This window comes from Mus musculus, chromosome 1 (assembly GCF_000001635.26).
Source record: "Mus musculus strain C57BL/6J chromosome 1, GRCm38.p6 C57BL/6J".
NCBI classification, from domain to species: Eukaryota; Metazoa; Chordata; class Mammalia; order Rodentia; family Muridae; genus Mus; species Mus musculus.
The window spans coordinates 40,199,533-40,321,428 of NC_000067.6; the positions used below are offsets into that span (position 1 = coordinate 40,199,533).

Below are 121,896 nucleotides of genomic sequence, written 5' to 3' on the forward strand. Positions count from 1 at the left end.
ACATTGTAAAAATGGCTATCTTGCCAAAAGCAATCTACAGATTCAATGCAATCCCCATTAAAATTCCAACTCAATTCTTCAACGAATTAGAAGGAGCAATTTGCAAATTCATCTGGAATAACAAAAAACCGAGGATAGCAAAAACTCTTCTCAAGGATAAAAGAACCTCTGGTGGAATCACCATGCCTGACCTAAAGCTTTACTACAGAGCAATTGTGATAAAAACTGCATGGTACTGGTATAGAGACAGACAAGTGGACCAATGGAATAGAATGGAAGACCCAGAAATGAACCCACACACCTATGGTCACTTGATCTTCGACAAGGGAGCCAAAACCATCCAGTGGAAGAAAGACAGCATTTTCAACAATTGGTGCTGGCACAACTGGTTGTTATCATGTAGAAGAATGCGAATCGATCCATACTTATCTCCTTGTACTAAGGTCAAATCTAAGTGGATCAAGGAACTTCACATAAAACCAGAGACACTGAAACTTATAGAGGAGAAAGTGGGGAAAAGCCTTGAAGATATGGGCACAGGGGAAAAATTCCTGAACAGAACAGCAATGGCTTGTGCTGTAAGATCGAGAATTGACAAATGGGACCTAATGAAACTCCAAAGTTTCTGCAAGGCAAAAGACACTGTCTATAAGACAAAAAGACCACCAACAGACTGGGAAAGGATCTTTACCTATCCTAAATCAGATAGGGGACTAATATCCAACATATATAAAGAACTCAAGAAGGTGGACCTCAGAAAATCAAATAACCCCCTTAAAAATTGGGGCTCAGAACTGAACAAAGAATTCTCACCTGAGGAATACCGAATGGCAGAGAAGCACCTGAAAAAATGTTCAACATCCTTAATCATCAGGGAAATGCAAATCAAAACAACCCTGAGATTCCACCTCACACCAGTGAGAATGGCTAAGATCAAAAATTCAGGTGACAGCAGATGCTGGCGAGGATGTGGAGAAAGAGGAACACTCCTCCATTGTTGGTGGGATTGCAGGCTTGTACAACCACTCTGGAAATCAGTCTGGCGGTTCCTCAGAAAATTGGACATAGTACTACCGGAGGATCCAGCAATACCTCTCCTGGGCATATATCCAGAAGAAGCCCCAACTGGTAAGAAGGACACATGCTCCACTATGTTCATAGCAGCCTTATTTATAATAGCCAGAAACTGGAAAGAACCCAGATGCCCCTCAACAGAGGAATGGATACAGAAAATGTGGTACATCTACACAATGGAGTACTACTCAGCTATTAAAAAGAATGAATTTATGAAATTCCTAGCCAAATGGATGGACCTGGAGAGCATCATCCTGAGTGAGGTAACACAATCACAAAGGAACTCACACAATATGTACTCACTGATAAGTGGATACTAGCCCAAAACCTAGGATACCCACGATATAAGATACAATTTCCTAAACACATGAAACTCAAGAAAAATGAAGACTGAAGTGTGGACACTATGCCCCTCCTTAGAAGTGGGAACAAAACACCCATGGAAGGAGTTACAGAAACAAAGTATGGAGCTGAGATGAAAGGATGGACCATGTAGAGACTGCCACATCCAGGGATCCACCCCATAATCAGCTTCCAAATGCTGACACCATTGCATACACTAGCAAGATTTTACTGAAAGGACCCAGATGTAGCTGTCTCTTGTGAGACTATGCCGGGGCCTAGCAAACACAGAAGTGGATGCTCACAGTCAGCTAATGGATGGATCACAGGGCTCCCAATGGAGGAGCTAGAGAAAGTACCCAAGGAGCTAAAGGGATCTTCAACCCTATAGGTGGAACAACATTATGAACTAACCAGTACCCCTGAGCTCTTGACTCTAGCTGCATATGTATCAAAAGATGGCCTAGTCGGCCATCACTGGAAAGAGAGGCCCATTGGACACGCAGACTTTGTGTGCCCCGGTACAGGGGAACGCCAGGGCCAAAGGGGGGGAGTGGGTGGGTAGGGGAGTGGGGGTGGGTGGGTAAGGGGGACTTTTGGTATAGCATTGGAAATGTAAATGAGCTAAATACCTAATAAAAAAAAAAAAAAAAAAAGAAAGGATTGCCTGGCGAGGCAAGGTGTAGGGATAGGGATGCGTGTTATCAAGACATCTCCCATTTGAACCATTCCAAAATCAGTGTCATGGAGCCCAGATTCACTTACTTGAACTCGCCCCTTGGGTTCCCTTTGAAGAGACAATGTGAGCTCTTGGTTGGTTTATCTTCCAAATGTCTCACTTAAATCTCACCTTGTGCTCTTTCTGGAAAATATGGATTTATACCATGCAGGTGAGCTAAGATATTGCTCTCTGGAGTTTGGCCATTGGAGAATTTAATAAGACCATATAAGGTGTCTTGTAAACTGGTCATAGGAGATTGTGTGAATGACTTTTTCGGCCAGCCTTTTGGAGCTCTGGGTCCTCAAATGGACAAGGCAGGTGGGAATCCTGCTCAGGTGTAGATGGAAGATAGTTTTCTGATAGTTCTTATCATCTTTTTTATTGAGTATTTGAGAGAATGGAAATGGCAAACCATGCCCTTCCTCCCCCCAACCCTCCAATGGCCCCGGCTTTTCAAGCCATTTGAGACTCATTTGGTATCATACTTAAGAATCTATAGGAAGTCCTTGGTGTTTTAAATTTTTATTTCTACCAGTTGTACCATCTGCTGGAATAAGACAGGTTCTTTCTGACCACATGGCTCCAATTCAAAGTACATGGCACATTTCCCCTTCTAATAATTTGTAGGACAAATTAAAGTCCAACCTCTGGGGTCTCAAAGGCCCCTTGCCAAGAGGAGAGGAGATTCATCATTTTCTGACCTTGGAGAACAAGGACCAAAGTATTGTCTTGTAGTCATTTAACCTCTGTGTTTTAGGGTTCTCAGCTTTGGTTGATGAACATACAGGAAATAGCTTTACACATCTGAAAGAGGAAGTCATGAATTTTAGTTTTAATTTTTGTGCCATCTTCAGACAGGTCCTTGGTAAAAGAACAAATATATTTCCAAATAAATCCTGACATTGCTATGACTCAGTTGCCTAAACAGTTAAAAGCCTTAGCAGAAAATATAAGTAATTATTTTGAGAGCACATAAATTCTGCTCTTGAAAGCCAGTTCTTATAAATGTTACTAGGGACAGATCAGTATTCTAAGAGAACCTGGTTCTATTTTTTCATTCTTTGAAAATTCACAATCATATACAAAGGCTACCTCCCAGGCTTTCCATTTCAACTCTCCCTCAGTAAGTCAAATTAATGCTATCTGTATGTGGGGTCATCTACTAGAGCAGTGGTTCTCAACTTTCCTAATGCTGCAACTGTTTAATACAATTTCTCATGTTGTAGTGAACCCCCAACCATAAAATTATTCATTGCTGCTTCGAACTGTAATTTTGCTATTGTTATTAGTAGTAATATAAATGTCTTATTTGTAGGTTGTCTGATTTGCCACCCCTATAAAAGGGTCAAGTGGTTGTGACCTACAGGTTGAGAACCACTGGAGAGCACCACTCTGCATCTATGACAGAATTTAAGTTGGCATTCTCTTGTGTGGAGGTTGTACCGCTTCAATGGCTGAAGGGAGTTTAATTTGCGTTAGCATTCTCTTATGTCAGTCTTGTACCATCACAATGGCTTATGGGAGTTTAATTTACATTGGTGTTCTCTTCTACTGTTGCAATGGCTGATGGGAATTTCTGGTGCAATAGCGTCTTTGCCTCCTCTTGTATAACGTTCCCAGAGCCTTAGTGTGTGGATTGGGGGATGTTAATGAAGACCCATTTAGGAATAAGTATTGTAGTCTCTTATTCTCAGCTTTATAACCTGACAACTTTATGGTTTTAAGCATAGGACTAGATTTAGTTTTATAACAATGTCCTGAATTTTGACCTTTGTGATTTGAACAATGTAACCATACACAAACTTGCTTTTATCTTTGGCAAATTCTCTGTGATTCACTGTGATTTTTCTCTTATGTGCATAAGAATTTTGTTTTCTTTTTGTTTCTCATCTTTTCTCATTTTGGAGAAATCTAATAATTTTATCTTACAACAAAACCTTACTTTACAACAAACCATGCAAAATCTTTTCCTTCTGTAGGAAAAAAAAAATCTTTCTTTGCTTTCCTTCCTACTTTCTTACTGGTCATATCTAGTAAAACAATTGCACCTAATTTACACTGTGACATAATGTAACAGACTAAGATTGTGAAATGACATGATTTAATTTGCTGTTAGTTTTAGGTGGACATTATGGTTATTTCAGTTTAATTTTATTTTGTTGTTTTGTATTTTAAGACTCTTTTCCAAATTGACTTTCTTGGCATTACAAGAATCTAGGAGTTACCGGTTGACATCAGCCCTATGCCACCTTGGGCACGAACTCAGTGGACGGTGAACGGTCCCACAGTCCTCAGAGGACTCTCCACGCCACAGGTGCACTAGCACACCCAGGATCTTAGGATCACTGAGGAGAGTTGGCCTCCAGAGAGGGCTCTGACCCCAGGACCCAAGTGACAGCACCATCTTGTATCCCGGGTCTCTCAGGAGAGCACATGGGCTACAGAAGCAACAGAGCTTCTTGGACAGGGTCATTTCAGGTCTTCATCTTCAGCCAGGAGGCGGATCTGAGCTCCAGACCTCTGTGCACCTTCTCTGCAACAGGAGAGCTTGCCTGCAGTGAGTGCTCTGACCACTGGGACACAAGGAGAGAGTTGGACTCCCAGGAGTGCTGACAGAGGCTAACAGAATCACAGTAGGAACAAGTTCTAGCCAGAGACAGCTAGAACATGTAACACCAGAGATTACCAGATGGCAAAAGGCAAACATAAGAATCTTACTAACTGGAACCACGACCACTTGGCATCATCAGAACCCAGTACACCCACCACAGCGAGTCCTAGATATCCCAACACACCTGAAAAGCAAGATTCAGATTTGAAATCATATCTCATGATGCTGGTAGAGGATTTTTAAGAAGGGCATTAATAACTCACTTAAAGAAATACAGGATAAAAAGAATGAATTTATGAAATTCCTAGCCAAATGGATGGACCTGGAGGGCATCATCCTGAGTGAGGTAACACATTCACAAAGGAACTCACACAATATGTATTCACTGATAAGTGGATATTAGCCCCAAACCTAGGATACCCAAGATATAAGATACAACTTGCTAAACACATGAAACTCAAGAAGAATGAAGACTGAAGTGTGGACACTATGCCCCTCCTTAGAATTGGGAACAAAACACCCATGGAAGGAGTTACAGAGACAAAATTTGGAGCTGAGACGAAAAGATGGACCATCTAGAGACTGCCATATCCAGGGATCCACCCCATAATCAGCTTCCAAACGCTGACACCATTGCATACACTAGCAAGATTTTATCGAAAGGACCCAGATGTAGCTGTCTCTTGTGAGACTATGCCGGGGCCTAGCAAACACAGAAGTGGATGATCACAGTCAGCTATTGGATGGATCACAGGGCTCCCAATGGAGGAGCTAGAGAAAGTACCCAAGGAGCTAAAGGGATCTGCAACCCTATAGGTGGAACAACATTATGAACTAACCAGTACCCCGGAACTCTTGACTCTAGCTGCATATGTATCAAAAGATGGCCTAGTCGGCCATCACTGGAAAGAGAGGCCCATTGGACACGCAAACTGTATATGCCCCAGTACAGGGGAATGCCAGGGCCAAAAAAATTAGAATGGGTGGGTAGGGAAATTGGGGGGAGGGTATGGGGGACTTTTGGGATAGCATTGGAAATGTAATTGAGGAAAATATGTAATAAAAAAAAAAAGAAAAAAAAGAAAAAAAAAGAAATACAGAAGAATACTGCTAAATAAGTAGAAGTCCTTAAAGAGGAAGCACAAAAATCCCTCAAAGAATTATAGGAAAACACTGCTAAACAGGTAGAAGCCCTTAAAGAGGAAACACAAAAATCGCTTAAAGATTACAGGAAAACACAACCAAACAGGTGATGGAATTGAACAAAACCATCCAAGATCTAAAAATGGAAGTAGAAACAATAAAGAAAAACCGAAGGGAGACAACTCTGGAGATAGAAATCCTAGCAAAGAAATCAGGAACCATAGATGCAAGCAGAATATAAGAGATGGAAAAGAGAATCTCAGGTGCAGAAGATTCCATAGAAAACATGGACACAACAATCAAAGAAAATGCAAAATGCAAAAAGATTCTAACCCAAAACATCCAGGAAATCCAGGACACAGTAAGAAGACCAAACCTAAGGATAATAGGTATAGATAAGAATGAAGATTTTCAACGTAAAGGGCTTGTAGATATCTTTAACAAAGTTATAGAAGAAATCTTCCCTAACCTAAGTAAAGAGATGCCCACGAACATACAAGAAGCCTACAGAACTCCAAATAGACTGGACCAGAAAAGAAATTCCTCCTGACACATAATAATAAGAATAACAAATGCACTAAAAAAGATAGGATATTAAAAGCAGTAAGGGAAGAAGGTCAAGTAATATATAAAGGCAGACCTATCAGAATTACACCAGACCTCTCATCAGAGACTATGAAAGCCAGAAGATTCTGGACAGATGTTATACAGACCCTAAGAGAACACAAATGCCAGCCCAGGCTATTATACCCAGCCAAACTCTCAATTACCATAGATGGAGAAACCAAAGTATTCCATGACAAAACCAAATTCACACAATATCTTTCCACAAATCCAGCCCTTCAAAGGATAAGAAAGGGAAAACTCCAACACAAGGAGAGAAATTTTGCCCCAGGAAAAGCAAGAAAGTAATCCTTCGACAAACCTAAAAGAAGATAGCCACAAGAACAGAATACCAACTCTAACAACAAAAATAATAGGAAGCAACAATTACTCTTCCTTGATATCTCTTAATATAAATGGACTCAATTCCCCAATAAAAAGACATAGACTAACAGACTGGTTACATAAACAAGACCCAAGATTTTGCTGCATACAGGAAACCCACCTCAGGGACAAAGACAGATATTACCTCAGAGTGAAAGGCTGGAAAACAATTTTCCAAGCAAATGGTCTGAAGATACAAGTTGGAGCAGCTATTCTAATATCGAATAAAATCGACTTCCAACCCAAAGTTATCAAAAAAGACAAGGAGGGGCACTTCATACACATCAAAGATAAAATCTTCCAAGATGAACTCTCAATTCTGAATATCTATGCTCCAAATGCAAGGGCAGCCACATTCATTAAGGAAACTTTAGTAAAGCCCAAAGCACACATTGCACCTCACACAATAATAGTGGGAGACTTCAACACCCCATTCTTATCAATGGACAGATCCTGGAAACAGAAACTAAACAGAGACACATAGAAACTAACAGAAGTTATGAAAGAAATGGATTTAACAGATATGTACAGAATATTTTATCCTAAAACAAAGGATATACCTTCTTCTCAGCACCTCATGGTACCTCCTCCAAAACTGACCATATAATTGGTCACAAAACAGGCCTCAACAGATACAAAATTACTGAAATTATCCCATGCATCCTATCAGATCATCATGGACTAAGGCTGATCTTTAATAACAACATAAATAATAGAAAGCTAACATTCACATGGAAGCTGAACAACACTCTACTCAATGATAACTTGGTCATGGAAGAAATAAAGAAAGAAATTAAAGACTTTTTAGAGTTTAATGAGAATGAGACCACAACATACCCAAATTTGTGGGACACAATGAAAGCATTCCTAAGAGGAAAACTCATAGCTCTGAGTGCTGCCAAAAAGAAACCAGAGAGAACATACAATAGCAGCTTGACAGCACACCTAAAAGCTCTAGAACAAAAGGAAGAAAATTCCCCCAAGAGTTGTAAACTGCAGGAAATAATCAAACTTAGGGCTGAAAACCAAGTGGAAACAAAAAGAACTATACAAAGAATCAACTAAACCAGGAGCTGGTTCTTTCAGAAAATGAACAAGATAGATAAACCCTTAGCCAGACTAACTAGAGGGCACAGGGACAGTATCCTAATTAAAAAAAATCAGAAATGAAAAGGGAGACAGAACCTGAGGAAATCCAAAACATCATCAGATCCTACTACAAAAGGCTATACTCAACAAAACTGGAAAACCAGTTTTTTGGGTGAAAGGGACAATTTTCTAGACACGACCAGGTACCAAAGTCAAATCAGGATCAGATTAATGACCTAAACAGTCCCATATCCCCTAAAGAAATAGAAGCAGTCATTAATAATTCCCAACCAAAAAAAAAAAAAAAAAAGCCCAGATGGGTTTAGTGCAGAGTTCTATCAGCCTTCAAGGAAGACTTACTTCCAATTCTCCTCAAACTATTCCACAAAATAGAAACAGAAGGTACTCTACCCAATTCATTCTATGAAGCCACAATTACTCTGATACCTAAACCACATAAAGACCCAACAAAGAAAAAGAAATTCAGACCAATTTCCCTTATGAATATCCCTGCAAAAATACTCAATAAAATTCTCACTAACTGAATCCAAGAACAAGTCAAAATGATCATCCATCATGATCAAGTAGGCTTCCATCCAGGGATGCAGGGATGGTTTAATATACAGAAATCCATCAATGTAATCCACAATATAAAGAAACTCAAAGACAAAAACTGCATGATGATCTCATTAGATGCTGAGAGAGCATTTGACAAAATTCAACACCCATTCATGATAAAAGTCTTGGAACGATCAGGAATTCAAGGCCCATACCTAAACATGATAAAAGCAATATACATCAAACCAGTAGCCAACATCAAACTAAATGGAGAGAAACTTGAAGCAATCCCACTAAAATCAGGGACTAGACAAGGCTTTCCACTTTCTCCCTACCTGTTTAATATAGTACTTGAAGTCCTAGCCAGAACAATTAGACAACAAAAGGAGATCAAGGGGATACAAATTGAAAAGGAAGAAGTCAAAATATCACAATTTGCAGATGATATGATAGTATATATATATAAGTGACCCTAAAAATTCCACCAGAGAACTCCTAAACTTGATAAACAGCTTCATTGAAGTAGCTGGATATAAAATTAACTCAAACAAATCAGTGGCCTTTCTCAGAAAATTGGACATAGTACTACTGGAAGATCCAGCAATACTGCTCCTGGGCATATACCCAGAAAATGTTCCAATTTGTAATAAGGACACATGCTCCACTATGTTCATAGCAGCCTTATTTATAATAGCCAGAAGCTGGACAGAATCCATATGTCCCTCAACAGAGGAATGTATACAGAAAATGTGGTACATTTACACAATGGAGTACTACTCAACAATTAAAAACAATGAATTTATGAAATTCTAAGGCAAATGGATGCATCCTTAGTGACGTAACCCAATCACAAAAGAACACACATGATATGCACTCACTGATAAGTGGATATTAGCCCAGAAACTTAGAATACCCAAGATACAATTTGCAAAACACATGAAACTCAAGAGGAACGAAGACCAAAGTGTGGATACTTCGTTCCTCTTTAGAATGGGAACAAAATACCCATGGAAGGAGTTACAAAGACAAAGTTCAGAGCTGAGACAGAAGGAAGGACCATGCAGAGACTTCCCCACATGGGGATCCATCCCATAAACAACCTCCAAACCAAGACACTATTGTATATGCCAGCAAGATTTTCTGACAGGACCCTGATATAGCTATCTAAGATTGTGAGGCTATGCCAGGTAAATACAGAAGTGGATGCTCACAGTCATCTATTGGCTATAACAGAGGGTCCCCAATGAAGGAGCTAGAGAAAGTATCCAAGGAGGTAAAGGGGTCTGCATCCCTATAGGTGGAACAACAATATGAACTAACCAGTACCCCCCAGAGCTTGTGTCTCTAGCTGCATATGTAGCAGAAGATGGCCTAGTTGGCCATCAATGTGGGAAGAGGCCCTTGGTCTTGCGAAGATCATATGCCCCAGTACAGGGGAATGCCAGGGCAAGGAAGAGGGTATGCATGGGTTGGGGAGCAGGGCAGGGGAAGGGTATAGGGGACTTTTGGGATAGTACTTGAAATGTGAATGAAGAAAATATCTAATAAAAATTTGTTTTTGAAAAAACAAAGAATCTAGGAGTTATAGAATGTTACATTTCATGAGAAAATAGCCCCAATAAAAAAGAGTTTTCATGATCTTAGGTTTCAAGATGGAGAGAAAGGAATAAAAAGAAAAAAAAATACAAAGAGTCCAAAGTCTTTGTATGCTAACCTTGTAACTGTAGTGTGGATAACAAAGGCATATGCTTTCCAGAGAAACTGGAGGAGGTTGCAAACTTTTCCTTTTTATACTCCCCTTAACTCACAGTTTTGACAGAAAAAAAAAAGAAGAAAGAAAACAACCCAAGCTGTTCTGGTTTGGAATTATATATGGTGTGAGTGTTGTAAAAAAAAAAAATCTTGTTGTATCCTTTTGAAAACTTAAGGGTCAAATTTAGAGACTCTATCTCCTGCACACACAGTGTGTGTGAATGTGTGTGTGTGTGGGGGTTGTGTGTGTCTGTTATTCTTCAGAAACTATTCATATTTTTTTCAGTTTATTTATTTATTTTTTAAAATATTGAGATGGGTTTCTCACTGGTCTGAAGCTTATGGGGTTGGCTGGGCAGTGAGCCTTTGGGGTTTACCAGTCTGTGCCTTTCACAGGGCTAAGTGCATACACCATACATGGTTTTTTTCTTTTCCTCTTTCTTTCTTTCTTTCTTTCTTTCTTTCTTTCTTTCTTTCTTTCTTTCTTTCTTTCTTTTTTCCTTTCTTCCTTTCTTTCTCTCTCTCTTTTCTTTCAAAACAGATTAATTTTTTCTAAAGATTTATTTATTTATTTTGTATATGTGAGTACACCATTGATCTCTTCAGACTCACCAGAAGAGAGCATTGGATCCCATTACAGATGGTTGTGAGCCACCATGTGGCTGCTGGGAATTGAACTCAAGACGTCTGGAAGAGCAGTCAGTGCTCCTAACTGCTGAGCCATCTCTCCAGCCCCTTCTTGTTTTTCTTCGGGATTTATTACTTTTACTTTATGTGTTTGGAGGTCTTCTCTTCATGTGCATGCAGTGCTTGTGGAGGCCAGAAAGCAGGTCAGATCCCCTGCATCTGGAGTGAGGAGAAGTTAGGAGCTGTCACATGGGTACTGAGAGCCAAACTCGGTCCTCTGCCATGGTCTCCAACCTCCAACACCTACCTTTTTAATGTGGGTTTTGAGGATCAAACTCAGATCTTTACGCTTGCAAGACAAGCACTTTACCAACTAGGTCATCTCGGCAGATCAAATGTAGAGCAATTTTTGAGACTACATTTCAAAGGCAGGTTGGGGGTGACAGACAGTGTGTGACCTATTGTGGGTCTCCTAAGGTGCACTATTTACCCAAAAGATATTCCCAATGGGCAAGGGACCTTTCCTTTATCCAGTGTAGGACAGCCAATGCCCTATTCTGGGGAATGCCCCTTGAGTAGAGGCCTCATAACTGTGAAAGTGAAACCCATTTTCAGTCTAGTGCCACCCACAGCTCCACTGGGACCTGAATTAAACCAGACTGACCATAAGGTCACAAATTGAAACATGACCACAGGTTGGCCACAAGGGCCAAGGAAGGTTTGCTGCTCAGGGAGAAGAAAACTCCCTGTCACCATTAAGTTTCTCCAATCAGGGAATCTAGATGGATGCCAGGGGATTAGAGAGCACACAAGCTCCAGGTATATAAGCTCTGCTCCCTTCTGCAGCCACAGAAGCCTGGGATAGGAGTGAGAGGAGAGACAGAAACAAGCAACAGAGGTGTGGAGGGAGGTTCCCATTCACAGCTCACTGAGGGTCACAGATGAGAAATACCAATGCTGTGAGCTGAAGCGGGCCAGCAGAGGGCTGTTGACTGACATTGCCACATCCCACCTCATAGAGAGCTGTCTGCTCAATAAAGCTGTGGTGTGATATTGTCCGAGCTTTTGTTCCACCGGCAAGAACACACTCAGGACAACCGGAATCTTTTGCGGCAAAAGCTTTATTGCTTACTTCTTCAGGAGCAAGAGAGAAAAAGGCAAAACCCCGTCCCTTTTAAGGAGAATTATCCTCCACCTAGGACGTGTCGCTCCCTGATTGGCTGCAGCCCATTGGCCGAGTTGTCGTCATGGGGAAGGCAGAGCACATGGAGTGAAGAACTACCCCTGGCACATGCGCAGATTATTTGTTTACTACTTAGAACACAGGATGTCAGCGCCATCCTGTAACGGCGAATGTGAGGGAGGCTCCCCACAGTGTGACCCCACGGGCACATTAACTAATGTTTGTGGGAATTCCTCTAGAGTTGCCTTCTTGGCCGCAACAGCCTTATGTTTGTTTTCAGGCTCAGTGGAGTCTGTTCCACATGCAACTTGAGAGAAGTGTGGAGGAAAAAGATAGTCCCTTGTTAGTACTCAGGCCTTGATAGGCTCTGATGATGAGGCAGGAGTCCATACAAGAACTGGGAGGCATGGGAGAAGTGCCACGTGGCTACCATGTGGAAGCCCTTGGAGAGAGAAGATGGCTTGTGGAGGAGATATTGTCCCACTACCTTATACTGTGGTGGTGAAGATCGAGACCAAAAAAGGGACGGTATCCCTCTTTTCCTTGCTGAGCCAAAGTCCTTGGAAACCAAATTGTCAACAACAGTGAACACCACTTTGAAAGTTTTCGCCAGCTTATGCGTTGCCTCCTTTTGCACTAGAAAAGTAGAAGGCTACATCGTGAGGCCTTCAGAATGGCAACAGGGGCGTTCATATTGGCACATACAGCGCCCATGGCAGAAGGAGCAGCCACCTTCACATGCCCTCGTTTTGCTTTGGGACTTCGGTGTGAGCCCATTATGGCTGTAGTAGGACAGAAAGGTTACTTACGCTGTTCCTACCCAAGTCCGCAGGGCTCAGTGGTCGCCAGCCACTTTGTTGGTTGTCTCCCCGCCTCTCATTCATATTCAGCAGGGGTTTTTCTTTTTTTCTTTTTTCTTTTTTCTTTCTCAGAGACAGGGTGTATAGCTCTGGCTGTCCTGGAACTCACTTTGTAGACCAGGCTGGCCTCGAACTCAAGAAATCTGCCCGCCTCTGCCTCCCAAGTGCTGGGATTAAAGGCGTGCACCACCACGGCCCGGCTTATAGCCGGAGTTTTTCATTGGCTCTGAGGAATGGTGATGGGTGGAAGAAAAGCGAGAAAGCCAGTGGTTCCCGGGTTCCTTGTCTTGCAGCTTTGAAGAATGATGAACTATAATAGTAGAAGGGGAAGATTTTACTAGGTGGAGAAGGAGCTCCCTGCGGCAAGAAAGGGGACTCGAAAGTGATGGCCACTCGGGCTCCTTGGCTGGGTGCGTGTTGTTGTTGTTTTCTCAGTATAGGAGTCCGTGTGGCTCATGACTGAATGTGCACTAGACACGATTGCAAGGCGTCGGCTTAGCTGAACTGAATAGGAACTTTGGCTTGTGAACGATAAAGTAGCAGAGCACTAGGAAAACCTGCCAGCGGAAGAAATACCCACCCAAAGTTCCGAGCCGATGAAGAACTAGCAAGTGATGCGAGCAAGGGTTGTGAGCTGCCATCATTAAAGACCAGCTGTCAGCCATTATCTTGATAAGTCGGGGCTTTTTAAAATTTACAGCTTACATTACAGCTTACAGGGCTGGAGAGATGGCTGAGTACTTAAGAGGGCTTGATGCTGTTTCAGAGGACCTAAGTTCAGTTCTTAGTGCCCAGGTGGGTGATAAATTGCGTATAAGGGTTCTAAGGGATCTGATGCCTTCTCCTGGTCTCCATGGGCAACACACACAGACACACACAGAGAGAGAGAGAGAGAGAGAGAGAGAGAGAGAGAGAGAGAGAGAGAGAGAGAGATCTAAAAACTAAATAAGATTTGCAGCTCCTGAGTTAAACTCCCAGCTTTGAGCTTCATCTACAGACTTTGAGTTCAGGTTCTGTACTCTGTATAGTGTTCATCAGGATGTGGTTTTTCCAGATTGCAGATGTTCCTTCCTGATAAGCTCACTGTGCTGGTGAGATGACTAAATTCACCCAGGAAAAAAGAACCTTAATTGATGGATTGCTTCCATAGGCTGGCCTGTAGGTGAATCTGTTACACATTTTCTTGATTGGCGGTTGATGTGGGAAGGCTCAGGTCACCGTAGGTGGTGCCTGCCCTGGGCAGGTGGTTCTGGGTTCTATGATCAAGCAGTCTGGGCAAGCCATGGGAACAGCATTGCTCCATGGTCTCTGCTTCAGTTTCTCCTGCAGGATCCTGCTGTGTCTGAGTTCCTGCCCTGACTTCCCTTCAGTGAACTATAATCTGTAAGATGAAACAAATCCTTTCTTGTCCAGTTGCTTTTTGTGGTGGTGTTTATCACAGGGCACGCATGGCCTCCGCCAGTACAGATCTCATGATGGGAGTGGCCTCTCTCTCTCCTGTTGAGATATATGAAGGAGGAACTGGCTTACTCCTGGTCTTTATGACTGGTAACTTTTGAGAGTGGTGTCTCTTGAGATTGACCAATTGTAGAAGGCAGAATAGGTCCTTAGAACTTAGGTTCCAGAAACCTACATGCATGAGACTTAGTGGGCCACCAAGGGTCAGGCTCCAAATGGACTGGTCCAATTATTAAAGAGTAGGAGCTTGGCTTTCTTTTCTTTTCTTTTTGATCTTTTGACTCTAAAGGAGTAACTTTAAGAAGAATCGTTTGTTACAAGAGAACAATGATGTTTGAAAATCGAGGAACTGAATAGACACAGTCTCTGAGTCTTCTGCTAACCACCAGGAACATTTGTAGAATGCTGATTGATTTTTGTGACTTCTGCAACTAAAAGCATATTTTTAGGAGGTTGGAAAAAGTTATTTCTCTCAGGAAATCTTAATGTATATGGATAGAGGCTCACTAGACATGAAAATGCCATTTTTTGTACTCCCTACTTCCAAGAGTTCTATGATAATAATATTAAATTAAAGGTATCAAGCAACTGAAGAGCTCTTAGTTTCCTGTTGGGTTAGATGTAGTAGCAGCCTATGCCTCCAAGTGCTGGCTACAGAAAGGGGACTTCTGAGGTAAAATTTGAAATGATGGAACCTTTAATTTAATACTTTATGGAACTGTGTTTTCTTATTACCTGTGATGCATATTTTGGGTAGAGTATGCAACAAAGGTGAAGGAAAACATAATCCCATGTTAGCAACAGCAACAATTTCTTTCTTCTCAAATATTCACTGAGAAGACTGCAGATGTCTTTTTTTTCAGATTCTTCTGTCGTGGAGAAGGTACTACTTTAAAATAGAAAACAAAAAAATCATAAAGAGAGCTAAGTCTTCAGAAAAAGGAATATATGTCTGAAACAGATGTTGCAGGTATTATCTGTCATCTCTAGGTAACGAGTAAGAAACAGTGAAGAATTCATCTTCTGGTCATTTGTTAAAAATTGTTCTCCTTTCATTGTAAGTATCAAACAGATAAATAAAAATTTAATCCTTCTAACCTACTATCACCCTGTCTTATTCCATTTTCTTTTTCCAGTGAAACCTTTCTTCTTTCCAACAAAATCTCCTCATACATTCATGTCTTTTTTGTGTGTGACCAAGTGAGTTTCCTTAGAGTTGCCTGCATGAGAATGGCTGGAAAGGTTTTTACTGAAACATGAACGACTTATCAGTGGGTACAACATTGAAGACAAACATGTCTTCTCCAGTCAACATTAATTGTGAATAGTACCTCAAGGAGGGTTGGGGTCTTAAAAGCCCACCCCTTCCTATGATGAAATGTTGACAGGTCTAGTCTCATACAAGTGACCATAGGTTCGATGAGCTCACGCATACAATGATGGTGTCCTGTCTAGAAGACCTTATTTTGTAGCACTTCTCCCTCACCACTGGCTTTTACATTCTTTCTACCCTCTCTTCCAAGACAGTCTGAGTAGAGGTGGGGGTGATACATGTGTCTTATTTATGATCTTGAGCTCCACAGTCACTTATTCTCCACTCTTGGACCAGCTGTTAGTCTTAACCACATGCCAAAAAGAGGCTTCTCTGATGAAAGCTGAGAATATATATATACATATATGCATTTAGACAGCAGTTTGATACCATGTCTCTCTCTCTGTATACATATATACATATATACATGTATACACGTATACACATCGTATACACATATACACATCATATACACATACACACACATACATACACATATACACATATACATATATACATACATAGTATACATATACACTAGTATAGTATATATTATAGTATATAGTATACATATATACACACATACATATATACATACATATATACATGCATACATACATATATACATACATATATACATATATACAAATATACATATATACATACATACATACATACATACACACATACACACATACGCACATACACACATACACGTACATATAAACATATGTATATATATATTCACACACATATACACATAATTATAATTATATCATGAGTATAAATTCAATAAAAAAGCAATTGGTTGCTGCCATAACACTCATGCCACTGTTGCCAAATGGTGCATCTTGACAGATTGGTTGTTACTATATAACTCATAAGGTTCATGTTGGGTAAGACTGTTTTATGATTTTCTGGAACCCATGTAGCACCTTCCAGCACCATGAAACCTAGCCAACAGGAAGTCTCCAAGTCAATTTCAGTTTGATTTTCCCATATCCCATGACCAACATGTGTGGTGTCTTCAGTAACAGTTTTATCATCAATTCTGATAGGCAGCCAAGAGTGATGTTTGCCTGGTGCCTTTGCTTAGAAACTAGGGAAAAGCCAATAGCCTAGAATTCTGGACTACTTTGTATTGTGTTAATTTTCTGCTTAATGGCACACATAGTCCAAGCCATGTACTAAAACTGAATATGAAGCCACTGTCACACCATGAAGCACCACATATGATGTGTTCTATCAAAAGAGATTTGAAAATATTACATAGCGATTTTCTTTTAATTAAATCATCCCCTTCTGGATAGAGGCTTAATAAGTCTCAGAACATAAAAAACAAACAACCTCACAAACTAACATTGACCCTACCTAGCTCAGGAAGTAAAACAAAACCTCTCACATCTCAGGATGCTTTTGTAGGCTAGAAGCCAATCCCAGGAGGTAATACAAGCAGTTCCAGTTGGTGGGAGAGGACATAGCTACTGAGAAGCTGGGTCCGAGTACCTAGGACCTAGCTTCGTGGGTTTCACTAACTCTGGCCTGGGCTCATTAGCAGCTGTCCTTGAGTAAGTTGTCTACGCTCCTGTAAGTAACCCCCATTTATACTCTCATGACTTAGCCCAGTAGGCTCACTGGACCATTAGCCAAGATTTGATAGAATCACTCTTTGATCTGCTATTAGTGCCTTACTTGGGGGCGGGGGCGTAAATAGGAAAACTGACATGACAGAAAGACTTACATGAATAGAAGAAAGTGATCATACATTCCAAATGCCAATTAAGATCAATAGGGAGCAGGCGGTAAGATCTTAAATGACTTTTAAGTCTCCTTTCACCTTAGTTATTTTTCATATCTTAGGTGTCATGGTTACGTTTTCTATATTAAGGATAGTCTGAAACTCTACTTTTGAATCACTTCAAAAATTGAGTATCACTGTTTAAGTTCTGCCAGAGAGCAGCCGGGAAGGGTGCAGTCTCACTAACGTTTAGAAGTACAGAGATTTACACACGTTTATAGGTCAGTGACTCATATTCTGAGGTTAAACACAATGAATACCATAACAGATTATCTCACAGTATTAAAAACAGTAAGTTTCTTAGCCATTGTTAGAACTAAAGGTACCATCCAAAGTTTATAGAAATACAGACCTAGGCAAGGAGAGACAAAGGGTGGTGAAATCTGTAAGAGGAAAGTCTATAGACCCAAATTCTGCTTTAACATTTGTCCTTCCAGACCTCAATGTCTTAATTCAAGTCACTTGGTGTGAACATGCCCTCTCTAGCACCCTGATTTGTCATGCAAGCAAAACAAAATAAAAAGAAACCCAGCAAACAGACCATATCCGAGGCCTGAAGGAGCTCACAGAAGCAACTGGTGCACATGCAACACAAAGACCTTGTCTGAGCACTTCAAGTGCAGGAATGTGCTATCTTTGGGTTTGGTCTGTCACATGGCAGAGTCACATTGCATTGACACGTGCCTGTTTCATTGATCTCCCGAACTCTCTAGTAAGGTGTTTGGGTCCATTGCTGAGGCCAATCATTGGGGCTGTTTTGAGTTCACTGAGCGCCCCCCCCTTTTTTTTGCCTCCGTTGTACTTGTCTTAGGCACCTATCATGCCAAAAATTCAATGTCTGTCAGAAGTCACCCCTAGAGAGTGGCCCCTAAGTTCACTGTCTCAAGCTAGAGAAGATTAAAGATACAGGCACTTGCTTTATTAAGACTAATCAACAAAAAGTAAGACACTAAGGATAAGTGAGAGAAACTCCTGAGAATAGAAGGAGTTCCCAAGGGAGGATTAAGCCATTGAACTTCTTTGCAGATTTTTATCGAGCCATGTCAAAAACTGGACCAAGGTTGGGATAATCGCTTTGAGATGGCTTAGCTTTCTGGGCTGTCATGGGTCAAGTTAATGGAGGGCCCTCATGCTCTATGCATGTCCCTTTGGCTGAACCAGGTTGATGCTCATGACGTCTGTTCATAACACACCAGTTAGGGGTGGTTGAAGCCCCCCTGTCCATCTCTAACTTCAGAGGTCTTGGTTATTGACCTTAAATGGGAGGCATTTGTCACTGGTTGATGTGAAGGTGTCTCAAGCGCTGCTAATTATATGAAACCTTTTCTTCTTCATAGTTACCAAGAAGTATCTCTAGGTTTTTTGTTAACTCCTTGCTTACCAGATGGCATAGGGTCTACTTGTTCTTCATTAACTCATTTCCTAAAGGATGGTCTGGGGCTTTCCTCCTTCCCCTTCCTTCTTCCTCCCTTCCTCCCTTTCTTCCTTCCTCCCTCCCTCCCTCCCTTCCTCCTCCCCATCCTCCTCCCATTATCTCCTGGTCTACAGGATGGCCTGGGGTCTCCTTCCTGGAACAGGCAAAGCCTCTCTCTGTAATGCTTCACTTAGCTTGCTGTACTTGGTTGCAGTATGCCAGAGCATGTGGAAAACCAGTAATGCCCTGTGTTTGCTCCTCAGAGGCTTCGGGGTGGGAGATAGCTGGCCTTTGGCAGTGTCCCAGAGCTCTGTGCTTCCTCTTATCTGCTTGGTTATCTCATACCTAGCCCCGTGCCCTGTCTGTTATCATCTTTAGGGTTTCAGGCTTTGCCATCTTAATCCTCAATTTGCCTTTTAACCCCTGAATCATTTCCACTACGATTTGCAGTTTTACTATTGGTCCCTTTCCCTTATTAACTACAGAGAGATGACTTCTTCCTCAGTTTGGTGACTCTGGGTACAAAGAGCAATCCTGGTAGTCTTCTGGCAGGTGGGATGGCCCCACTGCTCATTTCTGGCTATAAACAGCCCTTGATAGTGTTTTTCTCTTATGAGAGCTGGGAGGATGCATTAAAAAAAAAAAACAGGTCTGGGAGAAGCCTTGATGATTACCATCTCTCCTCTTAGATGCTATAAGTCTACCTGGCAGCTGAGCACACAGTCTACTTTTATACAGGGTTCATACTAGGCAATGCCTGTCAGCTGCAACCCAGACAGTTGGTTTTCTTTTCTACCCGTGTCTTTGCTTTTGTAGATATGTGTCTTGTCTTGTGATTAAGAGACTATGTCCAGGAAGTAAAACGGATCTTAGATTTGTCAGTGCTGATTTCACAGTGTTACATTTAGTCTATGACTCCATGCTTTCAGAATTTCACTTTGATTATTCAAGGACTCTGATGTGATCATACAGTGACTTTGTCTATATGCACCAGATCCCACGGAATGCATCAAGAATCAGTGTTGACCCTTCCAGGTCCCGCCTTCACTTTTGCCTTGGCCTTGAGAAACTTTCCCTTCTTTATTAGTAGCCTCAGGAACTCTACCATGTCATCTACCTGCTTACCATCTGGTTTCTTTAGCCAATGTTATTTTATAACTATTTTTCTTCAGATTGAAGTTCAGTCTTATTGCTGTTTTCTGTTGCTGTAACAAAATGCCTGAGGCTGGGTATTTTGAGAGAAAAGAAAACATACTTTGGAGGCTTACAGTTCAAACAGCACTCTCGATTTTGTTGCTGGCCCCTTGATTGAGTCACATGGTGGCTGCACAAACATGAGAGAGAGATTGCATGGTGAGAAAGGAAGCCTGGGAGGAGCCAGCTGTGCTCTTTCCTCATAACTCTCACTAAGAAACTAGGACTGTCACTCTATTTTGAGGACAATGACCCGGCCACCTTGCACTAATGACCCACCTCTTAAAGGTTCTATTACGTCTTAACATTACTACCTTGGGAAACCAGGCTTTTGATGTGCGAACCTTCAGAGACAAATTAAATTCAAGTTGTAGTGCTTTGAATTTGCTCTTTGAAAAAAATGCCACCTCTCACTTAATCTCCCTTTCTTGTGTCCTTTGGCTCTGGACAACTGAAAGGTGTCATGAGCATGTCTATGCACTGCGTGGCTGCTTCCATCCTGGGAGGAGACTGTCTGGTGTACACAGAGGAGGCAAGAAGGCACCCACTGGAGAGCTTTTAGACTGCTAGGTGACCCACTCTTCAAGATGACCGATTTATGGGCATCTCTGAATGTATCCAGCCCTACTAACCACATTGTACATTTTACTCATAAGGCAGATCCCTGCAAACTATTTTCAAGAAAAGTCCCACTTCAGTAAATTCTGGTTAATCTCCACCTAAAACCCCATGAAGCAAAAGGTTGAATGAGGGGTCATCCAACTTGACTTTTTCTTGGTCAATTCATGATTTCTCTCAGCAGCCTGACTTGAAATGCCAGAAGATAATGCTTGTAATAATTCACTTGTAAACTTCTCTGTCCTTCATGGGGGCTTAAAAAAAAATCCCTAAACCTCAGCCATGAGTGTGAAATCTATTTGTCTACAGGATGAGGGATTAAGGGCTACATTCTCCCCGAGGTCTGGTAGGTTAGGAGGAGGCACAGGATGGCCTGAATTAATTGTGCCATTGTCTGGGAATGAGAATAAAATTTATAGGCAAGCAATCAAATGTGGCTCCTTGAGGCTGACCACAGAGGTCACAACAGGCCATTGGGCATGCCATGATAGCTGTTACTGTGTAAGAGGGCAGAGTTTAAACCAACAGAATGTGTCACTAGAAGGCATTAGAGATCAACTAATTTAAGTATAGAATTTCCAGACTCAGAAAAATAGAGGTATTCTATTCTTTCTTAATGGCCTATAGATCCAAGAATAGACTCCTTGCAGCAAACTGCACATACATGTACACACATGTTCATGCATCATCATACTATCCATGCTTCTTCATCCTCCTCTCACATGTAGAAAATACATGGAGTTTAGTTTCTATAAATATATTTATAAATGTGCATTAATTCCGAGCTGTTCACATTCCAGAAAAATATGGGAGTTATTTATGACCTTCTATGTACTACCAATACATAAATACAGATGAAGTGGAAACTTAAGGGTTCTTTAGAAAGTTGTGTTGGATGGTGTTTTGCTGGGGCAAATACGTGGAGTGATTTCCTGAAGTGGACACAGGTGAAAGACTAAGATAGACTTGTGAAGGAATGTTTAGCCAAGGCAGACACTGGTGAAGTGATGTTCTGCTAAAGCCAGTGCCCATTGCTAACAACATGCATAAATTAGTCTGCCAATATAATCGCGTGGTTGAGTTGTATTTGTTGGGACTCCTAGAGAGAAACACACCAAAAACCTTCGGTGCTGCGCTGCAGTTTCTTGCTGCTTCCACAGACTCAGGCCGATTGGCAGAGTGATGTCAGATGAGATAGGCTCACATGCTGAGGCAAGACCCCTGGAGGACACATGATGTTTGGAGGGAGTATAAAAAAATACTGGAGGGACAGTGACGGAGGCTGAGGGCTGGCTGTCTCTCTAGGTAGTGCCACTGCTGCTGATTCCCGTTTGCTACCGAGCTGGACTTCTGGTGGACCCATGAACCTGTGAGCTGAACTGCTGAGTTCCGGACAGCACAGACGGGAGTTGCTCCAAAGAACCTTTCTAAACAGGTCCTCTTCCCCATATCCTTTCTTTCCCACTGCCTCTGGTGGGCGGTGGGCTACAAGGGAGGTTAAAGCATTTAAAAACCATCATTAAAAATAGGTTTTGAAGAAAAATTAAAGTCACATGCAGACAATCTCGAGTTCTTCCAAGGAAGTGTGTGTCAATGACACTGTGTTATAACCACATTATCTGACACACTTAATACTAAATTCTTAGGAATCAGCTCAGATTGTTGCATACTGTAGCACTCAGGAAGAAACTGAAGTCCGGGAAAATTTCCATTAGCTTCTTGTGTTGAATTTTCATTGTCAACTCTGACTATTTATTTTCCCTAAACTCTGTGGGCGGGTGACTGGACAGCTGGCAAAGCCCAGACAGGAGTGCACGTGGGGCTTTCCTGTTTGCTAACTAAGAGTATACGTCCTTAATAGGGCTCTCCTTGTTGAGGGTGAGAGAAGAAACTCTGCAGTAAAAAAAGAGGACCAGAAACATTCCTCAGATAGAGCCTCTCCTCTTGCTGCCCAGGAAGAATAGGCTAAACTGATTAGAGGAGAAGTATGGGAAGCAAATTCTTACTTGGGAGAATGCTTAGTGCCTTGGGTGGGTTAGTCTCCTCCTCTTCCTCCTCCTCTTCCTCTTCCTCCTCTTCCTCCTCCTCCTTTCCTCCCTTCCCCTCATCTCCTCTCCCTTCCCCTCCTCTCCTCTCCCCTCCTCTCTTTCCCCCTCCCCTTCTCCCCCTCCTCCCCCTCTACTTCTTCCCCCCCATCTCTGCTTTTCCCACTCTAGGAAGCCAGAAATACCTCTGGAATGAAGCGCTACCCACCCTCTAAGTCAGTGGAAGATATTGCATTGCTGAGTGTTTTAGCTTGGCTGTGAGTACATCAGCAGGCTTCTCTCTGAAAACTGTGGGCACCCCCAAGGCAGCCTCTCCTTTGTCCGATGGTTTCTGGTCCACCCAGAGCCTCCCTATCTCTCCCAATCTTTATAGGAGGAAAATCAAAAGCAGGAGAAAAAAATAGGAAGAGAAACAGGAGGTGGGAGAAGAGGGGGAGGGAGTACCAGGAAGAAATGAAAGCAGAGGAGGGAGCAGAAGTGAGAAGGTTCGGGAGGACTGGGAAGGGTGTAAGGGAAAGGACTGGAGGAAGGGAGGAGAGGTCAGGAGAAGCTGGTGACTGGAACTGGCTCGCACTGTTCCTGCGGAGGAAATGCAGGGAGGCTCCTTTTCCGCAGCGTGCTCCCTCTCGCTCTTCCCCTGTCACTGCTGTGGGCTTGGGGTGTCAGACACTCGGGGATTCTGATCATTGAAACCCATACTCTCCCAGCCTAGCTTTAAATGATGGAAAGATACCTTGGCTCCATCTCTTTAAAGTGCCGAGATAGCCTGGGATGGACCAGTGAGGAGCACTTCCTCGGTTCTTCCCTGGAAGGCCCTCCACTTCCCGAGTGTGAATTCCATCCCGAAGATAACCTCAGTGCTTGTCTTAGGAAGGCTTAACAGGGGAAGGAAAAGCAGGGTGGAGAAATAGGGGCTGGAGTTTTACCAATATACGTTATAAGCATGTATGATATTCTCAAAATCTTTAAAAACCCACTGGCAGTGAGTGGCCCTTTCAGGATAAACTTTCCACTATTGTTAAGACCTAGGTTCGATTTCCTGTGGCTTGACTGGTCCTGAAGGCATACACCAGGCAGAAGGGGGATGGACTTGCTATCTGGGAGTCTGCCCCGGGGCCTCGTTTCTTCAGACCTCCAGACACCTGGTGTTGGGACAGGTCAGTTCTTCCCAAGCCCGCTCCACGTGGGAGCAAAGGTGGAAAGTGCCACTTCTCAGCATGTATACATCCACTGTGTGTGCTGGGCCAGGGTGTTACCCATTGTAATGGTCACAAAACCATAGCAAGAAGGTTAACCAGCCCCCAGCCCCTGCAGCAGCTCAGGGTTGCCATCATTCTTGTCTGGGCCTAAATAAGACCATTTGCTTTTATTAATTACCAGTTCATCACGGCTGCCTGGTTGCCGCCTAGCACAAGAAAGCCTTCCAGAAAAAGGCACCCAGAAGGGTGAGACCCTTAGGAAACCCTTAGGAAACCACCCAGTTCCTGACTGGACAAATCCTGTTTCCAAACCAATCATCTGGATCCCAGTTAAGACTTACAAAGCTGCAGCAGATAGGGCCCACCTCTGCCTGGCTGAGGTGTCTTGAGAAAGGCACCTAATATAGCATGTTCTCTTCATCTTAACATAGATATAAAATTTTACATTTCCCAGAAGAAAGCCTGACCCAGATCCCCACCAGCCCTTGAAGAGAGAAGGTAAAATCTACAGCAGGGGATCATCCCAGGGAGTCAAGGGGGGCTGTTCTCCGGGGAACAGTGGAAAATATTAGAAGACAAGGTAAAAGAGGAGGGAGGACATCCTGTGGGGTCCCCTTTAAGTAAGTGGCAGAAAAGGGATCTAAGCACTCAAATTAAGAACAACGATTTAGGGCTGGAGAGATGGCTCAGCAGTTAAGGGCACTGATTGCTCTTCCAGAGGTTCTGAGTTCAATTCCTAGCAACCACATGGTGGCTCACAACCATCTGTAATGGGATCCAGTGCCTTCTTCTTGTGTGTCTGAAGATAGTGACCGTGTGCTCACATACATTAAATTAATAATATTTTTTTTAAAAAACCAAAAATTTACCCACTGTTTTCTGTAGACAGTGTGACAGCCATTCTGAGTTGCATGAAGACATCTTGGGAAGGGTACTGAGAGCAACCAGGAATGTCCATCAAGGCCAACTGACAGGGGATTTATAGCCTGGAGTAGGTAGTTAGGTGGCTTGCTATCTGTGATAGCGGAGTAGAGGCCAGCATGATGACAGGCCACACTCTTATGACTCTGAGAACATTCTCAGGAGAAGCAGGAATAAGTGAGAAAGCCCTGCAGCAGCCCCGCCCCCCTGCCTCCCCAAGGGGCTCCAGGCTTCCAGGTATAGGGTTCTGGCTCTGAACTCTTTGAACTGAGTAAAGTTTTGTGGCATAGACTGGGAGATGGCAGTGTGTGTTGGGGGTGGGGTTAGATCCCAGGCCAGGCACTGTCTGCGAAGAATCAGGGTAGGACTGTAATTTTAGGCCAGGTATATGTTAGTGGGTTCATCTAGATTTAATGTAATATTAGACAAGGGGAGAAAGCCTGCCTTGGGAACTGTGGGAGGCTCATGTGCAGCCAGGGTACTAATATTTCATAAGGGCCTGGCACGTTTGCTGAATGCTTCTGGCTTACTGCCCAGCACCGAGTTTCCTGTTCATACTGTTCATACTTCCCCAGATGTGTCACTGCAGGATTAAAACCCAAGAGGCTCTGACACAGGCGTCATCAGGAGCCCACTTTCTCTGGGTCGTCTGACTAGAAGTGAGCTGTCTGTCATTCTTGTGCACGCCAGCCCAGTAATCATTTGGAGGCAAAGCAAACTGTAAGTAATGCTGTCCTGGGCTGACTTGAGGAGGCAGTTTTCGTTTTAACAGCCAGTGTTTATTTGCTCAGCAAACGTTGTCTCGGGGAGAAATGTCGCTGGATGTCATCAGAGTTCCCAGTGCCCCGAACCGTGAACAACACAAATGGTAAGATGGCTTGCTGCACTTTAGGGTTTTCTGTCTCGGTATTTTTCCTCCTTCTCGGGTATGTGGAGATGTTTACTTACACGCTGAAGAGTTATTTGGGAAGGACAAATGGAAACCGAGTAAAGATAACACTATGCTGTTCACTCAAAGGAGACACAGAATTTCTTGGTATTTTACATCCCTACGGGCACACTTTAACATTAAGAGGTGTGCATTAGCATATTAAGGTGGCCTGGAGTTAGGCTTCATTGTGTGGGAGATTCACTATGAAATGCATGGAAATTATAATCTCTAAGTACTTTTAGGACTTATTGTAGACTCCTTTGAAGCATACTGTTTGTGAGTTAACATCACTTATAATAAGCTACTTGTAATCTATCACAGTCATGGCTCTTGCACCAGTGGGGAGGGTTGTAAAGAGAAGAGCTGTTTCTGAGGTTGATTTAAAATGCCATTTTGGACCTTAGAACCAAGAAGCATCACTTCCCATCAGTGACTGCGGTATAGAGGGATGCACTCACACTAGAGGGTTCTTGGAGGAGGACAGCCTCACTAGAGGGTGTGCTGAGGGCCTTGCAAAGCTATTACCAGGAGCCACTCGTTGCAGAAGTGATCATGTACCCTACAGGCAACACACACACACACACACACACACACACACACACACACACACTTCTTTCCATAAGAGTTAAAAAGCAGCCTTGGAAAACAAGAACATGCTTTCTTTTTTGTTTTGTTTTGGACACAGAGTCTTGCTGTGTAAGCTCTCTGTTTGGAGGCTTTGTACATAGCAATAGAGAAGGTTGTGTACGCACTCAAATGAGGATTATAAACTTTGCTCTGATTTCTCATTGGACACCCTAACCTTTATAGTTCCCATCAGCCATCTTTCTGTTAATAACAACAACAACAACAAACAACAAACAACAAACAACAAACAACAACAACAACAAAGGGGACAGAATCAGAAAGAATAAAGACAGGAAATAAGGAAAAATCTGAGGGTGTGTGCGGCAAATTGAAGTTTACTGTCTTCCATTTAATTCATTAGACTCCAAATTGTTTCACACAGAACGCTAGTTTTGTGCTGTGTTGGTGAGCTTCTAGATGGTTATAACACAGGGAGGAACTCTCCCAAAGGTGCAGACAGGCAGGGACCAAAGCGTATGCCGAGTCCCAGCATGTACTTGAGGAGCAGCTGGCCCTTTGTGGGTTGTATGCTCTGTACCTGTTCTCTATGCTCACTGTAAGCACGTTGATCTGCTAGGAAGGGGCGAGAAGAGAATTACCCAGATGATCGGGGAATACTTTCTGAGATTAAGACGGTATTTCTAATAGGGTAATTCATCTTTTTTTTTTAAAAAAAAGATTTATGTTATGCATGTGAGTATACTGTCACTGTCTTCAGACACATCAGAAGAGGGCATCAGATTTCATTAAAGATGGCCTTGAGCCACCATGTGGTTGCTGGGATTTGAACTCAGGACCTCTGCAAGAGCAGATGGTTGTGCTTTTAACTGCCAAGCCATCTCTCCAGCCCCCAGGTAATTCGTCTTTAAAAGTCATTTTCAACAGCACAGACACTGGTTAAAAACTATGGGCCCACAAACCTTATTGGCGTAAGCCTGACAGTCTAATGAGTGGGAAGACATGGCAGCCATTATGAAGGAATGATGAAGGTCTGCTTCTAGAACGTGCCTTTCAAAAATCAGAGACAGTACTCGTTCGTTGTTACAAAGGTAAATCCACAGAGATGATAAAAGGTAGAGAGCAATTCTGCATCCCGGCAAGATGAATACCCTGGTGGGTCATTGCGCCTCTGTGCACCCTTCCTCTGAAGTCTGAGTAATTCAGACTGGACTTGGAGACTTCAGAGTTTTGGACTATGGGGACACAATGAAGACTGTGTAAATATTCCCAGATCAAACATTTTCTAAAATCTGAACAGTTCTGGTCCCCAGGATTTCAGATACGGGAAAGTTAACCTGTAACATTAATGGCTATCTTGGTTTCTGAATATATTTGCATTTTGAAGAAATATACTCATACTACATATGTTTTATTACTTGGTTTTACCTTCTAGCAACATAGTGTGAGCAATTTTTCATAGCAACGAGTTTCTTTTTATCAAGGTGTTAGGGGTCGGGGAGATGGCTCTGTGGGTAGAGAGCTTACTGTGCATACTAGGTGAGCAGAGACGCACAGATCTGGGGATCCCCCTGGCCAGGCTGTCTAGCTCACTGGGGGAGCTCTTGGTTCAATGAGAGACCCTGTCTCAAAAAAAAAAAAAAGGCAGAGAAGTGATTTAGGAAGACACAGAGGTATTTCCACATATGCCAACATATTACTGTTCACACATACCCCACAAGCTTTTAAAAACATGTTATATATCTTATTAAATAGTATTGGTAGATGAGACTTTTTTTTCTATTGTTAGCAGCATGAGCATTAAAAAATCACTACAGTTCAATCTTTGCATCTTCTCATGAGTATTGTCTTGGGATAAGTTCCCAGAGATGGAACTCACTATTTAATCCTAGGAGTATGCTACATCAGCGTCCATCACAATTAGGCAACATTTCACTAGCACTGGCTTTTATTTCCTTCTTTGTTTGTATAATGATGAATTGTACTAGTCTGACCAATTGGCAAAGAACACTTTTCTTTGACTTCAATGACTTTGGTAAAAATGTTTCGGGAAACTTCTGGCTTCTTCTCTTTCTCTCCTTTGGGTTCAGCTTATCTTTTTTAAAACACCAAAGTAGCGCCCTTTTACCGTAACTTCTGCCAACCTAGTTTCAGAGGTCTGTGACCTCCTTTGATGTCTCTCTGAAAGTGTGCTGAGGGGGGTGGGGTTAACTTCTTTTGCTCTGACTTTTACCTGGGGGAAACCTCATTACTAGTTTTATGTCTTCTTTAAGGTTGACTTAGAATCAGTGGCAGTGTTTGCTGTGTTCGAACAGCACAAGGAAGACTGCAGCTAAAAATGGTCCCCCACTGGTCATTTCTTAACCCATCTGCATTTGGGACAGCACGGTGTCCTTCTCACAGGGATGGTTACCTTCAGTGAGTTTTGTTTGTGCCGGTTCCTCTCTCAGAGCTTGCCTGGAGTGGCGTTGACCCCCTAGTGTGCTTTTCAACCAGCAAATGTGGAAGAAGCCAGTATAAAGGAGACGGAAATATTGTTAACCCAAGTCTTTAAGGAAGGGAATATTCCAAAACAGAAACTCGGGAGATTTGACAAAGAATCAACCCAGACAGAGCTTTTCTGGGCTGAAGGGAGGGTTCGTTTTGTTTCTACTCGGTGTGTCTGTAAAGTTCTTAATGGGTGCTTCTAAGTAAGTGAACGCTCTGAACTTGGACTTGACAAGAACATGACTGAGGAGGAAGGGCAGAGTGGCTTACTTCATCTCCATCATACTGTTGGTCTGTGCTGATCAGGGCCAAACTGAAGTTTATTCTGGGAAATGAAAGCAGCTACTGCCAGTCAAAGCGCTTGTAGACCTGAGACCCCACCTAGGCCCCTTTTACATTCACAAAGGAAGGGGTCATTTTTGCTAGCTTGTTTTGAAGATTAGGAAACTGAGGCGTAGAGGAGTGAATCTGTTGATGTCACAGCAGAAGTTGCTGTGTAGGCAGGCTTCTTGGTGCAGACAGCCTGACTCTGGAGCCCAGGGGACTTGAGAGAACGTTATGCGTTTCTGAGCTGCTGCTTTTTACTTGTGTGTGTGCTTACATCTTGTTAGATCTTCCCTAAGGAAGAGAAAACATTATGTTTTTCTTTGTTCGTTTTGCTTTATTGTACCTATTCTTTCCTTTCTTTCCTAGGAACCTAAGCATCACTCTTAAGCATTACCAAAGATCCCAAAGCTCAAACTTTTCAAGCCATGTCCACACAGTGCCACAAGTGGAAAATTACAGCCACAAAACGTTGCTTCATGCACAAGATTACGCAAAACATTATGTCAGATGGTGTGCAGGAGATCTAGGTGAAGCAAATAGATCTCAGTCTCAAGGCATATTTTATGTCCATCCAAATATTCCAAGATATGAAAGAAAAAAAAAACCCCAAAAGCCCACAACCTTAGATACTCTTTCTAACTCAGACAAAGGATTCTCATTATTTTTCTGTTCTTGGGTCAGATGAGCAAGCCAACACTCAGTGCATCAGTGAAAAGCCCACCGTGAAACCCATCAGTATGCATCAAATGCCTTTAGCTCTAAGCCCATGGACCACCAGGTCCTCTTCCGCTGGGAGCTAATGTCCACGGTTCTGTCAAATGGCCTTTGGAGGTGATGAGGCTATAAGCTCTGTCAGAGTTCTTTCTTAATCTTTCTGAATCTGCAGGGGCCAGTGGAAAATGTCCTCTGGTTTGAATTTTCTGACCGTATTCTCCTTGGTTGGATATTCAGTTTATCTTGTCAATCTAACAATGATACGTGCCTGAAATGGGTGGAGACTCTTCACCCTTTCACCTGCTGAGCCTGCAGGTCATCACCAAGGAAGCTCAGGGACTGACCCTGAGAAGGCTAGGATGAGCTGCAGACTCAGCAGTGGAGGCTGCTTATAGCTTCTCATGAGCAACTTCTCTGTCTTCCCTTAGCTTAGCTGTCCTGGTTATAAAACGGGCACGCATACAAATACAGAGGGACTTCTATTTACTTTTGGTTAAACTTTTCCATGAACTGTTGCAATCTTAAATTTAATTAACTTACCGGCAGTGCTGTGGATTGGACCCAGGGCCTTCCATATTCTAGGCAGGCAGCTGTATCCCTGAGCTACACACCCAGCCCTAACCCTGTAATTTGAAGTAGGATAGATAAATACTAACAGCACATGGTTTGTCTGTCTTTCTGCATCTCCTTCATAAAAGTAACTTCAGGAGTCTAGACTGTAAGATATTTGTAGGTCACTGATTTTTTTTTTTTAAGTAGGTGACACACAGCTTCTTCACATCTGTACTTAAAAGCCTGTAAGGGATGTGTCTCTCCTCCCTTTCTGAAGCACCCTCTTTTTCTGGTTTGTCACAACAGATGCTCTTCTGAAGGGCTGTTTATTGGTGTCCACTTCTTCCTTACAGTGCACACTGTTCCGGATCCTGTTCCAGTTCTGTGTTTACCGAGCTTCATTTTAACTCCCTGGAGGTCCCTGAACGCGTCTGTAGTCCTTAGTCATATTCATCAGTGTTGCAGTGGATAACAGCTTGACCCTGTCATTTTGCAGAAGTTACACTTGTGCCTGTAAGCTGAATGTGACTCAGATAAACATATCACTTCCCATCCATGCCACCAGCTGATACCAATGAGCAGCCCCATCAGAGATACCCAGAGACTGTTTCCCTATGTACTCCTTACTAGTCTGTGTGTGTGTGTGTGTGCACGCGCGTGCTTGTATGTTTGTGTGTATGAATATGGTGTCTGTGTTTGTGTATGTCTCTGTGTGATGTTTATTCATGTGGTGTGGTGTTTGTGTGTGTCTGTATGTGTGTATGGTGTGTCTGTGTGAGTGTGTCTGTGTGTGTGTGATGTTTATTCATGAGGTGTCTATGTTTGTGGTATTTGTGTGTGTGGTGTGCATGTCTTTGTGTGTGATGTTTGTGTGTTGTCTCTCTGTGTGTTTGTGAGTATGGTATGTGTGTGTGGTGTGGATGTATGTGCATGGGTGGTATTTGTGTCTTTCTGTGTAAGTGTGGTGTTTCTCTGTATATGTGTGCTATCTATGTATGTGTGTGTGGTGTTTGTATGTACATTTGTGTGTGTGTGGTCTCTGTGTGTTGTGTCTCTCTGTGTGGTGTGTATTTATGTGTGTGTGTGGAATCTATGTGTATGTACCTGTGTATGGTGTCTGTGTGTATGTCTGTGTGTGTGGTGTGTGCTCACTCTTACATGCATGTGTGGAGGTCAGATGGTGATATCACATGACCATCTCCTTTGGTCTCCATCTCACTTTTTGAGACAGGTCTTTCCTTCAACCCAGAGTCTGCTGCATTGACTAGACTGGCTTGCCAGCCAGTCTGCAGGATCCACTTGGCTCCGCCCCCCTCAGGGCTGGGCTTACAGGTACATGCTGCCTCGACTAGTTTTTATGTGACTCCTGGACATTTGAATCCGTGTTCTCATACTTACACAACAAGGCCTTTACTCATTGAGCCATCAACCAAGTTCACTAAACTAGTTTTTATTGAAGGGAAAAAAGGTGAATTCAGTGTGTTTTACTATTATTATTTTAAAACTCAGTGTGTTTTAAACTGTCTTAACATATGGATGAAGTTGGGCATCCATTCTCTAGGTTTAAAATAATTACTGATCATTACTTCTATTGCATTAGCAGCTAGCTTTTGAGGACTTGCTGTGTGTGTGTGGCCACGGGATACCGAGGCAGGTGAAGAGGAACTGGCCGCCATCGGAAGATCCTGTGATGAGTACCATGAAAGAGTAAAGGGCTGTTTAGACGACAAATGGCTGTGCCCTGCCTTACTCTAACAATTGGTACTTTTTGAGGGGAAAGGAGGGGGTCTCAGGCATGAGATTGAGCTACATAGAGATCGGGTGCAGGATCGTAAAAGTTGTGTTTTCACATAGTGGCACACACCCATATTTTAGCACTCTGAAAGCTGAGGCAGAGGGAATCACAAGTCTGAGGCCAACGTGACCTATAGATGAGAGGAGATCCTGTCTCAAACGCAGCAATCAAGCAATGTCTATTTGAGGACCAGAAATGCCAATAGGTGGTGGTGAAGGGAACGGGGAGGGTACCAGATGAACCGGGCACAGAGCCTGAGGGTAGATCGTGGTAGGCATTGGGGCAGAGGTAGGAATTTGGATTTTGTTGGGACCATGAGATAGACTTAGGTTGTCGGGTGAGAAGACAGAACTGGACCTCCATGCTTAAACCTTGCTGGCTGTACCTGCTCCCCTGGGTGACATTGTGGAGAGGGTACCCTGTGTATCAGCATCTTTTGTTTGAGCCTCAAGAGATCATGATGGGGTGACACTGGGTGAAGGGCCTGTGCTTTACCAAGCCCTGACCTCAGCATGACACACATAATAAAAGCCTTGTCTGAAATGGCCGCAGAGATCTTTTTAAATTAAGGTGCATATTATCTTTCCTAGACGCAAAACTCCACTTAGCAAAAGCATTCTCATCCGTTCCTAAACTGACGACCATTTTGCCTTCTGGTTTAGGGATTTCTGAAAAGCGGCCCTTTGGAGAAATTCCAAATTCCAAATCCCATTCTGTGCTGAGCACTGAGCCAGACTCTACAGGTAGGGAGAGAAAGAGTGGGTTGAGAAGGAAACATCAACATTGATTGGGAGAATTTGGCAGTCTACCCTGAGACATGTCAGCTGCTGACCATCAAATGGATGCAGACAGTGGGTAGTGAGGAAGGCCCAGCCACTTCAGAGTACAATATCAAAACAAGCCTAGTAAGCATGGCTGCCAAATCTCATTGAGGCTCCACCTGGAGATTGCTGTTGGTGGAGTCTTGTAGATCCTTCTGTCTAGCTGCACGTGGGGCTATGGTCACCTTGGTGGGGTCTTCTTATACATCCTCTGCATAGCTGCAGGTGGGCTACAGTCACCTTTAGAGACAGAAATAGGAGGCTTCCTCAGCACCACTGCATGGACAAGGGGTGAAGCTGAGGCTTCCTGGTTTCAGGGAATGATGAACACTGCACAGCTGAGCAAAGTTTGCAGTAGTCCTGGAGTCTGTAGCGATAGTGAGATGGTGTCCTCTTGCAAGTTATCTTCTCTTCTGGTCCATTACTGCGGGCTGACTGGCTCATGAGTTGGATGTGGGCTGGACCACGGTTTCCATTTTTATTGGCTCCAAGTGCATAGGTGTGCTCTCATTATGGAAGAAGAGGGGAAAGAGACAACACAGTTTTGATCAGACACAGTCAGACCCATCTCTAAGGCTAAACTGTCCTAGGTAATCGTTGGTGGCCAGAGAAGAGTAGAGTTAATGTGTACGTGCACGGGAGTGGGAAGCTTGGGATACAGCTTTCAGTAAATATGACTCCAGGGAAGCAGTGCTAGATCAGGTTTCTGTGGACCCAGGCACAGCTGGACAGGAAGTGCGGGAGCTGTCAGGTCAGCTAATCTCCTAGCAGCTTTACATTCTAGCCCAGGGAGAAGGACAAGGGTTATTTCTGAGAAATGGCTCCGTGTGTGAAGTCCAAATGTATGACGCACACAGAACTGCTCCTGGCAGACTCAGCAGGGGCTGCAACGTGTCAGTGACAGCATGAAGTTAAAAGGCAAGCAAAGGGAAGTCCTCTCTGGTTGTCTGCAGGGGACTGACTCCTGAGTCTTTAGTTAGCATCATACAAGATTGTATGGTATCTACTTAAAACCTTCTGTATTCTTTATACTGTTTCTATGTAATATGAATTCTCTCTCTATGTTATTATACTAGACTGTATACAAAATAGTGACATAGGAAATATCTGTGCATGATCAGCAGAGACATGCTGTGGTTGTCTGGACTCATCAAAGTGGAATGTAAGGCTATGAAAAGCCAGTGATTTACAAAGCAGGAGTCATAAACTTTGACACATGTCATAGTAACTGAAGTTCATACTGTAGGATTCGGAGCTATTAGGTGTTTGGTTTTCCTGTACTTGTGTGGAATGCTTGTTCAGCCTTTAACCTCAATGTGAGGATCGCAGACGGTAGGCTCTCTTGGAGACCCTTAGGTTCTGAGGCCCTTGTGCATACAGCCAGCACAGCTATTAGAAGCTGCTTAGCTTTCTTTTTGCCACATGTGCACACAGCAAGAAGCAGGCTCTGGAAAGCCAGGATGCAAGCTGTCACCTGGTAGTGGATTTGCAGGCACCTGGATCTTGGACTTCCAGCCTCCAGAACTGTGAGAAATATGCATTTTTTTTAAATCATGCTGTTCCTGGTAGCTTGTTTTAGCCGTCATAATAAACTGAGACACCATGCCAGATCAGTTCACAATGATGGTGTGAACAGATTTAAATAATAAAAACAAAACAAAACAAAAAAAACAACAAAAAAACCAGCCTTAGCATGGATTTCAGCCAGTGTTTATCTGAACACTGCCAAGACAGTGAAAGAACAGGGCAGCTTTGTTTTAGGATGGCAAGAGCACATCTTCATCCTTTGCGGGTTCCTGGATCATTTTACCAGTTGAGGGGGAATTAACACGAACTTGAACATGTCTTTTCTGTGGAGACACTGAACCTCTCCACATAAGATTGTTTCCTCTTGTTTGAGGTCAACAGCGGGGCTGCTCAGGCATTGCTACCAAGAACACAGCCCAACATAACCACAAGGCCAACACATTCTAGAGCCATAATTACACCCCCAGAGGTTCGTGTAGCTCCCACAATTCTAGAACTTGACTGGAAATCCTGAGTCAACCCCTTCTAGATGCTTTCTTGCCTATGGTTTTATTTGCTCACCTCTTGGCCTCTCTCTGTTCTTGAGATGGATGAGTGGCCATCCAGTCTTAGAAGCTGTACCACCTGGCACTGCCTCTTAGCTTAGAGGCTACCTCACTTGGAAGTTCCAGAACAAAGAGTTAGCAGGCATCCCTCCCTCACTGCCACATCTGGGAGCTTTCAAGGCATTACTTCCCTTTCTCTTGTAGGTTTTGTAAATTTCAATTTCTTCCTAAGGAAACTGAGGTTTAGTGATAGGAGTCATGGTTCTTGGACTGTAGCAAATCAACAGGAGACTTTGGAGTAGCACATTGACCTTTTGGACTCTCAAACTTCTTTCTCCATCACGGCTAAAGTGATACAGTGACTCAAGGAAGGGAAACAGTAGTTTATGAATGTATCTTTAAAAAAGATTTTATATATTTTTGTTTTATGGATATATATATATATATATATGCATAAACACATGTGCCTGGTGCTCCTGGAGGTGACCAGAGGGTATTGAGTTGAACTCTTTCACAAGTATAGATAGTTGTGAGTGACCACACATGGGTGCTGGGAACTGAATCCAGCACTTCTGTTAGAGCCACAATACTCTTAACTGCTGAGTCCCTGTGAAGGCTTTTACAAAAAGATTGATTTATAATGGGGTTGCACTGTGAGAAACTGAACATAAATTAGAACTGTTATTGGACAGTGAACACAATCCACTGACCCTACCAATCAGTGTGGCTTGGAGCACAGCATACTGTGGAGTGTCTGATGTATGATTCCCTGGCTGAGTGGAAACCTTGCTGTAACTGCCCAATAATAATTACAATACAGCAGCCCAGGAAAAGATCCAAATTCACAACACAAAGTTTAGTTTTTATTGCAAGAGCCTCGCTCTCATACCATCATCATAAGGTGTTAAGTGCAAGCGGAGCCACAATGAATCTGGGTCAGTCCATAGTTGAACATCAGTGTCTGAGCCATATGTTTTTCAGTTTGCTGACACTGAGCTGATTCAAGTTTCCTTCCACCAACCCTGAGGGATATTACCCACACTGGCATCTGTGAGTAAGCTAGCTTTTAAAAAAATGTGTCATGCAAAGGCCTTATTTTTTTAGTCCCAGAAGGGATTGTGAGAAAGCGTCCAGAGGAATTTGGTAACAATTTATGCCAAAACAAATACAACTGAAATACACTTAACAAAGTATACATAGAGGCCAAAACCAATACAAATGGAATACATTTAACAACAAAGTATACATGCAAGCATCATGACAGCCCACTAGCAATTTCCAGGGAGTAGTTAAACAGATTCTGCTATGAGTGGGTGGGGGGAAATCTGGTCTCGCCTACAGCATCATCTCTCTCTTAACTCCTCTATAAAAGCATATTCAGAAGTTCTCAGGATTTCTTCCCTAGAGAAGGGGGAAAAATCTATGACTCTACTCAGTGACTGGGCTCACAGTGACAGGACGCTTATTGAAACTTCTTTGACTTAAAAAAAGAAAAGAAAAATCTCATGTGAACCTGCTATAATTACCCATTTGAATCAATTTCCCTCAAGGTTTAAGAACTTTTCTATGCTAGCTCCTGAATTGACTCATAGGGACAAAGGAAGGTTGCAGGTTTTGTTCTCGTAGGCCTGAGGGGAGTCACAGGCAGCACCTCTCACCTCTATTCATGCCTAGATGAGGCTCATCAGCCACAAACTGAGGTTGGTTTCACAGTTCAAGCCGAATCCTGTGCTTACTTCCCCAAGGTGAAGCTTTTTAACAATTCGGTAAGGTCATGTGCCCTAGTATATAGAAACTAGGTTCACAGGAGACTATCCACTATGGTAGGAGGTAAGATGGAAGGGTGCTTCCTTTACGGTGGGATTCACACTCAGTTGTTTTAGGGAACCAGGACTGTTTTCCTTGCTTGGCCTCAGTCTGCAGCAAGGGATAGAAAACAGTTGGGATGGGATGGGATGCTGGTAACATCACTCATCTCTGTTATAAGCAGCAGTTGTGGGTCCTGGCTGTGCATGGAATTCACCTGGGGAGCCTTGAACGTATTGATTCCTGGATCTCGCCCCTGGGATTTGGGGTATGGTAGGCCTGAGTGCAGCCTGGGCTGTCAGGACTCTCCAGCTGGTTATACTCTGCAATCAGTACTGCATGATATGGGTTGGCTGGGAATCATTGACCCGGGGATCTGCAGCCATTAAGCCAGTCAATTACCCACATAAACAAGGAGCAGGTTAGATCAAGCGTGTCTAGAGGGATTGCCAAATACTGCCTGCTGGGGGACATTTAAGTTGGTTTCTCAGAAAACGTTGTGCCTGGAAATTCTGGAAGGCCTGTGTCTGCTGAGTGTGCGTCCCACTTTCTTGGGAACTGTGGACAGTAACTGTAAACAGGGCCTACTTTCATTCGTTTGACAAATATTTAAACATCTGCCTTGCTTAGCTGTCATCTGCTGGAGAGAAATGATACCAGTGTCTTAAATGAGCGTCAGGGTAGAGGGCAGTGCACAAGTAAAGTAAGGTTGCTGAGTGCCGCAGACAGGGAAGAGTGGGGGTGATGAGCCCTTCAGTGTCGCAGAGGACAGAGCTGGAGAGTGTCCTAAACACACCTTGGGAGTATATGACAGGGTATTCGGGATGGTCTCAGTGTTGAGGCGCTAGAGGAGAACTGGGAGGAGAGCAGAGAATGAGGGAGGAGAAGGCAGAGGAGGAGGGGGAGGTGGGAGAGGGGATGAGGGGAAGAAGGAGGAGGGGAAGGGTATTCTAAGAGGAAATTGGTAGGACAAAAGCAGGATGCTGAGGAAGCTCTCTCACGAGACACTTAATAGGCTCAGATCCCTCAAAGACAAGGGGAGAGACTTGTTCAAAAGGGGAAGGGCCAGAGCTGGGAGAGGCTCAGTGGGTAAAGCCTTGCCAAGCCTCAAGTGTAAGGATTTTTAAGTTGAGATCCCCACTCACAGAAAGAACTCACAAAACCTCACAGAAACTCACAGAAGCAGTAGTGCAATTCTGTAATCCAAGGACCCTACAGCAAGATGGGAGGCTCCCTGGAGGCTCACAGGCCAGCCAGCATGGAGTATGCAGCTGTGAGCAACAGGAGACCCTTCCATAAGCAAGGTGAAGAAAAGATTGACACCCAAGGTGACTGTTTGACCTCCACGTGCATGTACGAAGAGGTGGTGAAGAGGGAGATGAAGAGACAGGATGAAGGAGAGAGAGGCACAAAGGAGGGGGAGAGAAGACAGAGTGTGACCAGTGTGGGCTGGTAGTCTTGGGTTCTATAAGAGAGCAGGCTGAGCAAGCCAGAAAAGAACATTCCTCCATGGCCTCTGCATCAGCTCCTGCTTTCTGACCTGCTTGAGTTCTAGTCCTGCATCCTTTGGTGATCAACAGCAGTATGGAAATGTAAGCCGAATAAGCCCTTTCCTCCCCAACTTGCTTCTTGGTCATGATGTTTGTGCAGGAATAGAAACCCTGACTAAGACAAATTGGTACCAGCAGAGTGGGGTATTCCTGTGACAACCTGACCATGTTTTGGGGAGGACTGTGGAAGGACTTTGGAACTTTGGGCTTGAAGATCCATCCGTTGTTAAGAGGTCTGTCGGATGTTGTGTAGGAGCTTGGAAGATAATGTTGAGAACACTGCAGAAGATGGAGGTCTGGTTTGTGAAATTTCAGAGGCAAAATTAAAGACTCTTTTCGGGGCCATTGCTGTTTTGATTGTGAAGTTTCTGTAGTTCTGGTTAGCTGGGGCTGATGAATCAGCTGTGATTAACAAGATACCAGAACTACCAAAGCAAAAACTTTGCATTACTGGGACTATTGATGCTGGTTAGCTGGAGCTAAGAAATTAGCGGGGATTAAGAAGAGACCAGCATCATTGAGGTGACATCTTCTGGGAAGTGTTTTCTGAAAGCACAAAGAGGCTGTGTTCCAGAGATGGCCAAGGTTGTACTCCTGCTGCAGCGGGACTTGGTAATATGTAAGGGTCACCCAGGTGGTACTGGATTTGAAGGCATGAAGGGGTCATGCAAAGCAGCTGAGGCTCGGCACGGTGAGAGGCCATGGAAGGCCATTGGTGAAGGTGCAACCTTGGTTGCAATTAAAGACCCAGGATTGAAGGGGTCATGCAGTGTTTTGGAGATGCCAGTACCATGAGATGACCACCAAGAGCAGCAGCAGCAGTGGAGTACAGGCATCTGGAGCCTAGAGGACGACGCATGTGCTACAAAGGGCCTGGCTGGAGAAGTGACCCAAGCCCTTGGAGGAGCCCAGAAGATCGTGAGTTGGATCCCAGACATTGGACGGTTGGAGATTGACTTTTGCTTTTGATTGTGACTGTGCCCTGATATTTTCCCTCTTGAAGGAAGAAACTGTTTTAGTGGAGCCCACAGTTAAGAGACTTTTAATTGTAAAAAGACTTTGGATTTTAAAAGAGATGGATATTTTTAAGAATATGTAAAGACTGTGGGACTTTTAAAGTTATTTAGATCTTGGGGATGAATAAGATTGTAAGGGTTGAGGCTTACTAGTGATGGTTTTGTGTGTCAAGTTGACAAGGGGTCAATTGTACTGGCTAGTTTTGTGTCAACTTGACACAGCTGGACTTATCACAGAGAAAGGAGCTTCAATTGAGGAAATGCCTCCATGAGATCTAACTGTAAGGCATTTTCTCAATTAGTGATCAAGGGGGAAAGGCCCCTTGTGGGTGGGACCATCTCTGGGCTGGTAGTCTTGGGTTCTATAAGAGAGCAGGCTGAGCAAGCCAGAAAAGAACATTCCTCCATGGCCTCTGCATCAGCTCCTGCTTTCTGACCTGCTTGAGTTCTAGTCCTGCATCCTTTGGTGATCAACAGCAGTATGGAAATGTAAGCCGAATAAGCCCTTTCTTCCCCAACTTGCTTCTTGGTCATGATGTTTGTGCAGGAATTGAAACCCTGACTAAGACAGAGTGATACATATATTTTAAAGCAGAAGGGTAAAGAGAAAGAGTCAGCAAGCCTAGCATGCTAGATCAGTTGTCTGAGCTGCCTGGGAGGCAGAGAGAGCTCAGGGTGGTAGGCTTCAACTTTGGAGACTGAGATGAAGTTCAAGTGGAATTTGCTCAACAGTAGTTATTCAGCTAATCTGGGTTGCTAGGAGAATTGGAGGGTTTTGTTTCACTTCAATGGGAGAAAAAAGAAGCCCATGTTGGTTACACAGTTGGGATAGCCTCAGCATTGCATCGACAGGGTGGGTGTATGGTTTGGCTTTCAGTGCTGGACAGCCCCTCCCATCTCCTCATCTCTCATTTTCTCTAGCCTCTAACACATCCTATGCTCTTAAGTGTACTCCTCCGAAGCAGAAAGGCCTTGTTTTGCCCCAGTATCATCTTGGTGTTGCTAGCAATGGCAGCAAACCCCTGAAGACAGAAAGCAAAGTGATTTGGAGGTGGTTGGTTTGTTTGTCCCAAAAGGATTGAACAGTGCTGGGCTGTTGAGTCTTTGGGAAATATGGCAATGACTATTATTTTATTTTATTTTCTAGATATAAGGGGAAAAAAGAATAAGAGTTGGTCAGATTTGGGCATAAACAGAAAGTGATTTGTTTTAACTTTTAAATGTTTCTCAATATATTGTGAAGATTTTAATTATAAGAAAGTGCTTGGGTGGCAAAGGGGAGTAGAGAAAGAGAGGTTTTCTTATAGCTGCGGTCTCTCTCTCTCTCTAGCTAGATCTGGTTATTGATCACGTGACATTGTTTAGAAGTGGTAAAGGATACAAGAAAACAAAGAGGGTTCTGGAACCCCCTCTCCTGCCCGGGTTTGCTGCTCTCCATTGGTAACGAAAGGGTGAATCATGTTGTTGGTCTGATTGGTCTTGGGGATTATGACATTTTCGGTGCATAATTTGCATGTGGATAGCTTCTCACTTCTGCTTCCTTGTGCTCTGCTGTCAATTCATAATTCCCTTGTGACACTCATTTGGCTGGACTTGAAAGAATCTCATAGAAATGAGGAAGAAAAAGAAATCATGTTAAAAAGGTGGCGTTTCACCACACAAAGAATCGATCTACGTAAGGAAACAAAATACTGAAGAGTCTTAGGTATTTTCTCCTCTTGGAAGGCTATAGTTATAATGTGTCAGTTTCAAATATTGGGCAATACTATGCCATAACTACTCCCTGGGCAGGCTTGTGGAGCAGAGAGCTTCTAGCTGACTCCTCATCTCCAGGCTAGGAATTCCCATGACTGTGTCAAGGTTTTTTTTTTTTTTCATGGGTTTCGAGATGAAATTTTGGTCCCTGTGCTTGCTTGAGCCTCCCTAGTCCCCATTAACTCCTTGTTTTCTCATCAAGCTCTGTGACCAGTTTTGGATAAATAGTCATTTTTTTTCCTAGTTAGAGCACCCCTCAGATCATAGCACCTTCCCTGCCAGTCTTTGAGGTAACCATATAAGAACCCCCCCAAAAGCACTTACTATGTAATTAATATCTACCACGGCCAGCATTCCATTTATATTTTTGCCTTCACTTAGGATAGACGTTGTTATTCCCATGATCAGATGAAGAATTGGGTAAGACTGAGCAGGCACACTGGGCAGCACTGGCCATCTCCTCAGGCTTCTCCAACAAAAATTTCAGGCAGTTGAAGGGATATTCACCCAGGAGCAGTTAGTGCTTGGCTCTTTTGTTGACATCACAAAATAAAATAGATGCACTGTCGAATTTCTTTGGATTTCCTGGATCATGAAACTGTTGTTGACAGTTATTAATGGCCCAAAGAGGCACTTGTGACCTGCCATCCCTGATTGCCCTGAATGTTCCATACTTAATAATATATTTAGATTAATTTAGGTTTTATTCCAAGCCTGGAAAGTCCCCCTAGGAACACGTTATATGGATTTCTCTGAAACAGCCTTTGAGTGTGGAAATTGCGGGGCAGAAAACATTTACTCAGTCCCACCTTCCAGGCAAGCACTTGTTTCAAGAGTCAGCCTCTTTTATTAAGACCTTGGAAAACTACCAGAGTGGTTACCCCCTGAAGTTTCTTATCAAGATCAGACCAGAATGCACATATCATGTCTACCAAAGAAATTCCTCTATATCTCTACATATGCACAAGTACACATTAATACAGTTTCTCCCTGTACATAGCATTGGTCAACATTTCAACATCTTAGACTTTTCTGGCAGAGGGAAACATCTTTATTTTAGGAGACATAGGCAGACACCTTCATTCTACTTAAAAGTGGGGGCTGGTCCCCACCAAGATCAAGACATATTAAGAAATTTGAGACATTCAGCCTGCTCCCCATCGTTGGCAAGGGGAGGCTGATTGGTCATCCCCAAGAGGTGATGATTCTATGAATATTCATGAGCTAGGGTTGGGAGAGTCTGGGTGTTGAGCATGTCATAGGAAGCCTGCCTGACATGGACTCTTGAAGCCCCTTCCCATATACCTCTGTGTCTCAGCACTGGCCTGCGTATGTGTCCGTTGTCATCCTCTATCGTATGAGATCTCACTGAAAAGTTCTCCTGTGTTCTGAAGTTATCCTAGCAAAGTATAGAATATGAGAAGTTGTAGGGTCCTTGACTTGGGGCAGAGGAGGGTGACAACCTTGCTCTGGAAGTTGGCATTTGCAGCAGAGAAGGCTGCTTTTGAGACCAAGCCCTCTGATTATGGAGTCATTATTAACATTTGTCAGTGTCAGAACTGAACTGAATTGTAGAACACCCAGCTGGCGTCTGAGAAATCCTTGCAGTAGGATGAACATCTCCATGCATCTGGTCACACTGGATATGGACACGCAGAACAAAACAAAAACAAAACAAACTATTTTACACATGCATCTAACTTTGTCAAAATAAAATAGAGCCAACTCTGCAAATAGAAATTTAAGTATGTAAGGGATGCTTAGGATAAAATTTCCATGCTGACATTATTATAAGTGATACCTTTCTTTGGAGAATTTAAATACAGTTAAAAGATAAGCTCCTACTGGACTTCACAAACACTCCTTTGTCTGTGGGTAGTTTTCCTTTTAAAACACTCTGTGCTGCCTGGTAAAGCCTGGCTACTCACTGTGGAAACCATAGTGAAATCAGAGCCAAAAAACCCAGAGAAGACATGTGCTGTCTGTAGGTTATTGTTTAACCTATCTTAAGTGCATGAGATTAACTTCTGGATTGCAACTCAGTGACATGGTCTCAGAGAGATTTCACATTCAGTTAATATACTGGGAAATATGTGGCAAGCCGGGTGCCAGATGGCTTTCTCTACCAAACAGGGATTTAGTTTGAAGAGACTTCATGGAAATTGCATAACAAACCCAGGCTGTTAGCATTTGGTTGAATAGGTAGATCTTATTTATTTTAATTTCTTAGCTGCATTGAGATATGATTGGCAAATAAAAGCTGTATCTTTTAAAGAAAGATATTGTGGTGATATGATGAATTCATTTATTGTTGAATGAGCCCTGAAATCATGTCACTTGGTCACTTGGCATATCACTTTATATGAGCTATCATTTTTTTTTTTTTGACTATGGGCAGAACATTTATAACCAACAAATGTGCACAGCAATGTCACTCGTGATTTCAATCCAGATAGTCACCCACAAGCTCATGTTTTAAGGCTATAATTTGTGAGGTTATTTTGCTAATTATCAATTTTTAAATATTTAATGTGCATATGCACATGTGAGGTGCATATGTTTGCATGTGTGTGAGAGTGAAAGTATTCACCCATGCAGGCATGTTTAGAAGCCAGAGGTGGATGTGATGTGTCTTCCTCTATCACTCTCTGCTTTAGTTTTTGAGACATGCCCTCTCACTGAACCTAGAACTTGCCATTTTGGGTAGACCAGTTGGCTAATGCTTTGTCTTTACCCTTCTTTGTTCCTTCAACACTGGGGTTTTGTGACTCCGTATCTGGCTTTCACATGAGTGTTGCGGTTTGGACCAGGCACTCACTTAGACTTGCCCAGCAAGTACTTTGCCCACTGAACCATCTCTCTTCCAGTACTAGTTTAAAGGTACTGCAGCTTTTGGCTGGTTGAAGTAGGTCATTAAAACCTTGCCTTTGAAGTTTATGACTGCACAAATGTGTTCTCTCAATTTTGGCAGCTCAAAGAAACGACAGTTTGGTTTCTATAGCAAATAGCCCAACATTACAAGGCAGCAGACAGGCAAAACCCCCTTTTCTGGAGCAGCTCTCCCCCTCCCCCAGTATAGCCATGTGTTTCCCATCAGAATGGACTGAACATTCTCTGATTCTATCACCCACATACACTCCCTTAATTTGCTTCTATTGACTATTGTGTCACAGTAATAAAAAAAAGTAGCTAATACAGTTGCCATGTTGTATCTCTGTGTGCAAGTTTATATATATATATATATATATATATATATATATATATATATATATATATATCCTTTGACCCACATCCCATCACCTCCCCCTGCCCAGCTGTGTATAATAACCATTTTGCTTTCTATAAAGGATTCTTGTGCTCATTGCTCTGTGTGGGAGTTCTGCTGTGGTTTCCCTGTGCAAACTGACATGGGCAAATTGTATAGAACAGCTCAACCCCAAAAGTCTCCCCTGGGTGTCATATCTTTTATTCACTGTCCCATGCATTGAACGAAATAATTTCAGTACTCATCTAGCTGCATCAGCCCATAACCCTAAGTGGTGCTTAAAGTGAAAGGACTTTTTTGTTTGTTTGTTTGTTTGTAGAACAGGATTTTAATATTTTCAACTGTTAATATTCAACAAATAATAATTATTTTAAGGTATATTTTATTGTTTTGTCTCCCTTTTCATTACTGATTTTTATTAATTTGGATATGTCTCTTTGCCCTCTGGTTGGTCTAGCTACAGGTTTATCTATCTTGTTGATTTTCTCAAAGAACCAGCTCCTGGTTTTGCTGATTCTTTGTATAGTTCTTTTTGTTTCTATTTAGTTGATTTCAGCCCCAAGTTTGGTTATTTCCTGCCATCTACTCCTCTTGAGTATATTTGCTTCTTTTTGTTCTAGAGCTTTCAGGTGTGCTATCAAGCCACTTGTGTTAGCTCTCTCCTGTTTCTTTTTGGAGGCACTTAGAGCTATGAGTTTTTCTGTTACCACTGCTTTCATTCTATCCCATAAGTTTTGGTATGGTGTGTCTTCAATATCAGTAAATTCTAAAAAGCCTTTTCTTTCTTTCTTTCTTTCTTTCTTTCTTTCTTTCTTTCTTTCTTTCTTTCTTTCTTTCTTCCTTCCTTCCTTCCTTCCTTCCTTCCTTCCTTCCTTCCTCTCTCTCTCTCTCTCTCTCTCTCTCTCTCTCTCTCTTTCTTTCTTTCTTTCTTTCTTGATCAAGTTATTATTGAGTCCAGCTTCCATGTGTACGTGTGCTTTTGGTTGTTTTTGTTGGTATTTAAGACCAGCCATAGTCTGTGGTGATCTGATAGGGTGTATGGGATTATTTCAATCTTGTATCTGTTGAGGCCTGTTTTGTGACCAATTTTGTGGTCAGTTTTGGAGAAGGTACCATGAGGTGCTGAGAAGAAGGTATATTTTTTTGCTTTAGGATGAAATGTTCTATAAATATCCATTAGATCCATTTGGTTCATAACTTGTGTTAGTCTCACTGTGTCTCTGTTTAGTTTATGTTTCCATGATCTGTCCATTGCTGAGAGTGGGGTGTTGAGGTCTCCCACTATTATTGTGTGAGGTGCAATGTGTACTCTGAGCTTTAGTAAAGTTTCTTTTATGATTGTGGATGCCCTTGCATTTGGAGCATAGATGTTCAGAATTGAGAGTTCATCTTGGTAGATTTTTCCTTTGACCAGTATGAAGTGTCCTTTATCTTTTTTGATAACTTTTGGTTGAAAGTCAATTTTATTTGATATTAGAATGGCTACTCTAGCTTGTTTCTTGGGACCATTTGCTTGGAAAATTGTTTTCCAACCTTTTACTCTGAGGTAGCGTCTGCCTTTGTCACCGAGGTGCGTTTTTCTGTATGCAGAAAGATGCTGGGTCCTGTTTACATATCCAGTTTGTTAGTCTATGTCTTTTTAGGGGAGTTGAGTCCATTGATGTTAACAGATATTAAGGAAAAGTGATTGTTACTTTCATTTTTTTTTGTTATTAGAGGTGGAGTCATGTTTGTGTGGCTATCTTCTTTTGGGTTTGTTGAAAGATTACTTTCTTGCTTTTTCTAGGGTGTAGTTACCTTCCTTGCATTGGAGTTTTCCATCTATTTTCCTTTGCAGGGCTGGGTTTATAGAAAGATATTGTGTAAATTTGGTTTTGTCATGGAATATCTTGTTTTCTCCGTCTATGGTAATTGAGAGTTTTGCTGGGTATAGTACCCTGGGCTGGCAGTTGTGTTCTCTTAGGGTCTGTATGACATCTGCCCAGGATCTTCTAGCTTTCATAGTTTTTGGTGAGAGGTCTGGTGTAATTCTGATAGGTCTGCCTTTATATGTTACTTGACTTTTTTCCCTTACTGCTTCTAATATTCTATCTTTGTTTAGTGCATTTGGTGTTTTGGTTATTATGTGACTGGTCCAGTCTATTTGGAGTTCTGTAGGCTTCCTGTATGTTCATGGGCATCTCTTTCTTTAGGTTAGGGAAGTTTTCTTCTATAATTTTGTTGAAGATATTGCTAGCCCTTTAAGTTGGGAATCTTCGCTCTCTTTTATACCTAATATCCTTAGGTTTCATCTTCTCATTATGTCCTGGATTTCCTGGACGTTTTAGGTTAGGAGCTTTTTTGCTTTTTTGCGTTTTCTTTGACTGTTGTGTCAATGTTTTCTATGGTATCTTCTGCACCTGAGATTCTCTCTTCTATCTCTTGTATTCTGTTGGTGATGCTTGAATTTATGACTCCTGATCTCTTTCTTAGGTTTTCTAACTCTAGGGTTTTCTCCCTTTGTGATTTCTTTATTGTTTCTATTTTCAGTTTTAGGTCTTGGATGGTTTTGTTCATTTCCTTTGCCTGTTTAATTGTGTTTTCCTGTAATTCTTTAAGGGATTTTTGTGTTTCCTCTTTAAGGGCTTCTAGCTATTTACCTGTGTTCTTATATAACTTTAATGGAGTTATTTATATCTTTCTTAAAGTCCTCTAGCACCCTCATGAGAAGTGATTTTAGATCCGAATCTTGCTTTTCTGGTGTGATGTTGTATCCAGGACTTGCTATGGTGGGAGAATTGGATTCTGATGATGCCAAGTAACCTTGGTTTCTGTTGCTTATGTTTTTATGCTTGCCTCCCCCATCTGATTATCTCTACTACCTGCCCTCACTATATCTGACTGGAGCCTGTCCTTCTTGTGATCCTGGTTGAGTCAGAACTCCTCAGAGGTCAGCTGTCTCTGTGATCCTGTGATTCTGGGATCCTGTGATCCTGAGATCCTGTGTGTGTCAGAGCTCCTGACAGTCAAGCTGCTTCTGGGATCCTGAGATTCTGATGTGACCAAGTTCCTGGAATCCTGGGGTCCTGAGATCCTGTGGTCCTGACTGTGTTAGAGCACCTTGGTGTAGAGTTTCCTCTGGGTGTTGTGGAACTGGCTATGGAGTTTGCACCCAAGGTCTGCTCAGGGAACTGATTCAGACAGGGAAGAACCCATGCCACTGGTCATTCTTTAGGTTTGGGAAGTTTTCTTCTATAATTTTGTTGAATATATTTCCGGTGTTGGGGCAGATGGTGTGTCCTCCTCACTTCTGATCCTATGTGATCCTGGGAGTGTTAGAGAGCCTGGGAGTGGATCTTCCTCTGGATGTTGTGAGACTACCTCGAAAGAACTTTCATATGCAGGCTTTAAGGTATGGGCTGTATGAATATGTATGTATAAGTTAGTGAATGTTACATTTTTGGTATATACTGTGTGTGCATTGTGTTAATGCATATGTGCTGTGTATATTTCTTGTGTGTATTGTGAACATGTCTATTGCATGTAATTTTAAAGCATGCATTCTGTGTATATTGCATGTGCTCCAATGAGAGTATTGTGTGTGCTATAGGTATGTCTGCTATATGTCTTTTGAATGTATGATATTAGTGTTCTATATGTCTTATATATGTCATATGAGTCTGTTGTGCAAATAACTATTATTGTATGCATTGGAATTGTGCATGTAGCATATATTCTATGTTGTATGAGTATTCAATGTGTGAAGTATGGGTCATATGTATTCTACATGTTGAGTACTATATACTTGAGTGCATACAGTGTATGTTGTGCATACAGAATGTGTTCTGTATTGTGTATGGTATATTTTTTTCTGAGTGTGCATCATGTGTGTTGCATGTGTTTTGTATGTAGTGTGTGTTGCAGGAGGGCCTGGTAATGGACATAATTGACTATTTGCTTGGCAGACACTTATTAGATGGAAGAAAGAATATCATTTCTCCATAAAAGACTCAGGCTACACAGTCCCAGGTGGCTGGCCAGTTTCTTGGAGACCTATTTGTGTTTATCTTCTAGCCTTCGGCATCATACAAAGGGAGGCAGCCCTGGTGTGACAGACAGGTGTGGACCTGTCCTGTGCAACCAACTACCCACATCCTTGCTCTTGAGCTTGGGCTTTCTCTTACGTTTTTTCTATGTTAACTTCTCCACTCACCATGCAAGTCCTCCTTTATCCTGTTGGTTGTGTATTATGTGTCCATACCTTGCAGAAAGTAGGAATTTTATCTGATTTATTCCCAAGTTACAGTTCAAACACAAGGACAATGCTTGATATGGATCATATGTGCAATGAAAATGTTTGATGATGAATATATCTTATTTAAAGATGAGAACAAATGAGTTTCAGACTATCTAGTAAGGGTTTTACCCAAATGCAGGTGTTCTCAGAGCCTTGGTAACATCATGCTCAACACTTTCCCAGGTCCCTTCTTGTTGAACATCTAGTCTTGAAGAGATTGTGAAGTTGGCGTTAGTGACATGATATATCCGACTTGGTTCATGGTGATCAAAAGGCCATATTTTTCTTCTGTGGGGTATATAACCCGGGAACATCTGGTATCATTAAGAGTTTGGGCCTCAAGCTGTCAAATGCTCATAACCAGGGGTCTTCCTAAGCTGGCCTCCAGTATCTGACCTCTCTTCCAGTCTCTTCTGGTTTCTCTCAGCAACCTTAACCCCCATACTTGACCCAGAAGCTTTGGCAGCATCTCTGTACCTGCTGAAGGCAGCTTCCTCAGTGATATAACTGCAGCTGCTAATCTACTCTAGCTGGTCTCACTGGTCTTCTCTGAGTGGTGTATTCTCTCAGGCTCCTTTTGGGGAAGAGGTGTCAGCTCTGGAGGTGGGGACCTACTCTGGGGTCTGAGCTCTTGCCTTCTTTTTCTATCTCTCCTTCTGTGAGTCCTTCCTGCCAGACTTGGGTGGGGCCTTCCTGGAGAGCTATGTGTAAGGCAGGTCTTCTGATTCACTTCATGGTCTATTAGTCTAGCGTTCTTTCATGACCGTTGAGGTATAACATGGAATTGAGGATGCTTAAATGCATACTTTGGGACTAGGTACCTGAATAATTTGGGTCAATAAAGTGCCTGACTTGTAAGTAGGAGGATCTGAGTTCTGATCCCCTTAAAACTTCGGGTATTGCACGACAATAGTCTTAGCCTTGGTGTGCGGAGGGAGAGTTGTAAACAGAAGAATCTCTGTATCTGATTCATCAGTTAGTCTAGTTGAATTGGTGAGCTTCAGATTCATTGAGAGAGTCTGTCTCAATGGTAAAGATGGAGAACAATCAGGGAAAGCATGGAATATCCAGCGCAGGCCTCAGCACTCACATAGAGCAAGCATGCCCACCCCACAAAGCATGCACTCTGTCTTTTAGCAAAGACTCACTTATTTTTAACAACTCATTTAAACCTATTTAGAACTTTGCCTTAATGAGTACAATTTTAGAGTTAAAATGCTTCTTAACACAGATACCCATCCTCTTCCCTACTGCACAAGCTATAGCTTGCGATGCTTTTATTTAAGTTTTTGTCCTGTTGTTGACTTAAACTTCATTCTGGGCTCTGGAGCCAGACAACACCGTCTGTTCTCTTCAGTTTCAAGTGCACACAAGGCTGTGTTGTAGAAGCAGTATAACGTGCACTTTCAGAAGCAAACTGAGCTAGCTTATAAATGCTTAGTTTGCCAAAATAAAATATTCCTAGAGTTCCCACACTTGAAACATAGTTGGATAAACCAAAGCAAAATTTATAATGAATTTTAATAAAACATTGTATTAATAACACATTTTATTAATAAACTAGTAGGTGAAAGGGTTAAGGGAAATAATTCTGAACAATGTCAATATAATACTCCACAGATGAAAGTAGAACACTGTCCATTAATGATGTCCTAAGAACATAGGGAATCTGTTCCAGGTGGGTCCTTGTTGGTTGACAGAAAGCAAAGAATGAGACTTGGAGGACCTTGAACCGGGGATGGGATATGAGAAGAGATGGAAGGGAGAGGAAGGAATTGGAAAGGGAATAAGGGAAAGAAAAATGGCTTCTCTGGGTAAGAGCCTTCAAATAAGAGCTCACACATCACCATATGGTTCCCCGTGCTGGGAAAGCTTCCCTCGTGGCTCTTAAACCTGGGGATGGGGAGAGGAGAAGCTTGACATTCATGGAAGCTCCTCTTAGCTACCAGACATCCACCTAGAAACAAGAGACTGCTCACTGTGAGGTTTCTTCTCCCTTCATAATGTACTAGGAAAAAAAAAATCACATCTTGTAGTGGGTTGGCCTAATGCTGCTTGTCTTCCAAGGCTGTTTGTCCCAAAGACAAGAAAGTCAACACATAAGACACTGAATGACCCTGCCCCCAGTTGATTGTGATTGGTAAATAAAGATGCCAACAGCCAATAGCTGAGGAGAAGAGAAATGGGTGGAGTTAAGTTTTGGAGGGCTTAGAGGAAGGAACAGTAAAAGAGGAAAGAGAAGAAGCCACAGGAAACATGCAGGAGAGGAGAGAGGAGAGCCACCGTGTGGTAGAAGCCAAGAGAATGTGGCCCAGGGGGCTGCCTAACGGGAGCTAGGAGTGGCCCAGCTGGAACAGAGTATACAGTAAGTAATAACGGTGTTGTTGATAGGAACGTAGACTTTAACAGCATGGAAGGTATGCAGCTGCCCAAATACTGTGCTGCCTAAAGCATATTTAAAAATATCAAGGCTGTGTGTGTGTGTGTTCTTTCCCAGAACTTAAATGGTCTAAGGCTGGTAGGAACTCTATACCAGGATTTTTAAAAAATAGTTTTTACTACAATATCTTCCTTCATTATTTCTGCACCAGGAGTTATTTTTAGCTAGAATTTGTTCACACACACACACACACACACACACACACACACACTCACACACATAGAGACACACACACACAGAGACACACAGAGACACACAGACACACACACAGACACACACACAGACACACACACAGACACACACACAGACACACACACAGACACACACACAGACACACACACACACACACACACACACACACACACACGTCCCCTTTCTCTTTGGGAACTGTCCCTGATGACCTTGGTAACTCTGTAACTGTTTCTTGAGATTCCAAGGGAGTGAAGGGAAGATTTTCTGGCCTTGGTAATGTGCAAAATTGAAGATTTGTCACTGTTATCAGTGGGAATATCCACTGTGGCATGCACAGGAAGGGATAAGAAGGGAAACAGAGAAAGAGACACAAATTACCAGGCTTTCCCAGCCCCATTGTGACTCTTGCTGTTGAGGTGTCAGCTGACGTGGTTGGGTTAATTCCTATTATGCCTTTGGAATTTGGGCTAACAGCAATTTAAAAAAAAAATCAAGACCTCAAGAAGAAGGATAGTTAGCTATTCTTCAAAAGCAAAGAAGAACAAAACATTAGAGAGTGTCTAGCGTGCCATTTGTGGCCCAGTGGCTCCCATCTATGATAAACCACCTTTTTCTAGAGTTTGAAGGAGCCATTCCCAGTGTACAGTTGTCAGATTATCTTTCCCAGTCCTTCTGATACATTGGCTCTCTTGCTGGGCTGCACGAAGCCATGCATTAATGTAATTGTTGTAAGAAGCTGCACACACCTCAGGAGGTCTGTTCTAGTACCAGTCAGTCTTAGAATTTTACTGCTGTGAACAGACACTACAACCAAGGCAACTCTTATAAGGACAACATTTAATTAGGGCTGGCTTATAGGTTCAGAGGTTCACTGCATTATCATCAAGACAGGAGCAAGGCAACATCCTGGCAAGCGTGGTGTAGGAGGATCTGAGAGTTCTACATTTTCATCTGAAGGCTGCTAGGAGAAGACTGGCTTCCAGGCAGCTAGGATGATGGTCTTAAAGTCCACACCCACAATGACACACCTACTCCAACAAGGCCACACCTCCTAAGAGTGTCATTTCCTGGGACAAGCATATACAAACCACCACACAGTCCTAGTCACTTATTGACAGACAACCTAGACTCCAGCAGAGTTTCCTTTTTTCTGCCCACTGTTGAACTTACTCGAGCATAAGAAACACCAAGCTTCCTTTTTCAAATTCCTGAAGAGCTCTTGGAGGGATTCTGATCTGGTGAGAAGCTTAGCATGCTTGTAAACACAGAGTGAGAGGAGACAGGAATGGTGGAAAAACTGTAAGTCATTGTTGAAAAGGGTTGGGATGGAGAAAAGAAAATATTAAAACATCAATCCCCCCCCCATGCATAGATTGAAAAAACACTAATACCAGGCATGGGTGCTTTTAATGGACAGAGTTAAGCAATCCATTCATCCAGTCAACCAGTATGTAATATGCGTTCAGGTTTTATTTAATATAATACCGATAAAAAAATGGATAAAAAGACCCAAATTCTACCCTCATGGGTGTTATGTTCTAATGGGGAGAGAGTGAGGTAGGTCAAATTAATTGGTTACCTGTACTAATAAATATTACGTGAATTCAGTAACATAGGGCTATGTCTGCACACACACATGTTCGGACATATGTGTAACCTTTAGCAAAAGTCTTCGGCAACAAGCCAGGGGGATTTCTTCAGAAGTAGTGATTTAGATTCTAACAATGTAAGAGGAACAAGAAAGACATATTGCAGTTGTTAAGACAGGAAGTGATTCAAGTTTGGCTAAAACGTTTTAACAATAAAAAAAAAAAAAAAAAAAAAAAAAAAAAAACCAAACCAGAGCCTGAGAGAAACATTTGGGGTCGGCAATAACTAAATGTCTCAGTATACGTAAAGAAGGTTGTGAAAGTTTTCTGGGTAGGCTGCCCTTTGCTTTTTAAGCTTTTATTTAAGTTGAAGATCATTCAGATGTCAATTTCTATTGCTTCTTCATGTTGTTGACCAAGTTCACAGCCCTTATCCCACAGAGGTAGAGTTATTCATATCTAGCAGACTTGGTTATGCACAAATGCTCTGCTTTTCAAATGTGGTTTGGGTTGGTGTTGGGGGAATGAAGAATCTATCAGCTGTGGTCCCTAGCTTCTGGACTTTCAGCTAGCAATACTGGCTTTTTTTTTTTTTTCTACCAGAAAATTCCTTGTTCCAAGAAAGACATCACTGAGTTCATACCCAAGAAAGTCCTGGCAATAGTTGCCTTATTTGCATAGTACTTACTGTTCAGTTAAACTCTTCCAGGCATGCTAAGAATCTGCAGTCTCAGTAGGCCTCTGATATAAGTGGACGGATATGATTGTGTCCATTTTCTAGAGTCAGAAAGCCTGAATAAATACAACTTCTGGAAAGTGGGTAAAGAGCAGCTCTCTCACCTACTGCGCACCAGGCAATGCAAACTCTTTTATGAGTTAACTTTCTCTGTCCTCACAGCAGTCCAGTGATTTGAGACTTACCATTACAAGTGCTCCTTTTTTTAAGTGACAGAGATATGTTCTGAGAAGCATATCCTTAGATAATTTTTTGTCATCGTATATGAGCATTGTATATGACAGTGTTACACGGCTGAGATGGCAATGATGTCACGGGGGCCCTATGATCTCATGGGACCATCTTTGTACACGTGGTCCATCAGTGACCAAAATGCCATTATGCATCACATGATTGCTGCATGACTTTGCCACCTACCACTAAGACACAAAAGACATGTAGTGACTTAACCTTTGCCCACAGCTAGTCCTGGTAGGACTGGAATGTGAGCTGGGATGTTGGATTCCATTGTCTTAGCTAGTAACCATCACACCATGCTTCCCCTGGTTCCAAAAACACATCCCACAGCTTCCTTCCATTTTAAGGCGTTTTTTCTTCTTCTGCACAGTGATTAGCAGCGGGACAGTAAAATACAGCAACATGAATGGGAGAGAGCATCATCCTTGAACAGTGGGTTGAATCCTCACCCATGAGTCTATTCACTGGGTCATCCTTAGTCAAGTTCCTGCTCCCATTTGGGACATCTGTTGCTGTCAATAAACATGAATCCTCATGGTGCTGACCTGTCATGGTATCTCACTCGTGGTCAGTCACATGTGTGTGGTTCGTAAACATTTTCTTACTGGACACGGGCCAGATGGATGATTAAGAGACTGTTACAGTTTGAAAATGGATTTGTCCACAGAGACTCTTGATGGATAGCTGAGGGTGCTATATTGTGAGATTGGGAGCCTTCAGGACTGTAGCCTACCTTCTGGAAGTGGGTCGGTCACTCAGGGAAGGCCTTGAGGGTGACATCTGCTTCAGTGTCCTGCCTGCCAGTCAACACCATATTAGATGGCTCCATTGCAAGCTTCAGCTAACTTGGTGGACTATTTCTTTTGACGCTGTGATCCTATGTATCTGATTGATTTTTGAGAACAGGCCAGATCTGTTCCCCCACCCCCAGTTGCCTCTGTGAGGTATTTGATCACAGCAGTGAGGAGAATAACTAACACAAAGGTTGAGGTCAAGTAAACAGCAGATGATAAAGAGACCCTGTGTGTGGTCAAGGAAACTGCAGATAATGAAGTGACTCTTTGTACCTTTTAGGATATTCAGCACAGAAATTTTTCTACCTGATGACATAATACCTCTCTCATGGTTACTCTGAGTCCCCATGGGTGAGGCTTGTCAAGGATGATGTCCTTAAGATACCATTTTAAAGCCAAAGGGAGGCAGTTAGTTCCAAGGGAGATTTCTCCTGATATCTTTGCCCTTTGTTCTTTCCCTCAGAAATTCCCCCCATGACCTACCCAGTGACCTCATGGGACTGCTTTATGCAAAGAGCTTATCAGAGGGTGTTTTAAAGTTACTGGTAACGTTACAAGGCTTCTGTCTTCAATGCTTAATTCTACTTATGTTAACTATATAAGAAACTAAAACTCTGCCATTTTCAAAGTAAATTTTGTGGATCATTAAAATCACCAACAAACCGTCAATGTAAGCAACATGGTGTCTTATAAAATAACTGTGTATTTAAAACAGCAACAACAACAACAAAAGAATAGTAGCATTGTTTTATAATATGTACCCTGTACTGGAAAATTCTTTTACGTTTGGTTTCACAAAAGAGAGTGCGTTTTTAAAATTTGCATCTGTATTTGATCTTTGAGCTAATTGCCATGTAGCTTGTGGAGAACTCTATGGAATGCCCTGAGAGAAAGCGTGTGTTAGAAACGTCTTTGAGTTGCTATGAAAGCACTTTTGATTTTAAGCGTCTTCGGAGAGGCTCTTGAGGGACCTTTTGAGAATCACTAAAATAGAATATCCTTTTCTCTTTACTAAGGTAAAGTTTATTTTTAGTTGACATGTGAGAATTGTACATACTTAGGAGTAAGAGTGCAATAATATACCTGTCACCAGAGACCTTTAAAATTCCTTCCAGAAATAATTGCAAGCCTCTTGACTAGCTCTTTTGAATCATACAATTAGTTATGGTCAATCATAGTTACCTCCAATAGATTATCAAAGCATGTTCTTGCCAGTCTTTTCAAAACCACTAGACATAATTTCCACACGATCCCTCCTGCCCACCGTTCCTTACCTAACCTGCTCTCTACTTCTCAGAAACCAAGAGTTCATGTCTAAGAGAGAGCTCGTGGTATTTGTTTTTTGTGTGCTGGCTGTTTTTCACTTAGCACAGTTGTCTATTTCCACCCATGATGCTGTATATGACAGGACTTCTTTTCCTGTGTTAATAGGACCTCACTGTGTACACACACACACACACACACACACACACACACACACACACAGTGTACGTTTTCTTTATCTGTTCATCTGTCATTGGATTCATGGATTGATTTCCTTAATATGATTGATCATAACTAATGGAAATCAAGTTCCAGCATTTAATGATTTTTATAATCATCTCAGAATCTCTTCTTAGCTTCTCCTTTCTGCAACCTGCTTCCAAATGGCAACTGCTAATGATTCTTCCTTGAAAATTCTTGGATTTGCATGGTGGCAACCTCAAAGGAAGAGATGCAGAAGTGGGCATTTGAGATCAAAAGAGTAGATGGGTGTCTCTTCCTTTAGACACATCCCCCTTTCCTATACTCTCTTTTCTTCTTCTTCTGTTTCTTTACAGCTTTTCTCTCTTTTCCACCTGTGCTAGCAACCCAAGGAGATTTTCCTCCCTGGCTGGAGCCTCACAACTTCTCTCTCTGTCTCTTGGATCCAACAGTAGTCAGGATGTTCCTATGTGACATTTGCAGTTAACCTTCTTCCTCAAAAATCCCACCCTAGGCCAGCACTGATCAATTCTGCATTATGGTTTATGTTTTATGAAGAGTTCAAGTTTTTTTTTTCTGGTTAAATGGAAAGAAAGCAATATTTTGCCCTGGGTAAAGAAGTTCCAGTATAGTTCTGGTTCCAGGGTTGAGGAATAGAGCCTGGATAGACTTTCTCACCAGAAACCACCAAGTAGCAAGAGAGAATACGTGGGGTTTTAAGCTAGTAGGTGTCAAGTGAAGGCCCATCATCCTAGGAGTCAAGAAACAAATGGGTGAGCCTGGACTCTTTCTGTTTACCAATAGGATGTCACAGTGCAGGAGAAGACAACCAGTCATAGCTCAGCAAGCTTCTGGATGGACGAGATGGAGCTTAGGAAGGCCATGGTGGCAACCATGAAGGAATACATGCAGAAATGGGCATTTTAGAGACCATTGAGTTCTGTGTAGGAACTCAAATACCTACATGAGAAAGCTATCCTGTCTAGGAAAGGAACCACATGAAAACCCTTGATAAAATAGTGCACAGGCTCAGGAGTGACCACTATTGCCACCAGGTGGCTATAAAATGTCCAGATCCATTTTATAGAGGACTCAGAAGCAATAAGTTATTGGGAAACTGTGTCTTAGACCAACTGCTGTGTGCTGTGTTCCTACATAATGATTAAAAGCAAGATTCAAAAGAAGCAAACAGTATCCAAGAACTCAATTGTATCCTGAGTACAAAAGGTTCCAGAGTCCAGAAGGCAAGCATGGAATGTTTGGTTTCCACCTAAAAATTACCAGATGTACAAGTCAGAAGGAAAATCAACAAGAGACCAACAGAGAATCAGACCAATGTTAGGATTAGGGTATAAGGGCATTGAAGTTTATTATAACTGTATTGCATGTGCTCCAAGAGATAAGCAGAGGAATCTAAGGATTTCAAGTGTGTTTATATTGACCCATTTCTCACAGAAAACTACAGCCCCGAACAGTTCTACTGGGCCATTAAGGAAGACACAACATCAATTCTACTTGAACTCTCCTAGAAAACTGAAGGGGAGTCAGTCATTCTCAACTTGTGAAGTCTTCCCATCTCTCCAAGGCCAGTTTTGGTACCTCAAAACTAGAGAATACGACACAGAAGCATGACTGACTGGCATTTCTCATGAACACAGCCAGGAATTTTGAACAGAATACTAGCAGATAAACTCCAGCAATCTCTAAAATGGCAAATACATAATGACTAATTATCTTCACAAAGCATGACCCACTCAGCACTGGAAAACTGATTTATGTAGTTCATCCTATTAACAAAACTGAAAAATAGATGCTGCAGAAGCAGTTAACAAATTCCAATTTGTATTCCTGATAAAAAAAAATGTCCTGCAAATTAAGGCAGAGGATTTCCAAGCCTAATAGAGGTGTAGCTAACAAAAGACCCACTGCTAACGTCAGATTCATGAAAACACCCATTGAGACCTGTGCGGCAAGGATGCCTACGTCTTGGCTTCTATTCAGTCTTGTACTATGGGCTTTAGCTGGGACATAAAGAAAAAAAATGAAGAAAATGAAATATAGGGCACATATTTTAGAAAGGAAACTATCTATAGAATACATCCATTTCTAGATAGAAAATCCTATGGGAATCACGCACAAAAGTATTTAGTGTACCTAATCAGTTTTGCAGGTTACAGATCAATATGAAAAATCAGCTGTGTCTGCTCATGAGCAGTGGACATCCAGGAAGTAATGCATAAAATGATATCTTCTACGGGAGTGTCAACAATATGAAAAGTTAAATATAAATCTGACAAAGTGTGTAAGTTCTGCAGGAAGGTGGCAGACAGGCCTGCCAACCTAAGCCCACAGAATGCCTGATGGTGCCCTTGCTGGCTTCTTCTGCCCCACTGGACCTGGTTTAAGTCCTCTCCAGGAGTCTGTTTCAAGGGCACCCAGAAACCTTTTCCTAGGTCTCAGGCACCAGTTTCAAGACTTCCATATACAGGGGAGAAAGAAAACTTGGCATAAGACATATTCTTTATTCTCCTTTCCTCTCCTTTCCTCTCCTTTCCTCTCCTTTCCTCTCCTTTCCTCTCCTTTCCTCTCCTTTCCTCTCCTTTCCTCTCCTTTCCTCTCCTTTCCTCTCCTTTCCTCTCCTTCCCTCTCCTCTCCTTCCCTCTCCTCTCCTCTCCTCTCCTCTCCTCTCCTCTCCTCTCCTCTCCTCTCCTCTCCTCTCCTCTCCTCTCCTCTCCTTTTTCCTCTCCTCTCCTCTCCTTTTTCCTTTCCTCTCCTCTCCTTTTTCCTTTCCTCTCCTCTCCTTTTTCCTTTCCTTTCCTTTTTCCTTTCCTTTCCTTTTTCCTTTCCTTTCCTTTTTCCTTTCCTTTCCTTTCCTTTCCTTTCCTTTCCTTTCCTTTCCTTTCCTTTCCTTTCCTTTCCCATCTTTCCTCTTCATCTCCTCTCTTCCTCCCCACTCTCTCCTCCTCTCCCTTTCTCCCCCTCCCTTTCCTCCTCTTCCTCATTCCTTTCCTTCCTTCCTTTGGTATGCAGCTCAAGAAGGCTGATGTAGGGCTGGAGAGATGGCTCAGAGGTTAAGAGCACTGACTGCTCTTCCAAAGGTCCTGAGAACAAACCAGCAACCACATGGTGGCTCACAACCATCTTTAATGGGATCCTATGCCTTCTTCTGGTGTGTTTGAAGACAGCTACAGTGTACTCATATAAAGAAAATAAATGTATCTTTTAAAAAATTTAAAAAAGGCTGATGTGTAACTTACTGTGCAGCCTTGGCTTCAAGATCTTCCTGCCTCTGACTACACAGTTGCTGAGGGTACAGAGGTGTGCCACCACCCCAAGCCATACCTTATTGTAAACACTAGTTAAATAATGCGTATTTATAACGTACACCATGTTTTCTTTTGTATTCTGTGGTACAAAAATAGTTTTCTTTGATTTTTAATTACTTTGTTTTTCTAGGCTTGGTTTAAAAATTTTTATAATATTTTAAATTCTTTGATAGTTTCTTACTTACAAGTGCAATAATGTAGTTATCATACTCTCTCCTCTACCCATGCCTTCTCTTATCCCTCCTAGTCCTGCTACCCTCCTCCTTCTCAGGTAATCCTCCTTTTACTTGTATGTGTGCCTGTACCTGCACATGTATGTGCGTGTGTATGCACATCTGTGTGTGTGCATATGACTGTGCCTGTACATATGTGTGTGCATGTGAGCATATGTGCATGTACATGTATGTGCATGTACATACATGTGTGCGCGCGCCATGCATGTGCACATATCTCTTGAGCAGACAGTCCCAGCTGCTGTGTGTTTGTGATTGCTACCACCTTCTCATAGCCATATCTTTGTGATCTTCATTTTCTTCCTGAGCCCTGCCCTCATCTCTGTTAACTAATGAGTGTGCAGGGAACAAAGGATTCCGTGGTACCTTAGCTTCCTCTCTCAACACTGAGATTAAAGGCAGAGGATTTCCCCAGCTTCATTCTCCTATGCTGACTTGAGCATAGGAGAAATACTCCATCCTAGAAAACATGCAGCTTCGGCTCTGTAGTTGAGATTTTCCCTGATGGAAAGGTTTTGTCATGGCCCTGGGAAAGCACACATGCCCCACTTCCTTGTGGGCACCGCCATCTTTAGAGAGTTTCTTGGAGTTGTTACTTTCATGTCCAGATATGGTTGGAGTATCACTAAGTCACTTGACAAGTTCATACAACAAAGCGCAAAGCACATGTCATAAACAAAGGATTGGTGAGGTTGTACAGTGCAGTAGCTAACATTTAACAGGCAATATGTTAACATTTCAACATTTGACATTGTAACAGGCAACTATAGTGCTGTCCCTATAGGAAAGCACTGTGGGAGAAGGTAAACTCCTTGTAATCACATACAAATTGAGTATCTACAGCACAGAGGAAGTGTGTGAGCTGATAGGATTGGCTGAGGCACACTAATTATGGCATGGCAAAGGAAAAGAGGGTACAGAGGCGCTTCTTATTTGGGTATAGATTGAAAGCAAACAGGTTGTCCATTTTTGAGGAAGATCAACTTTTCAGAGATGCAAGTTTCCCCGCAGAATCCCTAGCTGCCTAAGTTTAAGCGTCAATATCTGACAGAACGTTTTGCAACAATGACATCCTGCGCCGGCCCGATCAGGTATGGCAGTCAAGTGACTGTAGAGCTTTTGAAGTATTTCTAATGCAACCAAGACATGAAAATATAATTTCATTTCGTTTCGAATGACTTGGATAGCCATGGGTTTCTAGAGGCCACACATATCGGCAAACAAAGGCCCAGGTGAATAAGAGAATGATGTATGTCCTCCCCCAAGAGCCCATGGCAGAGTCACACTTGAGAGGACCTCTGGGTCGGTCTCCAGCCCAAGTTTGGTCCATTCTGATCCATGCTTTACTTTATGTGATTCCTAAGGAGCCGACATTAAATACCAGCACTACCGTGGTTTTGAGGAAGTCTTAAAGTTAGCATTCTCCAAGCATAACACAAGCCTGTGAGTGAGTCCATTGGCACATCTACCCCAGTGAGACCAGCTTAGCACAATCCTATCTCTTAAGATGGGATGATTTATGATTATGCAAGAAGCCAGGAGGATCCACAGCGCTGAGGCCTCCTATCCACTTAGACACAAGGCAGAGGACATCCCTAGCTCCCATCCTGCCTCAAGGCAGTCATGGATAATGGGAATAATTCTTAGATAGTAGTGTTCTGCTACTGGGCATCAGACACGGTTGGCTGTTAACACAGATTTCCTGCTGCTGCTAGTAGAAATGGCTGCCTACTCTTCACCCTCCTGAGTTCAAGTTCTTCATGCATTGTAGAGATTGAGTTCTAATGGGCTGCAAGTTTCCAAGAAAATCAGTGACTAGTGCTAGAAGTGAAATAATTCAAATAATGGTATGGATTCAGGGCTATCTCTTTTATTCAAAATAGTAACTGTTCAAACTTGTATCCATCTGCCCACCTGAAAGCTCTTGTGGTAATTTAGTTCACTGCTGAGATTGTTTTAGTGACAATCATGAGGAAGTTCTCTATTATATGTAGCATTCAGAGATGCTAAAGAAGAGAACACAAGTGTTGTTTTGATGCTGGGAGATCTGTCATGCTAGGTTTAATGTACAGCTGGGCCATAGACAGCAATCACACACTCCTGAGTGTAGTTATTGGTTTGCTTGTCCGTTACTGTGTTTTAATCCACCCTATAACTGTGCCCTGCAACAATGTAGCCTGTAGGATTCTGGGCCAGCTCAGAGATACTTACTTGCAGTTATTATGGATGCCATCAGGTTCAAGTTGATTGGCTTGTCATCAAGGATAGATCAGTCTCATGGCTGGAGTTGATTTGGACAGACAGCTGAGGACCAGGGTACCTGCACATGACCTATATGTGGCTGGTGCTTTCCAGTGGAACAGTGGTTTCTGACTAGTAATATTCTTACCTGGTAGCTCAGAGCCTGGAGGATGAGCATTCGAAGGTTCCAGAAAGGGCATGAGAATTTTGTTTGCTTGACCTCAGAAGTCATTTCCACTTCCTTCCTTCCTTCCTTCTGCTAGTCAAGTAAAACACTAAAGTCCACCTAGATTCAAGGGGAGGTAAGCCGATAGCATGTACGCTTTCAGCAGGGAGCAATTTAACGTGGCTCCTCGGATGGAAGGAGTATTGTCTTTAAATTAACTACAGTGGTCATATTAAAGGAAAACCATGTACAGAAACTACATTGTCAGTTATATTCAGAAGAGATGAACAGGTTGGAAGAGAGTCCAACATGGAAGTGTGGGTTTGAAAGATGTTTATAGGGAAAAGGAAAACATACGTAACTTAGAGGCTGTGTATAGAAACGTACAGAGAGGCAGTGATGATGGGGCCATTTAAAACTCAGTTTTAAAGTGAATTGAAGGACTGAGAGGATGCTCAGGCAGTACAGTGTCTGTCTTGCAAGTGCATGGACTGAGTTTAATCCTCAGAACGCACGTGAGAAATGCCAGGCACTGTGGAGCACACTTGTGATCTGTATGCTGGGGAGGCCGAGGCAGGTGGGAGGAGCTTGAGAGATGGCACTTGAGGTTGTCCTCTGACCTTGCAGAAATCATTTCACATACACACACACAAACACACACACACACACACACACACACACACACACACACACACACGGACATATATGTACTCGTACAATATAGAGACATAAAGAGGAAATGAAGGGGGATTTAAGGAGGGTCACGCTCTTTTGTCTGGCATATGACTGGGTCTGACAGTTTCAGTAGGCATATTTAGAGCACCAGGGGGAGTTGTGGGAAATAGCCTAGTGGGTCACAAAAGTTCCGCTACTGGTGCTGTGAGTTTCTCATATTTAAGCGATCATGAAACAGACAAAGGTTGAGAAAGATGGGAAGAGGGAGGGGAAGGAAGAGAGAGGAGAGAGGAGCTACCTCCTCACCAATCTGGTTTTGTTAGTCCCGTCAGTACATGGCCATGCTTCTCTGTTAATATGAGCACAGCCAGGCACAGCACCTCTGTTGGTTATTTGCTCAGTGATGGCTGAGCAAGACCAACCTGCACTGAAGCTTGTAATTAGCTTGTGACATCTGTCATCTTTTCCTCTGCGTATGAAGGAAGTTAAAACAAAACGCTTCATTGCTCTGATGATGTCTGCTATTCATTCTTGTCAGCTGTCACTGCCAGTTCACTTGTGGCTTTCTGCTCGGTAAAGGGCTCAAGACAAAACAAAAACAAAAACAAAAACAAAAATAGAAACAAGAAACCAAAGGCCAACCTCATAGAACATTGACTAGGAAAGGTCCTCTCAGAAGCCCCCGAAGAATGGCTTAGAGAAAGGGGGAATGTGGAACCGATTTAAACTGAGATGTGGCAGAGAGACCAGACACGGGTTCAAAGGTCCCTGTTTGGAGGTCGGTAGATGGAAAATGTGTGACGGGAGCAGAGGAACTGGGCTGTGCAAGGAAGCCCATCTGGGACAGTGGTTTCCAGTCTGTGCTGCGGTTCTGAGACAGGTTACTGGAAGTTCCACAAATAGCCAAAATAGGTATAGCAAGTTCAGAATCGCAGAGGACCTGCCTGTCAAAACAGAATGGTCTATAACTGCCTGTGCATTTCTATGTATGTTCCTTATGAATTCTTTCTCTTTGGTGATGGAAAAAAAAAAAGAAGTCTGATTCAGAGCTGTTTCGTGTTTACTGATTTAAGACCCAGGATCTTTGCCAGTCACAATACACTCTTCACTATTCTCCCCCATCTGGTTCTAACTGGAAATCTTTGGGGGTCGTGAAGATGAGGGAGATTACCAGTTGCCTGATCTCCAGGGAGGATTGCTGAGCCACAACTCATCCTGTGGTCTTAAAAACTGTACCGGAGCCCAGTGTTATATCCTTCGAGACTCATTTTCTGTGGCTTCTTGTAGTCTTTGGCTCTTTAGTCCCTGGCTCCTTTGGAACAGCTGGAGACTCTTGGATGCTTTACTGAGCACTAGGCTCTCTTGGGCTCAGGCCACATTGGACACCAAACTTTGTTATGACAGTGATGGAATCCAGGGCTGTCAACAGCGTGCGGCAGCAGGGTTAGCAGTGTGTCTTGTGCTAAAACATGTGAACACACTCAGAACATTTGTGTGGCGCTGGGAACTGAGCAGAGTACCCTGGAAGTGGCCAACTGTAGCTTACACGGATGCCAGGTGATCAGCCGAGTAAAGCGGCCACACATAAGTTCCCTCAAGAAAGGAAGCCAAAGGAAAGGACACAGAGGGGAAACAACCTGTGTGTCTGAGGAGGCAACACCTAGGCCCTGGGTAAAACCCTGGGGATCCTAAGGTGAGGAGGGGGATACGTACATCTTATCACTTGGAATGGGAATCTGAGAGCTCCACCTGCAAGTGGAGGCCCATGTGTCTCCAGGTCATGTAGGGTATAGGTAGGGGATGGGTTAGTATTTAAAAAGAAGAAAGCCATACGGTGTACGTCTTGTTTCTTGGAAGGCTGAATAGGTAGGTCATAAGAACCCAGGACTTGAAGGCTACCCTAGGCAACACAGTGAGACTCTGTAAATGGATCTTATTTCTACATTATTACAAAGATCAATTTTGCTACTTGTAAACTGCTTTCAAATCTTTTAGTATTTGTGTCCAGGCAAGTTTATGTTCACCAATATAAGGCCTCCAAATTGCTGCTTCATACACATGTTTATTTTGTTTGTGGCAGTCAGGATAAAACTCTTGGCCTGGTACACGCTAGGCAAGTGCTCTATCACCAAGTGACAGTGTCAAGTTAGGCTCATGTGCTTTTAGCATTCAATACACTGGAACTTCTAATAGGACTACTGCATGGTCCTTCTCCAATGCTCCTGGATCTGGTCCTTTAAAAACGTCTAAGTCAGCATGCAGCTGCTGGTGTGTCCATCGGCATGCAGACATGAGCATAGCTATCTTTGATGCTGTCCCATTCACCGTCAAATCATGAACCAGCCTGGGAGCCTTTTGATGGATAAATGGATAAAGGAAGTGTAGCATATACATTAAATAGAGTATTATTTAGTTCTAAGGAATTAAATACAGCCGATATTAAATCCCACCTTTTTAGGACAGTGCATAGACCTGCTAATAATTGTGTAAAGTAATGACCTAGAATGGAGACTGTTAGAGATGAAGAAGCAGGAGGGGGATAATAGGGGTGGATATGATCAAACTGTATGGGTGTTCGAAATGCCACTTCTAACCTGTGCATAATCACGTCTCATAATCACTGCTCATGGTTAATAGGCAGTAAGACAAGGCACGCAGATGGGGACTACCACAGTATACACCTGTCCAGACAGCCTTGAGACTTGGTCTGTCTGCATCATGATGAGAGCTGTGCAGCAGAGTCGCCTGGAAGCTTTGAAAAACCCCGACACCAGGCAGCCCTCAGTGACTATGACATGGCAATTCTGGCTTCTAAGGGGGTCAAATCTTCTGTGGATGTGAGTTAGAAGTACTCAAGGCTGTGAGAACAGCCTCTGGAATACAGACCCATGGGACAGGGCTAGGGCAGGGTTAGGGATAAGGCACCAGTTCCTTGCCAGACTTAAGCCTGCCTTTCGGAGGCAAAGGAGCAGTCCAAACCTTTGGAAATGAGTGAGGACCTTCTGCCCTGCTAGGCCACAGGTGGCATCTATGATATACCATTGATGCTGCCCCTTTAAGCTTTCTACCATCTCAGAGTTTCCCCCGGGGTTACTTCAACCTTGGGTTTCTAGGCTGCATACGCGAATAAGGCAGGAAATTCAAGGCCTGTCCACGCTGGAAGGCATGCAGGAAATGGCCATGTGCTCTATCTAGAGGTATTAAGCAATCACTGTTTCTTTGCAGTTGTATTGCAGGGTGGTGCATTATATGTGGAAGAAGCTGGGGGGTGAGGGTAGGGAGCACGGAATGGTTGGTGCTATTTCCAGGACCACAATGTCCTCCTTGCACCCTGTCCTAAAATTTGGCTATTCTTGATTTTTTTTTTCATGTGCTTTCTGAGAACTCTGGAATTCTCCTTTGCAGAGCAAATCCTACAATTAATTGGGATATGATAAGGGGACCTGTTTTTCAGCCTGGTGGACAGCAGTAAAGCAACCAAGTAAAAAGCCTATGAACTATCAACTCTTCACCAGAGCTCTTTAACTCCTCCTACCTATAAAGGCTGCGGGCCTTTATACCAAAAGAGGAAATCAAGGTATTGCAAACTTAATGACTCGGCTAAGTGCTCAAAGCCAGTTCGAGGCACACAGTACTGGGCTCCAGTTGTGCTGAGCACAGAACTGTGTTTTCCTCAGGATCTGATACCCCATGGGTCACCAGCTCGGTTCTTGTTAGGTGGCACAATCTGGTTGCGATGTAGACGTGAGTTGACCCATCTAATTTTGGTTTGGGTGGGAACACAGAGGCTGCTCAGAGGAGCCAAGCCATCTGGGAATCAGAGCCATTCTTCCTGGAATCTGGGACATCTGGCAAGGATGCAGGGATTTTGGAATGCCCCCAAGGAGATGCAGTGACCCTCCAAATGCCCCCAAGGAGATGCAGAGACCCTCCATTGCCTCCACCCCCGGAGGGATACAGAGACCCTGGAATGTTCTGCGTGGATGTAGATATTCTGGGATGTGGGGCAGAAACTCCACAACCCAACCTATCCGGCTCCCAGGGCGGGGCATTGGCACTGGGCCAGCTAGCTCCGAGCCCGAGGCTGAGGACGCTGGCCTGCAGTCTCCGCCCGCTGCACGCCCCCGCGGGCGGCTCAGAGTGGGAGCAGCGTGCTGCTCAGAAGGTCTTAGCTGGTGCGGGGTTCCAGGAGCCGCCTGGGAGCGCGGCGCCCACCTAGAAGGGCGGGAGCCCAGCTGGTGCCCGCCTGCCCCAGAGCGGAAGGAATGTGACCCCCGAGCGAGCGCGGAGCAGCCCTTGAGCGGCTCCCAGGGCTCCGGTTGCTCCCGGCCTGAACGGGTTTAGTTCGGAGCTGCTGGATTGTTGAACATCGCCACTGGGGCACCCGGGCACGCCCAGGTAGGAGAAAACTAGAGAGTTCCTGAAATAGGGTCGCAAGGCCTCAGAGCTGCCTTGACCCAGACAAATGCCTTTCTTAAGTTACTCCCAGTAGCCAGCAGGTCAGCGTTCTCTGTGGATGTAGGATAAAGGTAGTGACAGTTTAGTCCTCCCCCTTTCTGGTGTGTGTGTGTGTGTGTGTGTGTGTGTGTGTTGGGAACTTGCCCAACTCTTTAAGTTTGCTCTAGGTAGATGAGTCTCCCTTGAGTAAATTGCTCCCAGGCCTTGAAATTGGGCCAAATGCAACTAACTTGTTCAGGAGTGTCCCTCTTAGAGGTTTGGGCTCAGAAGAGAGGTCTTAATGAGGCAAGAAGTGGATTCCTTAATGCCCCTGATGAGATGTCTCCTCTCTCCAGACAGGTCGATACTGGGGAATGTAGATGCATTATTTACAAAACCACACAGCACTTGGCTGTTTATAGGGCCCCTTATTCTTACCGCCCTTTCTCCTCCCAGAAGTCCTGTAGGTGAGATGCCAAGGTCACCTTGCTTTATATCAGAAGCTTAGCGGCTATCTTTTCTGAGGATTGGCACCCTCTGAGCTTCAGATCCCCTTGGGGAGACCGGGTGAGTGAGAGCGGCTGCCAGGGAAGGCAGGTAGACTCATCTTCCCACCAGGCTAGCTCTCTGTACTGCTTCCGATGTTCACCAGCTGGGAGCATCCCATCTTTCTGACCCCAAGGAACAGCCTAGGAACTGAGACAACAGAATCTAATCAGTTGGGCTACTTGGGCCATGATAAAGAAGAGATGAAGTCTATCTGTCATTGGAATTGGTGCCCGAGTCATCCTCACTTAATAGTAGTCTTCTGGGTGGTGGATATCCCACATGGAATCCCATGGCTGTGAGCTCCAGGAGCTGGTGCTGGTGACAAGTACTACCTCTTCCCCCTCTTAACTTACCAAGCAGCTGCTGGCATCCTTTTCTATTTTGATCTCTTCTAATTTCTTAATATCCTACCCATTATCTAATTTAATTATATATACACACATCTTAAACTAGCTTCTGACCTAAGTGGAAACATCGTGGGCTGGCTCCCATTCTGGTGCATAGTATTTACTTGCCAGTAGGCTCAGTCTTGGGTGGCCATTTGTTCTAAATTCTCACACAGCCTTGGCTCTGCTGAAGCCCCATGCTGTGATGTGGCAGGAGAGTGCTCTTCCTACTCCCGAGGCTTGTAACATGTAACATCTTCCGCTGAATCTCCATCCCAGTGAGACCGCTTAGCATTAGCTTTCCTCATTCTACCAAACCAATAGTCACTGAACGCGACTATGTCCCAGGCACTGGGGGAAGTATGAGGGAAAGTGAAGGAACTAAATGAAAATCCCCGTCTTCTCATGCATAGGCCCTCTTGGCAAGTCATAGACTACCAGAAGGCTCCCCCCCCCCCGCCCCCCAGAAGAGTACTTTGAAATTTACCTCTTTGCAAAGCCTGTGGGTCTGGCTGCCCTGTAGGACACAGTAGAGAGGGCGGGGAGACAGTAGTCATACATGTAGCTCAGTGGTTTTCTAAGGAAGAGCAGGGATTCTGAGATATACTCGCAGGCCAGCTGTGCAAGAGAACCAGGATGGATTGGAAACCTGCGGATGGGAGGGACCAGCAGGGAGTGTCTACTCACCTGCAGTCAGAGATACTATAGAGGGAACAGCTTGTTGGTGAGCCAGGCCATTGCAGTGGGACAGCCATTGCATACAGTACGGGGAAGAGCATAGATCCTCAAGAGTCTGAGTCTGTACGGTGGATCTATTGTGAACCTGCCACTTCAAAGCAGAGAGGTTATCAGGACCCTGACTCATTGGCCATGACCTGCCCCGTGTGTTGTTCTTAAATGTGCTGGCACTTGATCTGCATCTCCCTCTCTCTGTGGTTGCGGCATGGTTAGTGCTACAGGAGAAGGACCTGCAGAGTTAGCAACCTCACTCTCCTCTGCTTGCTTGCCTGCTGGGGCCTCCGGAAGCACCATATTCCTAGCCAGACCCGGTGCAAGAGTGGGCAGAGGGGCCCTGCCAAAGAGAACTGTCACTAAGCGTGGAGAGTCACTGGAGATTTTTCCAAGTCCCCTGTCCCTTTGGTTTCCAAACTGTCTCTTCCTCCTGTGTGTCCTTTGGCATACATATGACCAAATGATTGAGGCATTTTTCTATCTCACCTGTTTTGTGAGGGATTTATAAGATGTCATAAATTAAAAAAGAGTGAGAAAAAATGGAATGTCAAAAATGACCCGGAAAGCCCCAGCTGTCAGTGTCTTCAAGGTAAATGTAAAATACTCGAGAAAATAAAACTGATGTAAAGTCAGGTAGAAACTTGTATTTGGTTTTGATTAAAGGGGCAGGAAGAGCAAGACGTAGGCCTCTGAAGTTACCCGTTCTGCAAGCACAGGTTAGGAACCACAGCACAGCTTCCAGCTGACAGAAAGGCTCTCCAGAGCCTGGCTCTGCATGTCTGGCCACCTCAACTCAAAAACCCAGGTCACCTAAAAGTATAGCAGTGGCTCCCAGGGGGATGAAGTGAAAGATGAGCCGCTGTCCCTTTCAGTCAAAGAATCTTACCCTGTCGATTACCCAACACTTTTGTGTACATATTTTTAAACAACCTGTTTGCAGATCCAAATTTATATCATAAAACTTAGCTGTTCTACCATTTTTAAACAGCAGTATGGTGTTTAAATGTAAAGAAGACATAAAAGCACTTTTATTAAACTCACTTATTTCAGCATGTCAGTTCTTAGGGTAAGGCTATGCAGCATTTTATATAAGTTGACCAGAGAGAATAGCATGGTAGCATACATAAGTCTTCAGGGGGAACAGAGGAGCTAGTGGCCACATGCAGACCTGGTCTTGATCAAGTCAAGGTCTCAGTGCAGTCAGAGGTGAATCTTCTAGTCGTCACAACAGTGATAAACCTCCCTAGCCTTTCAGTATGTATGGGAGTCATGCCAACTCTGCATTTTCTATAAATGTGGAGTGGACTCAGGGGTTAAGCTCAAAACAGCAAAACCTTTTCTGTTGCGTGGGACACCTGGTGCTCATGAAGAAGAGGAGTCAACTCTTCATGAACAGGACTGCCTTGTGTTGTTCCAGATTCTAGAATCTGACCGACACCCAAAGTGTCTCCTGCCACCACATCCTACATGTCTCTAGGGACTTAACCTGACTGGGGGAAGCAACGGAGAAGGGACAGACACTTACATATAGAAAAGCTGGTATTCTCCAATGATGGAGAAGCCCCATCGCCTTGGCAGCTCTGTGTGTTTATTATATATCGTCAAACAGAGAGGTGCAGTTACTATGTGCAACTGTACCAGGAGGCAGGATTTCTTGTATACAGATACAAAGGAGGAAGGGTATTGGATGTAGCTGAGCACAGAAGCAAGGTGCACTGATCTCCGTAGAATCCATCTCTGAAGAAGAGCAGTCTTCAGGCTGTAGACATCCAGAAGGGAGAAAGCTATGATGGGCACGTTCTGCACACACTGTCAACATCCACACTTAGACCCACGAGGGAAGGCTCTGGCATTTTCTGGAGCCTAGCCTGGGGAAGGAATCGAAGGCACTGGGACTCATGACACTACGTCAACCACATACACTCACTAGCTCCTCATGTTCCCCTTCTGTAGTCTCTGGAATGCTCGCCCAGGGGCTCTGCCAACTATGTTGACAACTACTAGCTTCACTGCATGACTAGGTAGCAGCGATTAAAGCATTTGTGTGGGTGTGGAGCCTGGCATAGCCCATGCAGGAGTAGATAAACTGTAGGGGCGGATAGTACAGACGCTAGCCGGCTAGGATGGGATCATATGTAGAGGTGGCGGTAGAGATCAGAATACTGGGTATTGTGTTCGTGGAGGCGCCTAGTGAGGCGCACAGAGGAATTTGATGGGGTGGAAAATAATAGTATTATTCCTGGTACCTACAGCTTGTGGAACTGAGCACCTAAGTTTTCTGTGTTCCACTCTATGTGTTACCCCAGTTAAACCCCATAGAAGAGAAAACGGTGGAAATTCTAAGGGAGAATGCTGCTGCAGCCTCTGTAGATCCTCAGCTAAGAGTCAGAGCTCTTCTCAGCCCACTGGCCTAGTCTTGATTGTAGTTTCTTGCGGCAGCAGCCATGTCTCTGCTTCACTTTCCCCTTTTGCCCTTAAACCCGTGTGCCTTCGCTGAAATGGGCCACCTTATAGCTTTAAGCCTTAGACAGCTGAGTGTTGACTTTCCATAGTAGCACATGAAGCCAATTTGGCAGTTTTTTTTTTAACCTTATCTTTATCTTTCTGCATCCTCTGTGGTAAAAATGATACTTCCTTCCCCTCTTTATGTGGGTAAATAGGCAAAAATAAATGTACTATGATTGAGAAATTGAAGGTCTTGACGTTCTGGGTTTCCAAGATGTGAGTCTAATTGGTCCCTTCTTGTGTCTGAGGCTTTCTTGCTGGTAGTTCTGTACAGCTGTTTCTCTAGTGGTTCCCATGGTTAGAATGTCTATATGTGACACTGCCTGTTACTAATCTCTGTAGAATCGACACCAGTTAGATCATGTGTCCCCACCCTCTCCTTTCTGAGACTAGTAAATTCCTAGGCCCATGGACTTTTTAGAAGTTGGTGTCAGATGCTCTATCTTATCCTGAGGGTTTGAGCTTGTGGCCTTGATGCTTCCATTTCTCATAACCGGGAATCAGGAATTGATAAGGGACAGCATCACTTAGACATTCAGGACAAAGGCTGAAGGGGAAATGAAATGTGAACACCCACCCTGGAACTACAACGTAGCTTATCTTGAGGTCTACTTCTCTGATGCCTCTTCATTTTCCCTTGAAGAGATCTCGGAGGCGACCTTCCTTCCCGTTTAGCGACACACTCACCTTTGTGTCAATATAAAAACAACTCCTTGGCTGGATCTCTTTGGGGAAGACTGATGAACACAGTGGGAGAGACTCAAGTTCCTGCGTGTCTGTAGATTTCCTTGGAAATGCGCCCACTCTGGTTTCACAAGCACAGGTTCCTGTAAGTACAGAATTGTACAGTGGTTTCTATAGTCAATGGTTTTGCGGCCTCATGCGGTCCTTTCTGCCTTCCCTGTCACACTGACATTTTTGATTCTAAGGCTGTCAACTATTGACTAGATAGTTGAATGTGTATATAACCAAGGTACACCCGGGGAGCACCGCCATCTTCATTGGTGGATTTAGTTTAATACCGAATCCCACTCTTTACATTTCTATCCATTTCCAGTAGACATGTAGGCTGTGGCACTTCATAAGCTGGGGTATATGTTTAAACTCTCATTTTTTCTCAATTATGACAAAATTAATAGGAGCTGAATTTTCTAAATGTTTCTCTGTACGTTGTCTATACATGCAGACACATCTCTGGGGGAAAGGTTACAGATGTGTTACAAATGCTGGAGGACTATGAGGCATTGCTTTGGATGGTAGGCATGTAGGGATGAGGACAGAAATGTGGAATGTGTGTGCTGTGGTTTGAGTGTGGTCAGAAGAGTTCACAGGTGGGAGACATAATCTCCAGTACAGTTGTGTGAGGCAAACCTCAGAGACAATTAGGTCTCGAAGGCCCTGTTCCTAGGAATGGATTAATGTCAGTATTGGGACGTGAGATCATTCTCACAGGAATGGGGGTTTTACAGGAGTGAGTTCAACCCTCTCCTGCTTGCTCATTCTTGCCCTTTCTTGCCCTTCCACATTCTGCTTTCCACATTCTTCCATGGATGATACATCACGTGTGCGAATACACACACACACACACACACACACACACACACAGACATACACACACACACACAGACACACACACACCACACACAGACACACACACACAGATACAGTGCTGGCACCATGATCTCAGACCCCAGAACTACGAGCCAAATTAATTTCTGTTCATTATAAGTTGCTTGCTGTCAAGCAGTTTGTCATAGCAGTTATATAGGTAGGTAGGTAGATAGATTAGAAATAGATGATACATTAGAGATAGATGATAGATAAATGAAAGATAGATGGTAGATTATAGATACATGATAGATTAGAAATAGATGATAGATGAAAGAAAGATAAATGGTATATTATAGATAGATGATAAATGATAGATAGATAAATGATAGATGGGTAGACAATAGATAGATGAATAGATAGATGACAGACTAAACATGGTTAAGATTTCCTTTACACATTTCAGACTTGGAAGTTGGCTCCAACAGATCCCTGGGAGGAGGAGGAGGAACTTACTCTTGATTTAGACTCGCCCTCTGGGTTTCTATTGAGGTTCGACTTCCTTAGAATTTCCTCTAGAATTCCCCCAAGTCCATGATTTGTACAGGTCCACTTTGCAGCTCACCAGAATGTCCCCTGTCAGAAAACAAGTCTATAAGACCTAAAGGATAGGCCCACTAGAGATTGGACTGCCGGCACTTGCCTCTTGATTATGCTTCAGGGTCTTGGGTACCCAGTAATTCTTTACCCAACTCCCCAGACTCCCATTCAATGGCTGCCAAAGACTGTCTTGGGTGCCTTGGGGGACTTCACTCTAATATGTCTGCCACGGAGTCCTGTCAGGGTTGTATAGAGGGGAATGTAGCTATATGTATGGATTAGGGTGTCAGCTGGAGATACACTAAGATCCCCTTATAATGTGGAAAGAGCTGGCTGAAGACAGGGTTTGGGGGTAACTATGGGCTACTGTTGTGCCTGCTCTAGGCAGATCCTACCATAGGGCCAGCACAGCCTGTCTTTGCACACTGAGTTCCCAGGCCCAGGACAGGCTTTCCTCAGCAGCACTTAGGAGCTTCCTCTGAGGTGGACCCACACAATGGGTGTCTGCAGTACATCTCACAGCGCCCTGCCTAGCTTCTGTTCTGGAAGGCAGGGTTCTCAGTGTTGGGGGAATTCCTCAGGAAGAGGAAGAGAATTCTTCAAGTTCATGGGAAATTTCTCATTCATAAGAAACTCTCTAATAAATTCAGTATGGCCACATACAAGAAGAATACTCTCTTCAGGTCTGACCGTGCCTTGAGTACTATGTCGGGGCCCACGACTGTCACTTCCCTTGTTCCTTCACTGGGCAAGGTAGCTCTTGCAGAATGATAGAAAGGCATTGCCTCTTTCCCTTCTGACCCTGGGATGAGGGCCAGCTCCCTCCCACTTGCTGCTAGCTTGTCCATCCTTCGCAGCTTTTGTCCTGGCCACCACCCTTCTGAGAAGGGGCTTTTGTTGGAAGTCAGTAATTGTCAAACTGATTCTTGTTCTTACTTTCTATTTTTTTCCCTCCATACTTTACTTCACATTGGTGCATCTCAATCCGAGTCTAGCGCTATGTTAGGCTGCATCTGTTGCTGTAACAGAACACTGGAATCTGGATGATCTGTAAGCCATAGTTTATTTAGTGTAGATGGCTGCATCTACTGAGGGGCTTGTGAGGTTTCCTAACAGCAGACACAGGGAAAGACAGGTGGGTGCTTGTGGAAGAGACTAAGAGGTAGCCTGGCTTTGTAACAGCCTGCTCATGTGGACTTCAAAGATGGTGGGTGAGGGATTCCTTCCATCCCCCCATCTGTCTTCCACTAGTACTTATCATGCACCTGGCCCATGTACACTGTGGAACACAGCTCCCTGCTCACAGGGATATGGGTGCAGGCTGAGCCTCTCCTGCTTTCTCCCATCTCACGGGGGGAGCTGCCTGAAACATCTGAGGCACCTGCATGTTGTACCCTGAGATGCTGTGTAACTTGCCCCTGGCTCTGGGGAAGGGGTGTGTGTGTGTGAATGCCCAAGGCCAGAGTCTGATTGGTTACCTCAGAGCCATCACAGGTCTCTGTGATGTTAGGGAAGGATAGACGAGATGCATGCTGGGGCAGAGTAGCACAGGTACTTAGGAGCAGCTGCCAAGACACTAGCTGTGAAGTGAGAATTTACTTCATACTGATGCTTTTCAATCTGAGTCTAGCGCTCCAATAGGCTGCATCTGTTGCTGTAACAGAACACTGGAATTTGGATAATATGTATCCATCCCCAGAGTCAAGACAGAGATGGGGGTGAGCCAGGTGCTCTGAGCTAGAGACTGAAGTATCCTTCTTTTTAAATACATAAGGAGAGCTCCTGGCTTGGGCAGTGTTTCTCAGGAAGAGTTATGATGTAGCTTCAGTGTTGGTGGTCCAATCATGAGTAAGAAGCGGAAAGAGTGAAGCCATTTAAAGGGGGTTTCAGGTGGAAAGCAGAGTAGGCTAGGGTGAATGGGGAGTCTTCTTTGTAGAAGGTCCCCGATGCACGTAATTCCATCTTGCCTGCTTCACATTTTGTGAGCCTCCCTGTGGTATGTTCTCGGTGGTTTCCATCAGCTAAAGTCATTTTTGAGGCTCCTGGGGAGTGAGGGGGAGGAGCTCCTGCCTGTTCTCTTTGACTTTGCACTGTAATGTGTCCAATGATGAGGACGGTGAGCCACTGTGCCCCCGAACAGTGAGTGTGATGCTGAGTTCTACCTCCTGAGTCCAGCGTGACTCATAGTTAGGATTGAGTGTATTTAGTCTACCGCAAATGCTTAGCGTTGGTTTGGTCAGTCTGTTTTAGTGGAGGACATTAAAAGGTCCCCACCAGCTCTTAATAGGAATACGGAAATGACTCAGACATGGAAAAAATAAAGACTCCAAGATGCTAGAGGAAACTGCAGAAATAAACAATGCCTGGAGAGATTCCTACGGCACACACCAGCAAGGCAACTGCACACAGCTCTTTGGAAGTTATTTTAAATTCTGAATATGGGAAGTGGGCATATGGATGTTTGGTTTAAGGAAAAAAAACACTTTTTTTCAAAGAAGCTAATGTGCCTGCTCTTCAAAGGGACTTTTCCAAGTTTTTTCTTTGGGCGTGTGGCAAAGCCTTACTTAGCCTAGTATTTCGTCAGTACTGAGAGACAGTCATCCCCAGAGGGATTTTTATCAATTTCTGAGTCCCTCTGACAAAACACATGGTGCATGCATTTAACCCACTTAACCCTTTGTGTGTCAAATTCTGACTCCTTTGCCTTCTTGTCCTAAATCCTAAAGGACCGTGGTACATTGAGCTCTGTTTGACTTTGTCATGACTGGATAACCCCTTTAGACTTGTCCTGAGGTGCTGGTGGCCCTAGGGCCCTTTCCACCTGTCCGTTCAAAAAGTCTATGCTCTTCTTCCCCAGGTAGACACGTCCCTTAAAGATGCTCACTTCCTCACGAGCAGCAGGACCATTCCTATAAGAAGCAGCCAGAATTCTTCAAGGTAATAGGCTGGATTACCATGGGGCCTTTTCTCAGGGGTGATTGGAGCCTGTCTCCTTTCAGCCACATATAGTCTTTGGATAGTTCCCCTTCTATCAAAGGTGTTTGCTGGCCACATATTTCTGGGGGCATAGTTGTTTGTTGTAGCCCACCAATTCTTGTTTTTGTTTTTAATGGAAGCAGTGAGAGGGAGATGGTGGGGGCTGGAGAGGACACAGTTTGGTAGACTAAGACAAGCACCATGTGGATCCCACTTGTATAGAAGCAAATTCAAACACTTGCTGGCAGAGAAGGGAAGAGCAAGGTGGGGGACGCTCCAAGCTGGGACTGGAAGGAGAGAGGGATAGATGGGATAGACAGAGGTGTTATCAGACTGTTGGAGGAGTCTTTGGCCCCATGGCTCTTCTGTCCTACAGTCAGTCAGTCATTGCTGAGCCTCTCCTCTGGGCCATCTGATTGAAGTGAGGTCCCAGCATAGGGTGTCAGAGCCCTCTTAGAACATTCTGGGCCTCTTCTCTTTACTATATCTTCAAATTTCTAATTTTGGTTGGAAAAAATATGGCTGGCCTCCTCCCAAGGGGCACTGGGTTGTTGGAGGAAATATACTCCGATCATGTCAGAGCAGCCTGCATTCATCTCAACCCCCTGACTGGTAGTGCGGTCCTCCTTGGCCCTGTATTAGTCAGGGTTCTCTAGAGTCACAGAATGTATGGAATGGCTCTATATTGAGGGAATTTATTATGATGACTTACAGACTGTAGTCCAGCTACCCAACAATGGGCAGCTGTGAATGGGAAGTCCAAGAATCTAGTAGTTGCTCAGTCCCACAAGGCTGGTTGTTTCAGCTGGTCTTCTGTAGAAGTAGATTCCAACAGATGTGCTGGTAAGTTAACTGCAAGCAGGTGAAGAAGAGCGTATCTTCCTTCTTCCAATGTCTTTCTATAGGCCTCCAGTGGAAGGTGTAGCTCAGATTAAATGCCTGGATCTGGAATTTGCTTGTCCAAGGCTGACCCTGAGCACAGAGATCTCCTTGCCTCCGTCTCCCGGGATTAAAGGCCTGTACTACCTTGCCTGGACCTAAGCTTTTCATAGCTACTGTGCTTCAAAATCCAGGTCAGAAACTTGTGTCTTCCAGCCTGGAGATCTGGATCTCAGGTGAGCCCTCCAATTCTGGATTGTAGTTCATTGCAGATAGAGTCTAATTGACAACCAGGAATAGCCATTACAGCCCTACCTGAGGGGATATAGCCACCAGCCACTTCAGTCCCTCTTCTGCTCATCTGGCCACTAAGATGAGCTAAAATCTCTACAGGAAATGGAAATCTAGCCACACCCCATTCCACTATGTTAAATCTTTAAGTGACTTTTTGCCATCAGCAAACTGAAGTCCTCAGTGAGATCCCCCTGTTGTAGCCATTGTGAGCTCTACCTTTCCACGTGCACTTCCTGGCAGCTGTCTTGCGTATGTTCCAGAATGAAGACATTGCTAAATAACCTCATTCCCTCTCACAGGCAAGTTAGGGCTCCTCTTCTCTCATTCTTGTGTGTGTGTGTGTGTGTGTGTGTGTGTGTGTGTGTGTGTGTGTATGTGTGTGTATAAGTGTGTGTAGTGTGTATATATGGGTGTATGTGCGTGTGCATGCAGTGTCTCACAGCCTGGTGGAATGAGTATAGATCTACTCATTTCCCCTGTAGCCACCAAGTTTCATGAGCCAGGCTCTCCGTCATTATTCCTGTTTCTGTGCCCGGGATCGATGTAGACAATTCAATATACAGTTGTTCAGGAGGGCCGTGGGTAGAGAAAGAAACGGACAGAAATTCTTTCTTCAAAGCTTGTCATTTCAGTGTAAGTTTTTGTCATGACAGCAGAGGGGGGAACTTTGGCTCACTTGTGCCAACTCACTTTACCTTCCTCATAATACTCAGTGACAGATAACCAATATCAGCTCCATGTGCCACAAGGGGAAACTGATTCATGGCTGAGCTTATCTAATGTCCCACCTCTTTGTGGAGACTGGGCTTGGTCATTCTTTAACTGCTGACCCTGAAATGTCTACACTAGGTCATCCCTACCTTGGGGCTTCTGTCGTTTGTAGATATAAGAGGCTGGTGTATTTGGGGATGGGATGTATGTTTGCTTCTTTGTCGGTTTAGTTTGCCTGTTTGTTTTGGAGGCAGAACGGCTCTGTGGCATCTAGGTTGACCTCAAAGTCATGATCCTCCTGCCTAGCTTCTGGGGTGGGATTACAGATGTGTGTGCCTCCACGCCCAGCATTTGTTGGTTTTTCTTGGGAGTGCAGTTGATGTCATCTCAAGGGCTTGTTTTACAGCTTTCCTTCTGGTCTCCTAATTCCTTTACTGACTGTCTTAGGTGTCTGTGAACACACACCATGACCAAGGCAACTCTTATAAGGACAACATTTAATTGGGGCTGGCTTACAGGTTTAGAGGTTCAGTCCATTATCATCAAGGCAGGAGCATGGCAGCATCCAGACAGGCAGGGTGCAGGAAGAGCTGAGAGTTCTACATCTTCATCTGAAGGCTGCTGTGAGGAGACTCCCTTCCAGGCAGCTAGGATGAGGGTCTTATATGCCCACAGTGGCACACCTCCTCCAGCAAGGCCAAAAACCTCCTAATAATGCCACTTCCTGGGCCGAGCATATACAAACCATGACACTACCCATCCCAGCTTGGTATGGAAATTCAACCCCCAGGTCCTGGTGACAGATAAGCAGCTGCTGCTGTGGGCAAAGGGTCTTCCCACATCCTGCCTAAAGCAGGGTAAGGGGTGATGGAAAACTTGCTACCCCCACCCTGCCTCGTCTCTCCACCACTGAAGAAAACACTAGGGAAGAAACTGGTTGTCTTAGGTCATTGACCATTGGCTTGAAAGAGTTAAGGATTGTTCATCTGCAGTTAACCTAGAATTCCAGTGGGCAATCCACGCACCACAAAAGGCAGACTGGCATATTTTCCTTTTTCTGCCCAATAATCAAACAAGCCCAGTCTTGTACCTGAGTGAACTGGCAGCCAGCAGTGTCCATGTGACTTATTTATAAACACTCTTGTTGATGCTATAGTGACTGAGTGGGTACTGGGGAGCATGGCACCCCCTTCTTTTCTTCCTTTCTACTTTAAGGACTTGACAGTCAGAATGCTGTCAGAAACCAGGCCGGAAGCTTCAAGCTCTCCTAGCTTGCTTCGTGTTCTGAGTCTAGTTTAGAGTAAACACAGCGATTGTGCTATTAACCTACATTGTGGCAAATGACCGATTTTTATGGTAAAGGATCAGAGTTACAGGATACGTTAGGAATGTAGTCTTACTACTCTGGGGTAGGTTTCGAGGCTTAAGCCAGGCTTAAGAGTCAACATCCTGATACAGGGGTTACAGCCACAAGAACTGACTGGGTGTGTCCTGTAGGTTCATTTAAAACCCGCCTCCCATCAGTCTTCATTTTCAAAGGCATGTCGTAACATTCGGATACCTTCTAATGCAGTTTCTCAAGTAGAACATTTCCGAACTAATCTTTAAATCCTTCACATACCCAGTCGTCCCAGTCATCTTAGTTAAAGGACTGTGTTTCTCACTTACTTACTGCTTCCAGGTAAGAATACAGGCACATTTAGTGTCTCATAAAATCAGAGTCTCATCTCATAGTCTTCTCTGGACGTGGTCCAATGCTGGGTTGAAGGTGAAGCTGTTTATTTTGCTCATTCTTTTTGCGTCCATCCTTGAGGTTTTATTACAGTCGTCTGGGTTTCAAGCACAGTTTCTGTGCTTTGGGGACAGGGATAAACAGGTTGTGTTTCTGGCTTCATGAGCCTGCCAATCCCAAGCTAGGTGGACGATTATGCTTGGGACATAGCAGGTCTCAGCTTGCTAGGGAGGTCCAGAGAATGAAGGCAGTCAAGAGCTCTGTGGGGTATCTAGCTCTAGGGCCTGAGGTCTGGTGCAGTAGGAGTGAGTGGGTTAAAGAGCAAGCCCCTAAGTATAAAGCTAAGAGGCTGGGGCGCAAGGTGAAGGCTGCTGCGGAGGGAGGCTGAAAGAGCCAGGAACAGAGTAGCCCTATGCTAGGCAAGGGAGCTGGACTTTCTACATGCCCTGGGAACCTAGGTGGATTGTTGAGAAGTTGATCTTTTTAAAAAATATAAATCCACAGGCAGAGATTCAAATAATAGAGAGCTTGGTGTTGTAATCAATCCAAGCAGGGAGCAGGGGATGGAGGTAGCTTGGGTATGAGCTGCAAACAGGATCATGAATAAACTGGGCGTGTTGGTGATGAAGGATACCAACTCTTGGTGTCTAGGGAGAGGTGTCCCTGGGGGTAGCAGCCCAGGTCTCTCGTGGGTGCATGCTTAGTAGGTCTGGAGCCCTGTGGGGCTGACAGCCAGGTAAGAAGGTCCAGGAGAGGGTAATCTGGTGGGGCAAGAATACTTGCTATTTGTTGGCATTGGGGCTCTTGGGGGTCCCCTGAGTAGATTTCTCTAAAAGCTCACTGTAGATATGAGACTAGAACTTACCAAATGTCATCGTGAGGACCTGTGAAGGAGAAAGGGATAAGTACAGAAAGGAGACTGTAATGTAAGTTTATGTCATTTGGGACTGGAGAGGTGGCAGGCAAGACTGACCGCTTTGTGTTCTTCTTCGGATTGATCTGACGGTGTTTTAGGGACTTGGGTTTGTAGGTGAAGTGATGGGCGTGTCTTGGAAAAGGTTAGGTGAGTGCTTGATCCCTGCTATATGGTTGGACAAAGGTCCATGTAATTAAAACAGCCAAGGGATGGAATCAACCTAGGTAGGTAGGTGTCTGTCAACATGGCTAATGCACATGTGGTCCATACACACAGTGGAACATTACTCAGTCATAAAAAGAAAAAAGGTCATATCATTTTCAGAAAACAGGTGGAAGGGGTGAAGATGGTATTATCAAAAAGAATGTCACCAGTGTATTATTTCATGTGTGCAACTTAGCAAACACCCATGTATGTCATGATGGGAATGAGGGACTTGGAGGGAGAGATGAGTGGTAGGGAAACAGGTGAGGGTAATGAAGGCTAAATAAGATTGTTGTACAACATACATTTGATGAAAATGTCACAAAACTCAATGTTTTGTAGAATGAAGGCATAACGGTAAGAGTTTTAAAAGTAGACCAGGAATGCAGTTTAATATGGAGCTGAAATGCTAAGCACCATCTACAGTCATGTCGGTGAGGCCTTTGGAGACTGCTCACCAGAGACCATCTGGAAAATATAAAAACTCCCTGTGAAAGGAAATCCATCCAGACCACAAGAATAAGCTCAGCTCTACTGTGTCGATGTGTTTTAATTTAGGTTTTTTGGGTAAATCTCCGTGTATCATGCTGTACAGGTGGTTGAATATTGGGTTTTACAATGAAGGCATGACTTGAGCTGTATCCATGAAATCTCTTCCATGTGGAGACAAATGGACAAAGGCAGAGATTTGGGTTTAGTGAGTTCACGTGTCCCTTTTCCTCTTGGAGACCAGTTTCACAACCATAGCTATTGCAATACATAGGTGCTCAAGCCCCTTCTACACCCACCGGTGTGCTTTTATCATCTCCTGGTTAGTTATGGTATCTAATCAAGTGTGAACATCAAACAGTTGTTCCCGGTATCTTATAGACTGTTAACCTCCTGAAAACCATGAGTCTTCAACACAGAAGCACATTCTTTCAAGTCGATTAGCCTGGGTAGTTTTTTGGCTCTGTGGATGTAGCTCCCAATCCGGAGAACTGGGTGTGGTCTATTTTGGTTGTCGATGTGTTCTGAGGGGACTCACTTGGAGTTCAAGACTAGACATGTATATGGAGAGAGATGCCAGAAATATTTCGAATCTCAGTTGTCAAGTGTGTCCCTGATTCCATCACACATACACCCCCAACCTAACCAGAAGCCCAGTGTAACATGGAATGGTGAAGAAGGCTCTTCAGTGTGGCCTGGTGGTGTGGGTGAGGACAGCTGGGGCTCAGGACACTGAGACATTCGCTGGATTAGTAACATCCTGCCTTTCTTCCCTTCTTCTGTTTCCCCAGGAGAATATGAAAGTGCTACTGGGGCTCATTTGTCTCATGGTGCCTCTGCTGTCGCTGGAGATTGGTAAGTCACATGTTTCTTCCACTCTAGTCTACCAGCAGAGATGATGGAGAATATGTGGCACTCACTGTTCCTCTATCAGGAAATTTTTCTTCAGTTATATCCAGGACACAGAGACTTCTGACCCCAGGACTGTCCACTGGAAAGTCTTTTCCAATCTTCAGCTCTCATTCTATGCCTGGTATTTGGGGAAAACCGAGGCCAATGAGATTAAGAGCTCAGGGTCATGTTTCCAGATTTGAAATGAGAGCACCCTTCTAGGTCTCTGGCTCTAGTCCAGGCCTCTTGCCACCTCATGGCAGATGGAAAAATGTGGCAGCTGCTGATCCTGGTGATAAGCCCGGTTGTGGGCCCACAGCTACTTTTGGAATTCTTGTCCGATTTCTTCATTTTTATGGTCTCTTCTTCATTTCTTGCCATACATCTATTGAGCTTTTACAGTGTGTCAGCTGGTAGGGAATGAAGCTATAGCAGTGAACAATCTTATGCAGGCAGCTGCTGGCTGGTCCCATTCCTCCTGGGAGAGACAGAATATGTTGCTTAAGTTATGTAGTAGTGTGGATAAGGTAGTCAGAAACTCTAGGAAAACACAGAGTATCTGGGGATGGAAGTAGACAGAAGGTTCAGTTTTACACAAAACTATCTCACAGAAAGGTTGGTTTTGACTAGAACCTGAAGGAGGGATGAAAGACACCATGGGGGAAAGATGCTGGGGGAGGAAAGCGACCTTTGCAGCGTGTGCAAAGGCCCAGAGCGTCAGGCTTATCCTCGCACCTCAATACCTAGTAGAGACCAACGAGAGGCCAGAACACACAAAGTTACTGGGTTAATGGAGAGATGATAGAGGGATTGGGGAAAACCTTGAATGCTTTTTGAAGAATCTTGACTTGGCTGGCCTGAATTCTTTGTTCAAAATGAGAAGGGTTGAAGACAGGAGGTGATGGGGGTGACTCCAGGCTTACTGAAAAATGAGAACATGATTCCAATCTGTAGCACCCATGTAAAGAGTCACACGTCACTATGCAAGGGCCTGTAGCTCTAGTGCTGTGGGGGTTAGACACAGGAGGATGGCTAGGCTAGCTATCTGCAGCCTCCCTCCACCAGTGCTGCTGTCTTCCACAGCTGCCACCGCTGCCACCACCTCCACCACCATCACCTCCACCACCACCAGTCACCTCCTCCTCCACCACCACCACCTCCACCAATCACCTCTACCACCCCCACCCACTAATCACCTCCCTCTCCCTCCACCACCACCACCTCCACCACCATCACCTCCATCACCACCACCACCACCAGTCACCTCCTGCCCCCTCCACCACCTCCTCCTCCTCTACCACCACCACCACCACCACCAACAACAACAACAACAATAATTACCTCCTCCCCACACCTTCCCACCCCCACAACCAGAACCACCACCACCCCCATAACATCCAGAGAGACTATCTAATGTATTTTATCTGACTCCTTTTTGTTTTCTGTTAGAGTCTCAGGAGGCAGAGACAGAAAGAGGTTAACAGTTCAGAGGTCATTGTGATGATCTAGGCAAGCCATGATAGCAGTGTGTTCCAGATTGGGGGTGATGTTGACTTGGCCAGAGATAAAGAAGAGAGTCAGACAAAGCTGGAGTGTATTTTGAGCTAGCAGGATTTGCAGATGGAGTCCATGTGGGGTATAGGGCTATAGGGCTGAGAATGAGGCTTTGGTTTCAGCAAATTCAAAGTAGAGTTGCTGCTGCTGCAATATGGAAAGATCAGATGTTCCTGGTGTGCACACCGTGTACAGACTGATAGTTATCTTGGGTGTCTGAATGCTGCCCATGACAGGGTAGTGTGGATACTGAGAGAGACAGGATGGAAATGTGAAATCAGGGCAGCCAGCAAGCAGCTGGTGTGAGACCTGAGCCCAATCGAGGTCGCTGAGTGTGGTAAGGAAGATAGTATCAAGAACTGGCTTTCCCTTCCTGTAGCGTGATTGATGGCCAAGTGTTCAGTGGTCAGAGAGCTAGTAAAAGTCTGACCTGAAATTGTGGAGGACCAAGAAGAGAAAGTGTCTCGGGTGAATGTGTGTGTGTGTGTGTGTGTGTGTGTGTGTGTGTGTGTGTGTGTGTGTGTGTGAAATAGAAACATGTCAACGCAGGTGTGCTGAGTGAGATGACAGCCCTGAGTTATTTAATGCAGAAACTTACAAGTCCCTCTCCTGCTGGAGTGGGTCCAACCCACAGACACGCAGGTCACTACTGTTGTTGCTGCTGGCTGTTTTCTGTAGCTAAGCATTGTAGCCCTCAGAGTGAGACTGCCCCACCACTAGTTCAGGCTGACTTCCTGAGAGATTTTCTGAGATCTGAAGTATTAGTGTACACATCTATTAGGAAATCACAATCAAAGTCAAGATAATAAACGTATCTACCACTCTCTTGCCTCCTCTCCATCCCTCCCCACCATCTCAGCCCCAGACAAGCTACTTCCTGTCACCGTAGACGGCCTTGTGCTCTCCGAAACGTTAAACAAACAGATGTATCAGCATGTGCTTGTTTTGAGGGAAAGGGATATGATGGTTTTTTTTTTAAAAATCCAGATTAGTCGTGAGGCTTACTCACGTTGTAAGGATTGATGCTGGTCATTGAATGACCTTGGCAGCCTTCTGTTTTATGGAGACAGAGACATTGTTTATCCATTTATGTGCCCATGGACACTAGTGTGGTTTTAAATATGATTTTAATAGAAATATAAGTACAAATATGTCCCTTTGCTCCTCTTTTCCTCCATCCAGCCCCTCCCACCACTTTCCTTTGAACCCCTCCCTGCCTCTCACTCTCAAGTTGATAATCTTGTTGTAATTGTGATTAATCAGTTCCATCAGGTCTTAATATGGGCCTAGCCAGCCCCCCAATAGTGGAGCCTGAGCCCTGCTGGTTTCTTAAATCAGCTTTAGCACAATCACTGGGTGGTTATCCCCAATCTGTTTTCTTTGCTAGACTGGCTAGGTCCCAGCTGCGCTTCCCAAGTAACTCACTGTTTGAGTCTCAGCCAGGCTGCCTTCCTGCTCCATCAGCCTGTCCTCAGGATGCGCTTCTCCTGGCCACATGCTCATGGTCCATCTTTCATGGCTACCTCAGCCCCTCTCCATCTTCCTTCTCCTCTTCTCTCCCATTCTTTCTCTCTCTGTCTATCTCTGTCTGCCTCTGCCTCTGCCTCTGCCTCTGCCTCTGCCTCTGCCTCTGCCTCTGCCTCTGCCTCTGCCTCTGCCTCTGCCTCTGCCTCTGCCTCTGCCTCTGCCTCTGCCTCTGCCTCTGCCTCTGCCTCTGTCTCAGTCCCTACCTGTAAAGCCCTTCACCCCAGCCCAGTAACCAAAGCCCCGTATTCCTCTAAAAACTGGCCTTCCTCTATTTTCCCCAGTTATGGGCTGTAGCCACTTTTATTTAACTAATACATTTAAATTGGGGAGCAAGGTTTACACAACAAAGGCCAGTATACCAGATCTTGGGGTTCAAAACTTAGCATTTGTATACACAGCAGCACCAGATGAATCCCCAACATGGTAGCTTCTCTTTCTTTGATCATTAGTGTTACATATGTGCATGAATGCTTTTGTATGTACAAAGATAGAGATAGAACATTTTGAGTCCACTTTGGTTGCTTGTGTGTATATGGTTTCAGGGTGACCACTCTGCATTAGATAACCAATCATGGGGCTCAGCCCTGGGTGAAGCTAATTCTGTCCCCCTGCCTCCTCTCGTTGGTTGCCTGTCGTTTTTTTGTCTAAGGACCCCATGAAGATTTCCCCTTCCAGGTTATATGCTCCTTGATACTGTCCTTGTTCTGGTCTGCTTGCACAGCTGTTTCTAGGAGAGATGGGTTCACAGCACACTTCCTGGTGCAGCCTTTCCGCTCTCTCTTCCTTGATGTTCCCAGTCACAGATGTAGGAGCTGTGCTGTAGATGGGGTTAGGCTCCTCACCACAGTCCACTGATCTCATTTCATCCAGATAAGCTTTTCTGTGATCATCTCCATCTGCCATAAAGAGAGGATTTTTTTTTTTATGTGAGGGAGGTAGCCATGCTGATCTGTCAGTATTAGCACATGCATACACACACACACACACACACACACACACACACACACACACACCATATATATATATAATATTTTGAACATCATTGTGAAACAAATGATGAAAAGAGAGAGAAGTTACAAGCCAAAACTACTTCATATGTTTTTACAAAAAAATAGTCCATTTGAAATTATGTATGGGCACAACTATAAAACTAAAGTTTTACACTTTGATTAGGTTACTGATAGTCCGTGTTTCTTTGTGTGGATGTGGGTTGTTGTATAGGCTGCACAGCTCCCTCTGAGGTACATTTTTTTTTTTTTTTGTAATGAGAGTCATGGTTTTTGATGAACCACCTAGTCTTGGTTTATCTGTAAATGTCTTCATTTCTCCTTCATTTTGAAATGTCATCTCACTTCTTCCTGGTCCCAGTGGATTCTGGGAAACAATTGCACTTAATGAAGGACTTGTGTGCAGTACAAGACATTTGTCTTACAGCATTCAACGCTCCTTCCCTTCCTATGCCTGAACTCTGAAGTACTTAGGTAGATGTGTCTTCTACTTTATTCTTAAAGTTTTTTTCTTCTTTTTCTCTGAAGTGAAATTTTTAAAATTTTATTTAATCTCTTTTTTATACTCCAGATTTTGTCCCCCTCCCAGGCCACCCTCTGACTGTCCCCATCCCATCCCTCCTCCTCTGTTTTTAAAGTTTTTGAAGCTCATTAGATGTGTGGATTAATGTGTTTGGGAGGTAGGAACATGATGTGATTTCCTCATGTGGTGTTTTATTGGCCCTTCTTCTTGGGATTCCCGTTATGCACAAGTCATTTGTTCTTAGAGGCACCAAAGACACTCAGCTGATCGATTGTCATTTACAAGTTCCTTTTTCTGTCAATCCATACTCAGCCTCTCTAGTGAAGCAGTTTTTATCTTAGTTATGGGATTTTTCCATCCCAGAATTCCAGATTTCAATGATTTCTCCTTTTTCCTTGTCGTTGTTGTCACTGTTGCCACTGCCTGCTTCTTCTTCCTCTTCTTCCTCATTCTCTCCTCCTCCTCCTCTTCCTCTTTCTCTTCTTCCTCTTACCCATCTTCCTCCTCCTCTTCTTTCTTCTTCATTAACATCCTCCTTGGTAAGACATTGTTATCATATAGTTCTTTTATATTTTAGAAATATTTTTCAGGAGTTTGGAATATATTATTGAGAGATATAATAGAGTCTTTGCAGAGTAGATGTAACACCCCCACACTCCCCTGAAATAATCTCTATTGGCAGCTTTGTTTATCCTGTGTTTTGACCCAACTTTCCTGTTATTGTTTTTCTTTTTTTTGTTGTTGGTTTGTTTTGTTTTTTGAAGTGTTTTGCTGAAAATTGGTCATTTTTGGAAGCATAATGTATAATCTGGTAACCAGATATCCTCCTTCTATGTATCCATAGTTTTCTGTTATTACTGAGTTATTTTTAAAGTCTCTCTCTCTCTCTGTCTTTCTGTGTTTCTGTCTCTGTCTGTCTGTCGCTCTCTGTGTGTGTGTGTGTGTGTGTGTGTGTGTGTGTGTGTGTGTGCATGTACCATTGCTCATGGAGTCCAGAAGGGAATCGTGCAACGTTTGGAGCTGTGTTGCAGTAATTTCCAACACCAATAATCCCGTACAAAACCCACTACAATCCAGTTATTATCATTATAAGCGATATGCCTAGATTGGGCAGAACTAGCACTATATTGATTTATTCCCCAGCTATGGGACCCTTTGCTACTTGCAGCTTCTCCTGGCCACTCTGCTCCATCTTTGCTTTTTCCTCCTTCTCTCCCTCTCCCTGTACCTGCCCCCACTCTCGAAGCCCTCCAGTCCCACCTTTACCCTCCACTGCACAATCACAGGCTCCAGCCTTTATTGACCAGTAACTGGGGAGAAGGCTCACATGAGATCACCTGAGCAGGTGATTGACCACTTCCACTCGTTGTGAGGAAGCAGAATTAACATCAGAACAACCCACAACAGAGCTGGAGTTACAGGCATTGGTGGCATGTGATGTTGGTTCTGGGATCTGAATTCTGGTCCTCTGAGAGGCAGTAAGCACTCTTTACCACTGAGCCATCTTTCCAGTCCATTGTTAGGTGATTTTTGTTTTACATGGTTTAAGTTGTTGCTGTTGTTTTTGTTAATTCGTTTGATGGACTTTCTGAACCAGCCTTGTAGAGTCTATGTCTATTGAAGTCACTGGTAAATGTAGTGACTGGCTAATGATTAGAAGACCTGTGGCCCTGTATTCTCTACCTTTTGCTGAGGGGCAACATGTGAGCTGTTTACAGCTCTGCCTTAGCCTTTCCTTCCTGCCTGTAGATGACCTCAGATGTGAGTCTGAACCCTTTTCTGGATCTGTTGGACAGCTGTGCATGTGTGAGTCTGATCCTCCTTTCCCAGGAATAGGCCAGAGCATTCAGGTCTCTCTTAGGCTATGGCTCTTGTGTTCTGACTGAGGTAGCTTCAGTAAACACTTGCTGCCTTATTAAATAGTTGACACTGAGTTTGTTCCCTGAACACCTTGAGGATAGGGCTCTTCTGAAGAATCTGAGTCAGGTCAGTAACCTGGATATTTGAGAACCTCCAGACCTGCTCTGCTTGTGCAAAGCTGCTTGTTTTCAGAGACATTATATTTGCACAGGTCCTGGTTTGAATATTAGGGATCTGAGGAGAAGGGTGTGGTAGCTAATTCACAAAGCAATAAAACATGCTGTTCCATTTTTATCAACAACTTCCTGAGTCTTCCTCCTTCTCCTTCTGTTCTTTCTCCTTGTCTCCCTCCTCCTCTTCCTAATAAATGTTTCTCTGAGTGTCGGATGCCTTTGACTTAGGGGAAACCCAGACAAACCTGAACCCCACCTTGGCCTTACCCTGCTTTTAGGGATGAACGAGTTACAGAGACTAAGTTATGTTTCTGTAGAACATGCAAGTTGACAAGATGGCTGTTTCTTCTAATTTACTTTGTATTTTTTTCAAAAACCACTTCAATATATTTGTGTGTATTATGTCTGAGTCTTGATGCTAATCGAGTGACACATGCTGATGCTATTCTGACTTAGTTGTGACAACTTTATAAAGCTTTATAGGTTTATAAGATTTTGGTAATGAGTTTTGGGGTGCTCAGAGATAAGAACCCAAATGCCTCGTTTGTCAATTTGTATGAAATGTTCTGATCATATTTTGATTGAGATTAAATTGAATATAAATGTGTTTGGAATATATTTAACAGGAACAGCTTAACAAGAGCAATTCTGTTTTTACAAATAAATCATTTATCTACTTGTTTGTAACTTATCTAACTTACTGAAGTGAAATTTTCCAACTTTCAGTCTATAATTTTATTTTATACATTTAACTTTAGTTTTTAATACCTTTTGGTACTACTGTAATGTGATTTCTAAAAATCACAGTTTGCTGAGAGTTTTATTGAATTTTAATTAAATGCCTCTTTCTGCATCTGTTGAGATTTTTGTATAATTAAAAAAGCTCTTAGTATATGGATATTTAAAGTTTTAATGTTTTTCAAATATAAATTTATAATACATTATCTTTTTAACATATATCCTGTAGGATTCAATTAGGTAAAATATTTGAAAGAGACACATCTGTATTTATAAGAGAGTTTGGTTTGTGGTTTCGTTGTAATGAAATTGGTTTGGGTAACAGATTGATGCTGATGTCACATGTAAGTTTGGAGGCATCACTGTCTCCTTAATATTTGGGAGGGTTTGATCAGAATTGACAATCATGTCTTTGCTACCAGGAAAGACCTGAATGTGAAGCCATCCAGACTTGACATGGTCTCTGGTAGGATCTTTTACTACAAGTTCTCTTAGAAGGCACAGGACAGTTTAGGCTATCTCTCCCTGAGGATGTTTTGATAGCTTGTGTCTTTCAGAAATCTTTGCCATTTTATTTATGACATTGGATTTATTACATTAAGGCTGTTCATGATACTCCTCTTACCCTTTCAAGGTCCCTTTAATGAGACATCTTTTTTCTCCTGATTAGAAATTTATTTATTGGAGGTTTAGTTTTCCTCTACCAGATCTTTATTAATTTTATGAAAGATGTATCTATTCTGGAATCTTTAATTGCTCTTCCTTTTCTCTTTTTATTTCAACCATGTCTTCCCAGTCATTGTTTACTATCAGCTTACACTGCTGCTGGATTAATCAAGTTTGGTATTTTCTAAAAGGTATGATTGCTTCATATTTCGAGGAGCTGTTCACAGCTGGTAAGGCTGTGCCCGCAAGGCCTAGTCATTTCTGAGGTTTGTGGGCAGTTTGCGGCCTAGAGCCTGCTTCTCATGTGTCGTCTGACCCCGGCTCTGCTTCCACACCCCTCAGGATTGATCAGCCTTTCACACACAAACCCAGCCTTTCTTCCTCCTGCTGGGAGTGAGTGCACAGCCAGGGGGCGATCACCCATGAGTAAGCTCCTATCACCTGGATGCTCTGCCGCCCATGTGGATCCTGAAATTGCTGAGCTGGCCTCTGCTGATTTCAATCCATGAGCTAAAACAAGGGTTTCATTCGTTTAAATTGTTTCAGTCACAACAATAAGTAAAAAAGATGGATCCAGGAGCCATTAGTATCACGTTCTGGCGAAGAAGATGTCTAGTGTTATCTGTGTCTGGAAACTATGCATGAGCTGACTTTAGAGGTGACGGGCAGTTAGTTGTATGTAGGGGATTTCAAGGCAGTCCAACATTCAGGCTATGGCAGGGTTGTTGCTGGCTGTGCTCAGTCAAGTTTATAGTGAGGTTAGGGATCACACTGTGGAGCAGAGGAGTTCAAAACTTGCCCTTTGGTCAGAAGAAGCCAGGGTAAAGCTGAGGCTAAGAAGATGTGATGTCTGAAGATAGCGGTGCCTTTTAAAAGAAGTTGAGTGCTTCACAAGGTCGTCTCAAGGGTATGAAAGCACCTCTGGGGTGCCCATCTCATCATGGAGGGCCACCTGCCCAAGGAAAAGGCACTGTTTCAGTTACTTGAGTCCTCCAGGGGCTCAGAGGCCATACAGCAATGGTCCAAGGAGGTAGAGCTAACATTGAAGCTAGCAGAAGACCTTAGTATCAGCCATACAATGCCATCATTCATGATAAAAAAAATGTGAATTTTCAAAGGAATTCCTGAGAGTACAGGCACTGCAACAGGCTTGGAAGTCCTGTAAGCAGTCAAGAGAGGTCATTTAGAGAAACTTGACCCTGTGGTGTGTTTCCCTGATTAGTTCTTGATATGCCCAGCCCACTGTGAGTGATATAAGTTGTTTTGTTGTTGTACAGGTGCCCATAGTAAGAGATGGTCTTGAGTCTCAGTAGAGACATGGGCTTAGAGTTCCCAGTACTGTTAGAACTTTAAGGACCTTCTTGCGTATTCTTACAGATGGGATGGCCTACAAGCAGTTTTTATATTGTAAGCAATCATGAGCCTTTGAGGGCCAGGGTTTGAATGTTGGGGTTTGAAGATTAAATTTCCTCCATAGGCTCATCCTTACGTTAACTACCTGCAACTGTGAAGTTTCACTATGAGTGAAGTATTATTTAACAGGACATTTTGTCTGATAGTGTTTTCTTCTTTGTGAAGGAATTCTTGGACAGTTTCTCGAGAGTACAGATCTCCAGAGGATGGATTCTTAGAGCTTTTAACATCCTCTCGGTGATTTGGAAAGTCATTTTCACTGGAATGACGGCTGGATAATATTTTTACTCCCTAGAAGAATGGTTGTAACTAACCCCTTTTGGTTTTGTTTCTTAACAGATGTACTTAAAAATGAAAAAGTAGCCAGGTGGTGGTGGCACATGCCTTTAATCCCAGAGTTTAGGAGGCTGAGGCATGTGGATCTCTATAAGTTCAAGGCCAGTCTGGTCTACAAAGCTAGTTCTAAGACAGCCAAGACTATACACAGAAACTGTGTCTTGAAAAAAATAACAAAATAAACAAATACATTTAAAAAAAGCATCTCTGGCTACTTAAGATTTTCTTGTCACTGGTGTTAACAGTCTTATTTTAGACAGTTGGCGTGGTTCCCTTTTTCCTTTTCTTGGTGTTCATTGTGTCTTTGGGGCTCAGGCTCATTATAACTTCTTAAGAAATTTCAGCATGTGTTTCCACACTCCCTCAGCAGTTCATAGTCAACATGATCCAGCTGCCCCAGCTATCTCTTAATCTCAGATATTTTCTAAAGTTGCATCTTCAGGTTTTCTTAGTTTTTCTTCCCAGTATATTTTCAACTTGGCGATGCATTTTTTTTTTTTTTTTGAGTACTAGAAGTCTTTTCTTTTTAATTGTTTTATGTCTCTGTTGCCTGTCTCTTCCATCTCTTTTAGCATCTTGAGCAAGTAGAAGACAATATTACGGCAAGCCTTGAACAGTCTTGTGTCCTATGGGTGTCCAAATAAGTTGTTCAAGTGGGAGGGCGTATATTCAGTCTTCTCTTCTCCTTTGTACAGAAGTCACTGTTTCCCCTTCATTATTCCTCCCTTTAGAAGAATAGGGAGAAAGTAAGAGGGGATAGTAACCTGCCCGGGGTACAGCCCACAGGGAACATGTGACAAAGCAGGAACTGACTGTAAATGATTCAAACTCTGAAGACCACGGTCTTGAACGCACAACTGGAGAGTGTACACATGGCAGGAGCTGGTGTCTTTACTAACCAATGATGCTAAATTAGTTCAGATGTGTAAGTCACATTAAGAAACACTGGAAACTCTTCTTGACATTGCTTCTCCTTTCTCTCTTTTAAAGACGTATGTACAGAATATCCAAATCAGATCGTTTTGTTTTTATCTGTAAATGAAATTGATATTCGCAAGTGTCCTCTTACTCCAAATAAAATGCACGGCGACACCATAATTTGGTACAAGAATGACAGCAAGACCCCCATATCAGCGGACCGGGACTCCAGGATTCATCAGCAGAATGAACATCTTTGGTTTGTACCTGCCAAGGTGGAGGACTCAGGATATTACTATTGTATAGTAAGGTAAGAAAGGGATGCATGTACATGTCCTAAGTTTCTATGATAGTTAAGGACAGAAAAACACTTTAATAATGATTAATTTCCATCTTTTACTTTGTTTTAGAAACTCAACTTACTGCCTCAAAACTAAAGTAACCGTAACTGTGTTAGAGAATGACCCTGGCTTGTGTTACAGCACACAGGCCACCTTCCCACAGCGGCTCCACATTGCCGGGGATGGAAGTCTTGTGTGCCCTTATGTGAGTTATTTTAAAGATGAAAATAATGAGTTACCCGAGGTCCAGTGGTATAAGGTAATTTCGTTTTCAATGTGATATTTTACTTTTACATAGTTTTCCATTACTAACAGTAAAATGTATCTACAAAAGTATTTGCTTGAATATTGCTCTCTTTGTAGTGGTGCAACTTCATAGAGAGATGAACAAAAAAAATATGATCATGTTCACTGATCCTTACAAATTACCTAGAATCTTAAAACCCTTGTCTCTATCTGCCTTAGTAAGATGTAGTTTCAAGAAAAGTGCTAGAACATCCTTTGAGAGAATAGATTAGAAATTTAAGCCCCTTAAGAGAGAACTTTTTATAACAGAGATAGTGTTTTGTGTTTCATTAAAAACATATGTTCTGGGGCTGCAGGGATGGCTCAGGGATTAATAGCATGCATGGCTCTTGCACAGAACTAGAATTTGTTTTCCAGCATGCACAGAAAAGGCGGCTCACAACTGCCTATAATTACAGATCCACCTGCCGCCCCCTTCTGGCCTCCATTGGTACTGTCCTCGTGTGCACAAACCTCTACCGCACACATACACACACTCATAATTAAAGATAAAATAAAAATAAATCCTAAAAGACTAATGAAAAGCTAAATGCTTCATACGTAACATGGTAGCGTCTGTAGCCACTTAATCAGTAGGTGGAACACAGCGTATTTTATTACCTTTAGCTTACCTAGTCTGGTGGAACTTACATGCGAACATCATCTTTTAGAGATGAAAGAATATGAAATGAATAGTATCCGTGCAGGAAGGGGCTGTGGTGTTGAGAAATGTCAGCATTATTGCTTCAATCACATCTTCTGTGAAATAAATTTGTCTTCACCCGTCTTTGTGGCATACGCCTCTGGGCTTCAAATTTTGAAATGTAATTATCCCCCCCTCCATGCCCCCTCACCTCAAATAGAGATAAAACATGCTGTATACAACTGAGCTTTCAGTTACTTTCTCTGTCATGAATTTGTGAAAAACAGAAGTGAAAAACTTGTGTTCCTATTCCACTGCACAGGGGAGCTCCTAACTGTCCCATGCCTCTTTTTATTTATTCTTGTTTAGAACTGTAAACCATTCCACTGCACAGGGGAGCTCCTAACTGTCCCATGCCTCTTTTTATTTATTCTTGTTTAGAACTGTAAACCTCTGCTTCTTGACAACGTGAGCTTCTTCGGAGTAAAAGATAAACTGTTGGTGAGGAATGTGGCTGAAGAGCACAGAGGGGACTATATATGCCGTATGTCCTATACGTTCCGGGGGAAGCAATATCCGGTCACACGAGTAATACAATTTATCACAATAGGTGAGTCACAGCTCTGACCCCTGGTGTTGGCATGTGGACTGGCCTTAGAGACCACCGTTCTGATATCATTGCTCTGTTGTCTAAAAAGGAACTAAGTCTAGGAACTGGTCAATGACTCACAAGGTCTATTGGTCACACAAAGTAAAATAGGGAAGAGACAGTTTGTTTTGACTCATGTGTCCAGAGAGAATGCAGTTGGTTATGGCGAGGGAGGCATGGAAGCTGGAGTGTGAGGATAGCTCGGCAGTCGGGAAGAAGGGTGATAGGATTTCATGGGCACACTGGAAGGAGAGAGAGAAGTGGGGAGAGGGGGGGGAGGGGAAGGTGAGAGGAGAAGATGGGAGGGAAAGGAGGAGAAGAGGGAAGGAAAGGAGAGAGAGGGGAGGGAGAGGAGGGGAGGGGAGAGAAGGAAGAAAAAGGAACTTCTCAGTATGGTAGCAGTGAGGAGGGCCCAGCAGTCAGGAAGGAGGATGATAATGTTTCATGGGCACACTGGAAAGAGGGGGGGAGGATGAGGGAAGGAAGGAGAGAGGAAGGGAGGGAGGGAAGGGGGGACAGAGAGAGGGAGGGGAGGGGGATGGAGGTAGAGGTATGGACGGGGAGAGGAAGCAGAGAGTAGATAGATATATAGAGCCAGCAATAGAGAAAGAGAGATAGAGCTAGACAAATGATTGATAGATGATAGAGATAGATAGTCAGAAATGGGTTCAACTATAAAATCTTAAAACCTCACTCCCCCCCCCCCCCACACACACACAGTGACATCCTGTCTCCAGCTCTGCTTTATCTACCAAAGGTTCCACAACCTTTCCAGATAGTAGTACCAGCTGGGGACCAAGTGTTCAAACTCATGAGCCTGTGGGGGGATGTTCATGTTCATGTTCAAACCACAATGCAAAGTCTTATGGTCTTAATTTCATTTTTTGTTAGTAAGTAGTACATGGATATTTTTCATTACTGCTCCTGGTGCAATGCTAATTAGACAAATGCATTATGAATTATACTTTCCAATCAATCTTGTTAAATATCTTCGATATCACTGAAGGTAGTTCCTCCAAGGAGCTCCCGGACTCTCTTTAGTGGGTACATTACTGTGTGAGAGCATGCTCTGGGGGAGTCTGACTCTATGGGAGTCACTGACATTGGAGATATAGTACAGTGGTGGGACATTTGTCTAGTATGTGTGGAACTTTGGGTCCCACTCCCAGGACTGTAACAGGCAAACCCAAAAGTACAACAGAGCAGTCATGCAATGGAATAGATTCCCAGGAGCCAGGAGATGTTATCTACCCAGAATGCACTGTTTGGTTTCCTTGATCACTTAATCTTTAAGTGAATCTCCTTTTCTATAAGAAGATGGTGTGGCATGTAAGGCTTTGAAAAGATTAGGTATGAGGTAAGCTCATCTTGTGGTCACATGCCTGATGCAAAGCAGGCCTTGCTATGAAACAGATGTGCAGTTAGCAGGCATGTGAGGACCAGTCTTAATGTTTTCACGGCTCTCCACCCCATCACATCCATATATCATATTAAAAACTGTTTCTCAACAAAAGTGAACCAAATTGCACTTTTACAAGTTACCTGTGAATGGGCAGTGTCTTAGGGTTTTACTGCTGTGAGCAGACACCATGACTAAGACAGCTCTTATAAAGGACAACATTTAATTGGGGCTGGCTTACAAGTTCAGAGGTTCAGTCCATTATCATCAAGGCAGGAAGATGGCAGCATCTAGGCAGGCATGGTGCAGGCAGAGCTGAGAGTTCTACATCTTCATCTGAAGGCTGGTAGCAGAATACTCCCTTCCAGGTAGTTAGGATGAGGATCTTAAAGCCCAAACCACAGCAACACACCTACTCCAACAAGGCCACACCTACTCCAACAGGGCCACACCTTCTAATAGCGCCACTCCCTGGCCCAAGCATATTCAAACCACCACAGGCAGAGTATTTAACCTTTCTGTAAATGGTGGTTTTCAGTAATAAGAAGCTGATCTATCAGCTGGACTTTTTTTTTTTTTTTTAAGGATCAACTTCAAGCAATTATGTTGGGACACAGTTGCAACTATCCCAGGCAAGCTTGTGATAGGAGGACCATACACATAGTTGAGTTTTCTGTATTTTATAGTCACTTCTTTTTCATGGACTAATTTTATTAAATAAAATCTTAACACTTGCTTTGACCCTACAAGCACTGGCTAGATGTAACTTTTGAGTGGTCATCTATTGAGCATGTCCTGTCTTGTCTGTAGGAAAGATGGAGTCCAATCTTGTGCCCTCCTGAGATTCTTTTGTTTGCCTGCCTATGGAGGGGGAACTACCGGGCATCTCGTCTGTTTCTCGTTCTTTCTCCTCAGCCACAAATCAACTCACAGCACCAATCTTGGAAAGAAGCAGGAGATTAATTTTTAGAGGCTTCTTGAATGCTTTCTGACTATTTAAATAAATTATGCCAAGTTGTCTGTCACTTACCAGTAGCTGCTGTGTTGGTGCCATAGTAACTCAGCACGTTGTACCCAGCACTGGCTGTGATAGCTATTGCCTTTCCCACTTTGCAGCACGAAGAGAGCCCTCCAATCCCCAGGGTCCTGTGCACATAGGTGCTGTGTACAGAGTAAATTCTCATTAATGTTTGTACTTTCTTAGTAGAGTTGTGTGTATTCATACTCATTTCTCTTTCTTCTCTTGTGAGTGTATGTTTATCTTTGTGTGTACATGTACACACATGTATGTGAGAGTACAGGTATATCTATGTGTGTGTGTTGGCTGGAGAATACCTGTATGGTCCACCTCTGTGGTGTGTATGGTCCAACCTTGCTTCAGGTGTTCAGTTTCTGGGGTCTCCCCTCCTCTTCCTCATTTTTTATCTCCTGCTGTACTTGAGGGACTGTCCAGTCAGATCCAGTTCAGTGTTGGCCCAGTGATGGTATCACCTGTGATCTGCCTGGACAAAGGCTCAGGAACTCTGTGGGTTTTCCTTTTGCAGATGAAAACAAGAGGGACAGACCTGTTATCCTGAGCCCTCGGAATGAGACGATCGAAGCTGACCCAGGTAAGCAGGCTTCCCAGGGTGTGGTGAGGCCATTATCCTGGACTCACGATGAAGATGTGTGTGTACCTTCACAACACACACATCACAAGCTACAGAGGGATGGTGACACATTCTCCGCTGTCCATTGTATAGTTAAATGAGTTTTAAATGGTTTGAATTTATTTCCTAAATTTATTTTTTTTAAGTTTTTGCCTCTTAAGGCAAAACCATAACCATATGAGACTCTCCTACCCCTGCTTTCCAATGGAACCTTACTATCAATGCAAACCACAGCCACGTGTTAATGATATACAATTTATCTCATTGGCACAGAATTTTTTTTTATAGTTAGAGCTAATCTTTTAGGTAGTAAGAGGTAAGACTATATATGTAAAAAATGATAATTGATCTACAAAATGCTTTTCCAGGCTAGTCAGCTTTTTTAAAAGTCAAAAATAAAGATCCACCCTGGTCATTGTGTGTGTCCCTTTCTGTCATGTACGGATCAGCCTTTGCAGCCTCCAGAGAGAGAGAGAGGGGGGGGGGGAGGGGAGAGGGGAGAGGGGAGAGGGGAGAGGGGAGAGGGGAGAGAGGAGAGAGGAGAGGGGAGAGAAGAGTGAGAGAGAGAGAGAGAGAGAGAGAGAGAGAGAGAGGAGAAGAGAGGAGAGGAGAGGAGAGGAGAGGAGAGGAGAGGAGAGGAGAGGAGAGGAGAGGAGAGGAGAGGAGAGGAGAGGAGAGGAGAGGAGAGGGAGAGCGCTGTGTTAAGCTGGTGGTGTGCACTGTAGCTTGGGAAGTCCAGGCAGTGAGACTGGGAGCCTGAGATTCTCCTTGACCACAAATGGGTTCTGTCTTAAAGACAATAAAATAGAAAGGAGATGGGATGACTCTATCAGTAAAGGCTGTGGGGGCCTGAGTTTGACTGCATCGTCCATGCTAAGAGCTGGGTGTGAGGATGGACATTTGTAATCTCTGCTGGGGACACAGAAACAGGTGCAGACCTATGACTGGATCACCAGCCAGTCTGGAGTAATAGGTGAGCTCTATTGCACACAGATACACCTGCACTCTTACACACATATATACACATACACAGATACACACACAGACACAAGTATACCTGCACACTTAAACACACAGAGATACACCTATACTCTTACATACGTGCACAGATATACAGACTTACACAGGTATACCTGCACTCTTAAACACATATACACACACAGATATACCTGTACTCTTCCCCACATACATAGACACACACACACGTACAACTACACACTCACATACACAGATACATACACACATATGCACAGTTACACCTGTCTGGAGTTAAATCAACTGCTTGGATTAAAACTTTATGTTTAAGATAGCCCAGAAGATAGCACATTACACCCCAGAAGGCTTCAGGATCAAAAGGCGATGGGATTATCAAATCCCTGCACAAATACCTACCTTGGCTCTTCCCTGGTTTGGTAGTGGAGAGGGCTTTTTAGAAAAACGTGAATGAGGAGAGATACAGTGAATAAAACCCCTTATAAACTGTGGCTATGAAAAGACAAAAGGTCGGCCTCAAAGAATTTTCATAAACAAAGATAAAGACAGCTAGCCTGGAAATCTTCCTGGGAAATCTCCGTGTCTATGAAGAGGAGCTGTCTTTGATGAATGAAGAGCAGCTAGACACCAGTGAGCTCTTTCTGACGGGGCGACTAAACACTGTATTCTCTGTGTGAGGAGCAGGGAGGGGCCAGTGGATAGGAACCTAGGAAGTGTGTATTAATTCACCAGTGGTTCAAGAAGTGTAGGAGAGAGGGACTGGGGAGATGGCTGGTGGTTAAAAGCACTGACTGCTCTTCCAAGAGGACCCGAGTTCAGTTCCCAGCACCCACATGGCAGCCCATAATGATCAGCAGCTCCAGGGGATACAATACCTTCTGTGACACCAGGCATACATGTGGTGCCTATATGCAAGCAATACACCATGCATGTAAAATAAATAAAAAAATAAGTAATAAAAAAGAGATGCAGGTGAGCTAGGCTGTGATGAAGACCATATCAAGGTGTATTCTGGGCCCTCAGTTCCCACTACACCAGAGCCACTCATGGAAGAAAAGAATATGGAAGTGAAAGTTGAGCTTGAATTTTTTCTTCTTTGGAGGACAATGCTTAGTGAATAGTCCTTGTTTTCTGGAAGTCTGTGTGAAATGGCAGCTACACGTGCTGCTTCAGGGTGAGTGAGCTGGTAGAGTCTTACTTGATTGGAGTTTGGATTTGAAACCATCTTCTTGTGAGAACTGGAAATACGGCAAGGGTATGGGTTTGAGGCCCATCACTAGAAGCACATTCTGCCTTCAGGTTCTTACTCCAAGTCATATCTGCAGATTTGTGAAAACAGTATTGTAAGAGGGGTGTTCCTTAAATTATTCATCATAATAATGAAATTTTAGAAATGCCGTTCGACAATAACCATATCGTTAGGGCGTAATTATATGATAATGCTAAGTGGTCTCTTAGCAACAGGGTATTTCTGAGGACCCATCTTGGAGGCTGAAGTTCCCAGTCACAATAATTACAAATTAATAGACAATGAGATATCATTCACAGACTGCTGTTGTCTAAAGAGAAAGACAAAGACTGGGATATATAAAGAACCAAACAGTGATGTTCTCTGGGTGATGACGATTAGGGAAAATTTCCTCTTTCATTCTGTTTTTCTATACCTTAACATTCTTATTCAATGACCATTTATAAATGTGGATAGATTGCAATAAAGGCAACAGTCTTTGGAGTCAAATGCATTGTTTTTCAGGATCAATGATACAACTGATCTGCAACGTCACGGGCCAGTTCTCAGACCTTGTCTACTGGAAGTGGAATGGATCAGAAATTGAATGGAATGATCCATTTCTAGCTGAAGACTATCAATTGTGAGTTTGCCAATCAATTTTGATGCTACATTCTGGGACACATCTGCTCTAGTTTGAGTCTAAGACAGGGCTAGCTGAAGGCTGGCTGTTTCTAGCCCTTTGCTGCCCACTTTTAGCTTTGTTAAGTGATAGACAATATTTGGGAGAATTTCTATTTTTTGTTGTTGTTAAAAGTATGTGCCACTGTGCAAATTCCACACTGGCTAAAAGCCCTTTTCTTACATTCTATTTGGTGCTGTGACAGCACTGAACTGAGGGGCTTTTCATGTGTATTAAGTAGAACCTGGAAAGGCACATGGAGGGAATCAAGAGTCAGATGCCCGGCCTCCGTCTCCATGGGATGGATGGAGATGTCCCGGTTAACTCCTTCTTGTTCCTTCATATACAGCCCCCTTTGTCATCTGTCCCTGTCGTGTGTGTGTGTGTGTGTGTGTGTGTGTGTGTGTGTGTGAGTGTATATGTATGTGTGACAAAGAGAGAATATGTGTATGTGTTTGTGAGAGTGTGTATATATGTTTATGGGTGTGTGACAGAAAGTATGTGTGTGTCAGAGAGAATGTATATTCAAGAGAGTATGTATATGTGTGTATGAGACAGTGTGTATGTGTGTGTGTGAAAGAATATGTACATGGTAGAGAGAGTGTATGTATGTAAAAGAGAGTGTGTGAGAGTGTGAGTGTGTGAGAGTGTGTTTAAGAGTGTGTGTGAGTATATGTGAGAGAGTGTGTATATGTGAGTGTGTATGTGTGTGAGAGAAAGAGCTGTGCATGTCTGTGTGTGAGAGAGAATATGCGCATATGTGTCTGAGAAAGTGTGTGTGTCAGAGTGTGTATGTGTGAGAGAGTGTGTGCATATGTATGTATGTGTATGTGAGAGAGTATATATGTGTGTCAGAGAGACTGTGTATGTATGTGTGAGAGTGTGTGTGAGTGTGTATGTATATTATGTGAGTATATATGAGTGTGTGAGAGAGTATGTGACAGAAAGTGTGTTTGAGAGAGTGTGTGTGCATGTGTGTGTGAGAGTGTGTGTAGGTGTGTGAGACTGTATGTGAGAGAACTGTGTATATATGAGAGAGTATGTGAGTGTGTGTGTGAGAGAGAGAGAGAGAGGAGAGAGAGGAGAGAGAGAGAGAAGCGGGTGTTGTTTTTTAATTTCTTGCAAGCTGCTAATTCATGTTGATTTCTTTGCTACTGAGTGTTTCTCACCTTGAGGTTATACAGTTTCAGATTTGTCTTGACGACAAGCTGTTATCCACATGATCTGGGACAGTGATTATTTGAGCTGTGATGTATGATACAAATAAAGCAGTTAACTGGGCCTGCAGGTCTGATTCTGTGTTGAAGCATCTTGCCAACTCTGTTGTATTAACCCCCTCCTCACCCCCTTCTCTTGAACAGTGTGGAACATCCTTCAACCAAAAGAAAATACACACTCATTACAACACTTAACATTTCAGAAGTTAAAAGCCAGTTTTATCGCTATCCGTTTATCTGTGTTGTTAAGAACACAAATATTTTTGAGTCGGCGCATGTGCAGTTAATATACCCAGGTAAGTATCAAAGGCTTACTTAAAAACTGCCTAGCCTGGTGGACTCCAGTGTGCTTTCCTTTGCCTGGAACACCCCTCACCCCTTCTTCAGCAATAACTTCCTATCTGTTTTGCTTCTTGTCCTGAATTCTCTGATCTTTCTATCCCACTCTGCCTGCCTCTGTCTGGGTACCACTTCGGAGGCATCCTGTATCCCAGGCACAGGAACCCTTCTTAGTTTCTTTGGCTAGGATACTACCTATTTCACTCTGTTGTTGCTGTTCTCCTCCTCCTCCTCCTCCTCCTCCTCCTCCTCCTCCTCCTCCTCCTCTTCCTCCTCTTCCTCTCCTGTTCTTCCTCCTCCTCTTCTTCTGCTTCTTCTCCTCTTCCTCCTCCTCTTCTTCTTCCTGGCTGATAGCTACCTATATTTGCTTCATTGCAAGCACGTCATGAATATGTTTAAACACATGACCAAACAAGATGGCTATACACAGAAAGCATAAATACTCCGCTTATAACAAGGAACCCTGAGATCACTGGTTTTTGAGAGTTGGTATAGTCCAAAAACCTGAGAATGATTGTGAAATATTGTTAAATACTAAACAATACTAAAGCTGACTAAGAAAAGCAGGACATAGGAGGAGAGAGTTGGAATCTTCTGGATGGAGATAGTGTGAGTACAAGACATAGCTACTAGTGTCTCCCAGCTTATGGCCAATCTGCCAGGATTCACCATAGGAGAAATTAGATTTAATAAGGCTTACAAGATGAGGATTCTAGTTGTTGTTCCCAGAGATTGAGTTACCATTGTTTCTGAACTAAGTTTGTGTGGTGTTTTTCTTCTTTTAATGACTTGGCTGGGTTTCAGAGAGAAAGGTACAACAGCAAAGTGTGGGTTTGCCTGATGTGCATCACAAAGGCCATGGGGGATTGGAAGCATGGGGCCAGCATGATAACAACCGCCAGTGGGAACTTAGTGTGCTGGGTGGAGAGACTTTGGAGTTTTGAGTCAGAGAGTCTCCAGGAGATAAGAACAGGCCGTGCCACCAGTTCATAGCTGGCCAGCCCGCCAGGGCAAAGAGTAGCTGGGTATAGCATGGGAACTTGCCAGTCCTTTTTAATATTTCCTGCACCAGGTGGTAAACCAAAGTGTTGGGTACGAATCCACTAGAAATTTAAGATTAGTAGCCTGAGAGTTAAAGTTTCATCTTCTAAGTGAGAGAAAGGTAGCACTAGATTAGTCACATGATCCAAGCGCGGGGTGGGGGGGTAAGGGGTGGGGACACTGAAACTAAGCAGGCCCTGAGGTTCCCCGCTGTGGGGAATTGCAAGCTGCCTTGAGTTAGATAGAAGAATGAAGTTGCCTACATTGTAAGGCAGAGGGATTGAACTGTGAATTTAAAATTGGGAGTATTTGCTTTTAGGATAGATTTATATACAGATTCTGTCCAAATCACATGGGGAATTTCGTCTGTGGTTTGGAACTAGGATAGGGAAAATTAGTCACAGTAGAGAGAGCAGTGATAATCATTGCCTGCTTTGATCAGGTATTAATTATCAATGTCTGTGGCTCCAGGTAGAGAGAGCAACAGATAGATATTATACATTATATTATAGGTATTAATAATGTCTATGGCTCTAGGCAGCGAGCTGAACAGAAAGATGGTATTGCTCTAATACGTCTAATACGTCTTACAGGATACTCAAATTCTGTCTTACATGGGCTCCACGGGAATTCTGGGTATAAATTCTGCTTTGACTAGCTGCCTGCTTATAAGCAGAAACAAGTGTGAATTGATTGTTTTAAAGATGGTATAAACACACATTGCTCTAATATGCCTCACAGGATACTCAAATTCTGTCTAACGTGGGCTCCATGGGAATTCTTGGTTATTATGCTGCCTGGCAAAATAGAAAAGGCCTAAGAATAGGCACATACAGTATTTTAGTTTACTTCATGTGTTTTGGATTGTTTTAACTTTCAAAATGGGTGTGATGAGTTTTGTGGTTATTTTACTCCTCTGGGAGAGAGGTCGATATAAAGGATTTTCTGGTTACTGGCTCAAGGATATGCTGATTTGGGAGAAAGGTCTTGTCTTTGTGTTTTTAGAAAAGGTGATTAGTGCTGGGCGTGGTAGCACACGCCTTTAATCCCAGCACTCGGGAGGCAAAAGCAAGTGGATTTCTGAGGCCAGCCTGGTCTACAAAGTGAGTTCCAGGACAGCCAGGGCTACACAGAGAAACTCTGTCTCAAAAAAACCAACCCCCCCCCCCCAAAAAAAAAGGTGATTAGTGTCTATATACCTTCCAGAGTAATTTGGATCAGATTTGATAGAGGGAAACCTCCAGAGAACTAGATTCCAGAGAATCAAACAAAAAAGTTATCTTGATGATGCTAAATTTTGTTTTGAGATTTGTATATTACAGCCTTGGTGAGTCTCCTCATCGGACATGATGAACTGACCTGCTTGAACTCCTGATGTCTTGAACTTAAAGCTGAATCTATTCAGGACACAGACATCAGAGACTAATACAATCATTGGTGTGGCTTTCTTAAGGCCAACAAACTCCCCCATTTTCCCTCCCCTCCCCCCACCCCTTTCAAAAATATCTCAATGCCCATATTCAGCTTGAAGAAGTTATAAAAAGTCTTTGTCCCAGTTCCCTGGGCTTTAGGACTGGATGTGGTTATTCTAAGGTTGCCTTTCTAGGGAATGAAGAAATGGTCATAATTGGAACAAGGAGGAAATAGCTAGAATTGATTGTATAGCCATAATCTCATTTGGTAGAAATTTTTATAATTGTTACTAAGTTGAAGTCATACTTTCTTATTTTGGTACAGAATTAATTTTGATAGAAAATTAAGGTTTTCATTGGTATAAATTTCTTCTATTGATACAAAAATTTTAAAAAGTATAGGGCTTAGACGCAGTCCTTCTATAACTATTATTATAAACTGATCTGAGATGAAGCCTGTGAGTTAAGGGCCAGATAACAAATTCACGACTCTGAGCTTATTGTTAGGGTGCTTTCAAGATATTTAGTTAGAAATATCTGAGAGTAGTTAATGGACAACAGTCCAGATTACTTTACATAGAGAGTTGGCTTTCAAAAACGCCAGATATCCACAGAATGTGACGTTTAATGTTATTTATTCACTTGTTGAGACAAATCTGCTCCTAACAGCTTCCTATTCATGGATTCAAAGAAGAAACTGAGCATCACTGGAGTTGCTCCAGTTGTGTTGAGACAGCCACTTGGCAGAAATTGCCTCATTTCATCTACAGACATAATACTGTCCAGAAAAAGAACACAGTTTACAGGTTAGGACAGCTTAGTTCTGCTGAGACAGAATAGGCTAGTCCTTAACTTCCTACTTCTCTAGGACTGTCAGATGATCCTGGGCCAGAAGGCTGAAGACAGATGGATACTCCAGCTTACTGACGTACTGGGGCTGGATAGGTAGGCAGCTGTCTCTATAATTTGTCTCAGTTCTGGAAGCTGTGTTAGGCTTCCTATATATTTTCAGTTAATGTTGGTCATTCTCAGATTTCTGATGGGGTTGAAAAACTACCTACAGTCTCATAGCCAACCCAGGCTATTTACTGTGAGAAAGTAGATTTGAGAGGATGGTTTTCAAATGACATACTATCTAAAGCAAAGATATAACTCAAGGTAGAATAATAACTCTTTTAATTTAGGATAGATGACAAAGTTCTATCTAAATAACATAAATGATGGACTGGGTGTTAGTTCTATCTTATACTTTATAAATTACAAAATGGTAGTAGTTGTGTTCTATTTATACATGAGAGAAAGTTTGTTATTAGAACAGAAAGGGGGAAGTGGCCCTGGTGCTGTTTGTATTTTGATGCTAATTCCGCTCCCCAGGGAGGGGATGAGGACAAGGAGTGAGTCATGTAGCCAGGTGACTTCTTGTGAACCAATCCCTTAATGAATAAAGGAGTCAATCACTGGGTGAGTAGGCAGGACTTCTGGGTTGGACCGAGGAAGAGAAGGAGGAAGAGAGAGTTAGAGTTTTTTGGACAGGGATATCATGAGGACAAGATGTAGCTAATAGTGTCTCCTGGCTTATGGAGAATCCTAGTGGATTCACCACTGGAGAAATTAGATTTAATATGGCGTACAAGATTAGGGTTCTAGTTCATATTTGGTCTTGCAAACTTTATATGCCCCAGTACAGGGGAATGCCAGGGCCAAGGAAGTGGGAGTGAGTGCATAGGGGAGCAGGGCGGGGGGCGGGGGGGGGGGGAAGTATAGGGAACTTTCTGGATAGCATTTGAAATGTAAATAAAGTAAATATCTAATAAAAAAAGAAGAAGAAGAAGAAAAAAGATTAGGATTCTAGTTGTTGTGCCCAGAGATTGGGTCACCATTGTTTTTGAAAATAAAAATAAAAATAAAAAGAACAGCAGGGCATGTGTACAAATGCGAAGTATTGATTAATGTGGGGAGCGGGTGTGGCGGCAGTCCTAAAGGCGCCAGGGACTGCAGCTAAGTCATATGACTTGCACCTGACTTCCTCATATAAGACACAAACATCTTGAGTGCTGCGCAGGTGTACCAGGATACAGGTGAATCCAATTTGATGGAGATTTGCCCCTGCTGCCCTGATTAGCTGAAGCTGCGTGCCTGGTGAGGTGGCGTGGCCTGCTGTGTGTGGATGGGAACTGAGAGTATAAAAGAGTGAGAGGCCCAGGGTTCAGGGGAGATATAAACAGGGGAGATATAAAAACAAGGGAGATATAAAAACAAGGGAGATATAAAAACAAGGGAGAGATTTAAACAGGGGAGATATAAACAGGGGAGATATAAACAAGAAGAAACAGGACTGAATAAACGTGTGCAGAAGGATCCTGTAGCAGCGTCGTTCTTCCTGGCCAGTTGAGCGCGCGCAAGAAGTGGTGCTGAAACCCGGGAAAAGAAACATCTTCAGTCACGAGCGAAGACCCCCTGCTACAGGGAGGATTCAGAACTGCATCACGGGGAAGAAGGGGTTAATAAAAGTTCCCGTAAAACAGACTGTTGAGAAGGATCCGGCGTGGATTCAGAACTCTTCAGCTGGGGAACGGTACTGATGAAGAGAAAGAAGAAAGATGAAGACGGAATAAACTGCTGTTAGAAGGACTGGTGGTCACGTCGTTCTTGCTGGTCGAGAGCAGGCGCGACAATTGGTGGCCCGTACGGGGAACCGACTCCCCCACCAAGTTCAGAACTTTCAGCAGTCAGTGGTTGCCGGCAGGCAGGGTAAGTTCACGGTGAGTGAAACTTGCGACCCCAGGAGTTTGGGAAGGACCTCGGATAAAATAGAGGTGAGCATAAAGTTGCCAGGAAGTAGGCACAAAGTAACCCAGGAGTTTGGGAAGGACCTTGGATAAAATAGAGGCGAATATAACGTTGCCAGGAAGCAGGTACAAGGTAACTAAAGGTTCCCGGCTTTGGGACAAGTTAAGGTTCCCTGTTTGGGGACAAGTTAAGGAACTATGATAACCTCAGTGTAGTGATCAATAGATCCTCGCTGTGTAGTTATGCTTTTTTCTCCCATTGACCCTTTGTGGGTAGGTCTGATAGTTTTGGTCTTGTTTGTTCTGATATATGGACTCTGTTACTGTTTGAAACTGTGTGTAGAGGCAGTCAAGACAGGTCAGAAAATCCTTACAGAGCAACAAGAAAGTATGTTGGAAAAGAAGGGCTTAAAAAGAAAAAAGAAAAAGAAAGGAGACACAGTGTTATCAGGTGGACAGAAAGGACAAAACAAAAGAGCCGAGGTGGAGGAGGAAGGCGAATTAGCTTTTGTGCCGCCTCCCTATGCCTCCTCAGCAGCCACCTGTAGGTGGACCTTCTGTCCGGAGATTTGGAGAGGATCAACCAGATTCAGTGTTGATGTGGGCGAGAGGGTCTGTTTGTGTGTTTCCACAGGACCAGACGGAACCTCTTTGGGTGCCGGAGAGATTGGTGAGACGCTGCAAGAATGAGGCTCCTGATCCAGTTGCCCCTGTGGATGTGGTGGATGATCCCACAAGCACAAAGGATGGAGCCGAGATGAGAGATCCTTTCGGTATTCCAGAAGCCGATACCAGCTCGACATGACGTTCACATTTTTCCATGCCTTTTTGATCCCTAAATTCCCCTTAAAGAGATAGCCCCTCTGGCTATCTATCCCTTGCTTCAGGGAAGATGAGCGGGGATGAGAGCCCTGGGATGTATGCTTGTTATAGTGTGTGTGTGTTGTGTGTTTGGCACATGTGTTAGGTGCAGAGTGTGCGGCCCGCACTTTCGCCATGGTAGCGTAGGCTTTTGCTGCAGTGGAGGCGGGACAATCTCCTCAGATTCGGTTTGCCGCTCTAAAAGAAATTATGCTGCGTTATGCCATGGGTTGCGAGGCTAAGCACTGCACAGAGGATAGCGTTCTGTTGGCATCCTGTGGAAGGCACGTCTGATTGCATGAAGGTTCAGTGTCCTAGTTCCCTTCCCCCAGGAAAAACGACACGGGAGCTGGCCAAGACCTCTCTGGGTGATGAGCCTAAGGGATGGTTTTGTGTAGGGCCCCTATGCTTGCACACTGGGGATCAGACCTCTACCTTCACCCATGAGGCTTGCTTGCAGCAATTAAGATCTGGCCATAGGTTAATTAACATTCTGGCCTTTTGATGCACCTGCCACAAGCAAAACACAATCTCCCCAGGAGTGGCTTGGCATGATAGAGAGGTAGTCAGTGATAAGACTCCCTGGGCATGTCACCAACCTAAGACAGGGATCAAACCAATGCTGTTTGTCTCCCAAAGACAGGTAAGGGGCATGGTTGCGAGGGGCTATCTACAGACATTCTCTCTGCCAAAAAAGAAAAAAGGGGGAATTGTGGGGAGCGGGTGTGGCGGCAGTCCTAAAGGCGCCAGGGACTGCAGCTAAGTCATATGACTTGCACCTGACTTCCTCATATAAGACACAAACATCTTGAGTGCTGCGCAGGTGTACCAGGATACAGGTGAATCCAATTTGATGGAGATTTGCCCCTGCTGCCCTGATTAGCTGAAGCTGCGTGCCTGGTGAGGTGGCGTGGCCTGCTGTGTGTGGATGGGAACTGAGAGTATAAAAGAGTGAGAGGCCCAGGGTTCAGGGGAGATATAAACAGGGGAGATATAAAAACAAGGGAGATATAAAAACAAGGGAGATATAAAAACAAGGGAGAGATTTAAACAGGGGAGATATAAACAGGGGAGATATAAACAAGAAGAAACAGGACTGAATAAACGTGTGCAGAAGGATCCTGTAGCAGCGTCGTTCTTCCTGGCCAGTTGAGCACGCGCAACAGATTAAATATTCTGTAGTTGACTAAAAATATATAGGAATGTAAGCAAAAATAAATAAATAAACCAATGAATGAATGAATGAATGAATGAATCAGAGAAGTAAAATCATTAAGTATTAAGATTTTCCCTGGTTGCTACCCATATCTTGGCAGCAAAAAAGTGTTTTCCTTGCTTTTATTCTTCTGGATCCACACCCCCCACCCCCCCACCTCTTGACTTAGTTCTCTGGCCGCCATCTTTTGTTTCTTTCTGACTTGCTCTCCCTGCTGCTTGGTGAATCCTGCAGGCTTTTGACGTCTGCTGCATCGCTGTGGACTTTGTCTCTGTAGTTCCCAGAGGGTTTTCTCTTCCTGAGCATTATGCTTGAGGTGGAAATTTAAATGAAGAAACCTTAATTTTCAATAGAATTTCATTGCCTAGCTCATTTGTGGTCATTGGTACCAGTGACCTGAATATACTTTGTCTGTGGTAAACACCTTCAAATGGCCATGCCAAGAGCTTCCATTCTTCTTGGTTCTAATCATTCTCTTCTCTTTTCTGTTGTAGTCCCTGACTTCAAGAATTACCTCATCGGGGGCTTTATCATCCTCACGGCTACAATTGTATGCTGTGTGTGCATCTATAAAGTCTTCAAGGTTGACATAGTGCTTTGGTACAGGGACTCCTGCTCTGGTTTTCTTCCTTCAAAAGGTATAATAATTTTATATTCCATGAAATGTTTTCTCTGGGTAGTCGAAGATGATGAATAGCATTTGTCCTGAAGGCTCTTAACGATGGCATTGGCTTATATGAGAGCCTTATTTATTCTCGTTTAGCTTCATAAATGATATGCCTTGATACCACTCATGTCTAAGTTACCACCCTAGCTTCCATATTGGCAGGACACACGGGTGTTTAGAGCAGCTGTCTGTAAGTTAGTTACCCAGAATCCATTGTTAGGCCATGCTCTGTGCTGCATGTGCCCTATGGACTTCATGACCCACATTCAAATGAAATAAAGAGATTTCTGTACCCAAAGAAAGTCCCTTTTTATCTATAAATCACAGCATCATATCAAACTAATATGGGAAGAATAAGAATATAGGGCTTGAGGTATTTAGACGCTAGTGTAAGAAAAGGTGATTAGGGTCTGATCATATTGTATGAATATAGGGGGCATTAAATGCTATGTGAGGGCAATTTTGTAGTAAAGCATGAGAATTTAAAAAGCTATTGTGGGAGAGGATTGAAAAGAAAGAATAGCAAGGGTGACTCTGGTATTTTGTATACATAGATGAAAACATTACAGTGAAACGTGCAACCATTTTAGAGTTGACATATATTAGTGAAAACAGAGGCTGACATTAAAAAAAAATCTCAACATGCAATTTTTGTTTCTGGGAAGTTAAAAATAAACTCACTATATATTCTATAGGGAAAGTCAAATGCACAAGTTCAAGGAGAAATAGGAACCATTTGCATGATGCTACTGTTAGAAAAGAAGCTATGGCTGCCTTTGAAGATCCAGCCATGGAGAGTGAGGAGCACACGAAGCCCCGCCCCTAGCTGAGAATGGGTGCTGGCTGCTGGGGACAGTCAGTCTTCTTTGGTGTTATGTCCCTTGGCAGGCTGCCTGTGCTCCAGAAGATAGCTCTGTGTGAAGATAGCTCTGTGCTGAATCGGGTACAAATGACACTAGCTGAACTCAGAGGGACATAAGTGAAGGGCATGAAGTTAGGAGGGGGATGCTCAGAGCAAGGCTCTGGGGGGGAGATGGAGTGGAGCAGGGACAGATAGATATAACCAGAATACACTCTATACATGTATGAAGTTTATAAGGAATGAATAAAGTATGTTTTTGAAATAGAAAAAGATTGTGCATAAAGTGAATGCTAGTGTATATGATTCTATTATTTAGGTTATATTTTATACATTCAAATGAATGAAATGGTAGTTTTTTGTTAATAGTCAAAAGTTACAGTCTGAGTATAGCCTCTGTGACTATTTGTCTTAGTTAGGGTTTCTATAGACAATTTGAAGGTGTTTACCACGGACAAAGTGTATTCAGGAACCACTTTGTTTGGGTTGGCCATGAGACAGCTTGTAGTCATTTCATCTCTGATGAAATCAGGACAGGAACCTGGAGGCAGGGACTGAAGCAGAGAGTATAGGGGGGTGCTACTTACTGGCTTCCTCCGCAAAGTTTGCTCAACTCACTTTCTAAAGCCATTGGGGCCACATTACTAGGGATGGCTCCTCCCACAGTGGGCTGGGCCCTCCCTCCCACATCAATCACTGGTCAAGAAAATGCCCTATTGTTAGTCTGGTGGGAGGTTTCTCAGCTGAGGCTCCATCTTCTCAAATGACTAACTGTGTCAAGCCGACAATCAAAACTAATGTGGAGACTATTTAAATATATGCGGAAAACTTAAATGCACACTTAAAAAAACACGTGAGAAGGCGCGTTGCTCTCTAAGCTTTGGAAACAAAGCTATAATCTCTCTTGTGTTTTTAAAGCAGCCTTAGACTTTTGGTATTGCTCTTTCAGTCAGAAATGAATGTTGGTGCTGTTGATTTATTGAATCCCTTTCCTGTCACGGCTCTAAATGTATTTTATTTCCCTTTTAGCTTCAGATGGAAAGACATACGATGCCTATATTCTTTATCCCAAGACCCTGGGAGAGGGGTCCTTCTCAGACTTAGATACTTTTGTTTTTAAACTGTTGCCTGAGGTCTTGGAGGGACAGTTTGGATACAAGCTGTTCATTTATGGAAGGGATGACTATGTTGGAGAAGGTATGTAAATGTTTCTTGTGAAGTTAGTTGCTGAGTTCTGATTCTGGAAGGTTGGCACCATTGTACATATTGGAAGACTGAAGAATTATTAACTTTCCCTTAGTCATGTTGGGCCAATGTTTAATTGACTTTTAGTATTCTGGAATGTAATGACTAGTTAGATCTAATCATATGCAACTGCTTTAATAGACTAGGAGTATTATAGATCAATCAACCTAACAAGAAGTTTAAAATTTTTTGGCTGAGAGTTTTCCAGGTTCTAAGAGCAAAGTCCGTCTTTCGTGGGTCAGTTTTTGAGCTGGTCTGTAAATTTTAATTGTCTTTGAATCTCAAGTAAGGCAAGGAAGAAGCAACAGGGGACATAAAAAGGAGTCTGGGAAGAGCATCTTTGAGTGTTGAATTCAGGAAAGAATGTATTGATGGCCTCTTGCCTGACTGCACTGCACTCTGTGTCTTACAGATACCATCGAGGTTACTAATGAAAATGTAAAGAAAAGCAGGAGGCTGATTATCATTCTAGTGAGAGATATGGGAGGCTTCAGCTGGCTGGGCCAGTCATCTGAAGAGCAAATAGCCATATACAATGCTCTCATCCAGGAAGGAATTAAAATCGTCCTGCTTGAGTTGGAGAAAATCCAAGACTATGAGAAAATGCCAGATTCTATTCAGTTCATTAAGCAGAAACACGGAGTCATTTGCTGGTCAGGAGACTTTCAAGAAAGACCACAGTCTGCAAAGACCAGGTTCTGGAAAAACTTAAGATACCAGATGCCAGCCCAACGGAGATCACCATTGTCTAAACACCGCTTACTAACCCTGGATCCTGTGCGGGACACTAAGGAGAAACTGCCGGCAGCAACACACTTACCACTCGGCTAGCATGGCAAAAGTGGGCAGGCCAAGAACTTCGGAATATCTCCCATCATAAGAGGCTGCAGCTGGGCTGTGCCTCCCAGTAAAACAGTCACGAACCAAACCTGTGCAGTCCCTTGTTCCAGATCACCTGGAACTGGATTGGGAAGAGAACAGGACTTGGTGGCCAGGACCGCTCAGAGAGCCATGGTTGCTCAGGGATGCTGCTCCGGGATGCTTGACTAACAGTCGAGGCAGTGAACTGGGTGTAGAAAGCGTCAGGAAATGGCCACATGTGTGGATGGTTTAATTAGATTCTGTGGAGTCTCACAGTGGGATTGTGGTTGTCTGAGGACACTTTGGGGGGTCGCTGTCCAAGAAGTGGCTCCCCAAAGTATAAGTGCGGGTGAGGTTTACTGATACCCCACAGTGGAAGGCATTTCTTCCAGATATTTTCCAGATACCTTGGCCGCCAAACTTCGTTTTCAAACACTGTGTTTTATTGTGTAGACCTTGAAAACCACGGTTTCAGTGAAGAAGGATTCTGTAGGGTTCACTCTTCTGCAGTCACTTTAGCTTTCTGCAGAAGTCTAGATTTTAAATTAACTGTAGAAGGAAGTCAGACACCCACAGGTTTCTTCTAATCAAGCTTCCACCCTGCAATGGCTGTCGTGCCATCTTCCTTCTGTGTTTTACTCGGCTCATTGCTTCTCTGGAGACAAATGCAATGCTTCCTACCCCCGTCCTGTCACAGGCAGTCTGAGGACTCACCTTCACACGTGAGACTTCGCTCTTACCCCAGCCCCCACCGCTGGAGGGGTTTCAATCCCCCACCCTGGGGCTCTTCTGCGCAGAAGCTGAAGTCTACGCTCCTCCCAATCTTTGGTCCCAGTGCCGCTGTTCGCCTTCCTGCTGGTTGATTGCAGAACCACCTCTGAGACCTCTGTACCTGCTCTTGGAATGTCTCTGTCTTTGCCCTGCCGCCCACTTCCCGTGCCTATGATTTGCTCTAGCATTTCTGCCACCTGACAAGGAGAGGAGCTTGCTAAAGTTTAAAGTTTATTTCAACGCTAAGATCCCAACCTTCCGATCTCTGCCTACTCTCAGACTTGGCCAGCCCTCTTGCCTGTCATCCCAACCCTGCTGCTTCTCTGTAAAAGGTTGTTTCTTTACTAGCAGAAATCAGTCTGCAGGGAGGGGTAGTGCGTGTATCTCACTGTTTTCCGTATTGGGAACAGATGGTATAGATTTGCCAAGGCCTTTATTTTAAAGTGTTCTTGGAAAATCGTATTTAAATTTGCAATTATTCTAATTTGATATAGAGAGAAACTGACCTATTTAACAAATGGACTCTCTTAATTCTACTGGACCCAGGCCTTGAACTTTCTGGTTTCTGTCTCTGTGCTCTGACTTTTTGATTTCAGGTCTAGCCCTGTGCACTTACCTCAGTACTCAGTACTTACTCAGTACTAACTCAGTACTCGTGGGAGGACACCCGACCCGGGTGTTCTTTGAGAAGCAGCTGAGTGAGGCATGTTTTGACAGGAGGAACCCAGTTCTTTTCACTGTTGGTATTTATAGCACCTACCTTCAGATTTTTCAGTATGATGTTTCTATTTTCCAATACTGGTTCCCTAACGGTCAACATTTCTTCTCCCAACTAAAAATGTAAGAAGAAAAAAAAATTTTTTTCTTTTTCTCTTTTTTTTTTTTTTTGTGGTACAGAAGTTTTTTGTTTGGTTATTTGTTTGTTTGATTTTAACTAGATGACTGTCTTCAGAATAATCCTCACAGTTCTGGAAGATTGAAAAACCAAGTTCACATGACAAGAACAAACCCGGTTTTAAGGGTTGAATGTAGGGGGATACCATTCTGTCTTTTAGACTTTCAACATCTGCTATGGTGGAGCACAAATGTTATTTAAAAGCATCTTCTCACCTACATAGAAGTAAACAAAACACACAATTTGGGATTTTGACTCTTCAGTTTTGACCTCACTTCTCCTGGATCCAACCTGACAGGAGATGACTGGATTGCTGGGGTAGAGAAGGAAAGGCTGTCCCCGACAGCAGCCAGAAGTCTGTGGGAGTGAGGTCATTCCTGACCCGTGATGCTTTCAAGGCTTGGTTTTTCTGATAATTATTTTTGCCTGTCATCCCAAAAACGTATTGACATGCGTGTATATTACCTGTGAGTGAGAGTTCTTAGAAACTTGGCCAGAGAGGATAAAGGGGAGAGCAGTGACAGAGAACCGCCGATCTTGTGACACCGGAGTCTGAGGTGGAACAGAGCCAGTGTCAGGAAAGCCCCTCAGCAAGAAAGAAGAGTCATTGCTGGTTCCCAGGGGCAGTCACAGAGGATGAAATACCACATCAAGGCAGTGGGAACTTCCTGCGACTTCTCCTGGTCCTCCCCAGAAGTATCTGGTGTCAGCTGAAGACCATGTGTCCCCCAATACTTAGATTTCACCGTACTTTCTGATGGTGTTTTTAAAAGGCCAAGTGTTGCAAAAGTTTGCACGTGCAACCGTATATTAATCGCCAGTGTTTAAAACTGGTTTATCAGAATTTATATTTTTGTCTCTCCTGCCTTTTGAATTTTACTTATGACAGAGAAAGTATTGAGCCATGACTTTTTAAAAATAATTTATATTTATACTGGTCAATAATGAAGGTTTTTTTTTATTATTAAAGAACTTGATTTTATAATTCTGCAGCAGATGCCAAATGTTATCTATCACAAACCACAAAATTTATGTACAGTGCATATTATTGATCAATAAACTAAACTTGTTTTCCAATAAATTGTTAAAGCCTCTTTTGAGTATCGCTGAAAGTTGGTTGCTCTGTCCTTTTTCCATCTTACATTCGTTCTAAGGCCTGATAGGAAGGGCCAGGCCTTTTGCAGGGTGTTCTTGGAGTAGGGGAGCTGAGATCTGTGCTGGTTAGTTTTATGTCAGATTGACACATGCTAGAGTCACGGGCAAGGAAGGAGCCTCAATTGACAAAATGCATCCATATTTCTGGGCTGTAGGCAGGCCTGTAGAACATTTCTTTAATTAGTGATTGGTGGGGGAGGCCCAGCCCATAGTGAGTGGCGCTACTCCTGAGCTGGTGGTCCTGAGTTCTACAAGAAAGCAGGCCGAACAAGCCATGCGGGAGCAACCCAGTAAGCAGCAGCCCTCCATGGCCTCTGCATCAGCTCCTACCTTGTTTCTGTCCTGAGTTCTTCAGTGATGAACAGTGCTGTGGAGGTATAAGGCAAAGAAACCTTTCTTCCGAAGTTGGTCATGGTGTTTATCATAACAATGATGACTCCAACTAAGACAAGGTATGAGGTTGATGGTCAAACAGGTAGTTCTGTGAACCCTGACTTCCCTTACTTAGAGCCATCTGTTCCTTTGTTTATGGAGTAGATTAAGAGCTAGGCTGCTGCTCTGTGATAGACCAGTTGCCTAGCTGAGGCCCTGGACTTGATCCTCAACACATCACTAAACTGATGATAAACAAATGTAGATCTTATATTCTGTTATTGTTGCCATTCTAGCCTTTATGGGTAAATATCCATAGCTCTCAGACCAATAAGCAAGGTGTCTGAAATATATGTACTATGAAGCGTTGAGTTCAGTGGCCTTCATTTTATTGAGTAAACCACTCAATAAAAAGTTAAAATAGTAGGTATGCAGAAGTTTGCAGTCTGGTGTCTGGAAAACTTACTTTTCCTAAATTCCTCACCCAAAGAATCCAATATGCCAGTGTGCTTTTGTTCTTCGACCAACAAATGTTTGTCTTAGCCATGTGTTAGGTCAGATCTAACACTGTTAACACGTCACATATAATGTCTCTCTGTCAAATGCCGTTCCCAGCATATTTTGAACTAGCTTCTTTTGGAGATCGAGGTCTCTGGAATTATTTCTCCCTAAGAGTGCCACTTGCTTTCAAAGTTGCAAATTATGAATTTCTCTCCAGTTGTTCTGAATGAGGGCAGAGCGCCTGGCTGCTTTAGAGCCCAGCTTTCCTCTCTCTGGTAAGACTTCATATATATCCAGGTCACACAGGAAGCATCTCCATCCGGTACCTGGGACTGAACTTCCAAATAGACCCTCTTAGTTTTAGCAGCTAGTGGACGATACATTGAGAAGTGTTTTCACATTCACTAGAATAAAACGAGAAATGAATCCTTGCAGCAGCAAGGATACATGGGAGACAAGGCCTCTGTGTGTAGGGGGAGGTGGGCGTTTGCGTGTGCGAGCACGTGTCCAAGTATATTCTGGAGAAGGAAAACCTTACAGGGAATGGATGACACCATTTAAAATGAGCACCGGCCTTCCAAACAAAGGCATACTCCGCTGGTTGCCGACTGCTCGGGGGTCAGCTGAGGAAGACTTGGCTGGCTTGGGCAGCTAACTCCTGTGTATTATTTCATCTTAAATCTGAAGATGAAACACTAACACCGCCTCTCTGAGCCAGGGAGCAAGCGGACCAGTCTGGCCTGTCTTGCTAGACTGTGGGCTGGTAGGATCCTGTTGACACCTGCTAGGATCTCAGCAGGCTGAGAGCCGTATCTATTCAACCTTTTTTAGGACCTTTTACCTAGAATGGGTTGCCGGTGTCATTTGGGCATTGTTTTCTGGTCAAAACCTCTGGTTTTGACAGGTGCTTATTTCTGTCTGGCTCCTGATTTTTTCCCCCTTCTCAACTTTCCTTGTCCAGCTTTGCCTGAGTCAGGTGCAGCGCCTTATTTACCTTGAGGGCTGTGGACAGTGGCAGTCCCTCCTGTACACTTAGTCATTAACCGAGTTTCTGTTCTGCTTCAGTGCCCCTCAAGTCCTGTGTTTCCTGCTTGATTCGATACATGTGGCTAATATCCAGACTCTAAAATGAACTGTAAAAACCAAACGCCAAGGAAACGAGATGTCCAGTCGGCAAGCGGATGAATGATAGAACAGGCAGATTTCAAGGAAGGAAACACAAGGGGATGATGGTGGATATCTTTTTAAAGTGTACTACATCCCTAGTCATCAGGGGAAATGCAAATTAAAACTACAATGAGATGTAGCCTCTTATGGTCGTCATAATGGCTATCACTAACAAACTCGACACCAGATGTTAGGAAGATGCTAAGAGAAGCCTTACTCTACACGGGTGGCAGTGAAGCTTAAGACAGTCATTACGGAAATCAGTTTGGAGGTGCCTTGGAGGGCCCATGCTGGGTCATCCCCTGTCCCCTTGAGGTACCAGCTGTAGGACAGATCTAATATAGAATGAAGTTTAATTGGGGACATGGGATGGAAAGTTGAGAAGGGAGTAGAGACAGAGAATGAGAGGGGACAGGGAAGGAGAAAGAGAGAGAGAGAGAGAGAGAGAGAGAGAGAGAGAGAGAGAGAGAGAGAGAGATCAGAAAGAGAAAAGGGAGGCCAAAGAGTCCCTTTCATAGCAAGCCAGGACTACCAGGCTGTTGCTAGGTAACTGTTGGATGGAGCCTAGAAGGAATGCTAACACTAGCCTTTAACACACAGAGGTTTATATAACTATATTATATATACACATATATAAAGGAGCATGCATGCAGCTATAGTTTAATATGCCACTTGGAGAGGAACAAAGGGTAAACATTGGGTGTGAACTGAGCAGGACTGAATGCAGCTGGGACAGGCCACGTGAGTCATAAAAGAGAATTTAAGTGCCGGGCGTGGTGGCACACGCCTTTAGTCTCAGCATTTGGGAGGCAGAGGCAGGCAGATTTCTGAGTTCAAGGCCAGCCAGGTCTACAAAGTGAGTTCCAGGCCAGCCAGGGCTATGTGAGTGAGAGAGAGAGAGAGAGAGAGAGAGAGAGAGAGAGAGAGAGAGAGAGAGGAGAGAGAGAGAGAATGAATTTAAAGCTGATCGTCTAGTTTAATTACGTCATGGGGTTTTCATTTTTTGTGGTGGCTAAGAGCACATCAATGTGACTGATAGTGAAGGTATAAAATCCACAGTGAGCCTCAGAACAGCTCTTGTATGAGGAGAAGACCTCTCAGACAGGCAGACCTCGGGGCTGGGCCAGGCCTTGTGTGAGTTGCCATGTCAGTCTAGCTGCGTGACTTTTTTTTTTCTAATTTGCAGATTCTTCATAATAAATTGATTAAAAGAAATAAAGCCAGTCTCATATCCTTCACTGGATTTCAAAGCAGAGGAAATATGCCTGCTGTCAAGCTTATGTAGATATTCTAAGAGTATTAAACTTGTGCCTAATGGAGAAATCGAGGAAAGAAGAAACTGGGATCCAGCGAGAGAGAAGGCTATGAAGGAAGAGTTGAATTCTGGCCTTCGGTTGCTTGTCTAGCCCTGTATGATTGACAGCATCCATGACACAGGGAGGCAGGAGTGGTATCTGCTGTTGCTGTTTCATAGGCAGCCAGTACTGAGCCTTTCCTTTTGCCAGCATGACAGCAACTGGCAGGCTGTCCACCAGGATCCCTCAGCCCTTGATAGCAGCCAGCATTACAGCTACCAGACCTAGGTGTCCGGCACTGTTGCTTTTTGGCTTTGAAAGCTTGGGAGCTTCCTGGAACTCTCCAGACACCAAAGCCTCAGTTTGTCTTCTCTGCCTTGGTATACTAGTCTTCCTCCATAAAAATTATCGGTCAGCCATCCTTCCTCCTGCCCTGGCTGCTGTCTTGAACTTAGGGTGTCAGAATACAAGAATACTTGTTTTAAAAAAAAAAGACAAAATTAAGGTATACGTGTGTGTGCATGCCTCTGTGTGTGTGTGCTTGTGTGCGCTTGTGTGCATGCATGTGCGTGTACCCAAACAAGCTTTAGAGAAGGGGAAAATTACAGGAAATGGAACCTCCCCCTCTCCTGTTCAGCAGTTAGACAACCAGGCACTTTTCCACTTTGGCAGTTTGGCCTGTCACTTGTCACTGCCCCTCAGAACTCCTCTTCCTGTCAGGCAGCTAGCTACCTTGCCCCTTGCTGAGAGAGACCACTGGGGAGAAGCTAGTGTGACAATTGAAGAGAGGCAGAAGGGTGTCCCGACAGAGAGAGGCTGAGCAGAATGCTTAGATAGCTGCAAAAGGGTGTTGGTACCAATCAGAGCACTTCACATGCATATGGAGGATTCTACAGACATTTACCACTTATATTCCAGCCATGGCTGTCTCTGTACCAGCCCACTGGGGTATGTGTTCCCTTTCTGGCTCAGGCAGGAAAGAATGCAACATCCTTTGGAGTTCACTGAGGCCCAAAGCAGCAACAAATCTAGTATGAATTGTCTGAGACTGCCCGGCAGAGGCTACACCTTCAAGAGCCAGCACACTCCATTGAGAACTTGGGGAGCTGCCTCAAGGCATCCACCAGAGAGTTCATGGCTCAGCAGCTAAAGGTACTTTCTACAAGCCAGGTGACCTGCACTCAATCCCTGGAACCCTTGTAAAGATGGAAGGAAAGAACCTGCCCCCCAAGGTTCTCTGATGTCCATATATGTGTCTTGGCACATGTATTCTTCACCCTAGAGTGTGCACTCTTGCGCATGCGTGCACACACGTGTACACACACACACCACTATATGCCCTCACATATACATATACCCCTATATGCACACACACCCCTATATGCCCACAAATATCCTATATGCACACATACACCTATGTGCACACACATACCCCTATCTACACACACACATTCACATCCATACACATACAAAAACTTAGCACAAACCTTTGTCCATGCTGCTCTACTTGAAGAATGCTCTGTAAGTTGCTATTAAGGCTGCCAAATGGATAGCTTTTCTGTTTCTCTTGGCCCTCTGGATTTTCTTTCCCCTAGTTTTTAGATAGGCAGAACCAAGCCACCCTTTCCAAAGTCACTTGCTCCTCTCCCTGATAGTTTGCTTGGTGTGGTTACAGAAGGACAGTAGCTCTTCCGGTTCTTGGCTGACTACATTCCACAGAGACTGTGCGGCTCTCTCACACACAGGGTTGCAGTGTTGGGCACACACCTAGAAATCACTGTGAGTGTGAGAGTCAAAACCGATGTCCTTTGAAATGAATGCTTCTTTATTAGTTAAGTATTAATGTTTA

At 43.6% G+C, this 121,896-nt stretch overlaps 1 protein-coding gene across 14 annotated transcripts; it reads left to right on the forward strand.

The window, feature by feature from the left end:
* The first annotated feature begins 22,947 nt into the window (after window positions 1-22,947).
* On the forward strand, window positions 22,948-116,669 carry Il1r1 (interleukin 1 receptor, type I). Of its 14 annotated transcripts, XM_006495713.3 has the most exons (14): window positions 22,948-23,043; window positions 23,810-23,943; window positions 25,482-25,626; window positions 25,698-25,774; window positions 82,701-82,764; window positions 93,588-93,825; window positions 93,926-94,115; window positions 95,226-95,394; window positions 98,377-98,442; window positions 101,228-101,345; window positions 102,746-102,897; window positions 110,754-110,897; window positions 112,815-112,982; window positions 113,443-116,669. In XM_006495713.3, the coding sequence occupies exons 4-14, from the start codon at window positions 25,772-25,774 to the stop codon at window positions 113,859-113,861; spliced, it is 1,731 nt and encodes a 576-aa protein (XP_006495776.1). In that variant the 5' UTR covers window positions 22,948-23,043; window positions 23,810-23,943; window positions 25,482-25,626; window positions 25,698-25,771; the 3' UTR covers window positions 113,862-116,669. The 14 variants fall into 14 exon arrangements, with proteins under 14 accessions (XP_006495776.1, XP_006495785.1, XP_030106479.1 ...); XM_030250619.1 differs by lacking the exons at window positions 22,948-23,043; window positions 23,810-23,943 and adding exons at window positions 76,566-76,645; window positions 77,590-77,799 and having other exon boundaries at window positions 24,947-25,774; XM_017317595.1 differs by lacking the exons at window positions 22,948-23,043; window positions 23,810-23,943; window positions 25,482-25,626 and adding exons at window positions 72,204-72,389; window positions 76,566-76,645 and having other exon boundaries at window positions 25,634-25,774.
* The last annotated feature ends 5,227 nt before the right edge of the window (window positions 116,670-121,896 follow it).

Excerpts from the sequence above, each read along its gene's own strand:
- Il1r1 (XM_006495713.3), top strand. Across the intron at positions 94,116-95,225 it reads CCGAGGTCCAGTGGTATAAG|AACTGTAAACCTCTGCTTCT; the intron begins GTAATTTCGTTT and ends ATTCTTGTTTAG. Across the intron at positions 101,346-102,745 it reads CTAGCTGAAGACTATCAATT|TGTGGAACATCCTTCAACCA; the intron begins GTGAGTTTGCCA and ends TCTCTTGAACAG.